At 45.1% G+C, this 144,179-nt stretch overlaps 2 protein-coding genes across 6 annotated transcripts; one reads left to right on the top strand and one right to left on the bottom strand.

Annotated features, from left to right (window-relative positions):
* Positions 1–11,355: 11,355 nt before the first annotated feature.
* Positions 11,356–80,872, top strand: EXOC7 (exocyst complex component 7). 5 transcript variants are annotated; one of them, XM_030208216.1, is made up of 21 exons: positions 11,356–11,495; positions 14,381–14,446; positions 16,033–16,217; positions 17,047–17,152; positions 18,987–19,209; positions 26,833–27,000; positions 27,746–27,757; positions 36,242–36,334; positions 37,062–37,130; positions 46,249–46,394; positions 49,319–49,471; positions 54,599–54,697; positions 57,265–57,327; positions 57,766–57,832; positions 63,324–63,389; positions 68,006–68,126; positions 73,685–73,780; positions 75,999–76,059; positions 77,653–77,694; positions 78,473–78,606; positions 79,159–80,872. In XM_030208216.1, the coding sequence occupies exons 1-21, from the start codon at positions 11,436–11,438 to the stop codon at positions 79,259–79,261; spliced, it is 2,133 nt and encodes a 710-aa protein (XP_030064076.1). In that variant the 5' UTR covers positions 11,356–11,435; the 3' UTR covers positions 79,262–80,872. The 5 variants fall into 5 exon arrangements, with proteins under 5 accessions (XP_030064076.1, XP_030064079.1, XP_030064077.1 ...); XM_030208219.1 differs by lacking the exon at positions 37,062–37,130; XM_030208217.1 differs by lacking the exon at positions 27,746–27,757.
* Positions 80,873–89,951: 9,079 nt separating this feature from the next.
* Positions 89,952–131,648, bottom strand: ZACN (zinc activated ion channel). Its single transcript, XM_030206852.1, has 9 exons — positions 131,544–131,648; positions 130,965–131,010; positions 130,792–130,835; positions 118,227–118,333; positions 103,760–103,929; positions 103,395–103,519; positions 99,590–99,800; positions 97,102–97,215; positions 89,952–90,055 (listed from the first exon to the last, which is right to left on the bottom strand). Exons 1-9 carry the CDS (start codon positions 131,646–131,648, stop codon positions 89,952–89,954), a joined length of 1,026 nt encoding a protein of 341 aa, XP_030062712.1.
* Positions 131,649–144,179: the final 12,531 nt, after the last annotated feature.

A 144,179-nucleotide genomic window follows, 5' to 3' on the forward strand; every position in this document is an offset into this window, starting at 1 on the left:
CCCATCCCCCCCTACCTGTTACACCTGTTGTGGTAAATGTGAGCCCTTCAAAACCCACCTGAAACCCACTATACCCACGTGTAGGTGCTCCAGGAAGAGAATTGTACTGGTATTTGAAACTCATTTTTCTCTAATAAATCCCAGAAACTTTCCTTGTTATTTTGAGTAGAGAGGTGTGGTAGCCGTGTTAGTCCACTCTTAAAGGTTATCAATAGAAATCAAACAAAATAAAACATGGAAAAGAAAATAAGATGATACCTTTTTTATTGGACATAACTTAATACATTTCTTGATTAGCTTTCGAAGGTTGCCCTTCTTCATCTGACGAAGAGGGGCAACCTTCGAAAGCTAATCAAGAAATGTATTAAGTTATGTCCAATACTACTACTGCTACTAATAGCATTTATATAGCGCTACCAGACGCACGCAGCGCTGAACATTTGACATAGAGAGACAGTCCCTGCTCAAAGAGCTTGCAATCTATTAAAAAAAGGTATCATCTTATTTTCTTGTTATTTTGAGAAGATGTTTTCAAGGAAGATGCTCACGTTCAGAATTTGTCCCTAGAGAAAAACAGAAAGCCCTGTGAAGGAAACCCATTTACTGGAAATGGCACAAACAGTGCGTGAGAAACCACCACCTACGTCGCCCTGTGCTGGAATTTGACCTCTTCCCCTCCCCGAATTGCCCGGATAATTCTATTGTGTTGGATCAAAGCTTTATAGGGCAGTTGAAGGAAGAAATACAACTTCTTCCAGCTGACAAAAGAACAACGGCTGGACAAGATACTAGCCCTGTAAACACCATCTTTGGCAGGCAAACTCCTTAATGAGTCACTGTGACTGGCAAATGCTATAATGAATGCCTCAGTGATGCAAAAAAGAAAAAAAAACAACAACCCATAGACCATGTGCATCAACAGAGAAAGTGAAGCCCCCCTGCTGCCGGGATTATAACTCACCAGATCAGTGAATAGCTTTCTCCCAAGTTCTATCCCCTACACAGAGAAAACATAACAGATACCTGATACAGGATGACTGGGTCTGAGAAATGAAAGGAAATCAGGATTAATGTGTTTATTTATTAGGATTTATTTACCACCTTTTTGAAGGAATTCACTCAGGGCCCCTTTTATCAAGCTGTGGCAAAAAGCAGCCTGCGCTGGTGTCGCTGCCTGTTTTTGATATGCACCGAAGCCCCCTTTTACTGCAGCGAGTAAAAGGTAGGTCTTTCTTTTCTTCAGGACATGGCTGTGCAGCAAGTGAAGCACTTGCCGCGTGGCCATTTTGGGGAGGGATCCCTTACCGTCACCCATTGAGGTGGCAGTAAGGGCTCCCGTGTTAACAAGGCAGCACGCGGCACTGCCCAATTACCACTGAGTACATATGACGGCATGCTGGGGTTGGGAACTACCACTAGGCTGCTGAGGTAGCCCAGCAGTTCTTCCTTTTTAGCGAGCGATAAGCCCGCATTGGGCTTACCGCCGTTTTGTAAAAGAGCCCCTCAGCAAGGATAACTCAAACGAATGTATGACCACTTGTTAGTCATTACAATGTCTACAAATCACAAAGCACGCTTTTATTTTCAAAAATGTTGAACACACCAACATTTATGAGGCAGGCAGTGTGAACATGGGAGAGGACTCACAGGCAGAAGAAAAGGTAGGGTGGGGTGGGGGAGGGGAAATCACTGGCGGTCCTTTTACTAAGCTGCGGGAAAAGAGCCCTGTGGTAACAGCGGGGGCCATTTTTTTCCATGCACCAGGGCCCTTTTTACCACAGCAGGTAAAGAGCCCCTAAAAACAATGACCATGAGGTAAGATTACTCTTACCGTGTGGCCATGCGGGAGGGGGGGGGAAGCACTTAACATTAGCGGTTGCGGTAAGGGCTCCCATGGTAACTGGGCAACATGCGGCAATGCCCGATTACTGCCGGGTTAGCGCTGTGCTATAAAATAACTTTTTTTTCCCGGCATGCTGGAAATGGCGCACCCTTGAGCTGGAACTACCGTTGGTGGCTGCGTTGGGCCGGCGGTAGTTCTGGCTTAGCATTCAGTAAACCCGGATGGGCTTACCGACGCTTTGTAAAAGGACCCCTGAGAGCCCCGGCAAAGGTTAAAGGACTCCAAGAAGGAGGGAATGGTGCTGTGTACTTTACAAAGCAAGGCCTGGCTATCTGTGCCCTAACCCTGCCTATCAATTCCTGTACTGTGGGGCTCCTGCTGTGTCTAGGAAGGAGAGGTGTGTGTGTGTGTGCACCTACCAGCATGCAGGACATGAGGAGGAAAAGAGAGCAGGGCAGGCCAGAGACCGGATCTGGAGAAGGCTTCAGCAGGCGGGGGTTGGGGACCCCCGCCAGCCAAGATACTTTGCTGCAGCAGTCGGAGGGAGCAGCAGACTAAAATGTGCCCCCCCATCTCAGGCTGGCCCCCTCCCACTGCGAGGTCTGGCTATGCCCCTGGCTCCTACATGTTGAAAAACCACCACTGGTATCTCTTGATGCTGAAAGTAGAGTCAGTGTGCTGGTCTAGACCCATAGGAGCCAGTTCTGTGTGTGCTGATGGTGCTTGAGGTTACTCCTTGACTGTGTCCAAGGAGGGGTAATTTCCGTTGGGTTTAGCACCCCCCAATCATTTGAAAAGTTGGCTCCTATGTCTGGACCTGAGCATCAGGCAACGGTGACTTCGTTCTGTGGCATTCCAAATCAGGTCTGAAGCAGGGGCATAGCCAGCCCTCAAATTTTGGGAGTGACCAGGGGAGGACGGGAGGACAGTGTAATAATAGTAAAAACAGGACAGATGATAAATATACATCAATGTTTCTCAAACAGGTGCCTTCAGACTTGTTTTTGGATAATTGCGGGATACAAGTATGAATAAATAAATAAATAAATAAAACTGAACTATTTTATACTTCATATGACCCACATGACTTTTCTTCCCCTGGTGCCTAGATGAAAACAAGGCTCTTGCTGTAATCTGGCAAGAAATTTAAGACAAGCACATTAAGAGGCCCTTTTACTAAGTGGGTAAAAGCTAGGTCTTGCTTTTCTGCAGGAAATGGCTGTACAGCAAGTAAAGCACTTGCCACGTGGCCATTTCTGGGGGGCGCCCTTACCGCCACCCATTGAGGTGGCTGTAAGGGCTCCCGCGCTAACCCAGCGATAACCGGGTAGCACGTGGCACTTCCCGATTACGGTCGAGTACACAGCAAATGCGACAAAGCCCATTCAATTCCTATGGGCTTCGTCGCATTTGCCACATGGGAATCACTACCATGGCTTGGAGCCCTTAAACAGCCCTTTGGTGAGAGTCTATCCCTTAGTGAGCTCAACACAGATGCATTTTCCTCTTTGTTAAGACACACTTGTTTATGTCATAGAAACAATATTTGTCTAAGCTAAATACGATGCTATTAGGATTTGATTTATGGCACACATTACCGTCACCAATCATCCTCATACACAAGAGAAGATTTATTTGTTGTTAGTCTGTCCAATGTAGCTTCATGCATCTCTTGTAGTCCCATCAGTTTTACAGCATGGTAGACATTGCTCTCAGATTTTTTTTATTTCTTTGCCCTGGGTGCAGCAGCTGACTGGATGTGACCCCAGCCATCAGTCATTTCCCGAACAGAGTTAAATTGGCACACTGGTTGAAAGGTGAAGTAACAGCGTGAATTGTTGCTAACTGAATAGACAGCAAAGAAATGGAAAATCTATTTTGCTGGCATTATTGGTTTTACATTTGTACCATTATTGTTTTGAGAAGCTTACATTATTGTGTTTTTGTTGACTGTTTTAGATTATAATTATGTTTTTATTCTTATCTATGTTTTTTAATGTGATCTGTCTAGAGTTAGGCAGAATACAAATGAATAAACCCCACTGTTAGGGGACCTTTTACTAACCTGTGGTAAGCACTAAAACTTGGAGACGAGATGGCTGAGGGGAAATTATAATAGAGGTCTATAAAATACTGAACGGGTAGAGGTAAATTACTTGTTTACTCTTTCCAAAAATACTAGGACTAGGGGGCAAGCAATGAAGCTACTAGGTAATAAATTTAAAACAAACCAGAGAAAATATTTTTTCATTCAATGTGTAATTAAACTCTGGAATTCATTGCCAGAGAATGTAGTAAAAGCAGTTAGCTTAGCAGGGTTTAAAGAAAGGTTTGGCTAATTTCCTAAAAGTCCATAAACCATTATAAGATGGATTACGGCAAATCCACTGCTTATTTCTAGGATAAGTAGTATAAAATCTGTTTTACTATTCTGGGAACTTGCCAGGTACTTGTAACCTGGCTTGGCCACTGTTAGAAACAGGATACCGGGCTAGATGGACCTTCGGTCTGTCCCAGTATGGCTACGCTTATGTTCTTAACGCAGTAAAAAATGCCTTACTGCGGGGTGTGTTCAGGCGTCCTGCAGTAATTTTTGCGCTGGGGTGGGCTGGTCTGGGGCAGAGAGTGGGCGTGTTCTGTGTTAATCGGTTAGCACAGCTACATTGCCAGATGCTGGTTAGTGCATGCTCAGCATGTGAGCCCTTACCACCATAATGGTTACTGCGGGAGCTCTTACTGCCACCTCATTAGGTGGTGGTAACCGATTGCCGCCGGGTTATCACCACGCTAATCATTTCTGGGGTTTTTATTTTTTCCCCGGAAAAGGCACGCGATCAACCCAGAACTGCCGCTGGCGACCATGTTGGGCCAGTGGTAGTCTCAGAATAGCATGTGGTAAGCCCATATTGGGCTTATCGCCGCTTCATGAAAGGGCCTCTTTATTATGTGTGTTCTTACGAGTTATCTTACTGCCCATGCTGCTACCGCAGGGCCCTTTTACCCACAGCTTAGTAAAAAGACCCCAAAGGTTTGTTGAGGACGTCCTCGCAAAATGTCCCGATGGAGGGGTGGGGAAACCCGTATTATCGAAACAAGATGGACGTCCATCTTTCGTTTCGATAATACAGACAGGGACGTCCAAATCTTGAAATGTTGGTCGTCCTTAGAGATGGTCGTCCCTAGACTTGGTCGTTTCTGATTTTCGGCGATAATGGAAACCAAGGACGCCCATCTCAGAAACGAGCAAATGTAAGCCCTTTGGTCATGGGAGGAGCTAGCACTTGTAGTGCACTGGTCCCCCTGACATGCCAGGACACCAACCGGGTACCCTAGGGGACACTGAAGTGGACTTCATAAATTGCTCCCAGGTACATAGCTCCCCTACCTTCTGTGCTGAGCCCCCCAAAACCCACTACCCCCAATTGTACACCACTACCATAGCCCTTACAGGTGAAGGGGGGCACCTAGATGTGGGTACAGTGGGTTTGTGGTGGGTCTTGGAGGGCTTGCTGTTTCCTCCACAAACGTAACAGGTAGGGGGGGAAGGGCCTGGGTCTGCCTACCTGAATTGCACTGCACCCACTAAAACTGCTCCAGGGACCTGCATACTGCTGTGATGGACCTGAGTATGACATCTGAGGCTGGCAAAAAATATTTTGAAAGATATTTTTTGAGGATGGGAGGGGGTTAGTGACCACTGGGGGAGTAAGGGGAGGTAATCCCCGATTCTCTCCGGTGATCATCTGGTCATTTCAGGCACCTTTTTGTGCCTTGGTTGTAAGAAAAACACGACCAGGTAAAGTCATCCAAGTGCTCATCAGGGACGCCCTTTTTTTTCCATTATGGGTCGAGGACGTCCTAGTGTTAGGCACGCCCAAGTCCCGCCTTGGCTACGCCTCTAATACACCCCCTTGAACTTTGGCCGTCCCTGCGACGGAAAGCAGTTGGGGACATCCAAAATCGGCTTTCGATTATACCGATTTGGGCGACCTTGTGAGAAGGACGCCCATCTTCCGATTTATGTTGAAAGATGGGCGTCCTTCTCTTTCGAAAATGAGCCCGATAGTCACTCTTGGTATTAAAGCATTCCTAAAATGATAAATAGTCAGAAACTTCTCAACCGCTGCATGTGCCAATTTAAATATTTTTTCATTGAAAGAGTGGTGGATGCACAAAACTATCGCTTCCCCTGTCGTTTATGGGAATTTTCATTTCATTTGTTTGCTTTTTTCCATTATTGGAGAAATATTGTTAAAATTGTATATTCTGGAAAGAGCAAACACTCTCTCAAGAAAGTATGCACTATACACTCTCGGAAAGATATGACATACTAAAAAAAAACAACTAAATTTAGGGGCGGGGGGTTCCTGTTTTTTTGGGGGGGGAAACAATGACATGAATCAAAATTTCCCAGGTCATTTTAAACAAATGCACATCCCTACCTACATGGATCAGCTTCCTCCAGAAGTGGTGGAGGCAAAAACAGTAACGGAATTCAAGAAAACCTAGAACAGGCATAGAGGATCCCATCCCTAGTTATTATTTATTTATTTATTTGTTACATTTGTACCCCACATTTCCCACCTATTTGCAGGCTCAATGTGGCTTACATAGTACCGTGAGGCGTTAGTCGCCTTCGATGATGAAACAAATACAAAGTGATGTTATAAACAAGGAGGTTTGATAACAGGAGATGGCATGATGTCACAAGGTTTGATAGGGTGACAAGCTCCACCTACTGGCTTCAGCCCACATAATGTGCCAGATAGGATCACGCTATCTCCTGTTATCAAACCTCCTTGGTTATAAATGAGGAGAAATCCAGGGACAAATTGCAGCCCATGGTACTACACCAGGAATGAAACTGAAAAAACTACCTGGGCTTTATCTGCCATTTCTGTAATGCTTTTAGTCTAAAGCACTGTATACTACTTAACAAATTACACCTATGGCAAACAAGAGGGAATAGTCTTTTCCAATCCTAATGAGGTTTCAGGTTGCATGTTTGTAAACCACTAAATCCAGAGGCGGAGCAATTTAGCTGCCTTATCATATGGAAGCTGGGGACACCTAGTGGTGACAAACAGTTTAAAGTTTATTTGGACATACTGCTCATCAAGGGCCCTGTTTCCTAAGGTGCGTTAGTGTTTTTAGCGCGAGCGCACTAACCATGTAGGCGCCTATAATGATATAGAAGGCACATACATGGTTAACGCGCGTTAAAAATTTTAACACGCCTGTAACGCAGCTTAGTAAACAGGACCCCAAGTCAAGTACCTGAGCTTCACACTGACAATTTATTGTCTCCTCAGGGATTTTTCTGTCCTAAATTGACATGGGAAATCATTTGGATGTTGGTACTTGCTGCAATTCTGTCTTTCTTAACAAAAAATACAATTTACAGGATGCCCATCCTTGGTCCATGCTACCCTTGAAGTTGCAAACTCTGGAATTTGAGTGCACAACTTAGCAATGAAGGGCAATTATACGTTTAGGGGGAGATTCTATACATGGTGCCTAAAAAAATCAAACAGACTCCCGAGGCAGACATTTTGCATGCAGAAACACGGTTGCGGTGTCCAGTCTTTATATATGTTTGAAGAATAAAACGGATTGGTTGAACCAGAGGCTTGTCCAGCTGTCCTTCATTTCCCGCCTAAAAAAAATCGGTGCAGAAATCTGTGCCGACTAAGCGTATTTTGTAAGTGGCACCTAGAGTTAGGCACAGTATATAGAATACGCTTAGTTGGCATCCTAGCGCCAATAACTACACGCATCCATTTAACACCAACAAAAAAGTGGCATAAATCCCAGCGTGTAGATTTAGGCGCACTGGGCCATATTCTATAACTACTCGCGTAAATTATGGAACACCAAAGAAATGCCCATTTCCCCACCTATAACCATACCCCTTTTGCCCGCACACGTTAGAAGTTAGGTGTAGTTCATTACAGAATGCGCTTAGCGAGCTGTGTGCATAAATTCTAATTACTGCCAATTAGTGTTCACTATTGCTTAAGAGCTGTTATCAACACTGATTAGCTTAAGCCAATTAAGTTATGTGCGTTGTTTTGGAATACGCTTGGATTTCAGCGCAGATCTCTAGGGAAGAAAGGTTTTACTCTTTTGAGTTTCCACATAGAGTGGAACATCTTTTATTTATTTATTGCATTTGTATCCCACATTATCTCACCTATTTGCAGGTTCAATGTGGCTTACATACAGTGGGGGAAATAAGTATTTGATCCCTTGCTGATTTTGTAAGTTTGCCCACTGACAAAGACATGAGCAGCCCATAATTGAAGGGTAGGTTATTGGTAACAGTGAGAGATAGCACATCACAAATTAAATCCGGAAAATCACATTGTGGAAAGTATATGAATTTATTTGCATTCTGCAGAGGGAAATAAGTATTTGATCCCTCTGGCAAACAAGACCTAATACTTGGTGGCAAAACCCTTGTTGGCAAGCACAGCGGTCAGACGTCTTCTGTAGTTGATGATGAGGTTTGCACACATGTCAGGAGGAATTTTGGTCCACTCCTCTTTGCAGATTATCTCTAAATCATTAAGAGTTCTGGGCTGTCGCTTGGCAACTCACAGCTTCAGCTCCCTCCATAAGTTTTCAATGGGATTAAGGTCTGGTGACTGGCTAGGCCACTCCATGACCCTAATGTGCTTCTTCCTGAGCCACTCCTTTGTTGCCTTGGCTGTATGTTTTGGGTCATTGTCGTGCTGGAAGACCCAGCCACGACCCATTTTTAAGGCCCTGGCGGAGGGAAGGAGGTTGTCACTCAGAATTGTACGGTACATGGCCCCATCCATTCTCCCATTGATGCGGTGAAGTAGTCCTGTGCCCTTAGCAGAGAAACACCCCCAAAACATAACATTTCCGCCTCCATGCTTGACAGTGGGGACGGTGTTCTTTGGGTCATAGGCAGCATTTCTCTTCCTCCAAACACGGCGAGTTGAGTTCATGCCAAAGAGCTCAATTTTTGTCTCATCTGACCACAGCACCTTCTCCCAATCACTCTCGGCATCATCCAGGTGTTCACTGGCAAACTTCAGACGGGCCGTCACATGTGCCTTCCGGAGCAGGGGGACCTTGCGGGCACTGCAGGATTGCAATCCGTTATGTCGTAATGTGTTACAATGGTTTTCGTGGTGACAGTGGTCCCAGCTGCCTTGAGATCATTGACAAGTTCCCCCCTTGTAGTTGTAGGCTGATTTCTAACCTTCCTCATGATCAAGGATACCCCACGAGGTGAGATTTTGCGTGGAGCCCCAGATCTTTGTCGATTGACAGTCATTTTGTACTTCTTCCATTTTCTTACTATGGCACCAACAGTTGTCTCCTTCTCGCCCAGCGTCTTACTGATGGTTTTGTAGCCCATTCCAGCCTTGTGCAGGTGTATGATCTTGTCCCTGACATCCTTAGACAGCTCCTTGCTCTTGGCCATTTTGTAGAGGTTAGAGTCTGACTGATTCACTGAGTCTGTGGACAGGTGTCTTTCATACAGGTGACCATTGCCGACAGCTGTCTGTCATGCAGGTAACGAGTTGATTTGGAGCATCTACCTGGTCTGTAGGGGCCAGATCTCTTACTGGTTGGTGGGGGATCAAATACTTATTTCCCTCTGCAGAATGCAAATAAATTCATATACTTTCCACAATGTGATTTTCCGGATTTAATTTGTGATGTGCTATCTCTCACTGTTACCAATAACCTACCCTTCAATTATGGGCTGCTCATGTCTTTGTCAGTGGGCAAACTTACAAAATCAGCAAGGGATCAAATACTTATTTCCCCCACTGTAGTTTTGTAAACATTGTCATTACAGGATAGCAGATACATTTAGTATTGTGTAGAAATTAAGTGAGGGAAGGAAGAAATTCTTCATGTGAGTATCGAGTGTGAGGTTTCGGTCGATGGTAACTCCAAGAATTTTTAGATTTTGTGCGACGGGGAGAGAGCAGTATGGTGTGGTTATGGTGGAGTAGTTGTTTTTGTTGTGTTATGAGGTGAGGACAAGACATTTGAGTTTTCTCTGTGTTGAGTTTCAACTGGAATGCATCCGCCCAGGAGTTCATGATTTGGAGGCTTTGGTTGATCATGTTTGAATGGGATGTAAATCGTGACGTCGTCTGCATATATGTATGGATTAAGGTTTTGATTGGCTAGGTACAAAATAAGACCATGAATATTATACTGCCTCTGTATCGCTCCATGGTGAGACTTCACCTTGAGAACTGCGTTCAAGTTTGGCCACCATATCGCAAAAAAGATACAGCGGAATTAGAAAAGGTTCAAAGAACAGCGACCAGAATGACAATGGGGATGGAACTTCTCCCATATGAGGAAAGGCTTAAGAGGTTAGGGTTCTTCAGCTTGGAAAAGAGACAGCTGAGGGGGGATATGATTGAGGTATATGAAATCCTGTGGTGTAGAATGTTTAAGTGAATGATTTTTCACTCTTTCAAAAAGTACAGTGACCAGGGTACACTCAATGAAATTACATGGAAATATTTGCTGCTGGAGGATGTGATAACAATGGTTAGTGTATCTGGGTTTGGCCAAGTTCCTGGAGGAAAAGTCCATGATCTGTTATTGAGATGGACATGGGGGAAACCACTGCTTGTCCCGAGATTGGTAGCATGGAATCTTGCTACTCTTTTGGTTTCTGCCAGGTACTTGTGACCTGGATTGGCCACAGTTGGAAGCAGGACACTGGGCTAGATGGACCATTGGCCTCACCCAGTATGGCTATTCTTATGTTCAATAGCCTCGAGGCTAGCGGCTTCTCATCAGAATACCGGCAACCCTTACAGGCTCCAGATCACCTTCAATAAGAAAGAAATCCTCTATATATTCCAGACGGCTAACTTCCGCCCTTCTACCAGTCCACGATATTTTATCTTGCCGCACCTTAGGCTTCCTGAGCCGTTACCTCTAGCTCCATCCCTGGCCGCCTTCAAATCCGGACTAAAGACCTACCTGTTTGATGCTGCTTTTGACTCCTAACTTGTCACTTGCTGGTAACCTTTATCTTGTCTTCCTCTCTTCAATAGTCCCTTTTCCCTATGTGCCCTTCTGTCTGTCCTACCCTTATCCCTTATTGGTCCTGTCTGTCCTGATTTAGATTGTAAGCTCTTCTGAGCAGGGACTGTCTTTTCTTCATGTTCAATTGTGAAGCGCTGCGTACGACTGGTAGCGCTATAGATATGATTAATAGTAGTAGTAGTAGTAGATATGGCCGCCTAACTTTGAGAGTCTTTTAAAGACTGTCCTTGATTTCAACGAATAGAAAACAAATATATCCTAACCCTCAAACGAAATCCCTTAGTCATGAACGGCGCTCAAGACTTCAAACGCTTCCAAATTTGTGCCTGTCTGATTATATGACTACCATCGTGCAATCTGCCTCCACCAACATGGCGGAGTGGCCAGGCCACTGGAGGACAGGAAGAAGCAAGGGGAAGGGGCGGGGTTGTGAGAGGAAGCGGAAGGAGCGATGTTGACAGCGGCGGCGCCCAGGGAGCTGCAGGAAGGCTGTGTGGGGTGAAAAACGATTGGAAGAGTTGGTGGGCTCAGGATGATCCCCACAGAGGAGGCCTCGGCCAGGAAAAGGACCATCGAGGAGAAGTTGAAGCAGGCGAGCAGTGGAAGGGAGCTGGGGAAGCGTTGGCAGTGTTTGGGCGGATTGGATAGGAAAAGGGCTCGTCAAATCTTGTGGCGTTTTGAGCAAGTAATAGACGGCATTTGAAAATAACCTGTAATGGCAAATAAGGGCCTCCAGGCTCATCTAGTCCACTCTAGCTGTAATGCCCATAAATCCTAGTTAATGTCTGCCTTTACACTCACTTCTTTGCAGCTGTGACCCATCTGGCTTAACCCCTGTTTTCTTAAATTCTTTCTCTAGTTTTCTTTTAAATATGGTTTCAGTTGTGGTCAAGGCCAGTTACATTCGGGTACAGTAGGTATTTTGCTGTTGCCAGAGGGTTTACAGACAAAATTTGTATCTGAGGCAGTGGAGAGTTAAATGGCTTGCCCAAAATCATGAGGAGCTACAGTGGGATTTGAGCAGTGGCTTCCCTAGTTCTTAGCCTGCTAATATTTTTGTTCATCATTTGGAAGGCTATTCCATGCATCCACCACCCTTTCCATAAATACATGCTTTGTTTGTTTATTTTTATAAATAATTTATTTTTATTGAGCTAGTTTATGTGCTGTTGTTTTCTGATGTTGCTCTTTGAGTCTACCTCTTTGGCGCATGATGCAGTGACCTCTCTTATTGTAGAGCAAATGTTCTCAATGCTAGGGATGCCTTGAGCAGGGTGTACTGAGACATAAAGAAGAATAAGTGCTGCTCAGCCAAAATGAACAATTACAGTTCCTGAAAAAGATGTACATTGAGAAACTGCATCAAGGCAGTGTGAGCTCAGAGTTAGAAATCACACAGGGTAACACTCCCATTTTTCTCTCTCCCCCCCCCCCCCCAAAAAAAAAAAACAACAACACATTTTTAGATGGTATAGAACCTGAATGTCTGTTGAATGTTTGTGAATGTGTCCATTCCTTCTTATAAGCACATAAGTATTGCCATACTGGGACAGACCAATGGTCCATCAAGCCCAGCTTCCTGTTTCCAACAGTGGCCAATCCAGGTCACAAATACCTGGCAAGAGCCCCCAAAAAGTACAAAACATTTTATGCTGCTTATCCCAGAAATAGTGAATGTTTCCTAAGTTCAGTTTAATGACTTTTCCTTTAGGAAGCTGTCCAACCCTTTTTTAAACTCTGCTAAGCTAACCGCCTTTACCATATCCTCTGGCAATGAATTCCAGAGTTTAATTACATGTTGAGTGAAGAAATATTTTCTCCGATTTGTTTTATATTTACTACTTTGTAGCTTAATCACATGCCCCCTAGTCCTACTATTTTTGGAAAGTGTAAACAGGTGCTTCAAGTCTACCCATTCCACTCAACTCATTATTTTATAGACCTCTATCATATCTCCCCTCAGCTGTCTTTTCTCCAAGCTGAAGAGCCCTATCCGCTTTTGCCTTTCCTCATAGGGAAGTCGTCCCATCCCCTCTAACTTTGAATTGGCTAGACCCAACTTTATCAAACTTTGTGTGAGAGAGTCTTTTGGGGGAGGGTGGGGCATAAGACTTTTCAGGTTAGTTTTATGATTTGGGGAGAGTAGGTCACAGGAGGATTGCAGGGTTTGCAGTTTTCTCATAAGAAATGAATGGGGGTGGGGGGCTTAGAACACAGTCTGTATACAGTGTTGCATTTTGATTTTATTTTCTGTTTGATATGGTTAAAATGTATGTAGTGTTTTTGGTAAATGGGTAAGTGATTGAGACCTCCACTTACCAAACTGCATTTAATTTTTGCAGTTAGTACATGTTAACTGCAAAAGTAAACCCATCATAACTGCAATGCCTCCATAGCAGCTGTCCCTAGGGGGCACTTGGGGGAAAGGTAGCTATGCTGCTAATGCACAGTAAGAGTCGCAACCATGCGATAACTACATTATTCTGTCTGCAGCTGTAATGCACCTTTGAAGATGTAGTTTTGCAATGAGAGTTAATTTAACACATGTAAATGGTACCTGGGTTAACTGACTGCAAAGCGTGGGTCCAGGCCCCTAATATAAAATTTCACATTAGTGTGCAGTTTTTTGAACTTTGTGTTAATCTGCATTAAATATGACTTAGGGATCCTTTTACTAAGCTGCGCTAAAAAAATGGCCTTGACGTACCGTAACGCGGGTCTTTTCCATGCACTAAGGCCATTTTTAGCACAGCTGGAAAATGGTCAGGGATTGGGATCTGTTATACCGCTTTTCTGTGGTTACAATCAAAGCAGTTTATTCAGGTATCTGAGGCAATGGAGGGTTAAGTGACCTGCCCAGTGTCCCAAGGAGCTGCAGTGAAAATTGAACCCAGTCCCCCAGGTTCTCAGGCCACTGTACTAACCATTAGGCTACATTTTCAAATTAATGGCCGTGCACTAATGTTGCCCTTACCATCACTTATTTTGTAGGCAGTGAGGGCTCACACGCTTATCAGTTAGCATGTGGTAATGCAAAAGCCCACTCTCTGCCCCTCCCTCCCCCCCCCCCACAAGAAATGCCCACTTTGCAAAAAGATAAAATAATTTTTTAGTGTACGGTTTGTGTGTACAGATTGTAAAATTATTGCGGGACACCTCTGCATCCTGCGGTAAGCCATTTTAAGCTGTGGGAAGCAGGCACTAGTTCTTACTGCAGCTTTGTAAAAGGATCCCTTAGTTAATAGAGTCCTAAATGAGTTTTATTTGGCTAGTTTGATAGACTACAGTCCCATATCCTTGTTTGTATACTTGGAAGAATTTCACACTCTCAAGCAGCAGCATTTTCTAGGGTCTGAAACCTTGATTGATTTTCTTTGAGAGAATATTTATTTTCTTTTTACCTTTCTCAAGTCTCTGTGGTCCTGCTTGATATATATCGCTGGGCTTGACTAATATTCTTCTCTCTTTCAATGATAGGATGAAGAGACATTGTCTTTTATCAAAGATAGCCTGGAAAAAAGTGATCAGTTAACGAAAAACATGGTAAGCTACATGCTTTCTGTTTTGTATTTAGAAAGAACTTTAGCCCTGCTTCCATAGAGCTAATATGTTTATGAGATCATATTGAATGTCTATTTCTTGTGGGTGGAGTGTGTGGGTATGTGTCCCACCCCATCCCATCATAACTCTGGTTCTAGCTGCCCCAGATTTTGTGTGAAGTTAGTTGATTGAGTGGGAGATACCAGACTGTTTTGGAAAGTTGGGGAATGATGTCCAGGGGCACAGGAAGAGAACAAAGTTAACAGGAAATGTATAGAGAGAGGTGCGAACAAAGATGATGTTGAATGTCACACATTCTACTGATTCTGTTTTGCCTTATGGTCTGAAGCAGCCTCTTTGAGAAGCTCGTACAATTCAAAATGTTGCTGGGATGTCTTGGAATAAGTATTAGAGAACACTTTGTGGACTGGACCTTCTTCATATGTTTTTAGATGGCATATTTTCTTGCCCAGTGCTTTAATTCTTCTTGTATGTAGGTAGGATTGGGGGGGGGGCATGTGCCTGTAGTTATATAACTTGTTGCATTTTGCCTTTTAAAATATGTTTATTTTCACATTTTAAGCTCTGTTCTGCATAGGACGTTAAGGGAGGAAATGAGACATCCAGGTCAGAGTGTGCTGTGTTCCCCCGTATTTTACAAAAGGCTCTGAGTCACATGTGTGTATATAGTGTAGACTAGGGCTGCATTTTGATTAAAAATTTTAATCATGATTAAAAATAAAGGAAGCAAGGAAAAAAAAAAAAAAACCCAATGTATTTATTAATAAATAGCCATAAGAACAGCCAAAAAAAAAAAAAAAAAAACAACCACCCCACATTCAGCATTAGTGAACAACTACACATACTGTTTTTTAAGAACAGCAAAACACATTCAGCATATACATGGTGGTTAAGAGGCAGCCATTTTCATCTGAAGAATTCACCAATTTTAATCCAACCAGAATGGCAGAAATCATTTAAAGGTAGTGTTTCTGGGTTCTAAGTTCTTAAACAGCCATTTGGCCAGACTCCCTAGTGGTCCCCCCCCCCTTGGAGAAAGTGAATTTGAAAGCGGTGGCTCAAGATACATAAAAGGGAAGCATTTTGTAAACTCTAATTTGATTCTAGAGGGGGTAGGTATGGTAGGAAATCTGCCTTGTGACAGTCTGAGTGCTCTCGAGGGAATGTAGGGAATCAAAAGCACTGCCAGATAATGTGGAAATCCAGTGTAGTGAGTGTAAAAGGGGAACATTGAGATTTGAAATGTGATCCTTGCTGCGATGGAAAGCCAGTACTTCTTAATTAGAAGTTGGGTAGCATGGTCAAACCTAGAGCCATGTAACGTCTTAACTGCTGTGCTTTGTAAGACTTGCTAATATGGGTTCAGAACTAGTTTGCTACAATTAAAGCAGGTCTTAGTTATTTTAACTACTATCTAATTCTAGCTGTCACAGAATATTTGAGATCATGGTATGTTATTGTGTGTTGGCTGGTGGCTGCACAAGGGCTCTGGAGCTCCTGGCCACTTGCTTTTGTCTAGGTTTTTCCTCTGTTGCCCACAAAATGAGTTTGCTGATTCCTGTTTTTAGGTTTCCATCCTCTCTTCCTTTGAGAGCCGGCTCATGAAACTTGAAAACTCCATTATCCCTGTGCATAAACAGACAGAGAACCTGCAGCGGCTGCAGGAGAACGTGGAGAAGACTCTGTCCTGCTTGGACCATGTCATCAGCTACTACCACGTGGCCAAAGACACTGAGAAGGTTATCAAGGAAGGGTAGGCAACCTCCAGTCTGTTGTAGGTTTCAGGCTATCCCTCATAAATATGCAGAGAGATATTTCCAGCAAAAAATCCACACTTTTGCTGGATTTTGTCATCCTATTTGGGGCAGGTTGGTTTAGCAAGAGAGATTTCCTTACGTACTTCTTTTCTTGTAGGCAAATCTATCTTGTAGATATCCTCTCAGCCCTCTTGGCGGAGTTGGGAACCATTGAGATGGAGAACCATACAATAACATTTGTAGATTGTGGTAAAAAAGTGGATTTTGTAGAATACCAAAATATTTGCAAGGGAACATACAAGTAAGGTTTAGAGCAGCGAGTGATAACCGGATAATTTAAAATGTAATCATCTTGTTCCTGTTTTCTCTGCTGTCATGTCACTATTCAGCACAGGTTCCACTGTAGATAAAGTCTCTGTAAATTTCTCTAGAAGATCTGGGCTCGGCTGATTGGATTTACACTCATTTGCTCTCTGTTTCTTGTGGTTTGTGGTGCTAGATCTGTCAGGTGTTTCATACCTGCATTTTGGCTTTTTTATTATTTTATTTTATTCACACAAGAAAAGTTACAAAACCACATAAATGCAAACTGTTGATTAGAACATTTTTCTCATTATACATATTCAATGTCTGATACCATGAATGTCCTCAAGGGGGGTGGAGTTCCTTACACTCCTGTCCAAGGGACAAAATTAAACCATTAATAGTAAACACAAAACACTTTTACCCATCCCCCATTCCATAATCACCCCCCACAACCGGTGACTACACATAACCAGAAAACATATAGTGCACTTTGGCTTTTAATTTCCTATTACCTTACAGCCCTGCCGGGAGACTGGAGGAGTACCTTTGCTGCATTGCAAAAATCCAGAAAGCTGTGGAATATTTTCAGGACAACAATCCAGACAGTCCAGAGCTGAACCGAGTGGTACGTTGCCAGAAGGACCCACCATGTATAACCCTGGGCTAGTGGTCAACAGCTAGCCCAGAATTGTGTCACATGAACACATCCTGAAGGAGTTATTCATGGAACACCTGCTGTTAATGGAGAGAGGATACAGGATGGGTGAGAAATGGGGATAGGAGTGAGAGGGGAAAGGGAAATGGGACTTGATATACCACATTTCTGAGGTTTTTGCAACTACATTCAAAGCGGTTTACATGTATTCAGGTACTTATTTTGTACCAGGGGCAATGGAGGGTTAGGTGACTTGCCCGGGGTCACAAGGAGTTGCAGTGAGAATCGAACTCAGTTCCCCAGGATCAAAATCCACTGCACTAACCACTAGGCTACTCCTCCACTCCTGGGAATATAGCATAAGTATTTAATCCAGCTCTTCTCTTGTTCAGAAATGTACCGTATTTTTCGGACTACAAGACGCACCGGACCATAAGACGCACCTAGGTTTTAGAGGAGGGAAATAGGAAAAAAAAAAGTGCTTTTTCCCTCCTCTAAAACCTAGGTGCTCCGGTGCGTCTTGTCCAAATCCCTCCCTCCAAGTTCGGGATCGCCCTCAGGGTTACCTCCTCCCCCCTCCCCGGCCCTGTCACCACCTCTCCCCTTACTCACGCGATCTTCCCTGGTGGTCTAGTGATGTCGGGGCAGGAAAGAGCCCCCTCTCTCCTGCCCAGCGCGCTGCTCTCCATCCTCCTGTATGCATTGCTGCCTGACGGTCTCGGCGAGATTCAAAATGGCTGCCAAGAATTGAAGTCTCGGCGGCCATTTTGAATCTCGCCGAGACAGTCAGGCTGCATACAGGAGGATGGAGAGCAGCGCGCTGGGCAGGAAAGAGGAGGCTCTTTCCTGCCCCGACGTCACTAGATCACCAGGGAAGATCGCGTGAGTAGGGAGAAGTGGTGACAGGGCCGGGGGGAGGGCGATCCCAAACTCGGAGGGAGGGAGGGCGGCCGGCCGGCCAGCCAGCCAGCCAGCCAGCCAAATCTCTACCTTCGGACTGTAAGACGCACCCCCCATTTTCCTCCCAAATTTGGGGGGAAAAAGTGCGTCTTATAGTCCGAAAAATACGGTATCTTTGGCTCTGATGTTTGCTCTGTCAGCTGGCAAAGGCTATGTCATGCTGCAGTGACAATATAATGCTTTTATGCCACCCTGTCATGTTTTACCCATGGCATGCTAAACACCTCTTGCTCTGTACAGATAGATTGTAAGCTCTGTTAAGCAGGGACTGTCTCATATGTGTTTAGTGTACAGTACTGCATATGTCTAGTAGCACTATAGAAATTAGTGGTTTCTTTGCTAAGGCGGTAGTCAGTTCCCATGGTGAAGCCCTTCTAAGGAGGTATTGCATACAGGAATGATTAGATTTTTTTTGGTGGGGAGGGGAGTTTAATGACAAGTTCCACTCCCGCCTCTTTTCTTCAGAGCTTATTGAAGTGGACTACCACTGGTGGAATATAATAGTGGTGAAATGCCGTCACCCATGCTTCAGCTCCTTCCCTGCCATTCTAACTATCATAAACAAAAGTATATTTTTCTTTGGAGGACCTTTTGATATGTGTTGTCTCTCTATCTTCAGACAGGCCATGGTGCCTCTGAAGAGTTTCTGCTCTACCTCATAGGCAGACATTGTAGACCTTGCGGGAGTCTGTCTTCTGGTGATCTACATATAGTTCTATCAAATCGAGTACAATTCTGGTCTGTTGGAGTTGGAGAATTCATCAGGGTCTTGAAAGACTCTTGAGAGAGATCACCACCAGCAATTAACCACCAACCAAAAGTGTTTTGCTTTGTTTTTCTGCAGAAATTCCTGTTTGAACGGGGTAAGGAATCCTTGGAGAATGAATTCCGCAATCTGATGACGCGTCACAGCAAGCCAGTGCCACCTGTCATGATCCTAGACCTGATTAGTGGAGATGATGAGCTGGAAACACAGGAAGATGTGACCCAAGAGCACCTCCCTGAAGGAGTCTTGCAAGATGTTATTTGCATCTCCCAGTGGCTGGTGGAATATGGGAGGAATCAAGGTAAAAAAGAAATCTCCAGTACAGGAAAATAAAATAGCATTCAACAAGTCTGGGGGAGTGGGGGGGGGGGGTTCCACTTTTTTTTTCCTCAAAGGCAAACAGCAATGTCATGCTGGTCATATTTCTTGAATGATGAAAGCTTCAAACATTTCCTCTCCTCCCTAAAAATCTGACATAGCTCCTGGTAATAGAAGGAAAAATTATGTTCTTACCTGATAATTTTCTTTCCTTTAATCATACCAGACCAGTCCAGACTAATGGGTTGTGTCCATCTACCAGCGGAAGGAGACAGAGAAAATAGTTCCAAGTAAACCGCCTCTTAAGGGTATCGTGCAACCTTGAATGTTCAGTATTTCGAATAGCGAAGCAGTGGTGCTCTGAAGTCTAGAAGAAAACACAGTTAATACCAAACAGGCAAACTCTTGGAGCCAATATGCAGAACCTCACTGTTCCTGCTTGGCCAAAGGCAACTGCAACCTCCCCTCACAGTAAAGTAAGCGGGAGGGAATGGTCCATACTGAGCTTGCTCAAGCACATGGATATCTACCCCTGAATCCGGGGAAAGAACTCCGTGATGCCAAATAACAGGAGTCATACAGAGCTGGCACAACAACAAATGGCAGGAGATTGAATAGAGAAGATGAAGCAGGCAGTGCTGTAGGACATCCCACCGTATTGAAGAGTCGTAGAACAGCCAGGGATACCTAAAGGAAACACTCTGACACACTTTAGCCAGGGAGGGCATCTGGACTGGTCTGGTATGATTAAAGGAAAGAAAATTATCAGGTAAGAACATAATTTTTCCTTCCTTGTCATCTATACCAGACCAGTCCAGACTAATGGGATGTAGCAAAGCAGTTTCCCAAAGAGAGGGGGAGAAAAGAAAAATGCAGAAGGTTGAAAAATCAACAAAGCTATACACACAACAAAAAAACTGATCAGCAGAAAAGGATTCGAATATCCGAACCACCAGGCTACCAAAATGGAACAGAGTTAGACACTAGAAAAGGAACTGAAGCTGTAGGATGTAAAACAAACGTCCTGAGGAGAAGAAAAATTATGTACCCCTGTCCCGAGGGTAGTAAAAGAAGCAGCAAAAGATACTCATGCCAAAGGACCCCTTTGGAAGGAAGGCAACAGTCGTATCCAAGCAACAAGGAGAATTGTCTCTCCTAGACCAGGATCCACTTCTCCGAACCCTGGCAGGACAAAGACTAACTCCCAAACCTGCCAGTCTGCCTTGAGTCCAAGATGGTCGGATGAAGCGACCTTAACAAGTACTAGGAGTACGCAACCCCGAACAGTGCGCCACACTTCATAGAAGAAGGGAAGCAAGGCCCAGGAACCACCCAGACCTGCGCCTAGTGAGAGAATCAAACTCCACAGAACAAGAAGAGACTCCAGACTGGAGAGAACCAACTAACTGGAGCGCTAGTCTCTCCAGAACCATGAAGAAAAGGGCATCAGCCATACCAGCCTCAACCAGCTTGCTCTGGACTTGGGTGGATGAAAGAACAGAGCCAAGAGAACAAAAGAAGACAAAAAGAAAGAGAGTCGAGAGCCACACTGTGGAGAAAAGACCCCCAAAGTGCCAAGTAGCCACAAAAGGGGCACAGACTAATTCAAACTCCAGCAATAGAGAAGCTTCTCGCCAGCCACCAAGAGGCTACGGTAAGAAAAGGTGCCACAGGAATGGTAGCTAACAGGAGACAAGACAGCCTTGTCGTCGTCGAAAACACACTGAAACCTTCTGCTCAGTGTGCTGCTGCGGCTAAGAAAGCGAATGGAATGTTGGGTATTATCAGGAAAGGTATGGAAAACAGGTGTGAGGATGTTATAATGCCGTTGTATCGCTCCATGGTGTGACCACACCTTGAGTATTGTGTTCAATTCTGGTCGCCGCATCTCAAGAAAGATATAGTAGAATTGGAAAAGGTGCAGCGAAGGGCGACTAAAATGATAGCGGGAATGGGACGACTTCCCTATGAAGAAAGACTAAGGAGGCTAGGGCTATACAGCTTGGAGAAGAGACGGCTGAGGGGAGACATGATAGAGGTATATAAAATAATGAGTGGAGTGGAACAGGTGGATGTGAAGCGTCTGTTCACGCTTTCCAAAAATACTAGGACTAGGGGGCATGAGATGAAACTACAGTGTAGTAAATTTAAAACAAATCGGAGAAAATTTTTCTTCACCCAACGTGTAATTAAACTCTGGAATTCGTTGCCGGAGAAAGTGGTGAAGGCGGTTAGCTTAGCAGAGTTTAAAAAGGGGTTGGACGGTTTCCTAAAGGAGAAGTCCATAAACCGCTACTAAACGGACTTGGAAAACTCCAAAATTCCAGGAATAACATGTATAGAATGTTTGTACGTTTGGGAAGCTTGCCAGGTGCCCTTGGCCTGGATTGGCCGCTGTCGTGGACAGGATGCTGGGCTCGATGGACCTTTGGTCTTTTTTCAGTATGGCATTACTTATGTACTTATATATGTACTTATGTTGTTTGAAGCAATTAGCTAGAGACTAGACCAGTGATTTGTCTAGCAGTCTAAACTGCGGTATGCCACAGCTGCTGAGAAGTTACTGTATCCAACCCGCAGAAAAAAGCTGGGGTTGACCGACAAGGTGAAACAGTGTCCAATAGGCAAAAATGAAAATATGCTCCACAGTCAGAGACTGAATTGTGCTCAAGGGACAGAAAAGAAGCTGCGCTTATCAGGCAGAGTAGGATCCGTGCTCAATGAGAGCAAACAGATTTGCACTCAAAGCACACAAACAGCCACGCACTAAGGGCAAAGAAAGAGTTGCACACCTCTGGCAAAGATAGAAATGCACTGAACAAGCAGAGAAGAAGCTGAGAGTAACAGACAGAGGATGAGCAGTGCCCCACTGAAAGAGCTGGATGTTAGAGGTACCTGCAGAACTGACGCTGCGGTATTGATGGAACTGTGTATAAAACGCAGACAAGGAGCTGCTTTCCACATGCAAACAAGGAGCTGCGCTCCGGATGCCCAAAAGGAGGTGTGCTCCTGACACCGGCAAGGAACTGTGCTCCAGACGCCAGCAAGGAGCAGCGCTCCACACGCTGTCAAGGAGCTATGCTTCCTACGCAGACATGAAGCTGTGTAGCACCTGTAGTCACAGAGCTGTGCTCCACTTCACCCAATTTGCAGAGAAGAGTTGTGCTAAACATACAGAGATGGAGCTACACTCAACAGGCGGTGGAGCTGCGCTCTGCACGCAGACAGGGAGCTGCGTTCCATACGCAAAGAGAGAGCTGCATGCCACACACAGACGCAGAGCTGTGTTCCACAGGCAGACGCAGAGCTGTGTTCTACACGCAGACACAGGACTGTGCCCCATGCTGAGACCCGAAGAGAAAGAACTACACTCAACATGTGACGATGGAGCTGCTAAACATGCAGAGATGAAAGGTTGCAGAATAAGCAGCGAAGGAACTTCACTCAACATGCCATGATAGAGCTGTCCTCAACATACAGCGATGGAGCTAACGCCAACCTGGAACTGTGGAACTGTGCCCAGCATGCAGCGATGGAGCCATGCCCAACATGGAATGGTGGAACTGCATGGAATAATGAAGCTGCGCTCAACATGCAAAATGCATAAATGGAGTCCCGGGCAACAGCCAGAGAAGAAGGTGCTGCCAGGAGGCCAATAGGAAATGAGGACAACTTGTGGAAATGCAGACCTGGTAGACCTGGCACTGCACTCCCCTGGCCCAGAGGAACTAAAAGAAGAGAAAGCCCCATGCCCCAAGAGACACTCTCGGCCCTCAAGTGGTCTCTGAGCCACAATGACTGCCCTCCTAAGCAACCGATACGGAGCAGCAGTCAACATAGAGAAAGAAGTCCCACAAGAGGGAGGTAAGCATCACAGAGCTGGAATCCTCAGACCATAGGGAGCAAAATGCAGTGAGGAAGAAACAACTCTCACCAGGCCAGGAACAAAGAGGAAGCTGGCCACTAACACCAAACTGAGGAAAAACCAGCTAAGGGAGAGTCAAACTCCAGATCTAGAACAGAGCCACTTCCCAAAAGTAGAGAAAAGCACAGAGCTAAGAGGTGATAATCCAGATGCACAGCAATAGATATGCTCAGCAGGAAAGAACTGTGCCCTTTACAGAAAAAGGAAGGAGTGCCAAATGTGCCAGGAGAGAGGCGCCTGAAACTAGAAAAGGCAAAATCCGCCTGTGCCAGGCTAAAATTCCCGCCCGAAAGCAAGGGAAGCAAGGAAGAGCTATGACAAACTAGTCCTAAAAAGGCACAATCCCGTAAAGAGACACTGAATGAGTCCAAGCAAAAGCCTGGCAAGAATGGCGCTCCCGAGGGTACTCGGGATTTGAGCTAGCAGTTGCACACCAAGGGCAACTCGGAGCCCCACCAGAAGGAAAGTACCCTGCAGACAGGAGGGTTCCAAGGGGACGAGAGAACCAGAACCTCCCTAAGGAAGGGAGGAAAAACTGCTGCCAAAACAAGAATCAAATAGCAGGGGCGTCTCAAGCAAGATGCCTGAAGCAGCAGAGACCGGACGGTCCGAAAAAGAACTGACCAACTACCACATAAGGCTGACAGGAATTAAAAAATAGCCCTAGACTAAAAGACCGAGCCTGCAGCCAAACGGAGCCAGCGAGAGACTTCTCCCACTTTGGAAATGGCAGACTAAGACCTCCAAACCACACAGGTACAAGTTCCAGCAACAGGGCCGCCCTCTGAAGCAACCGCCGTCTAGGACCGTGAAGAGGAGAAAAACAACTGAGTTTCGTGATCCAGACACGAGCCGTGCCCCACAAAAAAAATCAAAGCAACTGGTACCAGCTCGGAAGGGTCCAAGATCAGAATCGGACGCCGGCTAGTGAAATTCAAAGAAACTTTGCAAGCAGCCTCCTAGAATACATTGCCAAAGGTGGGAAAATAAATCAGGTAACAGGCAAGAGAAAGAAGGAAAAACAGTTTTTTTTTAAAACAGCCTTCTTCACTAGTGACAGGAATAAATAAAGGTTTACCTCAGAGGCAGAAAAGGAGGGAAAAACAGTTTCCTTCTTTTTTTTTTTTTTTTTTTTTTTTAAACAACTTTCTTCACTAGTGACAGAAATTAGTAAAGGTTTACCTCAGAGGCAGAAATTCAGATATACCTACCACCACAGAAGAGAAGAACCCCACAGGGGAGACAAGGTACTCCATGCCACAATAAACCATCACCCTGCTAGAAAGACAGCCAGGGGAAGGGAGGGAGCCAGGGTCACTGGATATCACGCTAGCTGGCAGATGAGGAACTCGGGACCATCAAGTATCATCTAAAACTAGACCCAATATGGCTACCAGCACACCCCTAGCTCCACTGTCACCAGAAGAATCTGGGACAGGCGCTACCAGCCAGCAATCCAGAGTAGCTGCACGATCCGTCCACCATCCGCTAGGGAAAATACTGGACATTCCAGGCTGCATGATACACTTAAGGGGCAGTTTATTTGGAACTATTTTCTGTGTCTCCTTCCGCTGGTAGATGGACACAACCCATTAGTCTGGACTGGTCTGGTGTAGACGACAAGGAATGGGTGGAACTCCTGGGATCTGCAGACTGGCCCATCAGTATAAGTGGAGGCAGGTCTTTCTCTTTTAATTAAAAACTACAGTAGGTTGCTTTAAATCACATTTTAAGATCTCCTTTCCCACTCTTTCTTCTGCCTTATAAGGTGCTGTGTTTTTTTAACTCTGTCATTATTATGTAGTGTGATAGACAAGAGCCCATGCTAAACACTGGGCTTAGGTGACCAGAGACAGAACGAAATCCTCAGATAATAAATGTAAGATTAATAAAAAGCAAAGGGATGATTTGAGGTCAAAAACATTTTGCAAGGCAAGCAGCCATTTTTTATTTTATTATGCCTGCTGAGGTGCCGTTTGTTTATAGTGCAAATGTTAATGGATGGTTAAACTGGCTAGATGGAAGAGTTGGCACCAAAACCCTTCCTGTCTTTTAATTTATTTATTGTGACGCAGGTGGAAATTGTCAGCATGAGGAGAAGCAGCTGACCACCCAGAAAGGATTGCTAAGGAAAGACAGTCGGAATGTCTTATAGTGGCCTGGCAGCGTTAGGGCAAGTCAACAGTAACAAGCCATGTTGTAAGTGCAGGAGAGGCAGTTTAGAGGAGGCTGAGCTGCAGAATAGAAATGGGTTTCTTCTGTAATATGTACAAGGCTTGCAGAAGCCCTGTATCCAATCCGCCTCCAACAGAACTGAGCAGGGAGCAGAGTATGTTGTGCAGAGGGTACATATACAAGATTTGGTGATCATATTGTGATGTAGAAGTTCTGTAATTGGGTAGGGAACTTTGTAAAGCAGATAAATATACAAGACTCGGTGACTGTGCCATGATCCAAAACCTTCTCCCCAGCTGACCTGGGCAGGGTATTTGGTGGAGCGGGCACCTGAGGATCGTGTGCCTTACATATTTGTTTATGTCATTGTCTAGCCCAGCAGTAGCGAGCATGAGGACAGATTTTTCTCTTCAGGCCTTTGCATCAAAAACACAGCACCTTACCTAGCACCTTGCATCTAAATTACCTACCTTAGCTTATTATCGACTGTATCTAAGATCATGTAATGACTGCATCAAAAACACAGCACCTTACCTAGCACCTTGCATCTAAATTACCTACCTTAGCTTATTATCGACTGTATCTAAGATCATGTAATGACTGCATCATAACAACACTCTGTAAGCCACATTGAGCCTGCAAAAAAGTGGGATAATGTGGGGTACAAATGCAATAAATAATAATAATAATAATAATAATAAATAATGCTATGCTATTCTATTTCTTCTATCCCACCATTACCCCAAATAGATTTCTGTGCGGGCTACAAAAGATAAACTGGGCGTTCCCAGGAGCTATAAATTTTATTACATTTAAAATAATCAATTTTTATGTAATACATACTTTGAAAATAAAAAAGCTTTAAGAAGTTTAGAAAACACACCGTAATTAAATATCGTCCTAATTTTGACTGGTAATTGGTTCCACCACTTGGCTGCTTGGTATTGGAAAGTGGCTGAAAACACAGATTTATACACTACACCTTTCAGACTAGGGTATGATAACTCTGAAAACAGCGAGATTGTATTTTATTTATTTATTTATTTATTTTTTAAATCTTAGTGGTCTTTCTGTGATCATCAGGGAATGAGGAGAGAAGAGGCTTGTAGGAATTTGTGGCAGACCCTCAACCGCCTTCTTCCAAGCACATATGCCTTTCAGAAATGAAACTTCTAAGAAATAAAACAAACACAGATGCATTTGTGACCTACATTATCCAAGACCTTCCTCCCATGTCTAGTTACGTCATTTTGACAGATGTTGGCTTATTTACATCACTTTCAGAGCCCTGTTTACTAAGGTGCGCTAGCGTTTTTAGCGCATTCTAACTGTGTAGACACCCATAGGAATATTATGGGCATCTACACGGTTAGCGCGTGCTAAAAACGCTAATGCGCCCCTAGCGCGGCTTAGTAAACAGGGCCCTTAGATAGCTAGGTAACTCTCTTTATGCCGTTTTCTCACATAATATAATAAGTGTTGTTTTTTTTTTTGGTTTTTTTTTAGATTTTATGAATGTTTATTATCAGATCCGATCCAGCCAGCTAGATCGATCTATCAAGGGGCTGAAAGAACATTTCCGTAAGAACAGCTCATCTTTGGGTGTTCCCTACTCCCCAGCTGTTCAAAACAAGCGGAAGGACACACCCACCAAAAAGCCACCCAAGAGGCCAGGTTAGTCTTTGCTTGTGTTAAGTACTCAGGGGGCTTTGGCTAATTTTATCTTGGTAAAGGAGAGGTTTCTGCGATCTGGAGGAAAGGGTACAATCAGATGTAGCCTAGTACAGTGTAATTTGTAAGAACATGAAGTGGGGGGGGGGGGGGGGGGGATTTCAGTGGTTGAGTTGGAATTGTTCAGGTTTTGCTAACTCAGGTCTAGAAGCCAGTTGCAGACTCCTGGTAATTGGACTTCCTTCCTTCCTCACCTCAGGGTACATGGGGGAGATCACACATTCATTCCACAGGGCTAAATGAGGAGAAAAAAGGATTTCCATAAGCTCTGAGATCAGGCCAGTCACTTTCTCCCTTTATCAGTTCCCACAAGCAGTTGTCTGTTCCTGACCATCCACACCACTGATCTTTTAGTCTCAGTGCCACAGCCCATCAGAGGGCACATACACCCCTGTGGCCAGTAGACTCTGCTGACAGTGGCAAACAGAAGCATCTGTCATTTCTCTGAAATTCCCAGCTCTTTTTGCAGTGTGGGGCAAGATATCATGTTTAAGTTCTTAATTTTCTCATCTAGATTTATTCAGAATATACTAATAAAAAAAATTTGGCCAAAACGTAATCCTTCATATGGGGTTTTGAGAAGTAATAGGCGTGGGAGTCTCTTCTGCTGATGTGCATTTAATATTTAATTGATGTTTTCTAATGTTTTATTTCTCTGTTTTTTTTATAATTCTTGTATGAATGACAGTCTGCATCCCAGGTAACTCAGCTCCTTTCAGCTTGCTCAGTCCATGTTGGTCACTGTACACAGATACATCGTCTTCTGGGATCTTTGTGTGTGCGCTGGGATATTCTTACACCCTGAAAGCTGTCAAAGAGGATGTTCACTAAGGCTTAGGTTCAGTTTTTCTTTATTCAGGACTGCTTTCTTTGAACTTAAGGGGGTCATTTATAAACCCTGCAGGGAACTTTACCGACTTACAGGTAGTTTATCCCCTGAGCCTGTAAACTCGGGCAGAGGGGAATTTTTTTTTTTGTTACATTTGTACCCCGCGCTTTCCCACTCATGGCAGGCTCAATGCGGCAGGCAATGGAGGGTTAAGTGACTTGCCCAGAGTCACAAGGAGCTGCCTGTGCCGGGAATCGAACTCAGTTCCCCAGGACCAAAGTCCACCACCATAACCACTAGGCCACTCCTCCACTGTTGCTACTATTTGAGATTCTACATGGAATGTTGCTATTCCACTAGCAGCATTCCATGTAGAAGTCGGCCCTTGCAGATCACCATTGTGGCCGAGCAGGTTTCTGTGAGTCTGACGTCCTGCACGTATGTGCAGGACGTCAGACTCACAGAAACAGAAGCCTGCGCAGCCTTCTACATGGAATGTTGCTAGTGGAATAGCGACATTCCATGTAGAATCTCCAATAGTAGCAACATTCCATGTAGAATCTCCAATAGTATCTATTTTATTTTTGTTACATTTGTACCCTGCGCTTTCCCACTCATGGCAGGCTCAATGCGGCTTACATGGGGCAATGGAGGGTTAAGTGACTTGCCCAGAGTCACAAGGAGCTGCCTGTGCCGGGAATCGAACTCAGTTCCTCAGTTCCCCAGGACCAAAGTCCACCACCCTAACCACTAGGCCACTCCTCCACAGATTATTTTCCTTTTGAGTATCTAGGCAAAGTTTTGTACCACAAGTCATGTGCAGGGATTTAAAAATGAAATCCCTGTGTGTTGTCTGCTAGTTCTGCTCTTCCCTGGCCCTGCCCTTTTGTAGCAGGATTAAAGTACTTTTTACCCACAGAGGGGGAGGTCAATTTCAGTTACTCATGTAAATTCTGTTTTTTAAAAAAAATTGTTTTCTAAATAACAACTTCTGCCAGGACGTCTTTTGTTCTGGTCACTAAGGGTTGTAACCCAATACTTTTCACTTTGGGAGTTATTTTATCAACAGCTGGAGTGAGTGGAATAGCATTTTACTTGCTCATGTAGGTACCTTTATAGGTACCCAGGGGTATATGTGCATAAACATTGGCACGCAGAAAACATGGGAAGAATGTGTGGACTGGTGCCGACATTGGCTCTTATGTATAAAATGCAGATGCATTCGCCAAGTCCTAGTAGTACATACGGGAGCCTTGTTCTAATTTTCTCGCCATAAGCCTTCTCTGTTGTGGTGGTCCCTTTCCTCTTGCAAATCCAAGAAGACAGGAGGAGCCTCCACGGAAAGTCAAAGCAAAACAGCAAAAGTAGAGGCTGACAAATGCGCAAACCAATAGGGAGATAATCTCAAAAAACAGTTTATTCAGAATATTCATATCAATATCAAGGACCCGACACGGTCCGTGTTTCGGCGCCAAAGTGCCTGCCTCAGGGGTCACAATCAACTTTCTCTGAGGAGAAGCTGATAGGCTTGAATTCCTTTATGTATGCAAGTTAATCCACAGAGAGAACAAAGGAACAGCCAACCGATCAGCAAACACCATGTGTCACATGCCCTTTCCTCTTGCACCAGTTGCATTTGATTATGTGCTCACTATGCATTAACATTTAAACATACGCACTCAAAAGTTCCAGGGGTGTGCCTGGGTGCCTAAAAACGTACAGGGTAATCTATAACCTGGTGCCTAGAGGTAGGCATCACTTAGATACATCAAAGGCACCATTAATTGACAGGTGCCTGTGTGCACTAGGCGCCGCATAAGGTAGCATTTAAGTGCCATAACGCTTAACTGCAAGGAGGAGTGGGCGGAGCATAGACAGGTCATAGGCATGTCTACCAGTTACACACTGTTTATAGAATACTATAAATTATGCGCCTCACTTAGACACGGCAGCTTACGTCTGCTATTGACATGCCATAAGAGGGTGCATCAATGCCAACATATGCTGATATTCTAAAATGGAATCTTGGTGCCAGTATGGAATTGGCGCTAAGCGCATGGCAATAAAGAATATTAAAAAAAAAAATTAACTGAGTTGTCACATATAGAATTGCCTTGTTAGGTGAGCTGATTGCTTGTGTGTGCGTATAACTACAGATTAATGCGTGCGCAATTGATTGCACATATTTTTAAGTTTGTCAGCATCTAAAAAATACAAATACTTCAAACAAACATGAAAAAATGCCCAGAAATCAGGAAAAATAAAATTGTTAAAATGAGCAGAACCAGATTTAGGGGCCCTTTTAGTAGTGCGAGGCTTTCCCACGTGCTAAGGTCGCATTTTCTATTTTCCCCCATTAATGGCCACGTGCTGATTTCCCAATTAATACATGGCCATTGGCGTGGGAGCCCTTACTGACATCTAGGCAATAAGGGCTCCTGCACCAACCACACGGTAATCGGTTTGAATGCGATGATGCATCTGGGCACGTCTACTCTCTGTCCCCAAACATGCCCCAGTGCTGAAAAATATTTTCTAGTTTTTAGTGTGTTGGTAGTGCACACTGAACACAAAACTACCATGGGACATCTGCATGTGCCCTGCAGTAGTGGATTTTACCCTTGGCGCCTACCACAGCTTAGTAAAAGCTCTGCACACCCTTAGAGGATCCTCCTGCAGGTGCAGCTTTGTGTGGAAGCTTTATAGAAATAGATGTGTATATTGCCTTTTATAAAGTAGGTGTGACATATGCATACATGGACCCTTCCTGCCTAGACACCCTTTCCTAAAATGACCTTCCTTTTTAAATCGGGTTGTTGCAATCCCAGCTTGGATTCATGTCAGATAGCAAACTGTCCAACAGACGTCCATACTATGTTGTATATGCAGTTCCCTCAAGGCAGCAAAACGTTTATAGCTAAGACTGTTGGACATTGTCCTTTGACTTTCTGAGCTTATCCAGAAGCATTTATGCAGGAAGCGGTGGTACCAGGCACAGAAGTGTTTGAGGTTTTTATTAAAGTTCCTGGAGGCTGAATTGATATTTCTGGATATATAAATGTCCAAAGTTAACCATCCAAAAAGAGGGGCAGAGTTTGGGGTGTTCCAGGAGCAGCGTCACATATAAGGGCTGGGCACTAATGTTTACACATGCATTGGATGAATAAGTGTTCAGAATACTAGGCCTTACGTGTGTATGTGCACACATACCAGTTAAGTTAGCAGGGTACCTGAGCACTCTTCTGCAAATACATGCTTAACTTATATAATGGAAGGGGAGAAGCATGGGTTTGACAGAGTGTAAGTTCCATGTGTCCCTGCCGCATTCAGCTGCCTGTACTTAACCAGCACTAGTGCTGAGCCAGGTTACACTAGTATTCTATAGTGCAAGGGAAATGTATCATTTTATACTTGCATATATGTGTACCTGAATGTAACTCACCTTGAGCTACTACTGAAAAAGTGTGAGCAAAATCTAAATAAATATATTGTCCTGAATCAAAAGTACTGGTAAATATAAGTTACTTTAGATCCAGAACAAAACAATGTAAAACCTAATATCAGTAGAAGTTGAAGTCAAAGGTTTGGTGTACCTACTCCACAGCCCTGCGTTTGACAGAGACTAGAAAAGAATTATATATAAACTTGAAAATATTATAAAAACTGTAAAATTATGCATGAAAATATTTATACATTGAAAACGTATCAGGAAAGATTAAACAAAAGAATGAATCCCAGAGTACAGAATATTAATATGGAGGTGCAACTTTTAATATTTATTTCCTCAAAATGAAATGTCTTTCCTGTCCACTCTTCCCCCTCCCCCACAAGTATTTTGTTCCATAGAGGGAATCTCCCGGATGAAAGCCGGAGACAGTGTCTTCTGTTTTTCTTGAACTAATTTTTTCTCCTTCCCCTTGAGGCACTGCAGTGGAACTGATGCATTTTCTTAGGATACCTTCCTCAGTCCTTGGGGTCCTCGATCACATTACTGAACTGTTTAACTATTATTCATCGGTCTGTCTAAATTTCTTTTAGCTCCCTGTAACTGTGGACCCTCCAGAGAGCACTGGGGGAGAGTCCAGTGCTCTGTGCACAATTGCAGTGATCCAGCTTCGTTGAAAGATTTTGGCTGGGCCAATTTGGCATCCATCCTTCAAACCAAGCCATTTGTTTTTTTGAGGGTTTTTTTTTTTAACTTTTCCACTGTTTTCAAAAGTACATTTGTAACTGTTAGAACAAGGTTTTTAGAGAAGAAGCTACATGCCACGGCCTCCAGACCCTGCCTCTATACCACACCACACCACACACCAGTTTAGGACTATCCCAGCGCAGCACCCCTGCTCCAGAAGTAAATTGTGTCGCAGCTTCCGAACATGCAAAGCAAGTTGCCAGGAGTCGCAAAACTGTGAGACCACTGGGAAGTTATGGGAGGTGGTGGGTGAGAGGGTTCCCAAGCCAAGTCCCTAACTGTATTTTTTTTGTTTACAGTATAAATTGTTTTTTTCTTTCTCTTTGGCTCAGAATATGTTTTTGTAGCACAAATTAATCTGGCATCAGCTGTTGTATCAGTTCTCTTCTGCTCCTTACAACTCTGGCAGTCACCTCTTGTCATAAATCAGAATTAAGGAACAAGTGAGTTTATTTATGGGTTAAGCAACAGGGGAGACAATGATTTACATTTTTTTTTAAATTTATTGCAGTCTTAATTTATAAATCAAGCAGCACTTGGACAGAAAAGTCACAATAGAAAAAAGGAAAAGGCAATCAACTTCTAGTAAAAAGGAAAAGAACATCTTTACAAAGTATTCAGGTCTTCAGTATAGGTGGATCCAAATGCATAAACAAAGGAAAAGAAAAGAAAAATTGTTTTCTATTCCTAGAATGAAGAAAAAGCAGCTGAAAAGAAGCTCGATATCAGGAGACAGTAGCAGTCAGTGGGTATCTAGCCAGTATCGGGGATGAAGTCCTATCTCCATCCTCAGACGTTCCCCTAGTAGATGTAAAAGTAGATAAAGAAAACCTGCTTATAAGATTCATATTTAGCAATGCTTTTGAAGGAAACTTTAGGAAAAATAAAACACCCATCTGTAAAATTGCTGGGTGTAATAGCAGAAACTCTCTTTTTTTTCGTGGATAGCGGATACGGGACTCTACTACAGGCATCCGATTATGGACACCTTACATCCACTCCTTGTTATAATTGAGTACATGGAGGCTGAGAGCCAAGGGCCATATAAGCTCCATATGGGAACTTCTGCAAGGGAGGAAAAGCTGTATTATACTCATTATCTCCCCTTTTTCTGAACCATAAAATGTGCATGTATCCTGACGTCTCTAGGGCAGGGGTTCTCAACACAGTCCTCAGGACACACCCAGCCAGTCACGGTTTCAGGATACCCACAATGAATCTGCAGTGTTAGATTTGCATATAGTGGAGGCAGTGCATATTCATTGTGGACGTCCTGAAACCGTGACTGGCTAAGTGTTTCCTAAGGACTGGGTTGAGAACCCCTGCCCTAGAGCCGTCAGGATACGTGCACATTTTATGGTTCAGGAAAAGGGGAGATAATGAGTATAAGACAGCTTTTTCTCCCTTGCAGAAGTTCCCATATGGAGCTTATATGGCCCTTGGCTCTCAGCCTGCATGTACTCAATTATAACAAGGAGTGGATGTAAGGTGTCCATAATTGGATGCCTGTAACACAGTCCCTTATCCACTGTCCTGCCCCAGTAACTCAAAGAATTCCACTTCCAAGCTCAAAGCAAACTATTAAACAGCTGGGAAGACTGTCTGAAAAGGATTCTGCTTCTGGAGCTATAGGGGAAAATGTTCAGACCGTCTCTGCTGGGACAATAAATCCCTACTCTTGACCCATAGGCCTTATACCAATTGCCTAAGCGAAAGTACACATGCTCTTTTGGTTTGAAGCTTTCTGTGGGCACAAAGGATGTGCAGTCATTTCTATCAGTTTTTTTCTGTGTTAAGATTTGAAAATGCCATCTAGTTATGTAATTTTTCTCCCCCCCCCCCCTTGCCTTTGGGACACCACCCAAAGTGCCCGCAGTGTGGAAGAACAGAAAGACCTGTAGCCTACATCAAAGGAGAGTTCAAACAGCCAGTTTTTAACTGATAAATTATACGCTGATGCGAGTCCTGATGAAATAATTCACATTGCATTTGCCGTCATCAAATTAAAATGCAGTCAGGTTACTGCCCTCCAAATATGAGGCCAGATGATGTCAGACCTGATAGACTTACCACCCAGGAATGGCAAAAAATCATCCCGCACATTCCTTAATCTTCACTTCCCCAACTGTAAAGGTCTAAAATACAAACTAACACATGCGTCAACCTTTTCCTACCTGAGCACACAATCCTGGAACGCGCTGCCGCGCAACTTAAAAATGATCTATGAACTAACTAACTTCCGCAAACTACTGAAGACCCATCTCTTTAACAAGGCAAACCACAAAGATCTAAAAATGTGAACTCCTATACATATATCCAGAACTGTTTTACAATATTTGCTTGAAACTACTATCATGTTTCATCATTATCATGTTACCTAAGATCCTACTGTAATACTAAATGTACATTTTACTTATGTATTTCCACCAATCATGATGTATTGTGAGCCACATTGAGCCTGCAAAGAGGTGGGAAAATGTGGGATACAAATGCAATAAATAAATAAAATGAGGCCCCTGCATATGTTGTTTAATAACTGCTAATAGGTGATTAATAAGATTTAACAATACGCAGGCAGAGGAGGCCTTGAGCAAGTACTGGCAGTGAAGTGGGTAACAGGAAATCCTGGAGCCAGTTGTTTGCAGCAAACAGGTAACAGGAAGGCTAGAACAGGAGCTTGCCAAGCAAATAAGTAACAACATTGAGCAAAGAACCTTGGTAGCAGCACACAGAGGGCTCAATAGTAAGAGGGCTGGTTAACCTTTGGGTTCATTGAAAAAGCTTCCTGATTCCCAGCAACCCCTAATTCATGAACCTCAGCCAATTCCAAATATCGGGCAACATGACCAGGAAGGCTGTTTGACACAGTCTTATTGTTTATAGCTGACCTAGGGGTTAGGACTGCTGTCTTGAGCTGGCCCCCAGTTCAAGCCCTATTGGAGTTGTGCCCTGACAAATGATTAGTTATAGCATGACCGTTAAGCCCTTTTACATAGACTGTGGAGTGTGAAATGAACTGAAAAAGAACTTGATTTCTTGGCTTGTTCACTTCCCCGGTTAAGAGATGAGCATGAGGTGGTGGGTTCTGCTGCTGATTGTCAGTGAGCGTCATGACGAGGAATTTGAGAGCAGAGTAAAGATAATATCTAGAGGTGACTGCTTTGAGTATCCTGGGGCATAATAACCTTTTACCATATATTAAACATAAATTCCAGTGATCCCTTTTTTTTATATATATAAAAGGGAGCTCTGTTTATGTCACTGTTTCTAAATGCCTTCCCTGGTCATTATCACAGTGTCTTGTCCCATCACATTGTATTTTTATGTTTGTTTGTTTTTTTTACTTTTGGAAGCTTGCCAGTAATTGCTGTTTTATTTGAACAATTTATCAATGATGTTATTTGCGTCTTTATTGTCCCCTTTTGCCTTCTCTACTTGCTCTGGCTTTCTTCCTCCAGTTGTTTGAATTGTACGTTATTGTGTTATTTTTTTCATTATTTGTTGTATTCTACAAAATGTTTTCTTTTAATCTTCTGAAATTAGGTCACTGGTTATAGGCTGAAGCTCCTTGTTTTAGAGTGGGGGAAGGGTTGGTGTCTTTACATCTTTGAGACTGGGTCTTCTTTTGGTGGCTGGGGTTACCCTGACCTGCTCCCCTGAAGGAATATAAAACTGGTTGTTGCTTTCCACTTTGAACTCCTGTTGGTTTTTGATTATTCTCACTGAGCATGCTCGGAAGACAGATCCTAGAAAAAATGGACAGCTCCCTGAACTTGACCTTCTGCTAGTCCGTAAGGTGCCGCTTCCCTGTTGGTGCCCTTTTTGGTATGTGTTATAAAAAGCTGCAATTTTGTTGCATGCCATAGCTAAATTCCACTTTGTTCTCTTCTGCTTATCTCAGAAATGGGTGACCTGCTTCCACCAAAGATATGGCTACATTTTAGTTTGGCATCCTTGAAAACCTAAGAAGTAGCTGTTAATAAAAACAAGTGACAAGTCCCAAGCTGGTGGAAAGCTTGGCTCCCATTTTGTAGGGTTTATACCGAGCATGCTCTGTGATTTCCAGCATTGTGCTGGAGTGGTGGAGGGGCTTCTGCTGCTCTCTGGTTTCTTTTCATTTTCCTAGGTCTTGTCTCTTCTCTGTATGACCCTGCTGGTAACAGGCACAATCCGTAAAGCTCAGAACCTTCTGAAACAGTATTCTCAGCATGGGCTGGATGGGAAAAAAGGGGGTTCCGCCCTCAGTCCTATGGAAGGTAATCCCATTTCTCTTTCTTGGGGAGGGGGGGGTGAAGGTTCCCCATTTTTCCTAATACTATACTTAAGATTTCTTTCACTGAGTAGAGCTTCCATGTGCAGTGGTTTCACGGATTGCAGTCCGGTTTGCATCTGTTAACTTCAAAGCAGCATAACCAGAAAATTATTTGCTGTCATGTTAATTAATCTGATAAAATAGCTGGTTTCTTCAGTTGTGCAACAAAAGATGTCTAGCTTGGCAAACCGGTCTATATGGCGTTGATCTGTGCTTTCTTCTGCTAATGGAAGCTATGCTCTGTGTATATGGGAAAATGACCTGGTTTCTCTCCTGTTAATTAAGCTGCACTTCGGGATGACATTGATGTAGCAGCAGGGCCCCTTCAAGCCTGGTAAGAAAGGTTTGGGCCAGAACTGCCCAAAACTCAATGCAGATTTGTTCATGCAGTAAACACGGGAACTGTCACAGTCTACTCCAGCACTGGTAAGGGTTGAGACAGTCACCCCAGGGCTTCCAAATGCTCTCCATTATCTGCATTGGCAGCTGGAAAGGGTCCAGTCATCAGGCTTGGAGGTATTTGTGCTGCATTCTTGTCTGGGCTGTCTGGGACCAACAATAGATCTTTCTGGAACAAGCTGAGAGGTGTTTTCAGGCCTGCCAGTACCTCCTTGCTGACTCCCCCCTGGATAAAAATCTTCTTCTGTTTGTGCCGGTTGACATCTAACCAGGTCATGAGCATGATTTGCGAGTTAAACATCTGTCCGATACGCTGAGTGACAAGCATGGTCCCTCCATCGGTGAGTACTATAGGTTAGGAAAAAACACCTCTCTATTGACTGCTGATATTTTATTTTCATGGTGGTGTTTCTAGAAAGTATTTTTAAAGTTAGAGACTTGAAATGTTGTAAAGAGAGTCAGGAGATGCCTTAGCCCTGGGCTTCAGAGGTTTCTTTGCCCAGGTCAGTTTTCCTTCTGTGAGCAGAAGTCTTTAGCTGGAAAACAAATAACAGAGGAAACATCGGTATATACAGTCACAAAATGTGAGGAGAAGGTGAATTGGGGGGGGGGGGGGGATGATTACTTATTCATAGTGGGGTCCTTTTACTAAGGTGCACTGAAAAGTGGCCCGTGTTGGTGTAGACACATGTATCGGGCGCACGCAGGTCCATTTTTCAGCGCACCTGCAAAATGGGCTTTTTGTTTTTTTTTGGGGGGGGGGGCGAAAATGGACGTGCAGCCAATAAAAATTGGCGCGCGTCCATTTTGGACCAGAGACCTTACCGCCACCCATTGACCTAGCAGTAAGGTCTCACGCATATGGTCTACACGTGTACAATGCCGGTTAGCGCCACATGCAGGAAAATTTCTGGTGTGCTTAGTGGACGCACATAAAAAATGAAATTACTGCCCGGGCGACGCGTTAGTAAAAAATTGATGCACCTATGCAGCTTAGTAAAAGGGCCCCAGTATCATGTAGGGGGGCACCAATGAATCTGTTGGGTGACAGATTTAAAACAAAAGGAAGGGAATGCGATGGTGGGGATTAATAATATAATAAATTTAAACAAATCTAATGTAGCAAAATTGCATAAAAATGTTTATAACAAATGGGGGGGGGGGGGGGTTGGCAGAACACAAACTAGAAATAGAAATCCAAAATTAGTTCAGCCGATTTCCCCCCTCCCCCCAAAACATGGCAGCTTCATGCCTGAGGGATATGTACTCAGAAAAATATTAGCAAGAAGGATATAAAACATGAATGATAAAGATAAATTCATTTCTGATAGATAGATCTGTCATAAATGATTAAACTGAGTCACATTCCTATCTAAAATGATAGATGTGAAGAAAACCACCACCAGCTACAGAAGATTAGTGATTGCTTCCCGTGAGAAATAAGAAACATGATTTAGCAACATTTGTCCAATATATCTGTCAAAATATGGTCTAGTTGGTTTTTTTTTTTACTTTTATTTATATCAATTTCAAAATATTAACAAGATGAAACTTGCGTAAGAAATCCAGAGTACCAAAATAAAGAATTATGACAGAGTAAAAGAAAAGCGTTTGCATCTCAAATGAGTGGAAACCAAAGGAAATTAGATCTCAAAACTGCACATACCGTATCTTAAGAAAGGTTTTAAAAGGCGAAGAGGAAGCAAATGGAATTAATTCCGTAATGCAGTCGTGAGGCACCACCACATCAGCCAAAATAGCACATTACCCTTCTATTATCAAGAGCATTCTGGAGTTGCTGGGAAGGGGGTGGGGTGGGGGGTCATAAAATTGTAATTATACTGACATTTCACAGCAAGGATCTACATCCCTTTTGAGAGGCCCTGGAGATATAAGGAAGTGCAGCAACAGTAGCCCCTAAAAAGAAATCCTCACAGATTTAGATTTGAAGAACATTCTTAGGGCCCCGTTTACTAAGCCGTGAGAGGTGCGTTAGTGCTTTTAGCCCACGCTAACTATGTAGGTGCCCACAATATTCCTATGGGCGCCTACTCAGCACACGCGAATTTTGTGCACGCGCTAAAAATGCTAGCGCACCTTAGTAAACAGAGCCCTTAATGTCCAAATCTTGCGTGCCAAAGCCTAAGTAACCAGTAAAGTCTCTCACTTAGAAACTTCAGTCACTGGTTTCTTTTGGTGACCTCGCACTACCTAGACTATCCCGGGAGACATCCATGGCCTCACCCTGGATTTCATTAACTCCTCTCCTGAAGCTCCTAGATGGGGAGGGGGGAAAAGGAGTCACAGCATCAATAATAGGAAAATTAATAAATCAAAAATTAGCCTTCCAGTGAAGTTTTCAGAAATCCTTCAGCTTCCTGTGGACACCAAGGCAGCATCAGCAGATGCCAAATCTGTTATCTTAATTCTGTCCACTGCTTATGTTCCAAGGAGACAAACTGTTCCATTCATAGATGCAAAACTGACCAATAACATCTAAAGTTATGACTTGGGTAGCACTCATATGCTTGAGCAGCCAGGTTTCTCACCTCTTGAGGGAAAGCAGAAGCAATATTCCCATCCCGCAGTTCAATCGCTGAAACTTCAGCAGACTGCAAAGACTGCAGAAGGTCTTCCATCAGCTCAGGAGACCCTCTGGCAGATTGCACATTTTGAGGCATTTAACCTCTGATGCCACTTCAGTCAAATTTGTTGGTATTTAATATGCCTCCTTAGGTGTAGCTCCCATGTAGGGTTACCATACGTCCGGATTTACCCGGACATGCCCTCTTTTTGAGGACATGTCCAGGCATCTGGACGGGTTTTGGCCAGCCTGCCCATTTGTCCGGATTTCTGGACAAATGGGCGGGCTGACGTGTGTGCGGGCGGCGGACCTCCCCTCCCCTCCCCTCACTCACGATCTTCCCTGGTGGTCTAGTGACTTCGGGGCAGAAAAGAGCCCCCTCTTTCCTGCCCGGTGCGCTGCTCTGCATCCTGTATGCTGCCTGTGACGGTCTCGGCGAGATTCAAAATGGCCACCGAGCATTGAAGTCTTGCGAGGCCGCTTCAATTCTCGGTGGCCATTTTGAATCTCGCCGAGACCGTCACAGGCAGCATACAGGATGCAGAGCAGCTCGCCGGGCAGGAAAGAGGGGGCTGTTTCCTGCCCCGAAGTCACTAGACCACCAAGGAAGATCGTGAGTAAGGGGAGAGGTGGTGACGGGGCCGGGGGAGGTGAGGTGAGGGGGTGACCAGAGGGGAAGGGAAAATGCGACGGGGCGGGGTGAGGTGCGACAAGGGGCGGGGCGAGGTGTGGAAAGGGGCGGGGAGAGGGCATGAAATGGGGCTGGACATGGGCGGGGCAAGTGTCCTCTTTTTTTTTTTTTTTTTTAAGGACAAAAAATGGTAACCCTACTCCCATGCTAATCGTGTAATGCACAATAATGAGCCTGTGCTACCCGATTAGTGCAGGCACACCTACTGTCCAGCCATGGCCATGCCTCCCACACTGGAAAAGAAAACATTTTTTCCAATGTGGGATTAGTGCGCGCTGAGCGGGAAACTACTGCAGGGTGCCTTGGAATGGCCCACGGTAGTGCCCTTTTAGCATGCCTTAGGCCTACTGCACCTTATTAAAAGGACCCCAAAGTGTGGTAAATGCAAAAACTTACTGCACTCAAAAAGGGCCCCTTCGTTTAAGGAATCCTATGTATAAAAAAACAGAATACAAAAAAAAAAAGGAACAAATTGAAGATCTGTCAAAAAAAAAGGCACAACTAAACAAAAGAAATGAAATGAGTCCCAAAATATATTAGGAAACAGAGGTGCAGTTAACCAACCATTCTTTTATTTCATTTTGGGAAACTAAATGTCAACCAAAAAGAAAGAGAGAGAAAAAAAAACCAACAACCCATTATGTTCCCAAGTCTGAACCAACCATTAATTGAAAACAGTGGGGAAACACAGTACTGCAGGCAGGAGTCTGAAAAGCTTAAATGCTGATCAGCAGCAGACAATAGAATCACTGTAGGTAAGCAAAAAGACAGAATCAACCCAAGAATGCCTGTTGGCAGTGTAAGGGGGAAAGGGAAATTGGACTTGATATACTGCCTTTCTGTGGTTTTTTGCAACTACATTCAAAGCAGGTTTACGTATTATATAGAGGTACTTATTTGTATCCAGGGCAGTGGAGGGTTAAGTGACTTGCCCAGAGTCACAAGAAGCTGCAGTGGGAATCGAACTTAGTTCCCCAGGATCAAAGTCCACTGCACTAACCACTGGGCTACTCCTCCACTAGTAACATTCCATGTAGAATCTCAAATAGTAGCAACAGAATCTCAATAGTAGCAACATTCCATCTAGAATCTCCAATAGTAGCAACATTCCATGTAGAATCTCAAAAGGGAAATGGGACTTGATATACTACCTTTCTGAGGTTTTTGCAACTACATTCAAAGCGGTTTACATATACTCAGGTACTTATTTTGTACCAGAGGCAATGGAGGGTTAAGTGACTTGCCCAGAGTCACAAGGAGCTGCAGTGGGAATCAAACTCAGTTCCCCAGGATCAAAGTCCACTGCACTAACCACTAGGCTACTCCTCCACTAGCAACATTCCATGTAGAAGCCTGCCCTTGCAGATCAGCAGTGTGGCTGCGCAGGCTTCTGTGTGAGTCTGACGTCAGACTCACAGAAACAGAAGCCTGCGCGGCCGCGTTGCTGATCTGCAAGGGCAGGCTTCTACAAGGAATGTTGCTAGTGGAATAGCAACATTCCTTGTAGAATCTCAAACAGTAGCAACAGAATCTCAAATAATAGCAATATTCCATGTAGAATCTCAAACAGTAGCAACAGAATCTCAAATAGTAGCAATATTCCATGTAGAATCTCAAATAGTAGCAACAGAATCTCCAATAGTAGCAACATTCCATGTAGAATCTCAAATAATAGCAACAGAATCTCCAATAGTAGCAACATTCCATGTAGAATCTCAAAAGGGAAATGGGACTTGATATACCGCCTTTCTGAGGTTTTTGCAACTACATTCAAAGTGGTTTATATATATTCAGGTACTTATTTTGTACCAGGGGCAATGGAGGGTTAAGTGACTTGCCCAGAGTCACAAGGAGCTGCAGTGGGAATCGAACCCAGTTCCCCAGGATCAAAGTCCGCTGCACTAACCACTAGACTACTTCTTGACTAAAACAAAAAGTAAAAATATACCCAGTGAAGGCTGAAACACAGTTATGGCGGCTCACTCAAGCAATGCCAATGGCTAGGGAGCATGCCACTGCTTGGTAGGGTACACAATGTACCCACCATTCTCTGTCAGCATGGCATCATCTCTGAGGTTGGCACGTCATTGTATCAGGTTAATTTTGCTGGGGAAACCATGCAAAAGTAAAGGAACAAAGGCACCATTACAAAAAGTCAAGGAGTAGGGTGTCCGATGGTGCTTCCAAGAGAAAAACAGGAACAATGAAGTCCGATTATAGTAGCAAAATGTATTGTAGTGAATGCACCGCTAAGACTCGACGCTGCCATGTTTTGGCGTTTCCACCTGAGACAGGAGTCTGTGAGTGTGCAGCTTCGAATGTATCTACTAATGAGACAGGAGGCTATCAATAAGCTACTTGTCGCTTCGCAGTGCTCCTTGGATTGAAGGTAGAAAGTGCAAAACCCCTCAGAGAAAAATTACACTGACTCCCACTAAAAGACCAAATTTCATTCAAAATCTGCACCTCGGTTCATAAAATCATTCATGGAGAGGCCCCGATATATATGTCAGACCTTATAGATCTACCAGCAAGGAGCACAAAAAGTTTTTCACATACTTTCTTAAACTTCCATTACCCCAACTGTAGAGGACTCAAGTACAAATTGGTTTGCGCATCCAGCTTTTACATCTGCACGCAACAATGGAATGCACTACCGCATCCCATAAAAACAACATATGATTTGACAACCTTCCGAAAGCTACTAAAGACTAACCTGTTCAAAGAGACTTATAAAAAGAATCCTTCATAAAGTCTTAACATTAAAACTGTACCAGAACAAGCCGTTACTGAATTTTAATCTGACTACTTTCACCACATTGTTAATATTGAACGTTATACTTTTTACTTGATATCGTGTACCAGATATGAATTATTTATTTACTTCCAATTTATTTGATATTTTATGTACCTTAATTGGAATAATACTCTGTATTCCTCATTCCGTTAATGGTGATCGCCATTGCGGCATAATGTAAGCCACATTGAGCCTGCAAAGAGGTGGGAAAATGTGGGATACAAATGCAGCAAATAAATAAATAAATAAACCTGGTTTCTCAACGAGCTTATTAGTAGATACACTGAAGGCTGCAGACTCGCAGACTCCTGACTCAGGCGGAAATGCTGAAACGCAGCACCCGATCAAGTCTTAGAGGTGCATTAACTAAATAAATTTTGCTGCTGGTTTTCTGTTGGAAGTATGATTGGATACCCTACTCTTTTGTGTTTTTTCCAGGTTAATTTTTTCTAGCAAAATGACATACTTTGAAAGGAATTATTTGAACAGTAAATGAATAAATAATAAATGCTGATACAGTATAAATGAGGGTGTCTTTAGAAAATATTTGAAAACAAAACTAACAATACGTGACTTCTCTTACAAAATTGTTTTTTTTTTATACAGACTTGAAAATAGGTATAAAATGTATGTAAAAATATGAAAGTAACAGTCAAAAATTGAAGAGAAACAGCGTTTTTTTTAAACTAAAAATTTTATTCCTATGGGTCCTGTTGCAGGTAACCTGAGTTAATCTTTTGTAAAAGGCCCCCATAGGAAAGCCAAAGAACGTTCTTGGTGTTTTTCCTGCAGTGATGGGAGTCAGTATATGGCAAACTACAGCAGAGGGACCTTAAAGCAGAAGAAGAGAAAAAAGAAATTGAGCTACAGGGCCTGCACAGAGCACATAGAGAGCAATTCTATGAAGAGGCACCAAGAAGTAGGGCCAGCATTGGGGGAGGGAGCAAACGGGGCAGCTGCCCGCGGCCCCACGGCCCAGGCATATCTTCCCCTTCTGCCCACCACAGTCCGCCTCTTCCCTTCCTGATCTTTAAAAATGTATTTCCCTTCTCACAGGAGCCCTGGCACAGCAGCCACTCTCACAAACCGCCTTCAGCTGCCCCGAAGCCTTCCATTTCTGCCACGCCCCCTGTGATGCAATTTCCTGTTTCCACCTGGGCAGATCATGGCAGAGAGGGAAGCTTCGGGACAGCTGGAAGAAGACCGCAAGGGGAGGGAGATGGGCTGTGGTGGGGAGAAGGGGAAGAGATGCCCGGACTGCCTAGTAGCAATGCAGGTGGGGGGATCAGGGTCCCCCTCCTTAATTTCTGCTCTGGGCCCCACAATGAGTAAAATTGGCCCTGCCTAGAAGGCACCTGATTGGAGCCTGTTCTAGAAAGGGAAGTACTAGCATAACTGGGTATATATTGCGCATGTGGTTAGGGGCCAGCACTTTCACCAGCCATAGAATTGATGTAAATGCTCAAGTCTAGATGCCAGAGATATGCACGTAACTTACAGTGTTCTATAAGTTATGTGTATAAGTGTGAGTCCTGCTCAGAGTACGCCCATCTGTAAAATATTCACTATGGAACATAATTTTCATATTTACAGAATCCAGTATATAGGACAAATGCTTAATAAGCAGGTATTAGTGATTCATAACAACACTAGTAAAAAAATGCCCGTTTCAAAAGGGAAGGGAAGGAAATAGGTGCTAGCAAGGCCATCCCCCACCCTCCCTCGCTGTTCCAGACTCTGCCGTCCCTCCGTTTCCCCCACCCCCTTCCGCGACCCATTCGATTCCCCCTTCTTGGCGAAAACCATCCCCCACCGCTGTCCAGTACCTGTGCTGACGGGGGACCCCAACCCCCGTCAGCTAAAGTCCTGTGCTGGCCTTTGCGGCGTTGCTTCTTCAATGATCTTTCGCAGAAAACTTGAACACAAAATCATTGAAGAGGCAACGCCACAAAGGCCAGCACAGGACTTCGGCTGATGGGGGTTGGGGTCCCCCGTCAGCACAGGTAATGGACGGCGGCGGGAGGACAGTTTTCGCCAAGAAGGGGGGCTCGACAGTGTCGTGGAAGGGGGGGGGTCCAGTGGGCCGTAACACAGGGGGAGGAGTAGGGAAACAAGCTCCGCTTGTTTCCCTACTCCTCCCCTTGCTTTGGTATCAGCTGTCACTGACGTCAGTGCCTGCCTGCCTGCCTAGCAGACCACCTCCGAGGGAGGCACGGTCCCAGGCACATTCGAACGTTGGAGGTGAGAATTATTATATAGGAAGAAAATCTCAGCAGACTAACAGAACTTTAATATATATATCTTTGAAGCAGTGGCATTCCTAGGTCGGTTGCACCCAGAGCAGATCACCACTGCGCACCACCACCCCCGGGGCATCACCTTCACTTACCCCACCCCCCTCCTGGGTGCATTGCTCTTACCTCCTAGGGGGTGCTGGGAGCAGTTGGGCAGTTGTCGGCCTGCTCCGGAACAGGATGTAACATCAGAGGGAGCAGGGAACTGGTGGAGCCGACAGCCACGTGGCTGCTCCCTGCACCCCCTTGCAGCGTGCAACCGGAATGGATCTCCCCCACCACCACGCCCTTGGTATGCCACTGCTTCGAAGGATCTTCAGATATTTTGGCGAACATCCATTTTTTTTGAAACAATATACAGCGAAAATAGAGTTGCAACCGATTGTCTCGGACCTCTACCCTGAGGAAGTAGTTGAAACCTGGCCATGTTGGCAGAGGTTCCATTTTTGAAAAAGCTAAGTAGCTGTATTATGCTTTTAGTTTTTCACTGCATATTGTTTCAAAAAATGGATCAATGAAGATTGGACAGTACTGCATAAGAATGGTTTAATGCAGTGCATTTGCAAACTATCTGAAGATCCTTCAAAGACATTTATAGTACAGAATGTTCTGTTAGTGGTGACAAGATAAAGTTGTTAGTCTGCTGGGATTTTCTTGTCATATTTACGGAATAGCACATTGCCAGCCTTTGGCCATTTCTGTACGTACTTGCCACCTTTTTTTGTAGAATTTCCTGGTACTGTCTAGCTGTCCTTTGTACAATGCAGTGTTCTGTGTATTGAGGATTTCTCTGGTTGTAGCCTTCCTGAATCCTGCATTGTCAGGAAAATGTTAGCAGCTGGTACAGTTTGGCAGACATTACGGAATATATCCGCTGTACATGTGCTTCGAGCACTTGCATTTCTCTAGGAGAAATGTTTCCTTTCTTGTTATTGAATGTGAAAGGTGTCCTACAGCTTCGGGGCAGAAATAAGGTGTTGCTGTGAAGTGAAACTCCTAAGCACCCCCAGAAGCCCCTCTGGTCAGGCTGCCTGTAAAAGTTGGAAGCCTCCATTCTAGGCCTCTCTTTCATGGGGCTGCTTTCCTCTTGCAGGAAGGGATGACATGCTGGACATTGAGACAGATGCCTATATTCACTGCATCAGCGCCTTTGTTAAACTGGCTCAGAGTGAATATCAGCTGCTGATGGAGATCATTCCCGAGCACCACCAGAAGAAAACCTTTGACTCCTTAATTCAGGTTTCCTTTTTGCTATGTTTTTTTCAATGTATTTTCAAAAGCCATGTACAGAGCTTGAGAGGGCACTTTGAAAATTGCCCACACTCTTTATGTGCAGCTATAAAAGCTCACATATTCTTGGTGCTTTTGCCTGTGTGCAGCAGAGACATTCTTGGGGATGGGGGTAGAACGGGGATTTATTATAACACGTCTAGTTATTTATTTTCAAAAGTGCATGTATAGTTCTAGTTGAAAGAAGTAGATACAAGTCTCTGCAGATAGATTATCTATGAGCAGTTTTCAAAGGGTACGTACATGCATACTTTCACTTTGAAAATTGGTGCAAAGGCTGGGGGATAAAACGTACCCGCAGACCTTGCAGTGATTATTCTTGTTTGCCTTGTAGCTCCTTGTGACCTTGGGCAAGTCACTTAACCCTCCATTGCCCCAGGTATAAAAACTTAAGTGACTTGCCCAAGGTCACAAGGAGCTACAAGGCAAACAAGAATAATCACTGCAAGGTCTGCGGGTACGTTTTATCCCCCAGCCTTTGCACCAATTTTCAAAGTGAAAGTATGCATGTACGTACCCTTTGAAAACTGCTCATAGATAATCTATCTGCAGATTGCCCCAGGTACAAAAACTTAAGATTGTGAACCCTGTAGGGACAGAGAAAGTACCTACATATGTGTACAGCACTGCATACATCTAGTAGTGCTATAGAAAATAGCCTTCCACTTGCACAGGGATAACCGACTCATATCCTTGAAAGCTGCAGACAGATCTGGTTTCTAGGATAATGAGGATCTGCAAATGAACCTGGATTTTGTACAAAATGTATACAGATATTTATTGTGAATATCCAGCCCTGCTAGTAGCCCTGAAAAACCAGACTTGGCCATTGCTAGACTTGGCACCTACAGTGAAGTCCAGTAGACCTCTAGGTGGTTCACAATGAATCTCCGTCAGCAACACAGAATCAGGGAAATTTCCATGGTAGGGTGGCTAATTGTAGCTTATGGCTTAAACTTACAGCTAGGTCTTTTTTATTATCCAAAACTCTTGTGAGTCTTCAAGCATTACATTTTGTGGTGTTCATCAATTCAATATCCAGGTAGAAAATGCAACAGCTTGCCTTATAGTGAGATTCCTCTTTTAGATTCCAAACCTACCCTTCTCTCGGATCATCCACCTCTTCCGCTTCATCTCCCTAAGGTTTCTTGTTACCTACAGAAACAACAGGACTTTACGCACCTGCTAGCTTCTCTAGCTGTTCAAATGGAAGGAATCGGGTTGTGAAGGGATTAGCTGAAATTTAAATGGTTTATGGCTTATTTTAATTTGCTATACTGCCCTTCCTACAGGAATCACAGGGCGGTGTGCAATCAAATAAAATCAATTAAAAATCAGTGGGAAATGAATGCCAAATTATTATAGGAGAGCAGCAATCACTGAAGATTAGATGATCTGGCAGCGGAAAGTCCAGTCCTGTAGTCTAGGTGCCTGTGTTTGAGACCCTTGCATAAATGTGTACAGTATTTGCACTTACCCATGAATGATCCAGCAGGGCTGCTAAGAGTTAATTCTGTAACAGTGTGCATAACTGATACAGGGCTCCTTTTACTAAGCTGCTTACTGCAGCTTAAAAGGGCTTACCGTCAGATGCCCTGACACGGCCCACAGTAAATTCTAAATGTGCGCATGCAAACCACACACTAAAAACTAGTTTACATTTTTTTCTGGCAGGGGGCGTGCCTGGGAGCTGAGAGTTGGTGTTTTCTGGGCTAACCAGTTAGTGCCTCTACACTGCTGTGGGATTAGTGATGAGCCCTTACCACCTACAACAGTGTTTCCTAAGTCTGGTCCTGGAGTACCCCCTTGCCAGTCAGATGTTCAGGATATCCACAATGAATATGCATGAAAGAGATTTGCATATAATGGAGGCAGTGCATGCAAATCAAGTTCATTGCATTTGGCATCTCTTATAGAAAAGCATGTAGTCAAAATTATGGCATTTACACACACGTGCAGATATTCCGGTCATTTACATGCATGTTTAGGGCCTAAATGTTGCTGCCCTCTTTATAGCTCTGAGTATTTGAGTTCTTGTAGCACAGAAGTTGAGATGTTTGGAGCATCCTGCATAGCTGATTTCAGAGCTGTAATTGAACTTCTCCACACAAATGTGCTTTATCAGCCTTTCTCTTTAGCTGCAGACTGTCTGATCCTGTGAGTTCTCAATTCAGTCCTCGGGATGTACCTAGCCAGTCAGGTTTTCAGGATACCCACAATGAATATGCATGAGAGAGATTTGCATGCACTACCTCCATTCTATTCAAATTTATCTCATGCATATTCATTGTGAATATCCTGTGTGTCCCAAGCAGTGGCATAGCCACTATGGGGCCACGGGGTCCTGGGCCCCCGTAGATTTGCCCCTGGACCCCCTGCCGCCGACCCTCTCGACCCCCCTCCCACCGCCAACCTGCCATCGCCTACCTTTGCTGGCGGGGACCCCAACCCCCGCCAGCCAAGCCGAGGTCCTCTTCTTCCCAATCCCGTGCAGGACGTCAGACTAGAATGAAGCCTTGTGCGGGATTGGGAAGAAGAGGACCTCGGCTCGGCTGGCGGGGGTTGGGGTCCCCCGCCAGCAAAGGTAGGCGACGGCGGGTTGGCGGCAGGGGGAGGTCAAACTTTGAAGGTCAAAGTTGGTGGCGGGGGGGGGGGGCTAAAATGTGCCCCCTCACCTTGGGCTCTGGACCCCCTCCCGCCGAAGTTTGGCTATGCCCCTGGTCCCAAGAACTGGGTTGAGAACCCCTGAGCTAAAGGAACGCTAGCTTGAAGACCAGCAGATGTCTTCTCAAGCAATACTCTGGCCCATCCTCTAGTTATGAGGTCCTTGCTACTGATATTCACAGTCATTTTCTTGGTGGGTTTTGTTGCAGGAGGCGCTAGATAACTTGATGATGGAGGGAGAAAACATTGTTCAGGCAGCCAGGAAGGCCATCATCAGACATGACTATTCTGCCGTGTTGACCATCTTTCCAATACTCAAGCATCTGAAACAGATGAAGCCAGAATTTGATCAGGTTTTACAGGTGTGTGTGAATGTGATGCAGCTGGTTGATTGTCTTTTCCTTCCATCATAGCACAAGGGAACAGAATGGTACTGTGAAGAAACACTGTGTTTTAATCCTGTAAAATGTATTAGATATTTTCCTGTTTTAATTATGCCCTGAAGTGTATTTGGCTAGCAGGTGATGTTTCTTTGCTGTAAAGCTGTTACAGGGAACTGAATGTTCTTTTCCTTTAACACAAGCAGGAAGCAAGCAGCAGTATACTTTTAAATCTTGTTGACTGGGCTCTGATTGGCCTGGAGTTTCAAAAATTACCCAGTAGTATTGGCTGTTGCTTCAGTCTTAGCCCTGGAGGAAAGAGAGACAGATCTCTTTGCTGAGGCTCAGTGAATTATATGTCCTGACCTTTCCATGTACTGTTTAGACAGTATGTAGATGTTTAGTTAGTGCTATAATTGATCCATATTTCAGTTACCTGTTATTGTTTGCTGATTGCACATTTTTTGTTCATTGTTCCAGTGTGACAGTAAACCTGTTTAGTTTTTTAACTCTTGCTGTCTGGACTGATAAAGAATCCTGGTGGTTGGGTCTGTGAGTGCTTTCTAGGAACTGTGGGACCATTGGGAGTATGGCCCCCACCAGTAACCTAGAAATCACTGGGGATAATTTGAGAGCTGGAGATATGCCCAGAGGTGATTGTGACCCAGTCAGTGGGAGGAGGGTGCTAGTGTAGAGCACAAGTGTCAGGTGCAGGCAGAAAAGAGGTGTGCTGGGGATAGATCCTCGTAAGTGGCTGCGGGGTAACCCCAGGCAGGTGGCTAGGTGTTTCATGACAGGTACAATACATTAATGCAGGCTTGTCCAAATTCATTCCTGGAGAGCTGCAAACAGGCCAGATTTTCAGGATATCTCTAATGAATATTCATCAATCAACCCATAAGTAACTATATTTATGCGTTTTTACTTTTTTCTTTTATTGCAAACATATAATAAACCATTTCTGTACATGTATTTCCTAATGGGTTTTCTACATCCCACTTTTCCTCTATCGCTCTTCCAACCACTCTCTCCTTTCACTCATACACCGTGTATTCATGCACCATATATTCTTCTATTACATTCGACCCTTCAGGACCCAAAGTGCTTGGGATCAAAACTTTTTAAACATTTTTTTTAAACCCGAAGATTCTGCTCTGGATCCAAAGTTCTTATATCAGTCTACCATAATACTCAGAGTCCTCAATCCACATTGTTCTCTTCCTTAGTATTTCTTCTTTTCTGTATACCACTTCCACCCTTATATCAAAACATCTTCAATTTGTGCTAATGTTCGCTGAAAATATTCTCTTTCATTCCCATGACACTTCAGACCTTTAACGTCTCACTGTCCAGATTATATGCTTCACCTCACCAACATGACCTCAGTTGGTCGGCTTAATGAACAGCACCCAACAGCGTCAAACCCTACGCAATCGATGCGTTTCACCCAGTGACGTCTTCAGGGGTTTAACCTCAAGATCAATACGGCTGCTTCCACAGGTCTGATCTCCCTCAGGAGTCGCAGAATAATGGCGCTGCTGCAGAAAACGCCAGCGCATTCGCTCTCTTTAAATATACAGGAACAATAACTCCACCTAAGGCAAGAAGGGAGATCAGACCTGTGGAAGCAGCCGTATTGATCTTGAAGTTAAACCCCTGAAGACGCCACTGGGTGAAACGCATCGATTGCGTAGGGTTTGACGCTGTTGGGTGCTGTTCATTAAGCCGACCAACTGAGGTCATGTTGGTGAGGTGAAGCATATAATCTGGACAGTGAGACGTTAAAGGTCTGAAGTGTCATGGGAATGAAAGAGAATATTTTCAGCGAACATTAGCACAAATTGAAGATGTTTTGATATAAGGGTGGAAGTGGTATACAGAAAAGAAGAAATACTAAGGAAGAGAACAATGTGGATTGAGGACTCTGAGTATTATGGTAGACTGATATAAGAACTTTGGATCCAGAGCAGAATCTTCGGGTTAAAAAAAATGTTTAAAAAGTTTTGATCCCATGCACTTTGGGTCCTGAAGGGTCGAATGTAATAAAAGAATATATGGTGCATGAATACACGGTGTATGAGTGAAAGGAGAGAGTGGTTGGAAGAGCGATAGAGGAAAAGTGGGATGTAGAAAACCCATTAGGAAATACATGTATAGAAATGGTTTATTATATGTTTGCAATAAAAGTAAAAACGCATAAATGTAGTTACTTATGGGTTGATTTAAATATGAATTTTAACTAAGGAGGAAAAAGGAGCTCATAGTTTGGTGGAGTGGCCTAGTGGTTAGGGTGGTGGACTCTGGTACTGGGGAACTGAGTTCGATTCCCACTTCAGGCACAGGCAGCTCCTTGTGACTCTGGGCAAGTCACTTAACCCTCCATTGCCCCATGTAAGCCGCACTGAGCCTGCCATGAGTGGGAAAGCGCAGGGTACAAAATGTAACAAAAATAAAATAGATACTATTGGAGATTCTACAAGGAATGTTGCTATTCCACTAGCAACGTTGCAACGTTCCATGTAGAAGGCTGCGCAGGCTTCTGTTTCTGTGAGTCTGACGTCCTGCACGTACGTGCAGGACGTCAGACTCACAGAAGCAGAAGCCTGCGCGGCCACATTGGTGATCTGCAAGGGCCGACTTCTACATGGAATGTTGCTAGTGGAATAGCACACTACACAAATCCAAAGATAAGAACTCAGTGTCTGCTCACAGCATATAAATACTTTTAGTAATACAAATTCTCATATTGTTTGGATATTGGGAGCCCTCGGACGATGCCACTTAAAAGCAATTTCATTAGTTTTTGCCTAGTGGCCAGGCCTCTCTTCATCGGGTACTCCCTTTGCTTAAACCTTAAATAAATGCTGTGGCAAACACACTCCACTGGTGCCCAAAATTATACGTGCTCAAAATTCAAAAGGAAAATAGAAAAACTTATCTTGAACATTAGTACATGTCACTCGCTGTTGAAGAATCTGCGTGCACTGTGAGAGTCTGCGTGCACAGACTGTTGAGGATTTAAGGCGGGCAAGTTTAACCCGAGTCCCTGATGAAAATATTGAAACCCGCGGCGTCGGGCGTAATTTAGGGGAAGCCAAAGCGGACTTCAACAGCGAGTGACATGTACTAATGTTCAAGATAAGTTTTTCTATTTTCCTTTTGAATTTTGAGCACGTATAATTTTGGGCACCAGTGGAGTGTGTTTGCCACAGCATTTATTTAAGGTTTAAGCAAAGGGAGTACCCGATGAAGAGAGGCCTGGCCACTAGGCAAAAACTAATGAAATTGCTTTTAAGTGGCATCGTCCGAGGGCTCCCAATATCCAAACAATATGAGAATTTGTATTCCTAAAAGTATTTATATGCTGTGAGCAGACACTGAGTTCTTATCTTTGGATTTGTGTAGTGTGTGATTGCAGTTTCCAAAGATTTTTGGCATTGGAGATCTTAGTGGTTTCAGGCTAGTGGAATAGCAACATTCCATGTAGAATCTCAAATAGTAGCAACAGTGGAGGAGTGGCCTAGTGGTTAGGGTGGTGGACTTTGGTCCTGAGGAACTGAGTTCAATTCCCACTTCAGGCACAGGCAGCTCCTTGTGACTCTGGGCAAGTCACTTAACCCTCCATTGCCCCATGTAAGCCGCATTGAGCCTGCCATGAGTGGGAAAGCGCAGGGTACAAATGTAACAAAAATAAAATAGATACTATTGGAGATTCTACATGGAATGTTGCTACTATTGGAGATTCTACATGGAATGTTGCTATTCCACTAGCAACATTCCATGTAGAAGGCTGCGCAGGCTTCTGTTTCTGTGAGTCTGACGTCAGACTCACAGAAGCAGAAGCCTGCGCGGCCACATTGGTGATCTGCAAGGGCCGACTTCTACATGGAATGTTGCTAGTGGAATAGCAACATTCCATGTAGAATCTCAAATAGTAGCAACAGTGGAGGAGTGGCCTAGTGGTTAGGGTGGTGGACTTTGGTCCTGAGGAACTGAGTTCGATTCCCACTTCAGGCACAGGCAGCTCCTTGTGACTCTGGGCAAGTCACTTAACCCTCCATTGCCTCATATAAGCTGCATTGAGCCTACCATGAGTGGGAAAGTGCAGGGTACAAATGTAACAAAAAAAAAAAAAAATATGCATGAGAAATTTGCATACAGGAATAACTTGAAAACTTGCCCTGATTTTGATCCTCGAGGACTGAACTTGGTTAATGCATCAGCCTTTTTGTCTTCTCAGGCCTGAGTTACATCTTAGGCCAGTCTTGAAATGAGCTTTCCAGTCCTAGTTTTGTGCATGGTTTTATGTGTTCACACTTCAATTAACGCTATCAAAAATACAGAAGAAACCTGGCCTCGCAAAAAGCAATGGCAGTCAAAAACAGCGAAGATGACACAAAAAAAAGGGGGGAAGAAATAGAAAAATATATATATAAATAAAAAAATTTGGGTATATATAAAATGATCAAAAACAGACAACAACAAAAAATTAAAAAATCCTGTCACAAGGTGTTGCTTACTGATCGGGTGGCTGTTTCTTTGTTCTCTCTGATTTTTGCTAGATCGAGCACACAGCCTTTTTAAAGGCAGAGTGTTTTTGAATAAAGACGTGTGCAACAGCACTCCTTCCAAGGACTGATATCATCATATAATACACATAAGGTGCAACAGACTCCTGACGCAGGCCAGTTGGGCCGAAACACAGCTGTGTCGAGTCATATCACCCCAATAAATCTACCATATTTTTTCATTTTTTCTTGTGTCGTCTCCTTTTTTATTTTTTATTTTCATATTTAAAAATATTTTTTAATTTTTTGTTGTTGTCTGTTTTTGATCATTTTATTTATACCCAAATATTTTTATTTATATATATTTTTTTCTATTTCTTCCCCCCTTTTTTTTGTGTCATCTTCGCTGTTTTTGACTGCCTTTATGTGTTCACATCATATTTGGTGTGATGGTAGCAGGCTTGGGTGAGAAGAACTTCTTGAACAACAGTGGTGCGTAGCCTGAGAGCACTGGAAAGAACGCTTACGTATCAGCCACCTAAAGTGTTTCAACTGTGAACCATCTGCTGCCTACTGAGTCCTGTTAACTTGACCTTTCCAGGGAACCGCAGCAAGCACAAAAAACAAACTGCCAGGGTTGATCAATTCCATGGAGACCACAGGGGCAAAGGCACTGGAGGATTTTGCAGACAACATTAAGGTACCTTCCAGGATCCCATAACCTAGTTCTTGAGAGCAGCCAACGGGTCAGGATTCCAGGATACCCTTAATGAATATGCATTAGAGAGATCTGCATGCCTACTACCTCCATTGTATGCAAAGGTCTCCCATTGATGTTCGTTAGGGATTTTCTAAAATTCTGACCACGTGAAGACCACTGTCGTAAGCCACGTGCTTATGTGTTTCTAAGCATCCTCTGTAGGTAAGAGTGTGAGGAAATGGGGGAGACCAGCCCTGTGGATGGGCTGTGTGTGTTGAGAGAAACTACAACTGAATCTTTAAAATATCTTAAAAATCCATGAAAACATTCTTTTCCTGTAAGACATTTGGGCTCAGTTATTTTGATTAGTTTTAGATGCCTTGATTGACCCTAGATAGAATGGATGGAAACAGGAAGGAATGTGCGTTTGCAAGAGCCATATACTCCTATAGATGATACCGCACAGCGCAATACTGGAGGAAATATATACGATACCCGAAAAAAGAACGTTAACATTAGCCTGCATCACAGAAACCATGAACTACGGGGCACTTTCCAAATTAACCAATCAAGGTATATCCTGAAAAATCACCATATTAACGGTAGCTGAATATCCCACTACTGCAACCTTGCATAACCAAAACTGGTTGCAATTAAAACTGTCAGTCATGTACCCAGGAGAGCATCTTGTCCTATATCGCCCATCAACATTTTTCTGTTGTAAAAGAGGCTCTTCTTTGCTTCTGTAAGGAATCACTTAAAAATGTTTCTGCATGCCCTGGACCCACCCTTCTTGCTGTACTACATCCATAAACAAATCATATTTTCATAAGTGCCCTGGGAAAAGGAGGTTAAGCGGTCAATGTACAAATTGCTCTTCAGCTCCTCCTTTTGCTTTGCAAGTCCTTGTTACTGGAGCGCTCTACCATCTACTTTAAAGGTGACTACTGACCACAATCTGTTCAAGAAGTCCCTTAAGACTTATCTATGTGGTCAAGCATACTCTTCTGTTGTTTAACTTCCTACCGGCCCTCATTTGTATCTCCTGTTGTTTGCTCCCCTCCCACGATGTTCCTTATTCTCTGCCCCGACCTTGAATTTGTATGATGTTCTTTTCATAAATGTTGTTAGCCACATAGAGCCCGCCATGGTGGGAATCTGTGGGATAGAAATGCTCTAAATAAATAAATATTCAAAGTGATTTAACCTGTCAGAAATGGCTCCTGGCCAGTTAAATCACTTGTTCAGGGCTGTTGCTAATTTTCAGCAGCACTTAACAGGTTAATCCTACTGAAAATAACCAGTTAGTGCTGAAATGAAAACCAGCTATTTGGGGGAACGGAGTCAGCACTTGGCTTGTTAAGTGTCAATATTCAGCACTTCACCAGCCAGATTATCCGCATAAAAGTCCGTCTTATCTGTATGCGGTAACCTATATCCGGTTAAGGGATCCTTTTATGAAGCTGCAGCAAAATGTTTTTGATGCGCACCGAGGCTCCCTTTTACTGCAGCGAGTAAAACGCAGGGATTTTTTTTTTTTTTTAAAGAAATGGATATGCAGCAAGTGAAGCATTTGCCGTGCGCCTGTTTCGGTTGGGAGCACTTACCACTACCCATTGAGGTGGCGGTAAGGGTTCCGCGCGCACTGCCCAATTACCGCCAGGCACACATCGGTGCTACAAAAATGGAAATGGCATGCACTGGGGGCGGGAACTACTGCCGGGTAGCTGCGGTAGCCCGACGGTACTTCCCTTTTAGCGAGCGGTAAGCCTGCGTTGGGGTCCCTAAGTGCTTAATATGGCACTTAACTGGCTATGCATTAGCTGGCTCTGGAAGCCTGGAAATTGAATACCAGTGCCCGCCTAGCATTGAATTTCCAGGTTTAACACTGGTGGCAGTCAGCAAAATGCTGATTTGCTGCTGACTGAATATCGAACCCTAAATAAGTACATAAGCACCGCCATACTGGGAAAGACCAAGGGTCCATCAAGCCCAGCATCCTGTCTCCGACAGCGGCCAATCCAGGCTTCAAAAAACCCGCCCCACCCCCCCCCCCCCAAAAAAAAAAATTTAATGTTCAATGGACTTTTCCCTCAGGAATCTGTCCAAACCCCCTTTAAATTCCGTAAGGCCAGCCGCTGCCACTACATTTTCCGGTAACGAGTTCCAGAGTCTAACTACATGCTGAGTAAAGAAAAACTTTCTCCTATTTGTTTTAAATCTACCATATTCTAGCTTCATCTTGTGTCCCCTGGTTTTCTTGTTGTTTGAAAGTGTAAACAATTGCTTCACATCTGTCCGCTATACTCCGCTCATTATCTGCAGAGACCCATTCTTAATGCTGCATAGCAAAATGAGAAAATTACCCTGACAGTGGGTTGAAACCTTTGATAAAACAGGCCTTTGAGGTTGCCTGGGGTGTCACTGCACGTGGCTACCAGTAGATGGTGCTAGATACATACAAGGAAACAAGCAAATTGTAGAATTTGTGATCCTAATGAAATGCCAAATGGAACTTCCTTCCCTTCTTATTGACATAGTTTTCTGTTTTTCCCTTCCCTTATAAGAATGATCCAGACAAAGAATACAACATGCCAAAGGATGGGACAGTACATGAGCTCACCAGTAATGTACGTAAGCAGAGGCCAGGAAAGTGCTTCGAGGGGGGGAGGAGGTGGTTTTACTCTTTGAAAGTTTTCAAATGAAAAGTCACTAGTACAGAAAAAACAAATAAAAATATTCAGAGGCACTTAGGCAGCTATTTCGCCCAACTCCACCCCAGATATGAGTATAGCAAAAAGTTTTTGCGTACCAGTGGGGATAATTATGTAAAAGCTGGGGTTTACACGTGGGAAATTTTTGTAAAATTAGCCCCATAAATTTTAGATCTTGTATTCTATAGTTTAACTTAAACATATATTTGGGATCTGAATCTACAGTTGATGGACTGCTGCTACTGGCCCCATGGAGAGAAGCCTTTGCTGCCATGGGGTGGGCATTCTGAAGAAAGAGATTGTGAACCCTGACCTGACTCTGCATTTTTTATTCTTTCTCTCTTTTTTTTTCAGGCAATTCTCTTCCTTCAGCAGCTGTTGGATTTCCAGGAGACTGCTGGTGCCATGCTGGCATCACAAGGTACATGCATGGTGCCCTTTTTCCTTTACATGAGCCTTTGCCATGATGCCAGTCCATTGCAATCCACTTTCATAACATGGGCAGTTCAGCTTTCTTAACAGGAATCCACATTTTTCTCTCCCATGTCTTCCTCTTTCACTGGTCCACGTTGGTTGGTTTAACAACAATTCAAAAATGACTGGATCGAACCACCTAAAGAATTGTCTCTGGGTATTCACAGCTAGCAGATATGCAATTTCAGATCTTGCACTGAAGGATCGGGAGAAACCGCTCTTGTTGGGTTCCTGTTACTAAGGTTGAACTGTCATGGGTCACAGACAGCATAACCCACATGTCGCCCAGCACACCTCGTCTGTTCCGATCTTCGTCGCTAAATGCACCATGTCCACTGCATTTTTTTTTCTGCGCCAGCATCTTCTAGGTCCTCCATTTCCTTCTAAGTTCTTCCATCTGTCTTCTTTGCCTGCTTATCTGTGACCTTGGCCTAGGTGCTGTTGGAAAGTTAACTCTTCACTGACCAAAGAATGCCATCTCAGGGCAACAGCTACATAAACCTGTCCAGACTTCCTAGTGTGGTTTGTGCATGGACATCTTCGTGCAAGATTATGTCCAGCGGATTCAGCCAAACCCTAAAATTATGTATTAGGATTATAGCGCAGTCTGCACACTGATCGTTGAAACAAAATCCTCAAGTTCTTTTAAACAGTGTACTTGGCACCAGTTTTCAAAGAGAAAGCATGTGTGGTCACTTGCACTTATGTGAGTACAATTTTGCTGGAAGTTTTCATAATTAGATTTGAAAATGCCATCTATGCATAGTTGTGTAATTGTGTGCCTAGTAACGTCTCCTCTCATTGCAGGTGAAAGTTGTTAGATTCTTGATGTACCACCTTTCTGTGCTACAAACAAAGTGGTTTACTTATTACATATAACAGTAAAATGGATGACATAGTTACCTCCCCCCCCCCTTTACAAAGCTGCATGGTAATGCCAACACAGCCCATTCATTTTGAATGGGCTGTATCGGCATTACCGCACCGGCAGCTGCTAGCATGACTTTGTAAAAGGTGTGGGGGGGGGGGGGGTAGTAAGTAGGAAAAGGTCTCAAGACGTCACCCAGAAGCTGCCCATTCAAATATTGGCAGCTCAAAGCAAAAAGCTGACAGTGATTTTTCTTTTCTTTTTTTTTTTCTCAAAATATTTTATTAATTTCCAAATATACAAAAACAGGAAAACAATGATGGAAAAACATAGGAAGCAAGAAACACAACAGGTGGGAAAGGAAAGAAGAGAAAAAAGGAGGGGAAAGCATCCAGGTGATTAACAAATAAGTCCTTTGTACAGGTTTAAGGTGTGGCCTGAATAGTTTGGCGGTAGTTGTCCAAAATAGACCAAATTATTTTCTTAGATACTATCATCCGACTTTTTGCAGCCATGGCGAGCTCAAACTTCTGATGCTGCAGGACTGTATTCCACCAGAAATGAATATTCAGCAACTGTGCGTTTTTCCAGTTTTGCAAAATATGCCGTTGAGCAATAGTGAAGAGAATGTCCAATAGTTTTGATTGCGGGGAGGTCAAATCAAAAGTTGCATGAACGGACTTAAAAATTACAATTGAATAAGTCAGGTCATCAGTTATGGGCAAAATGTTTTGTATAATATTCCAAACAGCCTTCCAGAATTGAAAGATCGGAGGACACTCATGTAACATATGAGAGAAAGTACCCACTTGCAGCGAACAGTGCCAACATTTGTCTGATGAGCTCAGGCCAGCAGTAGCAAGTTTTCGAGGAGTCCAATTGGTTTTATGATATAAAGAAAAAAATAGGACAGTGATTTTTCAGTCATTCACCAAAAACCTCCTCTAACCTTTTTTTTTTCTTTTTATCTTTTTTCAAATTTATGTTCAAAGTGTTATTTCTAAGAGAGGTACATGTCTCTAATATAAATATCTCATTATTTTCTAAAATGTAGCATCGTAATGGTAGCCAATATGAAATGTTGCATTGACACTTATCTGGAACTATTGTAACCCAGATATTTTCTACCTCTTGTTTTCGGCGCATGCCAAATTCGGAATTACCGCCTGGGGCACACGGTAGCCGGGCGGTAATGTCGATTTGGCGCGTGCTGGACGCACATAGGCCCTTTTGTTCCTTTGTAAAAGGGCCCCTAAGTCTTATTGGAAAATGGCAGTTTTCAGACAGCCCATGTACATTTACCAATCATAGAATTTCTTTTGTTTCCGTAAAAAGAATTATCTGTTTTTTTTATAATTCCTGCACATCCTTTTTTTCTCCAAATTTCTTAGTGATGCCAGAATCCAGTGCTTGTAATATCGTGCTGTCATAACTGTCAAATGCCAGTGATGTCACAGGAACTGGTTAAAAGGAGTTAAATATTCAAACCTAAGTCAGAAGAGAAAGCAGGTCCCCAGCGCAGTGAGCTCCTTATGTGCATTTACAGAAAAATTTGCAACGTGCACTGAAATATTTCTGTATTTCTAGGCTGACTTTTCAGTTTTAGCTGAAGCCACTTAAAAAAAAAAATATATATATATATATATATATTTCAAATACAATAGTTCCCTTCCCAAAGAGCTTACAGTCTAAAGATTTAACACATATTGCATAATGTAAGCACATTATTGTGAATGGGGCCTATTTATTAACGGCATAACTTGCGTAAACACGTTAGATACTTACTTAGGGTCCAAGTAGAGCAGAGGGTCAGCCTAGTGGTTAGTGTAGTCGCCTGTAAACTAAGGGACCCAGGTTCACTTTAACTCTTGGAGTGGAAGAGTAGCCTAATGGTTAATGCAGAGGGCTGAGATAGTGGGGAATTAGGTTTGATTCCCACTGCAGCTCCTTGTGACCCTGGGTAAGTCACTTAACCCTCCATTGCCCCAGTACAAAACACCTTATATTGTGAGCCCTCTAGGGACAGAGATAGTACCTGCTTATAACATGTACAGTTTTGTGTACGTCTAGTAGTGCTATAGAAGTGATTTTGTAACTGTGTGAATAAAATAAACTTAAAAAAAAAAGTGATAAGAAGTAGTAGTAACTTACTAAAGCAATCGGAGATACAAGGACCTAGTTATTAACATATAGAAAAGTTTTGTAGTTACCACATATTAATTTGGACAGTCAGTGTATGATAACTGAAAAACCTCTGCATTAATTGTTAGAGGTGCTTTCATTCACGAAACATGGAGAAAAATTGAATGTGCTTTAACTACATGGCAGCCAACTCGGCACAGTTCAAGTCACGTCAGTAAGTGTAGCATCGTCGTGTTAGCAGTTCACATGCAGTGACTACCTCCAGGTTTTTACTGTAAGGCAACACGGAAAGGGTGAAGGATGCCTGGAATTTCTATCCTAAAAAAGGTGGTGGAAGAAAAAAAATTGGTGCTGGAATTCAAAAAAGAGTGAGATATACACAGTGCATCAGTAGAAGGAAGAGGTTATAAACCAAGTGTAGAGCACTTCAGCCATGTAATGACTTCTGCACTTCTGAAAAATCACGGGGAAGTTAATGTAATCTGCACTGCCTGGGCAGGTACAACCCCAGCAACGAGAGCAGGGGAAGGTAACATAGTAAGTGACGACAGATAAAGACCTGAATGGTCCATCCAGTCTGCCCAACAGTCAGTTCATTATCAACTCAAGATTAAATCAACAATGAACTTGATATTTGATCACGGTCTTTCTTTGGTGTTTCTGGGACATAGACCATAGAGGTCCACTAGATTTGCTCTGAAAGCCCACTCCAGCCTATCCGAATCCGTCTTGTCATTTGCGGGACACAGACCGTAAAAGTCTGCTCGGTACTGTCCTCACATTCCAAATTCCCTCCTTACCGCACAGATATTACATTACTTGCAATCACAGATAGTGTAAATACACCCACGCTATCTGCCAATGCATGTAACATGGTGTCAGCCAAACAGGAAAACTGACTTGTCAAGGCAGTGCACTCACACCCTTCCTTCTAAACAGCAACAACCCCATTCTAATCACCCCAACCCCAATGATCCACTGATCACCCCCTCCAATCACCCCTCAATCCTTGTAACCTGCACTGTGTGACAAATATAACCCTAACAACCTTCCTGGGCAGACTCAATGGGCTACATTGGTCTTTTCTGTCATATGCTATGTTAGCTATGTTTTGATGGTGCACTCTGCCCATTTCATGCACTTCCACTACATTGGATAATTAGCTGTGTTAACTGTTAGCCCACCTTAATTTCTACATGAAGAGCTAACACAGCTTAGTAAATAGGTCCCAGTGTGACTTTCCCAAGGATAGAAGGGATGTTAATGGGAGAAACAGACTCGCAATCTGTTGATCAATCTGCTGGATCTTGAAGCGGTCAGTGTGCCTGCGTTATCAGCTGAGTCTGGAATAATGCTGTAGATTGGCAAGCCTTCTCTGGTTACGGGAGAGTTAACCCTCTTGCTGTATGCTCTCTGCTCTGTGTTAATATCTGCTTCCTTCACTTAAGGGGATGGCAATTTCTAACCTGTTCTTTTGAGTTTTTTTGCACTTTAAATCTGTTGTCTCTTCTGTCTCTCTTTTCTCTCTGCTCTGCCTTATTCTGTGTAGTACTTGGGGACACTTACAATATTCCTATAGATCCCAGAGGTAAGCAGTGTGACGCCTACACACACATCTCTGTCTGATGGGGATGCTTGAAGGAATTGTGTTCACTTTGCCAATTCTTGTAACATATACACTATAACTCGGGGAAGAAAGGTATTTGGTGCGGGGGGGGGGGGGGGGGGGGATGTGTCTTATCTTCAGGTTTTGGTAAATGCTGCTCTTTAATAAGAAGAGCGCTGACTGCATGCTGATTTGTGTATTATCCAACACCAAGGGGAATGTTTGGATATTTATACATTTCTTTGAAGTTTTTTTTCTTGCAGCACAGTGTTATATGTTAACTGTTCTGTCCGTGAGGGTGTGTGTTCTAGAATTTTTTGTGTGTGTCCAATGAGTCTCAGTCCGAGCATGTGTTGAGTGAGCCTCGCTCTGTGTGCTGTGACTGACTGAGCCTGGATCTGTGCGGACATGAGCAAGCCTCAGTCCCTGTGAGCACTGAACAAGCTCTCGACCAGTCCTTAATCTGTACATGTGTCAGATCAGCCTAGCCCTGTGTACTGTGACCGTGTCAGTCTGTGCACTCACCAAGCAAGCCTCAGTCTGAATATCTGCTGATGTCAGCGCCCGTCTGTGCTCACCATGTGAGCAGTGGTCGCCGGTATGCCTACTGAGGCTTCTTATCTGGACAAGTGGGATTTTTTCCCTGGTCTGCCAAGGTTGCGTCAGCTCATTTGTTCATCAAGTAGGCCTCAGTGCTTCCTGTGTCTGCTGAATAAGCCTGGGCCTGAATCTGTGGTTTGTGAATTACCCACCCAGTGGGACCCTGGCTGTGCGTTCTTTCTGATTTCCGTTATAATTGGTTTAAGGTTTCTTTCCTTCCAGAGACGAGTTCCTCTGCCACAAGCTACAGTTCTGAATTCAGCCGACGGCTTCTCAGCACCTATATCTGTATGTATCTTTCCCTGTTGTTCCTCATCATCCTGATCCTTATAAGATTCCTTTTCCTACAGGCGTGAGGTTACCTGACACTGCAAGCGAAGTTTTCTTAGGTCAGAACTGGGTAAAGTCCTTGGTGTTCACTTGCACATTCTAGTCCTACGTAGTTCCTTATGGTGTAACTCTCATGACAGCTAAGTATGAGTTCAACCATGCTTCGGATTCTTAGAAGTTATCCAATCACTAAAGTCCCTGTTTTATAATCTGTTCTGTCAAAGGAGGAGTGGCCTAGTGGTTAGGGTGGTGGACTTTGGTCCTGGGGAACTGAGGAACTGAGTTCGATTCCCGGCCCAGGCAGCTCCTTGTGACTTTGGGCGAGTCACTTAACCCTCCATTGCCTGCCGCATTGAGCCTGCCATGAGTGGGAAAAAGTGCGGGGTACAAATAATAATTAAAAAAAAAAAAGTAAATCTAAATGATACGCTCAGGAGATACTTAGTCCATTAGGATCCCTTTTACCAAGGTGCAGCAAAAGGAGGCCTACGCTGGTTTTGGCATGTGTTTTTGACGTGCGCCAAGGCCTCCTTTTACCGCAGCTGGTAAAAGGGTAGTCTTTCTTTTCTGCAGGAAATGGCGGTGTGGCAAGTGAAGTGCTTGCCGCTCGGTCATTTCGGGGGGGGGGGGGGGGGAAGCCCTTACTGCCACCCATTGAGGTGTCGGTAAGAGCTCCCACACTAACCTAGCAGTAACTGGGCAGCGTGCTGCACTGTCAGATTACCATCAGGTATACCCCGTCGCTACAAAAATAAATGTTTTTGTAGCGCCGGATATGACGGGACGCTGGAGGTGAGAAGTTCCGCTAGGCTGCTGCGGTAGCCCGGCGATACTTCCTGTCTAGCAAGCGGTAGGCCTGCATTGGGCTTACTGCCACTTTGCAAATGGGAACCTTAGCTAGTTGACAAATTATTTCAATTAGTCCATGGATATCATTACCTATTAAGACCAGCTGTGCACAGAGCACATGTCGAGCTTCATAATCCCCTATCTCTGTGCAGCAGCTGTAAAAAATCAGAAAGTGTCTTTAACCAGTGAACCAAGGAGGCTGGTTTTAAATATTCAGTTGAGTTGCTGTATGGTGAAATTAACCAGCTAAAGTTGCTGCTGAATGCTTGCTTAAGGGCATCATTTACAAGGGTTAGGCTCTGTGTGCATGTTGTGAAAGGGAATTGGTTTGGGCAGATGTTAGAAGAGCACATATTTATTTCCTATTTTACGATGCAAATACATGTCTATTTCAAAACATTTAAACAAACATTTACACCTGCTCCGTGGCATTCATAAGTATCTGACTATTCATTTAGACCTGGGTTTTGGAGGAGAGCTTGAGGGGGCAGTTGTGCTTTCCTCCCTGATGTTTAAAACCGCTTCAAGAAATCTAGAAATTAGGGGCCAGTTTTCAGCCTACAGCGCTTAGCAGTTTCTAAGCCACTGACGGTCACGGGCAGGATTAAACCTGGATATTCACTGCCAGGCCGTGTCCGGGCACCGGCATTGAATATCCAATAATGACCTGGAAGTTATTGACATTCAGTGCCTTTTGTGTGGTCCTATCTGCCCCCGTAACTGCTAGAGTACCACAGAATGGTTTAAGCGGGCAGAAGATAAACCTCTAGAGTGCTGGAGCTTGACTGCTTAATGGGCTGAATTTGTACGATCAGTTCTGTAAAATCAGTACTTAACCTCGTATCTTACAAAATCTGCCACTTGTATGTGCTGGCACGTGATGCCACTCTTTTTAACTTTCACAAATGGCAAACAATATTGAATTGAATTACGTGGGAGACTCCAAAAACGTATAGATATGTAAACTGTATTCAACAAATAGTAAAGTTCAATTAAGTTGAGACGATGATTTTCTAATTCTTGGTGACCTCAGTGGTGCCACTTGCCTGTGAGATCACATTAGCAAGACAATCGGCACACACCTCCTCATCGGGTCACCCGATTAGATGAAGTTATATGCAATTCTTATTCAATTTAGAAGTAATAAATCTATTTAGAACTCATCTTAAATATTGCCAGACTGGGGGCACTATGTCTGACATGCATGTTTCGTCTCCGCGGACTGTCCCCTGAAAAAAAAATGTATCACTGCATGAGAATAATCCTTCACTATTCCCAACCAGATAAAGCATACAATTCTTACCCTTAGCCATCTGTAGCGCCAGCTCAGCTTGTACTTAAGGGAAACCCCTGCTAAGATTGGGACAGCGTCTTACTAACAAATTTAAATAGTACTTCCTGGAAGTGATGTCATTTCCCCTTCCACTCAGTGGTCAATCAGAGCTCAATTCCTTATAATAAATCTATAATAATGACATCCATTCTAATTCCAAATTTAAACCTCCCAGCACCACAGCTTGGAGCTGATAAATCAGCTGCTGTTCTCTATAATTTAACGGTCTATCTACTAAACCTCCCTCCCTACTCTCATTTGTTCAACTATTCTCCACCGTAGATCACTTACAGTATGATGACAAGACATCCAATGATGTACCAAAGGTGCTTGTGTCTTCTGCGTTACTATGCAAGATTTATGTTTCTTTGTAAAATAGCTGCTCCTACTGTAAGTACCTCCAGATAAGAATATGCCAAACTGGTGTAGACTGATGGTCCAACAGTGGCCAATCCAGGTCACAAGTACCTGGCATAATCCCAAATAGCAGGATTCCATGCCACCGATCCCAGGGCAAGCAGTGGCTTCCAAATCAGTAAAGATTACTGTATTGAAACCCCAATTATGCGATTGGGAACTATTGTAAATGCTCAAATAGTAAGATAAAATGAAAATGTTAAACAGAGAGGATTATCCTCAGTCCCTAATCTGGAACTACTGATGTCCTGTCAGACTTTGAATAGGTTTCCTCACAGGCATAAAAACCTCTTTCTAATAACTTTCTCTCTTTGTTAATTCAGTTCTCAAATTCTCAAATCCTCTTAGTTATCAAAAAAACTTCCAAAACCAAACTTTTCTTCATTAGTGATACTCATAACAGCAAACTGTAAAGAGCTGGGTCCCATTGACGGTGGCCAGCGTTTTGCTAGAAAGCTGCTTCAGAGTGAAAGGGACCAAATAACTTGCAAACATACAATTTAAGCAATGGCTTCCCCCATGTCTGTCTGAATTGCATGTGGACTTTTCCTCCAGGAACTTGTCCACAACCTTTTTAAACCCAGATACGCTAACTGCTGTAACCGCATCCTCCTGCAGAGATAGGTGCCAACATTTCAAAATGATCGGGGATGCCAACCACAATATAACTTACCCCTCCCTGTACACAGTGAAGGAGCTTGCTCAATATTGGGGATGCTCAGCACTCACAGAGCTGGTTCCCATTCCTGCAACCTTTCACGATTTTTACAGAGGCTCCATGTTCAGTAAGCTATTTGCAAAACCTGGCTTCACATTTAACTGCGCGAAACCTTTTTGTTTAACTAAGTCTGTGCACACAGCACCAGAGACGAGAGTGGAAGCGAGATGTATTTAGACTTATGCAGCATAAATATTATGAATATCAACTTCATTGGCATCACAGAGCAAATGGACGTGAGCAATCCAAAGCTTGCATTTTCTCAAGAGCACTGTCTCTTGTTGCCAGATGAACACTTTCAGCATTGAACAAACCTCTGCTTCTGTCCGCAGTGCCTTTCCCTGAACCCTGAAAGCAGTCTATGGCAACCCAGGGCTTTGGGCTCCATGGTTTGGTGAAGCACCAGCAGGTCATCAGGGTTGGCATGGATAACTTCTGGGGGTTGGATGTTGGCATCGTAGCGTTGTTTCCGGTGATGGGGCACGTTGGGGTAACCTGAACTGACAGGAATTGCACATTCAGTATAGTGACCAGAATAAATTCAGGTGTGAGTGCACACTTATTTTCTCAGAATAGTACTGATTTGGAATCCAGTTAGCAAAAACTTGAGTGCACAATGTGGCCACTGGCTGGGGTGTGATTTGCATCACCATTTGGAAGCACTGTCCCCAGTTCTCAGCATTTACCACTCACTGTTCAAAGGTTTCTGACCAACATGAGCTAACCTTTGGAGAGGCGGCATGATGTTTGGGAAGGAAGGTCGTACCTGTGCCTTGCCCCGATCTCTGTAATATAGATATGCAGGCGGTACTTATATGGGCTATAAACCATTACCCATTTAGGAGTCGCTGTAAAGTTTAGTGTCAGAATAGCAGTTTTGGTAGCACTCAAGGATGCTCAGGTGCCAGCTATTCCCAGCAGTGGGCGTCATACAGAGAAGCTGAATGTTTTCAAGGGTCTTGCACATTATAATCCCAGCTGTCGCCTGCAGGAATTACTGTAAACCAGGACTTCCCAGTCCTATATGTGGACACCCCAGTCAGTTGTCTTTCAGGGTATTCTAGACTGGTCTATATCCTGAAAATGTAGCTGGCCAAGGGGACTCCAGGACAGCTTTGGGAAACTTTGGTGTAGAGAGATTTTTAATGTGACCCCAGACTGCCAGCAACTGTGGTAATAGTGCACAATTTACAAGTGGTGTACAGAACAGAGTAGTCACAGTAATGTTAAGATGGTTTTTTTTTTCCTTTTCTTAAGGCAAAGTGCTTGGAAACTTACAGCTAAATCTACTGAGTAAATCCAAGGTGTATGAGGACCTGGCCCTGAGTGCAGTATTCCTACATAACAATTATAACTACATCTTAAAATCTCTGGAAAAGTGAGTACTACTACTTATCACTTCTATAGCGCTACAAGGCATACGCAGCGCTGTACACCATACATGAAAAGACAGTCCCTGCTCAAAGAGCTCACAATCTAAAAATGGAATGTTGCTAGTGGAATAGCAACATTCCATGTAGAATCTCAAATAGTAGCAACAGAATCTCCAATAGTAGCAACATTCCAGAATCTCAAATAGTAACAACATTCCATGTTCCACTGCACTAACCACTAGGCTACTCCTCCACTAGCAACATTCCATCTAGAAGCCTGCCCTTACAGATCAGCAACGCAGCCACGCAGGCTTCTGTTTCTGTGAGTCAGACTCACAGAAACAGAAGCCTGCGCGGCCGTGTTGCTGATCTGCAAGGGCAGGCTTCTCCATTACTACTACTACTACTTATCACTTCTATAGTGCTACAAGGCATACGCAGCGCTGTACACCATACATGAAAAGACAGTCCCTGCTCAAAGAGCTCACAATCTAAAAATGGAATGTTGCTAGTGGAATAGCAACATTCCATGTAGAATCTCAAATAGTAGCAACAGAATCTCCAATAGTAGCAACATTCCATGTAGAATCTCAAATAGTAGCAACAGAATCTCCAATAGTAGTAACAGTCCATGTAGAATCTCAAGTAATAGCAACATTCCAGAATCTCAGATAGTAGCAACATTCCATGTTCCACTGCACTAACCACTAGGCTACTCCTCCACTAGCAACATTCCATCTAGAAGCCTGCCCTTGCAGATCAGCAACGCAGCCGCGCAGGCTTCTGTTTAAGTGCAGGACGTCAGACTCACAGAAACAGAAGCCTGCGCAGCTGCGTTGCTGATCTGCAAGGGCAGGCTTCTACATTACTACTACTACTACTACTTATCACTTCTATAGCGCTACAAGGCATACTCAGCGCTGTACACCATACATGAAAAGACAGTCCCTGCTCAAAGAGCTCACAATCTAAATAGGACAGACAGACAGAACAACTAAGAGGTGAGGGAATTAAAGAGGTGGGGATAAAGGATACAGGGCAAGTGAGTACCTGAGAGACTTCCCTGTGCTTCATTGCTACTCTGAGGGAGTGCAGCATATATACCCGAGACTTATCTTCGCTGCTCTGAGAGAGCACAGCCTGTGTATCTGAGACTTCCCTTTGCTGCTTTGAGACAGTGCACCCTATGCATCCGAGACTTTCCCTTTGCCTCTGTGCTGCTCTGAGAGAGCGCAGCATATGAACCTGAGACTTCTCTATGTCTTAATGCTGCTACGGTAGGTGGTGCCAAGCAGGCTGATCATTTAAACAGGGAGTTAGACATATCTAAACTGTGTTTTCATGGAAGACAATGTCCCAGTTATCTGGGTAGGTAGCAATAACCCTGAGTAAATGGCCTGGGAACTGGCCTCTCTGAGGCCCTCATGAACAAAAGCCCCGCGCTGTTCCAAACAGCGCCCTAAAAATAGCGCCGGGACAGCGCAGGGCTTTTCTGCATCGATGATCAAAGATAATGCATGCAAATCTAAGCAGCGCTATTATCTTTGATTATCATGTTTTAGTGCGGGAGCCCTTACATGGTCTGTAGCCCCGCCCAGCGCATTCCAGGCTGCAATGGGCGGGGCTTGGCACCGCCATTTTGCAGCAGCGTCGACAGGAAGAGGGAGGCAGGCAGGCAGGCTTGGGTCCCTCTTCCAAAGAAAGGTAGGGGGGCCTGCCGGGAGGGAGGGAGGGTCACCACGGACCACCAGGGATTCAATGGAGAACGCTGGGGGGGGAGGAGTTGGGGTGGGCTGGAGGTCCACCGGACCTCCAGCCCCCCCCCCCCCCCCCCCCCCCCCCCCGCGGTCAATGGATAACAGTGTGTGATAGCCTTTGGCCGGAGGCGGCCACAACGATTTATGGAGGTTTGGGGGGCTGGAGACCCACCAAACCTCCAGCCCCCCCCCCCCCCCCCCCCCCCCCGTCGCTGGGTGGGAGAGTGGGACAGCGTTTGGTCGGAGGCGGCCACTATGATTTCTGGGGGTTCGGGGGGGGGGGCTGGAGACCCACCGGATCTCCAGCCCTCCCTGGACATGGAGGGGGTCGGATTGTCGGGGGGACCGGAGGTCTCCTGTTTGTGTTTGCGGGGGGGGGGGGGGGGGGGGGGGGGGGGGGGCTGGCCAGGGCTCACCATTCCTCCCCAATGATCCGCAAAGTCTAACGCCAGCTCAGAGCTGGCGTTGATTTTGCCGCGGCCAGCAACCCAATCTTTGGCGCGCTGGCCGCTGATCATTGGGGATGAATGCGTTAAGCACTGATTAGCATGCATTTGCAAGCTAATTGTGCTAGAAGCCCTATTTAGCATGCATTTGCATGCTACTTGTGCTAAGAGCCCTCGTGCGTTGTTTCAGGCGCTCGAGGGCTCTGATCATGGGTCGGCAGCAAACGCCGGCGCTAGTATGGCGTTAACAGCCTCTAGCGCCGGAGTTTGCTTTTGATCATGAGAGCCTGAGGTACATGCAGATTTTCCCAGCACACAAAAGGAGACATTCCTGTGGCCGTCTTCAGGCTGCAGGAGTAAAACGGTGCATGTACATGGCATTTTCAGAGGCCCCCTGCCCCTCCTTGCACAAATAACTTGTTCAGAGTAAGTAGGCTTTTTTGCAGCATATGTACGTTATACTGATTTTCAAAATGAAAATAGGTAGTTTGAAAATTACCCGCAAAGAGGACAGTTCTGTGACAGTATTACCCGTATGCAGGTGCCTGCTTTCCTTCATAAAATACTAAGGTAGAAGGCCAACTATGTGCCTGTAATCTTGGTATGAGCACTTATGCCATGTGTAACCTTGTACCCCTATCACACTCAACCAGACTTTGCCCATATGTATGCCCACCTTCAAACCCAGCGCCATCTCTTTTTCGAATCGTTTAGTACAGGGGTAGGCAACTCCGGTCCTCGAGAGCCGCAGGCAGGTCAGGTTTTCAGGATATCCACAATGAATATGCAGGAGATAGATTTGCATACCATGGAGGCAGAGCTTGCAAATCTATCTCCTGCATATTCATTGTGGATATCCTGAAAACCTGACCTGCCTGCGGCTCTCGAGGACCGGAGTTGCCTACCCCTGGTTTAGGAGAAGAACATATAGGCATAATTTTGGCATGTACATGAACATGCCAGAGCTGCCCTCATTTACGTGTGTGAACTTCATGCCTAAGTATTGGTGCTCACTTGATAGAATTGCCCTGAAAATGCGTGTAGTTAAAGTTCCTGTGTACTTTGCAACCACATAAACTACATGACACTTGTCCCCAGATACCTAATTTTTTATGAAAACTGACTGGACTTTAAGGTTGGCATTAGATGCTGGACTGGCAAAAAAAAACCCCCATCTTTCTGAAACTTCCTATCCACATGATTTCCTGTTGCTGGAAGTTTGGTAATGGAATCAATCATTACTACTACTACTACTACTACTATTTAGCATTTCTATAGCGCTGCACAAACATAGAAGAAAGACAGTCCCTGCTCAAAGAGCTTACAATCTAATAGACAAAAAATAAATAAAGTAATCAAATCAATTAATGTGAACGGGAAGGAAGAGAGGAGGGTAGATGGAGGCGAGTGGTTACAAGTGGTTACGAGTCAAAAGCAATGTTAAAGAGGTGGGCTTTCAGTCTAGATTTAAAGGTGGCCAAGGATGGGGCAAGACGTAGGGGCTCAGGAAGTTTATTCCAGGCGTAGGGTGCAGTGAGACAGAAGGCGCGAAGTCTGGAGTTGGCAGTGGTGGAGAAGGGAACAGATAAGAAGGATTTATCCATGGAGCGGAGTGCACGGGAAGGGGTGTAGGGAAGGACGAGTGTGGAGAGATACTGGGGAGCAGCAGAGTGAATACATTTATAGGTTAGTAGAAGAAGTTTGAACAGGATGCGAAAACGGATAGGGAGCCAGTGAAGGGTCTTGAGGAGAGGGGTAGTATGAGTAAAGCGACCCTGGCGGAAGATGAGACGGGCAGCAGAGTTTTGAACCGACTGGAGAGGCCAGCAAGAAGCAGATTGCAGTAGTCTAAACGAGAGGTGACAAGGGTGTGGATGAGGGTTTTGGTAGAGTGCTCGGAAAGAAAGGGGCGGATTTTACGGATGTTGTAAAGAAAGAAACGACAGGTCTTGGCAGTCTGCTGGATATGAGCAGAGAAGGAGAAAGAAGAGTCAAAGATGACCCCAAGGTTTCGAGCTGAGGAGACAGGGAGAATGAGAGAGCCATCAACAGAAATAGAAAACGGGGGGAGCGGGGAGGTGGGTTTGGGGGGGAAAATGAGAAGCTCGGTTTTGGTCATATTTAATTTCAGGTGGCGTTGAGACATCCAGGCAGCAATGTCAGACAAGCACGCTGAAACTTTGGTTTGGATGCAAGGTGAGATATCAGGGGTAGAAAGGTAGATTTGAGAGTCATCAGCATAGAGATGTGAGAGAGGATTAATGTGAGAGAGGAGAGATGGTATCTGGTATGGTGCAAGTGGCGAATGAGCAGATGAACCCATAAGAATCCTTTTCGTTACATAGCTTCCCACTGTTCCAGAAAGAAGTAAGACCTAATTTCTCCTTTAACAGTGGGTGGTGACATTTCTCACTACCCACTGATGCTTTACGAATATCAGAGGAGGATCTATATAGCTCTTGGAAGCCAGGCAAGTAGAACCTGTGGAACCTCTACAATCCTGTAGATGCCACCTTCAAAGGGTAGAGGCCCTGTGGTTTATGACTGGCTGCAGGGCCACCGAGATGGGGGAGGGGGAAAATTCCCCAGCGCTGACAAGCTTCCAAGTCTGTCTCTCTCCTGCTGCTCCTGCGTGCTGGGACCCAGATGATCGCATTAACGCGATAACCCGGGTTATCGCGTTATTACAATCATCCGGGTCCTGGCACACAGGAGAAGAAAGACCAAATAAGGTAAGAGGGTGGGGGACGGTGGCCAGGGCCGCCGAGAAGGGGAGGGGGGGGGGGTGCAAAATTCCCCGGGCCCGGGCCTCTAAGGGGGGCCTGGCACCGGGGTCAGGCCGCCGGCGCTGCAGTCCGTGGTCTCACCTGCCGGCCTCCACGGCTCCGGGCCCCCTTTATTCAAAGTGGCAGTTGCAGATCGCGTCCCTTCTGGCCTTCCCTCCCTGTGTCCTGCCCTCACAGAAATCGGAAGTTACATCAGACGAGGGCGGGACACAGGGAGGGAAGGCCAGAAGGGACGCGATCTGCGACTGCCGCTTTGAATGAAGGGGGCCCAGAGCCGTGGAGGCAGGCAGGTGAGACCGCGGACTGCAGCGGTGGGGGGAGCGACGGGGGGCGGAGGCGGGACGGCCTTGCCCTGGGCCCGGCCTAGTCTCTCGGCGGCCATGGCGGTGGCCTGAATGTGGGGGGAGACACGAATGTGTATGTGTGTGGGGGGGGGGGGGGGAGTTTGGGGGGGGGCAGCACGGTTGTGGCCCAGGTGGGTGGGGGGGGGGGTGGTCTCTCCCCAGGTCCAGCTGTGTCTCTCGGAAGACCTTGGCAGCTTCTGATTTGGTCTCTGTGGATTCTCTCCCCTTAGGTCAGAGTTGATTCAGCTAGTTGGTGTCACTCAGAAAACAGCAGAGAGATCATACAGAGAACTCATAGAGCAGCAGATACAGGCGTATCAACGCAGGTAAGAAAGCTGCCTGTACCTCTAATCCCTCACTTTATTCTCTGATGGTGTGATTAACCCTTTGGTGGGCTCTAGACAACCAATCATGATGGACCTTCCATCGGTAATGTAAATACATCTTAAAACCAGGGGCGTATCTGCGTGGGGCCTCAGGGGCCTGGGCCCCCACAGATTTCGCCCTGGACCCCCCTACCGCTGCCAACCCTCCCCCTCCGTTGCTGTCGCCTACCTTCGCTGGCGGGGGACCCCAACCCCCGCCAGCCGAGGTCCGCGTCCTCCTGCCGCTGCCGGCTGCCTGTAAAGGAATTCCGTCAGCTGGCGGGGGACCCCCAACCCCTGCCAGCCAAGCCGAGGTCCTTTCATTTCTAAAGCTGGCGCCGAAAGTTTCTTCTGAGTCTGATCTCGCTGCACGTTGTACGTGCAGGACGTCAGACTCAGAAACAGAAGTCTGACGTCCTGCACGTACAACGTGCAGCGACGTCAGACTCAGAAGAAACTTTCGGCGCCAGCTTTAGAAATGAAAGGACCTCGGCTTGGCTGGCGGGGGTTGGGGGTCCCCCGCCAGCTGACGGAATTCCTTTACAGGCAGCCGGCAGCGGCAGGAGGACGCGGACCTCGGCTGGCGGGGGTTGGGGTCCCCCGCCAGCGAAGGTAGGCGACAGCAACGGCGGGGGGGATCGGCAATGGCAGCAGCTGGGGGGAGGGGGATCGGCAATGGCGGGGAGGGGGGCTATAATGTGCCCCCTCACTCTGGCCCTGGCCCCCCCTACCGCCGCAGTTCAGATACGCCCCTGCTTAAAACTCCCACAAATGGTCCCATTTGAATTTGACAGCAGAGGAAAACCTAGCAGATGAGCAAGTGCATGCTATGAGTTCACACATCATACACAGCACTTTTTCTTTCTTGCCCCAGCTCTGTGGAACAGTCTTCTGACCCTTCTTCGTATAGAATTCTATTTTCCAAAAGTCACTTATTTAATAAAGTTTTTGGGGAACTTTGTGTTGGGGGGTGGTACCAGCCTACATGTGTTGTGGGGTGCCCCAGCCTACATGTCAGATCTGGTAGACCTGCCGCCCAGGAACGCTAAAAGGTCATCTCGAACGTTCCTCAATCTGCACTTCCCCAGTTGCGAAGGCCTAAAATACAAACTAACGCATACATCTAACTTCTCTCACCTGAGTACACAGTTGTGGAACGCATTGGCGCGCAGCTTAAAAACTAATTATGAACTAATTAACTTTCGCAAATCCCTGAAAACCCACTTATTTAACAAGGCATACCAACAAGAGCAGTAACTAGAAATGTAACACATCGCAACCTTACTTATTATCAACAATATTCTTGCTTATATCTACTTGTCTGAATTTCGATCACGTTATTTCCTATGACATCTCCACCCAACTATTATCAGTAATGTTTTCTACCTATATTTACTGTTTAACTTTCGATGAGACTACTTGCTATGTAACACTAACTGTAATCTCCTAATCTACTATCTACCAGTAACGACACATTGTAAGCCACATTGAGCCTGTAAAGAGGTGGGAAAATGTGGGATACAAATGCAATAAATAAATAAATACCCTGGAGGTGGTCTGACGAGCAGTCAGCATGTTGCTGTGTGCAAATGAAATTGTCTTTCCTATTTGATATATGGCATTCCTTTCCTCTTCTGTTTTATGTTTTTTAGATTGTGCACCACTCAGATTAGGTTTAGCAAATCCAAAATATGATAAAATGATAAGTGCTGCTTGTCTTCCCTCTTGCCAACCAGAGGACAGTGCCCAGGGAGAGGAGGAATAGACCTCAGTGGGCAGCTGTGGTTTGGGTTTCTTCCCTCACACTTCTGTCTACCAGCAGCTGACTTACTAGGGCAAAATCTATCTTGGGAGCCATCGAACGTTTAGATCTGAGGCCTCTCCTGAACTTTTTGGCCCTAGGCTTATGCCTAGTTTGCCTTTTCCTTAATTCTGCTCTGGTGATAGGAGCCCTCTTATGTGCGTCCCGTGCTTTCTTCTTCCTATTTGATGGGCCAGTGAACTTTCCTGCGCTTTCTCTTTGATCTCCTTCCCATTTGATGGGGCAAGAACCCCTCTCATGCAATCTCCCTGATCTGTTCCGCAGTGAGGACCCCTCCTTGTATTCCTTTCCTTTTTTGTGGAATAATTCTCCTTTTTCTAAATGTTGTGCTTAACACTGTTGTTATCTTGTTTGCAGCTGGTTAAAGGTCACAGATTACATCTCTGAAAAAAACTTACCTGTGTTTCAAGGAGTCAAGGTGAGGAGGTCAAGGAAATGGCGATTATGATTTGGGGGGGGGGGGGTTTAGAGTGGATGCTCTAAGCAAAGGCATACTGAGGTTTGGAGAGAGGGTTTGCAGATTTCTGTAATCTGAATACCTTTGGCCATTTTTCCAAGGAAAGTATTCCAATATTTTGTCTCTGAAAATTGCCTGGTGGTACGTGAGTACAAAGTTCCTGTGCATTTACAGCTACAATTTATGCGACTGAGGATTCAGGGGAGCAAAATGTCAGAATTAAAGACGTAATTCCACATGTGTAGTCCTCCCTGATGCAAATGGGAATGCCAGTATTCAAAGCTGGTACAGGTAATCGCTGTGCCCAGCAATCTAGGCTAGACATATAATTCCATGACTAAGCACAAACTCTTTCAAAATTGTCCCTGTACCCCACCCTGAGGCACAACTACCTTTTCATGACTTTTATTTATTTATTTATTTATTTTATTTATACCTTTTCATGACTTTTATTTATTTATTTTATTTTATTTTATTTATTTATTTATTGCATTTGTATCCCACATTTTCCCACCTCTTTGCAGGCTCAATGTGGCTTACAATACTATCATGAATAGTGGAAATGTATAAGAGATATGTAGTATTACAGAAGGATCTTGGGTTACATGGTGATATTAAAACAACATAGTATAACAAGCAGAAATTATAAGACAATTCTGGGTAAATGTGGAAGAGTATACATTTGTTGGTCTTTGTGTTATACCTTGTTAAAGAGATGGGTTTTCAGTAGTTTGTGGAAGTTAGTTCGTTCATAGATCGTTTTTAAGTTGCGTGGCAGCTCATTCCAGGATTGTGTACTTAGGTAGGAAAAGGTTGACGCTTGAGTTAGTTTATATTTTAGACCTTTGCAGTTGGGGTAGTGAAGATTAAGGAATGTGCGGGATGATTTTTTAGCATTCCTGGGTGGCAAGTCTATCAGGTCTGACGTAGGCTGGGGCGTCTCCGTGAATGATTTTATGAACTAGGCAACATATTTTGAACGTGATGCGTTCTTTCTATGTATATATTTTTGGGGGTGAGCAGCAGATTTGGAAAGTACTGCTACCTGCCTGGTTTTGATGGAGGGTATGATTGAGATGAGACTCAGACCAGGGTGAGTTTCTGTCTAATCTGAACTCAAGGATTGTAGAAGGTAAAGATGTGAGTAGGAGGGGCAGTGTTAGCATGTCCCGCGTTGTCTGCTTCTGTTCTGCTAGCTCCAAAGCACTGTATAAAGCAGATAGCAAAACACAAAACACCTACGTAATTAAAATACAGAACAATCACTTGAACAAAACAACACGTGACATCAACAGAATAGAATAAGATGACAGTATCTCATCTGGTAGTGTCAAAAGCAGAAGTAAAAAATAATGCTTTAACCTTATGAAAGGTCAAATAATCTGTCTCATCCCAGGCAAAGCGTTCCAGAAACAAAGACTTATGTTTGAAAATCTCGATTTTGTGTTTCCACTAATTGTAGCTTATTTCAAAGAGGGGGGGTTGATTCTGTATACTGCCAGAAGAAAATTCTTTGTATTTCTGACTCTCAAAACTGTTCCTCAACCTCCACAGCTCAAAGATAAAGAAAGGCAGGTGATAAAGGAGAGGTTCAAGGTGAGTGATTTGAGAAGTGTCTTTGTTACATTCTCTCTTACTCTGTCTGGTTCTGTAGAGCTCTCCAGTGATGATGTGTGTTTTTACCTTATAGTATTGCTCCACATCTTCTTGTTTCTGAGAAGCATTTGATCAACAGGGATAACAGTGTGTATGATCCTTGGTAGTTTTCAATAAACGTAGTATTGATTTCTCTCTTATCTTGTCTGTCACAAATCATGGAAATGGTGTGCAGCAGAATTCACAGATTTCATAGGAATCTGACGGGCTGCTGTGTAAACACTTTTACTATGGCCCACAGAACAAAACAAAGACCAGCAGCTTATTTCGTGTAGGCTACCTCTTCAAGTCCTTACAGACCTGAGTTGGATTTCAACTAGTAACATAGTAAATGATGGCAGATAAAGATCTGAACGGTCCATCAGGTGTGGCCAACAATCACACATATTATCGATTCATGATTAAACCAGCAATGAATGTGGTGTAAAATACTTGTATAAAATATTTAATCCTGGTCTTTCTTTTGCCGTTTCTGGGACAAGACCATAGAAGTCCCCCTGGCACTGTCCTTACATTCCAATTACTGGAGGACAGTGCCGGACGGACTCCTGGGGGTTTTGTCCCAGAAATGGCAAAGAAAGAAAGACCAGGGTCAAGTATTTTAGAGGCCTAGAGACCATAGACTGTAATACTCTGACAACGGTCTGTCCTAAGTCTCAGAGTTTCCATGACAAGAGAGGTGCGTAAGCTTCCTGCTCGTATTTTTCCGTTTCATCAGGGGTTTAACGAAGGACTGGAGGAGCTCTGTAAGATCCAGAAGGCCTGGGCAATCCCTGACAAGGAGCAGAGGGACAACATCCGACAGGCACAGAAGAACATCGTTCAGGATGCATATGGAGCTTTTTTACAAAGGTCAGGAAAAGGATGGTGCTCAATTCTGTAAATATGTCTCTCCTGCACTTTTCATGCCTGGTGTGTTCTGTAAGCCTGAGGCTAGGCAGCAAGACTTCAGAAATACTTAGCTATATTGGTCTAGCCCAGTTGTTTAGTGGCAGTATTGCTCACTGCCGTGCAGGGAACTTGGGTTCAATTCCTGTGTCACCTCTTCTGGTCCCCTGGGTCTATCAGCGATGGGTAGAAATCTTGAGGCATTGTGCAATGGTGACACCTAGTGGCTGGAATTAAGGCCCACGATTGCAGCACTGAATGAGTTGAGAGAGGGATATAAAATTGGGGGAACCCTTCTTCCCTGGATAGTTGTAAGAAAGCTTATGGTTCCAGATTTAGCTCTGACTGAAATGGAAGCTCAAAAAAAACAGGAGTAAACTAGTGGGCAAAAAAGAACAAAAACGAAACATCGGTCTTAAATAGGATAATGGTGTAGTTTATTTCCCTAAAATTTGACATCCTGGGCTTAGCCATGGGTAAACAAATGTATTTAATGCTTTCCTTTCTTTCTGGCAGGTATGCAAATGTTCCTTTCACCAAGAACCCTGAGAAATACATCAAGTATCAAGTGGAGCAAGTGGGGGAGATGATCGAGAAACTCTTTGATACGTCTGCCTGATGTGGCCCTGCCTTGTTTCTGTACATGGACAAGACACCACCCTTCTGCCATCCTGCCGAGGAACGGGGGGGGGGGGGGGGGAGGGGGGGAATCCCTTATCCAAGGCTGACTTGCACGCTATTGGAAGCCACATAACTAGTTTACCTTCATGTGGATTACAAGAGGGAAGATGTTACTTACCAGTTTTACCAAACTGGACAAAGCAGTTATCATTTCAGACCAATTGTGCGAGCTTACCTTTAAAAGTATTTTGATCCTTTTCCTTTTCTGTGCAGCACCTTGGACGGCTTTGTTTTGTTTTTGGTATAATGTCTGTAACATGCCCTAGATCTGTGCAGCAGTGTACAGACTGCTTGATCCACTCTTTAGCCACACTTGAAGCTATTCTGTGCGCTTTGCGTGAAAAATGATCTCGCACAATAGAACTGGGGAAGGGGGTGGTTTCTTTGTGTTGGAAGAGCAGAATGGTGAGAAAACCTAAGGGGAATCTGCAGATTCACAAGGTGCATTAGTGATTGTGAGAAAGGCACAGAGGTTGTCAGTAACTTTGGGGGAAAACTGTAAAACCAGTTTTCATTTCCCAGAAGTATTCCTTAATGGTTTTTACAAGGCCATCATCTGGACAGATATATAGCAAAGATATTTCAGACCAGTCTTGCTCAGAACCAAGATGACATGACAGTAACGAGTGTTCCAGTGCCTTGGTGGGAGTACTTTGCCTTCGCACTGTCCTGAGAGAGACTAGTGTCAATTTTTGAGCTTGGGATCCTGTATCGTAGAGCTTCCCAAACTGGGTCGGGACCTCAAAGGAGGTTGCAGAACTCAAATTTGGGTTCACTACCTGGGAGGACTCTCTATGGGTGCATCATTATTCTGCACCTGTGGAGATGGGGGGAGGGGGTTATAAAATTTTATTTGGCTGCTATTATGGGGTCACGGCAATGAAAAGATTGACTAGCACTGCTGTAACGACACCATTCACAGCCCTCAGTTGGTGAAGGAGGGATGTCCTAGCTATTCCTCAACATTGACACCTAGTGGCCAGACGTAAGAAGTGCTATGCTGAGTCACACTTCATCAAGTCCAGCAACCGGTCTCGGACAGTAGCCAATCTGGATCACTTGCAAGTATCTGTTCGATCCTAATGTGGAGATTAATTCCCTAAAACCCACTTTGCAGAAGTAAGACTTGGCAAGCTCCATGCCTAGCTAGTACTTAATAATGGACAGGTACTTCAGAAGCTTATCCAAATCTTTTTTTAAAACTGGCTACTTATTACGGCCACATCCTTCAACAAATTTCAAGTTTAATTGGATGAAGAAGTGCTGTCTTTAATGTGTGTTAAACCTACTTCCATAAAGTGTCCTTTCTTTTTAGTACTGTTTGAAAAGGTATATCAACGTTTTCCCCAGCACTCCTGATTTTATAAACCACAATCATATCACCTGTTACTCATCTCTTCTTCAAGCAGATGAGCCCTAAACTGTTATCCATTTCTTCATAAAGGGGTGTACCAGAGAGAGCTGCTCTCCACGGCTCCTTGCTGCGATGACTGAGTGAGACATGTTGGCTTTTATGATGGTTTGGAAATAAAGTGTGATTTCAGTCAGAGACCTGTCATTATTCCTTTATTCTAAAGACCAGTCAGAGATGCATAACAAAAGCAGAAAATAACCATTTATTATTGAGACTTCTCCCTCCCCATACACGTCTTCAGTGCAGACAGAATGCAATTGTAGATTTAATATCTGTGCTCCTATCAGGACTGCTCCAGGTCAGACTCATAGGAACATAAGAAACAAATTGAGTCAGAAAAAAAGGTCTGTCAAGCCCAGGATCCTGTTTCTAACAGTGGCCAAGCCAGGTGCTGTCACAAAAAGTACCATATATACTCTAATATAAACCTAGATTTTGGGGCCAAAAATGGAGATCTTGGTTTATATTTGAGTCTTCCTACTGTTACTGCCATTTTTTCACCCCCTCCTCCTCCATACTTACCGGCTTTCACTGACACCAAGCCCAAGAACAGCCTGAAGCCTCTTAACGGCCTGGGTTCCCACTGCCCCAGACTGTTCCTGCCTTGAGCCTTTGTGGGTTCATGGCAGGACCTGATGCTCTGCCTCCAGCTGCCCCAGTCTTCCCTGGCAGCTCTCATGTTCCTGCAGCTTGATAGCAGACAAGACCAAATAGACCTGGGGCCTTGAAGGACACCCCAGCTGTTCCGGGATTAACAACCAGCAATTTAGAGCCAGTAACTGGGGGAAGAGGATGTGGAGGAAGAAAAATGCCGGTAAGTGCAGAGAGGGGTGTGGGGAGGTACAGTACACTTGAATGTAAACCCCCTTGTTTATATTTGAGTTAATTTTTCCCCTTTTTTAGGGGAAAACTGTTAGCTCGGTTTATACTCGAATAGGTTTATATTGGAGTATATATGGAGGTTTCCCTGCTATTTACCCTTAGAGATAAGCAGCATTTTCCCTCAGGTCTAGTCCTTTTTCCTCTAGAAAGCATGCTTTTTGGATTTTGTCTCAAACCTATCGGTGCTTTTTTCCAAACCTCAAGAATCACCCAGGTGGTCAAACTGGCTAGAAAACGGCTAGTTAACCTCAACTTAGCTGACTAGTCTTGTATTTAGCTCAGACAACAACCATTTGTGTGGTGTTTCTAGCGTACACCTATAGCATTAGTAATACCCTCCTGCACCAGAAGTACTTTTATTCTGTCTTTGAAAAACCCTTCACAGCTTTCACTTAGAGCTGGCTCAGTCCAAAAAAAAAAAAAAAACATTACAGGAGAGACTAATTCTGGTTGGAGTGAAAACCCCAAAGAGCTGGAGAAAACTTATCGGACTTAAAAAAAAAAAAAAAAAAAAGGTCATGAAAGGAGATGCAGCTGGCCTGTATTTCTTATTAGGCCGTAAGCCTAGGGGTGCTGGGGTGAAAGGGCTCCCTCTCTATCCCCAGGTAGCACTTTCCTTTGAGTGTCATTTCCTCTGCAACAGAGCTGCAGGCACCCTTGAAAAATCGCCACTGGTCCCACCCCTGTGCCTTTTAAGGATTGCAGGACCTGAGTAGCTCTCATGGGAACAGAGAATATTTAGTGGCCATAGTGGGAGGGGGGGGGGGGGGCAGAAAGTTAATTTGTCCTTGTATACTAATGCTGTGCTCAAGGATTTCCTCTCTCTGTATAGTCCGTGCTCAGCTCTGCTTAAAACTAATTTTGTTATTTAAGTAAGTGTTTGCTAATAAAGAGGATTCAGTAAAAAATAATTTTCACATAGAAACAAGCAGTTCAGTATGCACCGGGAGGCTGGTTTGTTACAGTTCTGAGATGGCTTTTGTCTCAGGAATTTTGAAGCTTTCTCTAACTGCTGTGGTATAAAAGCCTTTCATTTCTTAAAAACATTAAACACTGTCTAAGCAGAGCTATAGATACAGAATTAACTTTTGGAACTTACTGGATTTCAGCTCTGACTAGTGGATGTTTGGTGACCCGACAGTTTTCTCTAAGGATGTGCACTTATGTGTCATTTCATAAAAGCATGTGCTATTTCATTTAGCGGGACTAAATAGCTTGCACTATTACAAACATCACAAAGCAGCACAAATGAAAGATGAAGCAGAATGAACAAGTCCTGCCTCTACATCCCTAGTTTTTTTTTTTAACTTTTTTTATTTTTTCAGCTTGAGCAGAATTGGGCTGGGATGAGCCTTTGTTCACAACTACCTGATTATCTTTCCTCTACACCAGGGATTCTCAGCCCAGTAGTTGGGACACACCCAGTTGGCAGGTTTTCAGGATATCCACAATGAATAAGCATGACATAGATCTGCATATAAGTTTAGCCATAATGAATATGCATGAACTATCTTAAAACCCAGACTGGATTGAGAACCAGTGGCGTTCTTTGGGGGGGGCTGGCACCCGGGGCAGATCGCCGATGCGCCCTGCCCCCCCTGATGCAGTGTGGACCCCCCCCCCCCGGTGAAAGGACACCCCCGTGAATGAATGCCCCCCCCCCCCCCCGCCGGGTGCACGCTGCTGGGGGGGGGGGGGGGTGCTGCGTGTGCCTGTCCTCCGTTCCATGCTTTTTCTCTGCCCCGGAATAGGAAGTAACCTGTTCCGGGGCAGAGAAGAAGCATGGAACAATGGAGGACAGGCGCGCGCGGCACCCCCCCCCAGCGGCGTGCACCCGGGGCGGACCACACCCACCGCCCCCCTAGGAATGCCACTGTTGAGAACCCCTGCTCTACACTAATCTGTCTTCTACTCACCCCCCCCCCCCCTCAACCTACCTACTCTGGGGAAGGGGATGGGATTTGAATATACAACCTGTCTCTGCTTACAAGCAAAATGGTTTACATATTATATAGTTACTTATTTTGTACCTAGAGCAATGCAGGGTTAAGTGACTTGCCCAGAACACAAGGAGCTGCAGTAGGAATCAAACTCAGTTCTGTAGCCACTACACTAACCATTAGGCTACTCCATTCATTACAGTCATGCCCCCAAGGGTCCTTCTGGTACCCTGAAGTCATGGGTCCTGGCCCCTGACTCCAGAGATTGGGAGTCCACAACTCCCCTTTCCCACCAGGGACGGGGAGGGGGCTGCAAATGCTGGCTCCTCAGCATCTCCAGCCCCCCCCCCCCAGATGGGGGGGAAAGACCCACCTCAGAGATCAAACCTAGCCCTTCCAGGTGACAGTCCCTGCACTTGCTACTTGAGCTGCTAAACCCATCTTCACTAATTCTAACACATTTTTTCTTGTAAGAACAAGGAACATATTCCATTTGTTTTCAGATTTCAGCACAAAACTTATAAAGCACTCTTACGATTGTAAGAGGCCTTCCATTACAAGGATGCAAGCTCCAATTAATTAGCTTGGTATGAAAGTTCCTTATTTCTCTGGGCCTATGAAATCATGTCTTCTGGTTTATGACTGTGGCAGGGTTTACTTCTTTGCTGCGAGAAAGCTGGGAACAGAGAGAATTTGTTGGGTGTTTTTTTTTTTTTTTTTTTGCAGTTGTTAGAAGTCCCAACTCAGAACAAAGCTTGCTCAGGTGCCTATGTCTGCAGTCCTTTATTAGCTGTGAAGCTTGCTAGGAGGTACAGGAAGGGGCAACAGGATTTAAAAAAAAAAATAAAAGGCTTCTCTCATGCAAAACAATCTCTAATAAGCTTGGAACTGAAAAGATTTCTGTCCATGCACTGACAGCAAGATAAATATGATTACCTGAGGATAAATGGACAAACTAAAATACCTATAGCATTGAGAATTTTGCTGTTCCTAGAAATGTGTTTAGGGCAGTGGTTCCCAAATTTGGTCCTGGAGGCATCCCAGCCAGTCAGGTTTTCAGGATATCCACAATGAATATTCATGAGAGGCATTTACATGCAGCGGAAGCAATGCATGTAACTCTCTCTTTCTTTCATATGAATGTTCATTGTGGATATCTTGGCTTTTATAGGAGTGTTTTGGGTCATTTCTGTTTTCTTTTTATCCAAGGTCTCACTCTTCCCTGCCTGGGGGGTGGGGTGGGGTGGGGGCTTCAATTACTGCCTCAACATCTTGTCTTCCTTGTACAGGAAGATGCCTTAGCAAACTTAAGCCGCCACACAACTGACTGCAGCTGCTGAAGGGTATTGGTAGCCATATCGCTCCATGCCAGTGTTGAGCCAGTTCTGGTTTTACTTCCTTTGGGTGTGTGAAATTGTAGTACAAAAGTCAAAGACATGTAGGTAGACAGCAGAAAGGGTAGGTCACCGGGGCCTTGCTCTGACCAATGCTTTGCTCAAAAAAGTATAAACCACTGGGGTGGTTTGTTTGTCCCTCAGTCCCCCAACCATAAAAGTGATCTGTCATCCCTGAGATCAGCTGCCAATGTTGAAGTGAGTCACAAATAAAAGGAGAGATTCTGGATTTTGGGACGAGAATTTTTGAGAACGGTTCAAGAAAGAGACTTTATTTGCTAGAGAAAAGGAAACAGGAGTAACCAAAGACAATGGCAATGAGTGTTTTATTCTGCAGATTTTGTGAAATGGAAGAAGAGACATCCAAATGGTGTAATAGCTGGATAGATCCCTATATGACAAAAGAATGGAATAAAAGTATTGAGTAATTTCACTCAAAGCTAAATATACATGACGTTTGGTGAAGGTGGGGTAACCTGCAAGGAGCAGCAGCCGGTATAACTGTGGCCACCATTCTGAGAAGACTGGATGGAACATGCTGGCTTTTATCTGCCATCATTTTCTATGTTACTATGAGGAGTGTGGTAGCCGTGTTAGTCCACTCTTAAGGTTATCAATAGAAATCAAACAAAATAAAACATGGAAAAGAAAATAAGGTGATACCTTTTTTATTGGACATAGCTTAATACATTTCTTGATTAGCTTTCGAAGGTCGCCCTTCTTCCTCAGATCGGAAATAAGCAAATGTGCTAGCTGACAGTGTATATAAGTGAAAACATTCAAGCATTACTATGACAGTAAAATAGATACTATTGGAGATTCTACGTGGAATGTTGCTACTATTGGAGATTCTACATGGAATGTTGCTACTATTGGAGATTCTACATGGAATGTTGCTATTCCACTAGCAACATTCCATGTAGAAGGCTGCGCAGGCTTCTGTTTCTGTGAGTCTGACGTCCTGCACGTATGTGCAGGACGTCAGACTCACAGAAGCAGAAGCCTGCGCGGCCACATTGGTGATCTACAAGGGCCGACTTCTACATGGAATGTTGCTAGTGGAATAGCAACATTCCATGTAGAATCTCCAATAGTAGCAACATTCCACGTAGAATCTCCAATAGTAGCAACATTCCATGTAGAATCTCCAATGGTATCTATTTTACTGTCATAGTAATGCTTGAATGTTTTCACTTATATACACTGTCAGCTAGCACATTTGCTTATTTCCGATCTGAGGAAGAAGGGCAACCTTCGAAAGCTAATCAAGAAATGTATTAAGTTATGTCCAATAAAAAAGGTAGCATCTTATTTTCTTTTCCATGTTTTATTTTGTTTGATTTCTATAGATTCTACATGGAATGTTGCTATTCCACTAGCAACATTCCATGTAGAAGTCGGCCCTTGTAGATCACCAATGTGGCCGCGCAGGCTTCTGCTTCTGTGAGTCTGACGTGCAGGACGTCAGACTCACAGAAACAGAAGCCTGCGCAGCCTTCTACATGGAATGTTGCTAGTGGAATAGCAACATTCCATGTAGAATCTCCAATAGTAGCAACATTCCATGTAGAATCTCCAATGGTATCTATTTTACTGTCATAGTAATGCTTGAATGTTTTCACTTATATACACTGTCAGCTAGCACATTTGCTTATTTGCGATCTGACGAAGGGCAACCTTCGAAAGCTAATCAAGAAATGTATTAAGTTATGTCCAATAAAAAAAGGTATCATCTTATTTTCTTTTCCATGTTTTATTTTGTTTGATTTCTATTGATAACCTATGTTACTATGAAAGGATGAGACCAAGGGGTTTTATCTTTTCCTTTAGAAAGGGAAGACAAAACTGGGCAGCAGATCAATCCTTCTGTCCCACGGATGTAGCAGTCGAAAACTGAATATAATGAAAAGCTTCAGGTGTATGGTGGGTTCCAATTTCTCCATCAACACGATAGAGTATTAAATCAGCACAGGAATGGAGTTAGTCATCTCAAGCTTAGTGGAGTGGACTGAGAACCAGGAAAGCCAGGGTTCAAATTCCTTGTGGTCAGGCAAGTCATTTGAGGGCCTTTTTACTAAAGCTTAGAGTACACTAACAGACATTAGCATACACTAAGTGCCATGTGGCCCATAGGTATAAAAGAGGACATGCAGCATTTAGCGCATGCTAAGCTTTTCGTGAAAGGGTCCCATAACCCTCTAGTGCATTCCCCTCCGCCGTATTCAGCCCACAGCATTCAGCTATTTTAAAGGCACTGATTTGTGCAGGAATCTATCTGGACTCTGCAGATATTCAATGTGGTGCCTGGATAACTAACCAGACAAAACCTATAGTACCTGAATGCGACCCGTCTTGAACTAAAACTGATGAATGGCATGGGTTGAATCCAAAAATATTTGCCAAAAAAAGCCCAATCTCTAATACATAGTAACATAGTAGATGACAGCAGAAAAAGACCTGCACGGTCCATCCAGTCTGCCCAACAAGATAAACTCATATGTGCTACTTTTTGTGTATACCTTACCTTGATTTGTGTCTGCCATTTTCAGGGCACAGACAGTAGAAGTCTGCCCAGCACTAGCCCCGCCTCCCAACCAGTGGCGAAGCCACATGGGGCCAGGGGGGCCTGGGCCCCCATAGATTTGGCCCTGGATCCCCCTGCCGACGACCCTCTTGACCCCCCTCCCGCCGCCAACCCTCCCCCTCCGTTGCTGTGGGCTACCTTTGCTGGCGGGGGACCCCAATCCCCGCCAGCCGAGGAGGTCCTCTTCTTCCTGCGAAGGCTTCATTCTGCTTCTGACGTCTTGCACGTTGTACGTGCAGGACGTCAGACTCACAGAAACAGAATGAAGCCTGGCTGATCTGCAAGGCTTCGTTCTGTCTCTGTGAGTCTGACGTCCTGCACGTACAACGTGCAGGACGTCAGAAACAGAACAAAGCCTTCGTGGGAAGAAGAGGACCTCCTCGGCTGGCGGAGATTGGGGTCCCCCACCAGCAAAGGTAGCCCGCGGTGGGAGGGGGGTCAAAAGGGTCATCAGCAGGGGTCGGCGGCGGCGGAGGGGGGGTCGATAATGGCTGGGGGGGGTCGGCGGCACCAGGGGTGCTAAAATGTGCCCCCTCACCTTGGGCTCTGGACCCCCCTCCCGCTGAAGTCTGGCTACGCCCCTGCTCCCAACCACCAGCCCCGCCTCCCACCACCGGGCTCTGCCACCCAATCTCGGCTAAGCTTCTGAGGATCCATTCCTTCTGAACAGGATTCCTTTATGTTTATCCCACGCATGTTTGAATTCCTGTTTGGGGAAGAGAATATTAGAAAGTCGCTGGCTGTTTTCCATCGTAGTTCTATATTGCGCAGCTCTGCATAGACTGAGGAGTATAATTGAAACGTTTCATCTTTCATAACATGCTCTGGTTCTCCCTGTTCTCCTCCAGGTTCTGTTAATAACACTGAAGCGGAAAACTCTTCTTGCAGAGAGGTTTCCAAACCAGCTGAGCTCTTCCGAGCAGACTGCAGCATGTTAACTAACACAGCAATAAGTGCTGCATTGTTTGCAAATCTTTCGTAATTATTGTTTCCAGTCTGATTTCTTATTCTTTTTCTCACTGTGATAATAATTTGTGTAGCAGGTACCATCGAGTCATCCAGCATTTCAGCCTCTGACACAGGTTACTTGAAGGACATTGACCTGCCTTTTAAGCATCTCCTAAACAGCAGGGTTTTTTTTAATGAATGTTTTAATTTAAAAAATGTTTTATGGTATCTGACAGATTTCCTACAAGTTTCCACTGTGTTCCAGCTGTGTTATAACTTGGCATAACGTAAGAGTCAGTTTTTAAAAATCCTTAGGTGTGTGCTATAAGATCCTAAGTTTTAGGACCATAAATTTAGAAAATGTTTAATCAGAGTTAGACTCCTAAGTTTCCAGTTGAAAATTAACCTAAATTTATTAATATTTAGATGCATAACTTTTCCCTGTGCTAACTTCATCCCCATAGCCACTCACATTTTAAATTTAGATGTCCAATGTAGAGGAGTGTGGTAGCCATGTTAGTCCACTCTTAAGGTTATCAATAGAAATCAAACAAAATAAAACATGGAAAAGAAAATAAGATGATACCTTTTTTATTGGACATAACTTAATACATTTCTTGATTAGCTTTCGAAGGTTGCCCTTCTTCCTCAGATCAGAAATAAGCAAATGTGCTAGCTGACAGTGTATATAAGTGAAAACATTCAAGCATTACTATGACAGTAAAATAGATACCATTGGAGATTCTACATGGAATGTTGCTACTATTGGAGATTCTACGTGGAATGTTGCTACTATTGGAGATTCTACATGGAATGTTGCTATTCCACTAGCAACATTCCATGTAGAAGGCTGCGCAGGCTTCTGTTTCTGTGAGTCTGACGTCCTGCACGTACGTGCAGGACGTCAGACTCACAGAAGCAGAAGCCTGCGCGGCCACATTGGTGATCTACAAGGGCCGACTTCTACATGGAATGTTGCTAGTGGAATAGCAACATTCCATGTAGAATCTATAGAAATCAAACAAAATAAAACATGGAAAAGAAAATAAGATGATACCTTTTTTATTGGACATAACTTAATACATTTCTTGATTAGCTTTCGAAGGTTGCCCTTCTTCGTCATTTGCCTTTTCATGTCTTTTTTTTTTATCTGCTTGGTTCTCCATTTCTATTGGGAATGTTGGGTTGAACATATTGCGCTGTGTATTGTTCTCAGCAAGTTTACACTTATCCGTACTCAGAGACAAGATAATAATCAGCCAAGGATTCAGAAGAGCCCTTCATAAATTTGAAATCAAGTGAAGCCTTTGCACTGCTCTCAGTTTCTCTTCCCTTTGCCCATTCCAGATACCACTTGGTTGTTGATATGTTCATTCTTTTTAAAGGGAAAACCAGAGTATCAAAGCCCTCTGCTTCTGGAATTTACTCTTGCAGGATTTGTTTTATTTTGTGGTGGGTTTTTTTTTTTACCCTTCTTTTCCTGACAGTTTTCGGGTAGGAGGATCTGAGTGGCAGTCACTTGAGAACCAGATTCCAGGGAAAACTGAATGAACTCTGCTGCACGTCTTATCTTCCGCCTGGACCGATATACTCATATCACCCAGTGGTGTAGGAAGGGGGGGGGGGGGGGGGGGGGCGGTCCGCCCCGGGTGCACGCCGCTGGGGGGTGTCGGCTCCACGCTGGTGCACTGCCCTCTCTGCCCCGGAACAGGTTACTTCCTGTTCCGGGACAGAGAGAGCAGTGAATCAGCGCGGAGCCGACACACCCCAGCAACATGCAGTCGGGGTGGATCGGCCCTCCCGCCCGTCCCTCGCCGCAGATATGCGCTCCGTGGGGGGGGGTGCGCTCCAGCAGGAGGAGGGTGCGCCGTGCTGCACCCGGGAGGGGGGGGGGCGCAGCGGCGACCCGCCCCGGGTGTCAGCTCCCCTCGCTACGGCTCTGATATCACCCCTCTCCTCAAGTCACTTCACTGGCTTCCGATCAGGTACCACATACAATTCAAGCTTCTCCTACTAACCTACAAATGCACTCGATCTGCAGCCCTTCCTTACTTCTCTACCCTCATCTCCCCTTACGTTCCTACCCATAACCTCCGCTCTCAAGACAAATCCCTCCTTTCAGTACCCTTCTCCACCACCGCCAACTCCAGGCTCCGCCCTTTCTGCCTCGCCTCACCTCATGCGTGGAACAAACTCCCTGAGCCCATACGCCAGGCGCCCTCCCTGCCCATCTTCAAATCACTGCTCAAAGCCCACCTCTTCAATGTCGCCTTCGGCACCTAACCACCACACCTCTACTCAAGAAATCTAGACTACACCAACTTGACATTTCGCCCATTACATTGTAAGCTCCTTGGAGCAGGGACCGTCCTTCTTTGTTAAATTGTACAGCGCTGCGTAACCCTAGTAGCGCTCTAGAAATGTTAAGTAGTAGTAGTAGTAGTAACATGACACTGATGGCTAAATAGATCATAAAAAAAACAGTTTGTCTGCTTTAGCGGCCAGAGCTTGGTGGCTTCTCTTCGTCTTCATGTTCTCTCCATTTTCTGATTCTGTGACAAATAAAAAGAGAAGGCGTATAAGAGCTTGTGATTTCTTTTTGGAACCATGTAAATACTGTTTTAATGGGAGGTTTAATAACACTAACAGTAGTAGAACATATCCCAGTTGACCAAGGTCCAAACAGCTTTAGACCCCTACTCATATCAAGAAACAAGGTATTAACCCCTAAGTGACCACATATTTTTTTTTTTTGGGGGGGGGGGGGGGGGGGGGGGGGGATGACAAGCTGAGCCAGTTCTGGTTTTGCCCTGTTTGCATGCATGAACTTGTACGTTAATTTTTTTTTTTTTTTTTGAGAATTTAGCTCATGTCTTTTTTTTAGTACTAATTCCACTACCCAAACTGTAGCGGCCTTAAGTACAAAGCAATTTACGCCACCAGCTTTACATATATAGGCACTCAATTATGGAATGCTCTACCCAAACAAGTAAAGTCTATCCAGAACCACCTAAATTTCCGAAAATTATTGAAATCAGTTTTGTTTAAGAAGGCTTATTCCCCAGGTTTAACCTGCGCGGAGCAGGTGGGGGAAGAGAGGTTGGTGGTTGGGAGGCGAGGATAGTGGAGGACAGAGTTATACGGTCTGTGCCAGAGCTGGTGATGGGAGGCGGGACTGGTGGTTGGGAGGTGGGAAATACTGCTGGGCAGACTTGTACGGTCTGGGCCCTGAAAAAGGCAGGTACAAATCAAGGTAAGGTATACACATATGAGTTTATCTTGTTGGGCAGACTGGATGGACCATGTAGGTCTTTTTCTGCCGTCATCTACTATGTTACTATGTTACTATAACTTGAATTAACTATTACTATAAATTCAGATCCAAGGACAATAATGACCTCTCATTATCACTTGCCTTTTGATGCTTAATTGTTATTTTATATCTTATTCTCAATTTGTATAATTGTTTTTCTTGTACTGTAGCTTGCACTACAGACCTTGTAAGCCACTTTGAGCCTGCGATCAGTGGGAAAATGTGGGATATAAACGTCATAATAAATAAAAAGCGAGTTACATTCAGGTAGAATAGGTATTTCTCTGACCCTGGAGGGCTCACAAAGCCAATGTAGGGCAGTGGCATACCAAGGGGGGGCGGTCTGCCCCAGGTGCACGCCGCTGGGGGGGTGCCGCGCGCCTGTTGGCTCCGAGTCCGCTCGTTCCCTCCTTGCTGCTCCCTCTGCGCGGAACAGGTTACTTCCTGTTCCGGGGCAGAGGGAACAGCAGGGAACGAGCGGACTCAGAACCGACAGGCATGCGGCACCTCCCCCAGCAGGTAAAAATGCACCCAGGGGTGGGGTCGCGCTGCACCCGGGGGGGGGGCTGTAATTTCGCCGGGGGGGGGGGGGGGCTGTGCTGCCCCTGGGGGGGGGGGCGCATCAGCGATCCGGCCCGGGTGTCAGCCAGCCTAGGAACGCCACTGATGTAGGGTTAAGTGAGCTGCCCAAGAACACAGGGAACATCGGTGGTGAAAGTGGGATTTAAACCCTGGCTTGTTTGTATGCTATTATGAAATTAATGAGAAAATCAGAACTGCATGCAAGCAATGAGGTAACACTAGATCTGGCTCAGCTTGTCATGCTTTCAACCCTCTGCACTGTATAGATTCTAAATCTTAATCATCAGCCCAAGCAGGGACCATCCTGAACTCATAACTCAGACGCTGCAAGGATTAAGGAATACATAGGTGGTTATGGACACCAACCCCTAATTCTATAAACTTGCCTGCACTAATATATTAAAAAAAAATGCTGACCCCTGATTCTTCATTGTCATAGAATTCAATGAAAGCATTCACAGGAGCCTTTCTCATGCAACAGAGGGTGCAGAGCTGAAACAGAGCATTTCCCCGTAGAAATCACCACACAAAATAAAATCTGATTCTCGTTTCATCTCAGTATCAGCAACATAACCCCTCTCCAACAGATGCATTGGGCTCGATATTCAGCTGACGTCAGTTAATGTTTTGCTGACCGCTGCCAGCTTTATTCCTGGATATTCAGTGCCAAGCTGTGTCCATGCACCGGTGTACATGGTTGGATAAAACATAACTTGTGTGATATTCAGCACTTCACTGCCTAGGATGAACAGCATTAAGATGGTTCTGTGTTTGATGCGGTTATCCTAGCCGCTTAAGTGCTTTATCCCCCTTACAATTCACCATACAAAAACATTCAAATTGTGATCACCACTTCAGATGACAGGACATTTTGTTTTTCTAATTGGGCTGGTCCCAGACTTTTTTTTTCCACTTTCCATGTGTCAGTCTTCGCCTAAATTCTTTTCCAGGTTGATTTTTCCTTTTCTTCTCTCTCTTCTTGTCTTCTTCCTTTCCTTCTCTACATATGTCTAGCACTGATCTTTCATTTTATGTTTTTTCCCCACTTTTCTCTCACCCTTTAGTCTCCATTTCACTTCTCATCTACCTATTGGCTTTTACCATCTCCCTCTCATTCCCTCTCCAGCATTCCTACTGTCCCCTCTGTCTCTCCCTGGCCCAGTCCCTATCAGTCCCAGCCATAGGAGCCAGGGCTGTGGGTGCTGTGAGTGTTTGAGCGCATCCAATATTGAGCAAACTCCCACAACTGTTTCCAGGGAGGGGTAATTTCCATTGGGCTAAGCACCCCTAATCATTTTGAAAAGTTGGCTCCTAAGATCCCAGCTCCATCCCTGTCTTTCCTTCCTTCCCTTGCCTCCAAGGCTACTGTTCTCTCTCTTACCCTATACTCCATGCCCCAAATAGAGTGATACAGCATTAATGTCTCTCTTTCACTTTTTAACCCCATTTCCTCCCTCACTCAACCCCCTTCAGAGACCCAACCCCTTCGTCCCATGCCCCTCCTCAGTACCCCCATTCCTTTTCAATGCTCTCATCCTCTCTCCAGTCTTCCAGGTAATTCACATAATGTTTCAACCTTTCCCCACATCATCCTCTTTTCTTGCCCCTCTTCTCATATCCCTCATTTCATACCCTCACTCATTCTCCCAACCCATCAATATACCCCCACTCATATTTAAAACTGCCAAAGATTCACTATTCCCTCAAATTCCCACTCCATCTCTCCTATCCATAATTTCTTGCTCGGTTCCTCTTCCTCTCTCCCTCCACCCATACCCTCTAGCCCCATCCATCTTCCACTCTGTTCCTCTCCCCTCTACCCATACCCACAGTTCCATCCATCTCCTGCTCCTTCCCCCCACCCACTAGTCCCATGTTATACTCTGTTCCCCCATCTACCCATACCCCCTAGCCCCATTTTTCACTGTTCCCTCTACCCATAATCCCTAGCCCCATCCATCTTCTGTTTCTTCCCCCTACCCCAGTCCCATCCAGCTTCTGCTTTCCACTATCTCCTATTTGACATTTTATTTCTCCATATCCATTAATATTCCCTCTGTTTCCCGATCTATCCTGTCCAGCACCTCCCCTCTGTGTGTCTGTCCCTATTCCCATGTTCAGTATCTGCCCTCTGTATCTATTACTACTACTACTACTACTTAACATTTCTAGAGCGCTACAAGGGTTACGCAGCGCTGTACAGATTAAGAAAAGGACAGTCCCTGCTCCAAGGAGCTTACAATCTAATGGGCGAAATGTCAAGTAGGGGCAGGCCAGATTTCCTGAATAGAGGTATGGTGGTTAGGTGCCGAAGGCGACATTGAAGAGGTGGGCTTTTAGCAAGGCTTTGAAGATGGGCAGGGAGGGGGCCTGACGTATGGGCTCAGGGAGTTTGTTCCAGGCATGGGGTGAGGTGAGGCAGAAAGGGCGAAGCCTGGAGTTGGCAGTGGTGGAGAAGGGTAGCGACAGGAGGGATTTATCTTGAGAGCGGAGGTTATGGGTAGGAATGTAAGGGGAGATGAGGGTAGAGAGGTAGGGAGGGGCTGTAGATCGAGTACATTTGTAGGTTAAAAGGAGAAGCTTAAACTGTATGCGGTACCTGATCGGAAGCCAGTGAAGTGACTTGAGGAGAGGGGTGATATGGGTGTACCAGTTCAGGCGGAAGATAAGACGTGCAGCAGAGTTTTGAACGGACTGAAGGGGGGATAGATGGCAAAGTGGGAGGCCAGTGAGGAGTAGGTTGCAGTAGTCAAGGCGAGAGGTAATGAGAGAATGGATGAGAGTTCGGGTGGTGTGCTCAGACAGGAAGGGGCGAATTTTGCTGATGTTATAGAGGAAGAAGCTACAGGTCTTGGCTATCTGCTGGATATGCGCAGAGAAAGAGAGGGAGGAGTCAAAGATGACCCCGAGGTTGCGGGCGGACGAGACGGGGACAATGGGGGTGTTATCGACAGAGATAGAGAGTGGAGGGAGAGGACAAGTGGGTTTGTGTCCCTATCCCTCCCCCATCCTGCTTCTGCCCTTGCACTGCCACCCTAAGGCGAGCATCTCTCCCTCTTCTCTCCCCTGCACCCACCCATGGAACTGCATATCTCTCTCTGCCTGTCTCCTCCTCCCAGGATATAGCATCTTTCCCAATCTGTTCCCCCCCCCCCCCCCACTCATCCTATCTTTCTCTTTCCTCCACCCCAGCTAGTCTCTCTCTCTCTCTCCCCCCCCCCATGGGTCCAGTTTCTCTCCTCCTCTCTTCCCCACCTCTTCATCCAAGCTCTTGCTTCCTCTTCCCCTTCCCTGTGGTCTGGCATTTCTCTCCCTAACCCTTGTGATCTGGCATCTTTTTTCTCTTCCTCATCTGCAGGTGGGGCATTTCCCTCTCTCCTTCTACCCTCCCTCCCAAGGTCCGGTGTCACTGTCCCTGTCTCCTTCCACCACCCTACCTGCAAGGTCCAGTGTCACTGTTCCTCTCCCAGTGTCACAGTCCTTCTCCCCCTCCACAAGGTCCAGTGTCCTCTCCACAGAGAGGTCCAGTGTCACTCTCCCTCTCTCCTTCCACTCCTCCCCCCAGTGAGGTCCAGTGTCACTCTCCCTCTCTCCTTCTTCCCCCTCCCCCCCCCCCCGTGAGGTCCAGTATTGTTCTACCTCTCTCCTTCCTCCCCCCCCCCCCCCCCCCGTGAGGTCCAGTATCGTTCTACCTCTCTTTTTCCTCCCACCCTCATTGAGGTCCAGTGCCACTCTCCCTCTCTCCTTCCACCGTCCCCTCCTAGTAAGGTCCAGTGTCACTCTCCCTCTCTCTTTCCACCGTCCCCTCCTAGTAAGGTCCAATGTCACTCTCCCTCTCTCCTTCCACTCCTCCCCCCAGTGAGGTCCAGTGTCACTCTCCCTCTCTCCTTCCACTCCTCTCCCCAGTGAGGTCTAGTGTCACTCTCCCTCTCTCCTTCCACTCCTCCCCCCAGTGAGGTCCAGTGTCACTCTCCCTCTCTCCTTCCTCCCCCCCCCCCCCCCCCGTGAGGTCCAGTATTGTTCTACCTCTCTCCTTCCTCCCCCCCCCCGTGAGGTCCAGTATCGTTCTACCTCTCTTTTTCCTCCCACCCTCATTGAGGTCCAGTGCCACTCTCCCTCTCTCCTTCCACTCCTCCCCCCAGTGAGGTCCAGTGTCACTCTCCCTCTCTCCTTCCACTCCCCCCCCCCCAGTGAGGTCCAGTGTCACTCTCCCTCTCTCCTTCCACTCCTCCCCCCAGTGAGGTCCAGTGTCACTCTCCCTCTCTCCTTCTCTCCCCAGTGAGGTCCAGTGTCACTCTCCCTCTCTCCTTCCACTCCTCCCCCCAGTGAGGTCCAGTGTCACTCTCCCTCTCTCCTTCCTCCCCCCCCCCCCCCCCCCCCGTGAGGTCCAGTATTGTTCTACCTCTCTTTTTCCTCCCCCCCATTGAGGTCCAGTGTCACTCTCCCTCTCTCCTTCTGGCATGCTGTTGTGGATAGATTTTATGATTTCCCTCTACTGGGCATCAACGGCTGCTTTTAACCTGCAGCTGAAAAAGCTGCACCGTTTTTATTTCAGCTTACTAGGGTGCCACCAGCGTCTCAGCACTTTCACCCATTCCCAAATATTAGAAAATGCAAGGCAAGAGAAAACCTTGCAAAGAGAAAGCTGCCATCACCTCTTCCAGCTCTGTAGTAGGAAATTACACACCTTCTGTCTGGGAGCCTTTTTCCTTTCCACTGACCCCTGAGCCTCCATCTCATCCAAAGCAGCAGGTCTTCATTTGCCAGTCTGGTTACAATCAGTGTTTCAATCATGCTGATGAAGAGTAACAAGAGGGTGCTGTTAAAAAGGTAAACTGGGGATAGAGAGAGAGAAGCAAATAAGTAATTTCATACAACTGAAAGCGGATAACTGTGCTGTATAATCTTTTCAGCTAATTGTATTCTTGTAACAGATTTGTTCTTTCAAAATGGTCACAATGCCTCCTCTTTGTTCTGTTCTAACAGGGCTTCAGTATTTTGCCTGCTAGAAAATAGATTGTGGGTTTTTTCCCAGCACAACTGTATTGCAAATTAATTCTTAGCTCTGTTTGGTCTCATCAGCATTTTAGCATGTGGTAATTTGCTTGATGTGAACTGTAGATAATGTGAATTTCTGTAGTGTGCATTAGGCCTGCTATAATCTAATATTACCACAGAATGCAAAAAGGTAGCACTATGGTTTGATCACACTTATCCCTTTAAACTTAAATTGTGCTACAACACAGAAAAGAAATATTTAAAAGACAGCAAACAGAGCACAGTACATTATAAATAATCAACATGCAAATATATAGCAAAGTAAATCATAAAATAATTAAATATAAAAAATACAAAAGTAATAATTTGGTGTTTGAGTAGCACCACTGCAGAAATTATTCAATTGACATATTCAAGCACAGTAGAAGTCCAAAAAGCCATACTGCTAGGGGATTGGGTCAGTCCAGACTTTGGGATTTTCTGCATTCTCAGGCACCCCACATGGTACAGTTTCTCTCCCTCCGTTCCTGGCCCCTTCACTCACTCTGTCAGGCCCCCAAGGCTCCCCCCTGTGGCTATGCCTCCCCTTCCCTCCCTGCATGGTCTGGTGTCTTCCCCCCTCACTCCCAGCCCTGCTCTCTTTCTCATCTGTTCTGATGTCTTCAGTGCTGCGGCACCAGTGGCAGCCTTACTCACAAGCTGCCTCCGGCATGCACCATACCTTTCCTCTCTGACCTGTCCCACCCCTTCTGATGCAACTTCCTGTTATTGGAAGGGCAGGATGGGTCAAAAAGGAAAGGGTGTAATCATGTCAGGTCCTTGGGGGCCTGGGAGAGTGAGTGAAGGGCTGGGAACAGAGGGAGAAACTGTATCGTGTTGGTGTGGAATCCGGATTCTTGGGCAGTTGGCCAGTGGTGTTCCTAGGGTGGCTGACACCCAGGGCAGATCGCCGATGCGCACCCCCCTGGGTGCAGCGCCCCCCCCCCCCCGGCGAAAGGCCACCTCCCCCCCATGAAAAGACACCCCCCCTCTCCAGATGCATTTTTACCTGCTGGGGGGGGGGGGGGGGTGCCGCACGCCTGTCTGCTTCGCTCGTTCCATGCTCCCTCTGCCCTGGAACAGGAAGTAACCTGTTCCGGGGCAGAGGGAGCACGGAACGAGTGGAGCAGACAGACGCACAGCACCCCCCCCAGCGGCGTGCACCCAGGGCGGACCGCACCCACCGCCCCCCCCCCCCCCCCCCCCCCCCCCAGGAACGCCACTGCAGTTGGCACACAAACTTAAAAGGTCTGGATTCTCAGGTGGTCCAGATTTCCAGCATCCAGATTTCTGGACTTCTACTCGAGTAGAGAGGTGTGGTAGCCATGTTAGTTCATTTTTAAAGGTAATCATCAATAGAAATAAAACAAAATAAAACATGAAAAAGAAAAGATGATACTTTTTTATTGGACATAACTTAATACATTTCTTGATTAGCTTTCGAAGGTGGCCCTTCTTCGTCAGATCGGAAATAAGCGAATGTTGGTAGATGACAGTATATATAAGTGAAACATCAAAGCATTTCAGTGACAGTCTAACAGGATGAGAGTGGATAGGTGAGAGACAGGAAGAGTCGGGTGGATGAGGGACAGGGAGATATGCATGGAGATAGAAGGGTGACAAAGCAGTACAATTTTATGGTTTATAATGGGCTAGAAAACCCAGATCTTTGTTAAGTCCTGTCTGGTGGGTGTCAGACAGGACTTAACAAAGATCTGGGTTTTCTAGTCCAATATAAACCATAAAATTGTACTGCTTTGTCATCCTCTTATCTCCCTGTCCCTCATCCACCTGGCTTTCCCTGCCTCTCACCTAACCCACCCTCATCCTGTTAGACTGTCACTGAAATGCTTTGATGTTTCACTTATATATACTGTCATCTACCAACATTTGCTTACTTCTGATCTGACAAAGAAGGGCAACCTTCGAAAGCTAATCAAGAAATGTATTAAGTTATGTCCAATAAAAAAAGTATCATCTTATTTTCTTTTCCATGTTTTATTTGGTTTTATTTCTATGGACTTCTACTCTAATCTGTTTGTAGAGATGTTGTCCTACAGCCTGGATCATTGTCACTGAGTCTGTTAGGATGCGGAATATGAAATTTGTCAATTAAGTTAAATGAGTACAGTATGTGCACTGACATCTTCAGTTAAACAGGGTTACACTTACTAAGCAGAGGATTACACGATGAAGCCCCAGGTAGCGCTTCGACTAAGGAAGAGTGAAACACCATGTACGCCAACAGCAGTGTCACCTTGAAAGAGATCCTTTCATTGTCCAGAATAGGCAGCAGGAATCCAACCATATCAGCTACCGATACAGCAAAGCTTGGCGCAATCCAGGAAAGAACAGTTTTTACTGGAGTATGTTTGATCTGCAGCTGGAATAGAAATGCATAGCTGTGCTAACTTTGAGTTTATAAGGGAATGGGATTTGATATACTGCCTTTCATAGGGTAACAAGGAAAGGTAGGGGATGGGGATGGGGACGGGAAAGAGATGTTAGAGGGATGGGAAAAAGGGAACAGCAGGCTGCAAAGAACAAACCATCAAAAAACTCCAAACAGCCCAGAACACCGCAGCCAGACTCATTTTTGGAACACCTAAATACGAAAGCGCGAAACCCCTCAGAGAGAAACTGCACTGGCTCCCGCTCAAGGAACGAATTGAGTTCAAGATCTGCACGACTGTACACAAAATCATTCACGCAGATGCCCCACTCTATATGTTAAACCTAGTGGACTTACCGCCCAGGAATGCCAAAAGATCGCAAATTCCTCAACCTGAACTTCCCCAGCTGTAAAGGAATGAAATACAAACAGCCTTATGCTACTACCTTTGCGTACAAAAGCACACAGTCTTGGAACGCACTACCCATGGCCCTGAAGACCATGACCAATCTAACCAGCTTTCGCAAAGCTTTGAAAACTCATCTCTTCAACAGAGCCTACAAAAGTCACCCTCAATGAAACAAATCATTCCTTAAACCACCCAAGTACACCAAAACACCTCTAACACCTTTCTACCTAAATTCCTCTTTCACCTCAGCTTATGATCGACTGTTTTCTTAAATCATGTAATGATGTTCTCATTTCCATACTCTGTAAGCCACATTGAGCCTGCAAAAAGGTGGGAAAATGTGGGGTACAAATACAATAAATAAAATAAAAGTGAGCACAAACCTCCACACCCTTAAGATATGTTAAATGCTTGCTTAAACAGACAAGATTTAACGGCCTAAAGATTTTAAAGGATGATTCACCCCGAATAACAAGGGGGAGCGAATTCCAGTAAAAGGGGCCATGAAGAAACAAGTGTGATGTTGATTCTAACCAGGGCTTTTTTTTTGAGCGGGTACTTGGGGGTACTGAGTACCGGCACCTTTTCCATTGTCTGCTAAAATTGACCCGTGGTCTCCAAGTTTTATTGAAAGAGCTCAGGCTCTACACACCAATTCTGCCTTGTCATAGATTCTGTGACTGGTTGCAGGGGGTCTGGCTATTGTGGGGTGGGTCCCTCAGTGATCACTCCACCCCTGAAGGGTGGCCTAGCATTTGAGTACCGGCACCTTTTTTGCTAGAAAAAACACACTGATTCTAACTGAGAATCTGTGCCTTAAACCTGAAAGACTGAATAATATCTGGCACAGGCCACAAATAAATATTAAATAGTGAATGGGGCAAAATAGCTCATTCAAGAACTGCACAGTCCAGTTTTCTTGGGGAAGATATCTTCCCTTTTCAAACCACTTACTGAGTTCTGACAGCCAGCAAGAAAAAGCCTTAACCCAAGAAGCAACTCTGCCTTTAATGACAATGTCCATAAACTTTTTAAAATAATCTTGTGATAATTGATGTTCAAAGCAGCCATCAAGTCCAATACAACCAACACAGAGTTTTCCCCATCTAAACTCCTGTGGAAGTCGTCAAATAAGGCCATTGGAGCTGTTTCTGTACTACAGCTAAAGCCTGACTAATAAGGATGTAAACAATTGTGCACTTGGGGGAATGTCCTCAATCTGATTCTCTCTCTACCAATTTGGATTCTAGAGCAAAGATTTTCCTGCTGAGTCATCTAATTGGGTAGGACATGAGTCAGGACTCATCTTCAGTTGGACTCTACCCACTATCCTAGTTCTGAGATTCTCTAGAGGCTTCACACCTTGCTGATAACCTTAGTACTTTAACTCAAAGACCACCCCTCCCCCTACACAGACACACGTCTGTTTTACATGTCTGTGTGTCTTTCTTTCTGAGACTGTAAGCTTTAAGAAATAGAGGCAGTCTACTATGAGGGGCATAATCGAACGCGAACGCCTATCTCCATGGGCGACTATTTCCAAAAACGGGTATGTGAAAGGGTGGACCAGACCGTATTTTCAAAAAAAATGGGCGTCCATCTTTCGGTTCAAAAATACAGTTTGTACGGACCAAATGTGCCATGGATTTAGTCGTTTGTGAGCTGGGCGTTTGTTTTTTTTAGTGATAATGGAAACTAAAAACGCCCAGCTCACAAACGTCCTAATCCAAGCCATTTGGTCGTGGGAGGGGCCAGGATTCATAGTACACTGGCCCCCCTGACATGCCAGGACACCAACTGGGCACTCTAGAAGTCAGTGTGGTGGACTTGAGAAACTGCTCCCTCGTGCATAGCTCCCTTACCATGGGTGCAGAGCCCCCAACCCCCAACCCCCCTCCCCCAAAACCCACTACCCACTACCCACAAATGTACAACACTACCATAGCTCTTAGGGGTGAAGGGGGCACCTACATGTGGGTACAGTGGGTTTTGGAGGCCTCCCATTTACCAGCACAAGTGTTATAGGTGGGAGGGGGATGGGCCTGGGTCCGCCTGCCTGAAGTGCACTGCGGTACCCACTAAAAGTGCTCCAGGGACCTGCATACACGCAGGCCTCTAGGACTTGTTGCTGCTGTATAACCTTGGCACACCAGTTGACACCTGAAGACTAATTGCTCCGAAAACGTCCTTTATTGGAATAAGCACGTTTACTCACAGTTAACTGCAGATCAGAGGTTGTGCCCCACTGGCAACAAGTCTCCCTGGTACTGAGATTAGCAGTAGGTCAGAGTTGGCAGAATGCTGTACAATGCCCTCTTTCAGCAACATTCAAGGTAAGAACTAGGTTCTGTAACGTGGCTAACACATGAAAGGGATCTAAAACTGGTTTACAAAAATGGCCACTACCTCATGGACTACCGGAAACAAAACAGGGCACACTCTGACCCAGTAGGCAGGAGGAAAAGCACCATGGGAGTAGAGCCTACCACCTACCAACATCGTGAGCATTTAACACAATCTAGTGGAATCACGGATCCCAATACCCTACACCCACCACAATGCTTTGCTGATGTAACTCTGCAGTGCACATAACAGAAAAGGTGTCACACTCACCCGAGAGCCACATCAGAACCAGGGAAAGGCTGTCACAGGATACAACACATTCTGCTGGCATTTGAGGCTGGCATAGAGGCTGGCAAAAAAGGTTTTTCAAGTGGGTTCTTTTTGGTGGGAGGCGGTTAGTGACCACTGGGGGAGTCCGGGGAGGTCATCTGGGCAGTTGGGTCACTTTTTGGGGACTTGTTCGTGAAAAAACAGGGTCCAAAAAAAGTGACCCAAATTCGCGCTAAAAACGCCTTTGTTTTTTCGATTATCGGCTGAGGACGCCCATCTCTCCTCAGCCAATAACCACGCCCCAGTCCCGTCTTCACCACGCCTTCAACATGCCCCCATCAACTTTGGTCGTTTCCGCGACAGATTGCAGTTGAAGCCGCCCAAAATCGGCTTTCGATTATACCGATTTGGGCACCCACGGGAGAAAGACGCCTATCTCCCGATTTGGTTCGAAATATGGGCGTCTTTCTCTTTCGAAAATAAGCTGGTATATGTGTTTGCAGAGTACTACTTATGTCTGGCAGCGTTCCAGAGTAAAAATAATAATAAGATTATTTTCTTACCGTCATAATGAAGCCAGGATTGGCCTTGCCTCGTGAAGCTTGGATGTTTACCTTTCTAACAAGGTATTCGTGTTTCACATTCTCAATCTCATTGTCCACACTCACGTTGAATGCCAATTCCCTGTCTAATAGAGAACCCAAGGAAAGTAAGCAGAAGGAAAGAGAGAAGCAAAGAAAAGGAGAAGAATTTGTGTATTTTTAGTTGTTCACTAAAACACTGAAGAAAGGACCTAACTGGCCTTAAACGTTTCTGTACTACAACATCATTTTATAGTTGGTTCACTAAAAGGTATTACTGCCGGTCAGCAAATTGATCAAATATAACATGAAAATCGTGATTGGGTTCTGATCCTTGAGGCCCTCACCATTTTCTAACATTGAGAAGAAACTCAGAAAGCATTCCGTTACATCCTCTGGATAATGGAACAGCTCAAAGTTGCAGTTGCTATCAATCCGCATTGGGAGATAATATTGTAGCCAGCCATTACTGTGGATCTTCACATGAGGGTATAAGTCCTTCCACTCCACCATGTGCCTGCAGCAAAAGACATCAGAGATCTGCAAGAACATCATTCTTCTTGACCACTCTCTTAAGGGAAAGGGGGAAAGGGAAATGGGACTTGATATACTGCCTTTCTGAGGTTTTTGCAACTACATTCAAAGCAGTTTACATATATTCAGGTACTTATTTTGTACCAGGGGCAATGGAGGGTTAAGTGACTTGCCCAGAGTCACAAGGAGCTGCAGTGGGAATTGAACACAGTTCCCCAGGATCAAAGTCCACTGCACTAACCACTAGGCCACTCCTCCACTAGCAACATTCCATGAAGAAGCCTGCCCTTGCAGATCAGCAACGCGGCTGGCCATGCAGACTTCTGTTTCTGTGAGTCTGATGTCCTGCACATATGTGCAGGACATCAGACTCACAGAAACAGAAGCCTGTGTGGTTGCGTTGCTGATCTGCAAGGGCAGGCTTCTTCATGGAATGTTGCTAGTGCAGTAGCAACAGTCCATGTAGAATCTCAAATAGTAGCAACAGAATCTCAATAGTAGCAACATTCCATCTAGAATCTCCAATAGTAGCAACATTCCATGTAGAATCTCAAATAGGGAAAGGGAAATGGGACTTGATATACTGCCTTTCTGAGGTTTTTGCAACTACTATCATAGCAGTTTACATATATTCAGGTACTTATTTTGTAACAGGGGCAATGGAGGGTTAAGTGACTTGCCCAGAGTCACAAGGAGCTGCAGCGGGAATCGAACTCAGTTCCCCAGGATCAAAGTCCACTGCACTAACCACTAGGCTACTCCTCATAGGCACGGCATATAGAATATGCTTAATTGATATCCTAATGCCTAAAACGACATGCCTCCATTTACACTAATGAAAATGTGGCGTAAATCCTGGTGCATAGATTTAGGTGCACGTAATTTTTGGAATGCCCACAAAATGCCCATTTCCCGCCTATAACCACGCCCCTTTTTGCCTGCACACATTAGAATTTAAGCACAATGCGGTACAGAATATGCTTAGCAAGTTATATGTGTAAATTCTAATTATTGCCAATTAGTGCTCATTATTTCTTGTTAAGTGCAGTTACAACGCTGATTGGCTTGTTAAGCCAATTAATTTCTGCACATTGTTACAGAATATGCGTGGATTTCAGCATGGAACACTAGCAGGCTTATTTTCGAAAGAGAAGGACACCCATCTTTCGACACAAATCGCAAGATGGGGGTCATTCTCACAGGGTCGCCCAAATCAGCATAATTGAAAGTCAATTTTGGCGTCCTCAACTGCTTTCCATCGCAGGGACAACCAAAGTTCACGGGGGGGTGTTGGAGGCGTAGAGAAGGCGGGACTGGGGCATGTCTAACACATGGGCGTCCTCGACCGATAATGGAAAAAAGAAGGGCATCCCCGACGAACACTTGGACGACTTTACCTGGTCCTTTTTTTCTTACGACCAAGACACAAAAATGTGCCCTAAATGACCAGATGACCATCGGAGGGAATCGGAGATGACCTCCCCTTATTCCCAAAGTGGTCACTAACCCCCTCCCACCCTCAAAAAAATTTTTAAAAATATTTTTTCCAGCCTCTATGCCAGCCTCAAATATCATACCCAGCTCCATGACATCAGTATGCAGGTCCCTGGAGCAGTTTTAGTGGGTGCAGTGCACTTCAGGCAGGCCCATTCCCCCCCCCCCCCCCCACCTGTTATACTTGTGGTGGTAAATGTGAGCCCTTCAAAACCCACCAGAAACCCACTGTACCCACATGTAGGGGCCCCCCTTCACCCCTTAGGGCTATGGTAGTGGTGTACAGTTGTGGGGAGTGGGTTTTGGGGGGGGTTGGGGGGCTCAGCACCCAAGGTAAGGGAGCTATGCACCTGGGAGCAATTTCTGAAGTCCACTGTAGTGCCCCCTAGGGTGCCCAGATGGTGTCTTGGCATGTCAGGGGGACCAGTGCACTACGAATGCTGGCTCTTCCCACGACCAAAGGGCTTGGATTTGGTCGTTTCTGAGATGGGCGTCCTCGGTTTCTATTATCGCCAAAAATCGGGGACGATCATCTCTAAGGACGACCATCTCTAAGGATGACCATCTCTAAGGTTGACCTAAATTTCGCGTTTTCGGTGTTCCTGACCGTATTATCGAAACGAAAGATGGACGCCCATCTTGTTTCGATAAGGGCGGCCCTTTCGATTATGCCCCTCCACGTGTGCTATATAGCATCCCGGGGAATATATATGATAGATATAGGTGCCAATATTTGGCCTATATAAATATTGGTACCTATATCTATTATGTATATATGCCCTGGTCTGGAACACACTCACCCTGCCCCTTTGGCTGTAGGTATAGAACTATAAATATACCCCATAGGTAGGTACCAATTTCCTGTACAAGTTAAAGAACACAAGCATTTATGCAATAACTGTTACAGTTACAAATGTAAGCGCTAGTTGGGCACGAAGTAATTTCTGTAATTTTAGTGCGCAACTCAGTGCATAAATGCAAGGGGGTGTGCACAGGGGGGGTGTATGGGCGGGGCATGGGGGGATATGATAGAGGTCTACAAAGTCCTGAGTGGTGTAGAATGGGTAAACGTAAATCAATTTTTTACTCTTTCCAAAAGTAGAAAGACTAGGGGACATTCAATGAAGTTACATGGGAATACTTTTCAAACTAATAGGAGCAAATATTTTTTTTTACTCTACTGATAGTTAAGCTCTGAAACCCTTTGCCAGAGGATGTGGTATCAGCAGTTAGTGTATCTGAGTTTAAAAAGGTTTGAACAAATTCCTGGAGGAAAAGTCCATAGTCTGCTATTGAGACAGACATGGGGAAGCCACTGCTTGCCCTGGGATTTTAACATGAAATCTTGCTACTATTTGGGATTCCGGAATTTTGCTACTCTGTGGAATTCTAGAATCTTTCTACTCTTTGGGATTCTATCAAGTACTTGTGACCTGGATTAGACATTGTTGGAAGCAGGATATTGGGCTAGATGTTCTTATGTTACTTACGCATGTACCTTACAGAATAGTGCAAGTTAAAAACTAAGATGCAACATTTATGCACACATTTACACCTGCTGTTGACCTGGTGTAAGTTGTCAGACCTAAATATTGCCCGGATGCCCTTACGGAATTAGTATTTAGTGAGCTGAATCTTGGTACTATAGTACCAGCAAAACCTTGGTGAGAACCCTTTTCTTTGTTTTGGGACCACATTAGGGCAAAGTCGTACCCCAAACAGACACGACAAGCCATGAAATCTGGTGTTTGAATATTGACCACTTAATGTTTTTCTAGCATCAGTTTGTCTACTTCACTCCAGTAATCTCTTTCCCCCAATATTTAGCGCTATTTATCTTGTCAGAAACAGCTGCTGACTGGTTAAATAGCGTTTTTTGCTGCTAACCACAAATATTCAGTGGGAGATAACCAGTTATCTCCCACTGAATATTCAAGGTTATCGCCTACTACTAAACTGGCTGTGTCACATGACTTATCTGGTTAGGCATGGATATTCAGTGCCAGACCGAATAAAATTAGTGGTTAAATCAGACTGCATAAATAGGAACCACTGTAACTTAACCGGTCAGCCGCTGAACATTGGCTTAACTGGTTAAGGGCCCTGTTTACTAAGGTGCACTAGCATTTTTAGCATGCCCCCAAATTAGTGCGCACTAAATGCTAGAGACACCCATATATTCCTATTGATATCTCTAGCATTTAGTACTTACTAATTTTTAGCATGCGCTAAAAACGCTAGCGTGCCTATAGCACAGTTCAGTAAACAGAGCCCTAAGAGTTTAGCGGCCAAAAAATACTGGATATTCAGTGCCGGTCACCAAAAATAGCCTGGCATTGAATATCCAGGTTTAACACTGCCGTTGGCTGAATATGGGGGGGGGGGGGGGGGAGTGAGGTTGAATTTTAAATTGTTTTGTGTGCTTTTTGACATGGGTCAACTTGTGTTATCCTCAAGATTTTTTTATTTTATTTATTTTGTATTTATTTGTTACATTTGTATCCCACATTTTCCCACAGAAACTGGAAAGGAGATGGCGTAAATCTCGCCTGGATGAAGACAGGCTACACTGTAGGAAGCACACGACAAAGTACTGCCAACCCTTAATAGCAACCAAAAAACTATATTTCTCTCAATGCATTGCACAGGCTGGCAGTTCAACCAAGCAGTTGTTCAGTATAGTAAACAGCTTACTGTAACCCCCACAACAGAGCCAGCCTGCCCAGTCTAAACTAAACTGCAATGATTTTGCTGCATACTTGCTCAGGGGGGGTGCTCCCTGCCAGCTCCCCCCTGGGTGCAGCACAATGACAGCCCCCCCCCCCCCCCGACCCAGTGCCTACGCTCCTCCGTCCAACCAGCTCCCTACCTTTAAAAAATATATTGGAATCCGAGGCGAGGCGCAGCACCTCGTGCCAGCACGTAAAAGAAATGTGGACCGTCTCATCGGGCCTTCCCTCGCTCTATCTGTCCCACCCTCCACTGACGCAACTTCCTATTTCCGAAAGGGCGGGACAGACAGGGTGAAAGAATGTCCGATGAGACGGTCCACATTTCTTTTATGTGCAGGCGCGAGCCGCTGCGCCTCGCTTCGCCTCGCTTCGCCTCGCTTCGCCTCGGATTCCGATATTTTTTTTTAAGGTAGGGAGCTGGTTGCACGGAGGAGGGTAGGCACTGGGTCGGGAGGGGGGGTGTCAATGCGCCGAGGGGGGGTGTCATCATGCTGCACCCGGGGGGGGGGGGGGTGCAACGGCGAACCGCCCCACCCCGGGTGGCAGCCCCCCTTGATACGCCACTGTGACCAACTACCTGCTCCCTCGACCCTTGCCCATCAAAGATAGTGCAGCAGGCAGGTATGAGCCTCATAGAAGGTGCCACAAAAACTGTGAACTCCTCTCTTTCTAATGGGCAACTACCAACAGCATTAAAAAGGGCAGTGGTTCACCCAGTGGTGTACCTAGGGTAGTTGACACCCGGGGCCGGTCATTTTTTAACCCCCCCCCCCCCCCCCCCAAATCCAGTACTAGGCATGCCAAGAATACAAAACACTCAGGACCTATAGAGCAATTCTACCATACTACTTACTACTACTACTACTTAACATTTCTAGAGCGCTACTAGGGTTACGCAGCGCTGTACAATTTAACAAAGAGAGACAGTCCCTGCTCAAAGAGCTTACAATCTAATAGACAAGTGAACGGTCGGTCCGATCGGGGCAGTCAAATTGGGGCAGTCTGGATTCACTGAACGGTAAGGGTTAGGTGCCGAACGCAGCATTGAAGAGGTGGGCTTTAAGCAAAGACTTGAAGATGGGCAGGGAGGGGGCTTGGCGTAAGGGTTCAGGAAGGTTGTTCCAAGCATAGGGTGAGGCGAGGCAGAATGAGCGGAGCCTGGAGTTGGCGGTGGTGGAGAAGGGTACTGAGAGGAGGGATTTATCCTGTGAACGGAGGTTACGGGCGGGAACGTAAGGGGAGATGAGGGTAGAGAGGTAGTGAGGGGCAGCAGACTGAGTGCATTTGTAGGTAAGAAGGAGAAGCTTGAATTGAATGCGGTATCTGATCGGAAGCCAGTGAAGTGACCTGAGGAGAGGGGTGATATGAGTATATCGGTTCTGGCGGAATATGAGACGTGCAGCAGAGTTCTGAACAGACCGAAGGGGGGATAGATGGCTAAGTGGGAGGCCGGTGAGGAGTAAGTTGCAGTAGTCCAGGCGAGAGGTAATGAGAGCGTGGACGAGAGTTCGGGTGGTGTGTTCAGAGAGGAAAGGGCGAATTTTGCTGATGTTAAAGAGGAAGAAGCGACAGGTCTTGGCTATCTGCTGGATATGCGCAGAGAAGGAAAGAGAGGAGTCAAAGATGACTCCGAGGTTGCGGGCAGATGAGACGGGGAGGATGAGGGTGTTATCAACTGAGATAGAAAGTGGAGGAAGAGGAGAAGTGGGTTTTGGTGGAAAGACGATAAGCTCGGTCTTGGACATGTTCAGTTTCAGGTGGCGGTTGGACATCCAGGCAGCAATGTCGGATAAGCAGGCCGATACCTTTGCCTGGGTCTCCGCAGTGATGTCTGGTGTGGAGAGATACAGTTGGGTGTCATCAGCATAGAGATGATACTGGAAACCATGAGATGAGATCAGGGAGCCCAGGGAAGAGGTGTAGATTGAGAAGAGAAGGGGTCCAAGGACCGATCCCTGGGGAACACCAACAGATAAGGGGATGGGGGTGGAGGAAGATCCATGAGAGTGAACTTTGAAGGTGCGGTGGGAGAGATAGGAGGAGAACCAGGAGAGGACAGAGCCCTGGAACCCAAATGAGGACAGTGTGGCAAGAAGTAAGTCATGATTGACAGTGTCAAAAGCAGCGGATAGATCCAGGAGGATGAGGATGGAGTAGTGGCCTCTGGATTTGGCAAGGAACAGGTCATTACAGACTTTAGAAAGTGCTGTTTCTGTCGAGTGAAGAGGGCGAAAACCGGATTGAAGCGGATCAAGGATGGCATGAGAGGAGAGAAAATCAAGGCAGCGGCTGTGGACTGCGCGCTCAAGTGTCTTGGAGAGGAAGGGTAGGAGGGAGATGGGGCGGTAGTTGGAGGGACAGGTAGGGTCTAGTGATGGTTTTTTGAGGAGTGGCGTGACTACAGCATGCTTGAAGGTGTCGGGGACAGTTGCAGTGGAGAGAGAGAGGTTGAGGATATGACAGATGGAGGGGGTGATAGTAGGAGAGATGGTGTTAAGTAAGTTGGTGGGGATGGGATCAGAGGAACAAGTGGTGCATCTTGAGGAGGAAAGAAGGCGGGCGGTTTCCTCCTCGGAGATATCAGGAAAGGAGGAGAAAGAGGTCTGGGTTGGTTGGTTGAGGGAGAGGGTTGAAGGGTGAAGAGGAGGAGGTGGCTTGGTAGTGAACTCAAGGTTGATCTTTTGCACCTTGTCGCGGAAGTAGTCAGCCAGTCATTTCTACGAGTCACACAAGGAAAAGGAAAGCATCTTAAACACTACAGTGAGCACTAGAACATCAATTCACCTATTGTAAAATGAAACCAGACAGAATAGTACAGATCGTAGATCCTGCACAGTCAATGCCAACTGAAAGCCATGTCTTTTTAACAAACACAGATACACCCTAATCCACTATAGAATAAGTAATCATAAACTTTCTATTTAGACAAAAATTAAACTGAACCCCCAATGCCAGACTCTGCATACAATGCAACACCACAGAAACAGAAACTGTCCCCTAGTACTGTGCAAAATATAAAGACAGCAGATGTAAATTTGAAAAAAACTAACAAGTACCAATCACCACTTTACAAATTAACAAATAGAAATAAAACAAATATAGAAAGTAAAATAATACCATTTTATTGGACTAATACATTTAGCTTTCAGAGGCAAAAACCTCCGTCCTCGGGTCAGTACAGTATAGTGCTGTTACAGTATCCTATCCTGACCTGAGGAAGGGGGTTTTGTTCTCCGAAAGTAAGTCAAAATGTATTAAAATTAGTCCAATAAAAAGATTACCTTATTTACATGTTCTATTATAAACATTTAACATATCTACAATACTTTATCCTAAAGCAAAAAAAATAAAAAAATATATTTTATTTACAGTTTGTTGTCTCTGGTTTCTGCTTTCCTCATCTTCTTTTCACCGTCTTCCTTCCATCCAGCATCTGTCTTCACTCTCTCTCTGCCATCCAGTGTCAGCCCTCTCTGCCGTCCCTTCCATCCACTGCCTGCCCTTTCTCTCTGCCCCTTCAATCCACCATTTGCCCTCCCTCTCCCATCCATCCAGGGTCTGCCCTCCCTCTCGCTCCCCCTTCCATCTAGGATCTGTCCCCTCTCTCTCTCTGCCCCTTTTTTCAGCCCCCAGTTCCAGCCCCCTTCTCCTCTCTGAACACCCCCACCCCAGTCCCCTTCTCCCCTCCCCTTCTCCTGTCTGAGACCCCCACCCCAGTCTACTACTACTTAACATTTCTAGAGCGCTACTAGGGTTACGCAGCGCTGTACAATTTAACAAAGAGAGACAGTCCCTGCTCAAAGAGCTTACAATCTAATAGACAAGTCCCCTTCTCCCCTCCCCTGTCTGAGACCCCCACCCCAGTCCCCTTCTCTCCTCTGAACACCCCCACCCCAGTCCCCTTTTCCCCTCCCCTGTCTGAGATCCCCACCCCAGTCCCCTTCTCCCCTCCCCTTTTCCCCTCTGAACACCCCACCCCAGTCCCCTTCTCCTCTCCCCCTCCCCTGTCTGAGATCCCCACCCCAGTCCCCTTCTCCCCTCCCCTTCCCCCGTCTGAGACCCCCACCCCAGTCCCCTTCTCCCCTCCCCTTTTCCTCTCTGAACACCCCCACCCCAGTCCCCTTCTCCCCTCCCCTGTCTGAGACCCCCACCCCAGTCCCCTTCTCTCCTCTGAACACCCCCATCCCAGCCCCCTTCTCCCCTCCCCTTCCCTTCTCCCCTCTGAGATCCCCACCCCAGTCCCCTTCTCCCCTCCCCTTTTCCCCTCTGAGACCCCCACCCTAGTCCCCTTCTCCCCTTCCCTTCTCCCCTCTGAGATCCCCACCCCAGTCCCCTTCTCCCCTCCCCTGTCTGAGATCCCCACCCCAGTCCTCTTCTCCCCTCCCCTTTTCCCCTCTGAATACCCCCACCCCAGTCCTCTTCTCCCCTCCCCTTCTCTCCTCTGAGATCCCCACCCCAGTCCCCTTCTCCCCTCCCCTGTCTGAGACCCCCACCCCAGTCCCCTTCTCCCCTCTGAACACCCCCACCCATCCCTTTCGCCCCTCTCCTTCCTCACCGGCGAAGCAGCGTCGCAGGCAGCGCCTCGTGCCCTGCTTGTAAAAAAAAAAATCAAATCTCCTTCCTTCTCCTTGTCTTGACGTCTTGACGTCGACTCGGGCCTTCCAATGATTGGAAGGCCCGAGTCGACGTCAAGACGAGGAGGAGAAGGAAGGAGGAGATTTGATTTTTTTTTTTTTACAAGCAGGGCACGAGGCGCTGCCTGCGACGCTGCTTCGCCGGTTTTTTTTTAATGTGCGGCGCCACGGGAACGGCCACGGGAGGCGGCGGGAGTGGAGCACCCCCCACCCACTGGCACCCGGGGCGGACCGCCCCCACCGCCCCCCCCTTAGTACGCCACTGGGTTCACCCTTTCCGTAAGAAAAACAACCTTGACCAGGAGAAACTTGTTTCTAGGGAAACTCAATGATTGGCTAGATCAATTTCAATCTGGATTCAGACAAGATTATGGAACGGAAATCGTCCTCATATCCCTAACAGATTATCTTCACAGAAACCGAGACAGGGGATTCACTTCGGTGTTAGCACTGCTAGATTTCTCAGCAGCGTTTGACACTGTGGATCATGATATCATGCTAGCACGACTGACAGAAACATGAATCACTAGAACAGTACTTGATTCAGACCCTATCTATCAAACAGGCAACAATCTATAATGTTTGGCAGCAACTCATCACCACCATGGGCACTGACCTGTGGGGTACCACATGGATCGATACTGTAACCTATTCTGTTCAATATCTACCTCAAGTCACTAGCTGAGCTGATTCGGTCAATGGACACTCAGTTCTACATCTATGCGGAAGATATTCAGCTACTCATACCCATTGAACCTGACTTACCTACAGCCCTGAATAAACTGATTACCTGTCTAACATCAATTCAAAAATGGGCTAAACACAACAAACTTTGCCTGAACCCAAGTAAAACCAAGCTTCTCTGGGTCCCTAACGCAAGTGGATACATACCTGACATCAAAATCTCTTTTGGGAAATAAATAACTCCCCTTCAAATCACAAGTCAGGAACCTTGGAATACAGTTAGATTCAACACTTACTCTGATTCCCCAAATCCAAGCAACCTTCAAGAGCTGCTTCTACTGTTTGTGACAGCTATGCTGCCTCTCTCCTTACATCGAGAAGGTAAATCTTATCCCAGTTGTGCATGCCATGGTATCATCAAGACTGGATTACTGTAATGCACTGTACAATGGTCTGATTACAAAGGGCCTGCACCAGCTCCAATTGATTCAGAATGCCGCAGCAAGACTAATAGAAGGTTGCAAGCGACGTGACCGCATCACACCGGCTACCAGTACAATAGAGGGCTAAATTTAAAACTATATGTTTGATCTTCAAAGCCCTTAAAGGACATGGCCCCTAGTACCTGACGAGTAGGAAGATTCTTTACACACCTCCAAGGACACTAACCATACCCTCTCCAAAAGCCATTACATGATGTGATATCAGCAAGTGAACCTGCTCTGGAGTAGCCCTCGCACTCTGGAATGCACTCCCTTAAAGGCTCTGCTTAATACAAGACTATCTCTAAGTCAGGAAGCAGGTGAAAGCTTAGCTCTTCAACCAGCCCTTTAATGGAAGAAGTAACTAACTGATTAGTCTCACTCACACCCACAAGGAGTGACACGAGCTGCACATACTGCAGCAGGACATGTTTATCCACTCCTTCCCTATCTGAGATTAACATTTTATCATCTCCCTGACCTCATGTGCAACTTTCTTTACATTAGTCACCTTATCTTCAAACTCTTCTTACTCTCTTACCTATCTATATGTTCCATCTTTGATTATACCCTACACTGTCAATTAAAAAGCTCTATTATGCATTGTGTTGACATTGTATCTTACATTGTCAATTAAAATGTTCTATTATGCATTGTGTTGACATTGTAAGTAGTATACTATGCCATAGTTTGTATTGTTATTTAAATATTTGTACTGCTGTAATTGTCTATTGCTCATGTTTGATTTATTCTTACTGTAAACTGCATTGAGTGAATTCCTTCAAAAAGGTGGTAAATAAATCCTATTAAATAAATAAATAAATAAATAAATAAATAAATACAAGTGAATGGGCTGTGTCAGCAGTACCACACCGCCAGCTGCTAGTGTGGCTTTGTAAACAGGGGCCTAATGAGCTTATTTTCGAAAGAGATCGCCGGCCATCTTCCGACACAAATCAGGAGATGGCCGGCGATCTCCTGATCCCGGCCAAATCGGTATAACCGAAAGCCGAATTTGGCCGGCGCCAACTGCTTTTTCGTCGCGGAGCCGGCCAACCTTCAAGGGAGGGTACAGAAGGCAGGATGGGGTGGAGTGGGGGCGGGATGGAGGCGTGGTTATGAGATGGCCGGCTTCACCCCATAATGGAAAAAAGATGGCCGGCTCAGACGAGCATTTCGCCGGCTGGACTTGGTCCATTTAATTTTAGGACCAAGTCTGAAAAAAGTGCCCCAACTGACCAGATGACCACCGGAGGGAATCGGGGATCACCTCCCCTTACTCCCCCAGTGGTCACCAACCCCTTCCCACCCAAAAAAATAAAATAAAACATTTTTTGTCAGCCTGTGTGCCAGCCTGAAATGTCATACCCAGCTCCCTGACAGCAGTATGCAGGTCCCTGGAGCAGTATTTAGTGGGTGCAGTGCACTTCAGGCAGGTGGACCCAGGCCCACTCCCCCGTACCTGTTACACTTGTGGTGGTTAATGTTGAGCCCTCCAAAAAACCCCAAACCCACTGTACCCACATGTAGGTGCCCCCTTTCACCCCTTAGGGCTATGGTAGTGGTGTAGAGTTGTGGGGAGTGGGTTTTAGGGGGGATTTGGGGGGCTCAGCACCCAAGGTATGCACCTGGGAGCAATTTTTTTTTTAATTTTTTGAAGTGCCCCCTAGGGTGCTCGGTTGGTGTCCTGGCATGTCAGGGGGGCCAGTGCACTACAAATGCTGGCTCCTCCCACGACCAAATGCCTTGCATTTCGCCGGGTTCAAGATGGCCGGGCCCGGTTTCCATTATGGCTGAAAACCGAAGCCGGCCATCTGGTCTAAACCCGGCGAACGATTTAGCCGGCCCCAACCGTATTTTGAAAATACGGTTGGCTCCGGCCCATCTATTTAGCCGGCGCCGTTCGATTCTGCCCCTTCACGTTTGTAACTGAGGGTATGCGACTTACTCAAGGTCACAAGGAGCATGAGTAGGATGTGAACTTTGGATGCCCTGGTTCTTAGCTCACTTTCTAACCATTAGGCTACTCATTCACCCTGCTATAGTACTGTTGACCCTTATCAAAATTTCATGCAGGCTTCACACTAACAAATGTAAAGTGAGAATACAGCATAAGCAACCAGAGATTGCCCTAAGACAGTTATTTTGTAAACCGGGGCTTATAGTCACAAAAAACATATATTTTATATTTTTTAAAAGGTATAAAAGCTATAAAAAATAATAAAAGAATACTGTATATCAGGATGATAAAAAAGAAAGAAAACCAAAGAATGAGATAGAGAAAAGAAGCCCTAGAAGTGACAAGTTAAGCATTGCACATTCTGGAGATGTTTTACTTTGCTGACCTTTGAAAGCCGGATCAATAACAGGAATACAACCAGTGCCTTGTAGAGGTCAGTGTAGTGGGTTTTGTCTTCATGTGGTGCAGCCACTTGGGTGGTTATTTCTTTTAGAAAAGGGAAAACGAACAGAAGGAATTCAGTTTTTTCCCTATTTCTAAGTGGCACTTATCATGTTGACCAGGCCCTTCATATGGCTTTTATAACAGTGTTTTAAAAGCAGAACAGAACTTAATGGAGCCAGAACTTCCATTATAAGGTTAAAAGATGAATGTGGCTATTTCAGACTCCGCTCAGGGCTCAAGTGACTCACTAATAGCCTAATATACTAAGCTTTCCCAAAACATGCTACCTAGTGATGCATGGTTCTGGGCAAAGCGTCATACCACAGACCTCTTCAGTTTGAGGTACAGGGTGCTCTCAACCCAAATATGCCTAGTTCACATTGGCAGCATGCATGAGACATCTATCTAAACCTACGTTACCCAAGCTGCAAAGGACTTAAATACAAATCAACCTACGCACCCAGCTTTTCCTACATAAGCACACAACTGTGGAACGCATTACCGAAAGCCTTGAAAACGACATACGACCACCTAAACTTCCGAAAATCACTAAAAACTAACCTGTTCAAAAAGGCATACCCCATCGATCCAACTTAAATGCCTGATCCCTGCAACACAACAAAACTAAAGCACGTAATGGACAAAACCCAACTGTTCCGTTAGACGATTCCCTAATTTGGCTATCAGGGGTGTAGCCAGACCTCGCCAGGAGGGGGGGCCAGAGCCCGAGATGGGGGGCACTGTTTAGCTGCCCCCCCCCCGAGCCGCTGCCGCCGCCACATCGGACCCCCCCCCCCCCTGCCGGCCTGCCCACGATCCCCTTCAAACCCCCCTCCCGCCACCAACTCTCCCCCGCCGTCGCCGCCCGCCCCGTCGCCGTAAATGATACCATTTCTCCATTAGAACTCCTCTCCCTTTGCCGGAGATCACCAATGTTTCAACATGCACAGATGCTTCTAATTCTTGCCACCTCCTCTCTTAGCTCATGTACTTCTTTCATGAGGGTTTCAATGTGCATACATTTATCACAGGAAATCAGATCCTTGCCTTGGACTAAGCATTCAGTCTGGACAGAGGAGGGCGGCGACGGCGGGGGAGAGTTGGTAGCGGGAGGGGGGTTGAAGGGGATCGTGGGGCAGGGGGGCCAGGGCCAAATCTACAGGGGCCCGGACCCCCTCAGGCCCCACGTAGCTACGCCACTGGTGGCTATCATGCCACAGGAACTGTATCTTACGACAACATCACATTGTATTTGTTCTCACCGGAGTCTGCAAACGCCTCTCCGGAACTATGTAAGCCATATTGAGAGGCTCCTGGCTGTTTAAATCACTTGTCCAGGGCTAACCAGGTAAATTCACTGGCACTTAGCCAGACAGTGCAGTTGAATATACCTGGTTAGCGCTCAGGCCGAAACCAACTATTTTGTGGGCGGTCCAAGGGCAGAGTCGGCACTTATGCAGTTAAGTGTTGATAAATAGGACCACTTAAAACCATCTTTATGTGATTTAATTTATCCAGTTAAGTGCCAAACATTGCACTGCACCAGATAAATGTTATCTGGTTATGTATAATCAGATATCCAATGTCAGTGCCCGGATATTGCCCAGCATTGACAGAAAAACATTGATCGCTGCTTGCTGAATATGGAGCCCGACAGGTATAAAATTAACTGGATATCTGATCCGTGAATTTTTCAGCAGCACCACTGCAAATCTACACAGAGTGAAATGGACAAGAAGGTATCAATTAATGTATGTCAATCTTGCTGAAAATGGATCTGATTTCATCTCAACCAATGAAGGTATCTTCCTACTGTTTCCAAAGGTGCTGACCAAAGGAGAGACACTTACACTTCCCGAATATTGAAGGCCGGGGTCCACACGGAGTTCCAGGGCACAGAGATGGTGCTGTATGGGTATTCCGTCTCGTTCCACTGCAGTCGGTGGTCATTCCATGACTGAAGGAACAGAATGGTGATTAAGAAATTTAGTAATTTGCCTGGTCCCAAGACCACAGCAATTTAATGCACGTGAAATAAGACTAGTTGTGACTTATATGACAACCATTAAAGGATGGGACTCTCATTTTGTTTTATTTGTTTAATTGATGAGGGTGTTTTGTAGGGTTTTTTGTTTGTTTGTTTGTTTTATCTTAAGACATGTTATTTTAAAATGGTCTACATTGAAATATTTTTAAAAGCCCTGCACCACAATTTCAAAAATGCCCTTTTTGCCTGGGTTCTCTCTTTTCATTTCCCTCCATACCAGGGCTTTTTTTGAGGGGGTATTTGGGGGTACTGAGTACCAGCACCTTTTCCATTGTCTGCTAAAATTGAGCCATGGTCCCCAAGTTTTAATGAAAGAGCTCAGGCTCTACACACCAATTCTGCCTTGTCATAGATTCTGTGATTAGTTTCAGGGGGCCTGGCTATTGTGGGGTGGTTCCTTCAGTGATCACCCCACCCCTGAAGAGTGGCCTGGCATTTAAGTACCGGCACCATTTTCGCTAGAAAAAAACACACTGCTCCATACAGACCCTCACTCCAATTTATCTGCAATTATAAGGGTAGTTATTATTCCCAGTTCCTCCTGCACCATCTGTGATCATTTTTCTTTAATCAATGGCTTCAGCTGACCTAAATCTGCTGCCAGTTGATTGTACAGCCCTGAATCAGCCAGTGCGCTGTGGAATACAGCACTGGCAGACCAGGACCAAGATCCCTTTGGCAGGGGAATCGGCTGATAGAGTAGGGAATCCAATTTAAGAGACCTTAATTTTATCGATGTGGGGATGGTCATATATATAGCACAGTTATATCCCAAACATCCACTCTTTATATATTTTATGCATATGTCAACTTCACTTTCAAATATATATAAAGAAGAACAGTAATTTTATGGGGATCATCAGAATCTTCAACAGCAATCCCTTACGGGCACAGCGTCCCTCATATTTAGGGCGCCATATAACTCCTCACAGATCAACCCAGTGTTGTATATTTTTTCCTTTTTTTTTGTTTTATTTAACTTTAAGTCTTCATTTTTCATTGAACAATTTGAATAAATATTCAACTCTTCAACTCTTCAAATTAGAGTAACAAAATACTTAGCTTTTTCGCAGCAAATTTTGTAAAAGCCAAACCTCCGCCTTAGAGTAGGGAATGACACCCCAACTTTTTTTTTTTAATTTTTTGCAGTAGCAGCAGGACTACCATTTTAAAAATGAAGGACACTGGGGGCTCTCTGACATTTAGAAGACACGGCTTTTGAATGAGTATTTTAAAAAGTCTTAGGCACTCTTTTACTAAGCTGCGGTAAGCCTTAATACGTGCTTACTGCAGGTTAAAAAGCACTACCACAGTGGATTTCGCATGTGCAAACGCTACCCATGAGCTAAAAATAGTTTTTATTTTTTAGCATTGGGGTGGGTCTGGGGGCGGAGAGTGAGCATGTTCCTCGCTAATAGCTATATTGCCACATGCTAACCGATTAGCATGTGGTTAGCGCGTGAGCCTTTACCACTTACAAAATATATGTTGGTAAGTGCTCGCCCGCTAATGGTCACGTGCAAATGGGAAATTTAGCGCATGGCCATTATTGCTGAAATAGAAAAATTAACCATTTCCAAGCAGCGCTAAAAGGGACCTTAGCCCACAGGAAAGACCAACACTGAGAGCCACTTTTTTAGCATTGCTTACTAAAAGGGCCCCTTAGGTATGTTACTGAGTATTGGGGTGTGGTTAGTACATAAGTACATAAGTAATGCCACACTGGGAAAAAAACAAGGGTCCATTGAGCCCCACATCCTGTCCACAACAGCAGCCAATCCAGGCCAAGGGCACCTGGCGAGCCTCCCAAACGTACAAACATTCTATACATGTTATTCCTGGAATTGTGGATTTTTCCCAAGTCCATTTAGTAGCGGTTTATGGACTTGTCCTTTAGGAAACCGTCTAAACCCTTTTAAAACTCTGTCAAGCTAACCACCTTCACCATGTTCTCCGGCAACGAATTCCAGAGTTTAATTATGCGTTGGGTGAAGAAAACGTTTCTCCGATTTGTTTTAAATTTACTACACTGTAGTTTCATCGCATGCCCCCTAGTCCTAGTATTTTTGGAAAGTGTGAACAGACGCTTCACATCCACCTGTTCCACTCCACTCATTATTTTATATACCTCTATCATGTCTCCCCTCAGCCGTCTCTTCTCCAAGCTGAAAAGCCCTAGCCTCCTTAGTCTTTCTTCATAGGGAAGTCGTCCCATACCCGCTATCATTTTAGTCGCCCTTCGCTGCACCTTTTCCAATTCTGCTATATCTTTCTTGAGATGCAGCGACCAGAATTGAACACAATACTCAAGTTGCGGTCGCACCATGGAGTGATATAACGGCATTATGACATCCTCACACCTGTTTTCCATACCTTTCCTAATAATACCCAACATTCTATTCGCTTTCTGAGCCGCAGTAGCACACTGAGCAGAAGGTTTCAGTGTATTATTGACAACGACACCCAGATCCCTTTCTTGGTCCGTAACTCCTAACGTGGAACCTTGCATGACGTAGCTATAATTCGGGCTCTTTTTTCCCACATGCATCACCTTGCACTTGCTCACATTAAACGTCATCTGCTATTTAGCCGCCCCATCTCCCAGTCTCATAAGGTCCTTCTGTAATTTTTCACAATCCTGTCGCGAGTTAACGACTTTGAATAACTTTGTGTCATCAGCAAATTCATGCGATTGATCTGAATCTATGTGCTAGGATAGATTCAGGGAGGCAGGGCTGCATGAATTTGAAGGCAAATAAGAGATGGGTATTTAAATTGTACATTTTGTAAATTGTATTTTAATACAGTTTAAGGAAAAAGTAGATAGATTTTGGAAAATGCACCTATTGCAAACTATTTTTACTGTAATCCACTGAACCATCCATGGTAACTGAAAGAAGTGAACTACAAATCTGGAAATGAAAGGCTTCTTTTGGAAAGTCGAGCTAGTGATTCACGCAGAGTAATTGAGAGGAAGTCCATAGGAATTGAACGGGCTTCCTCTCATTTGTCACGCAGGAATTGCTAGTGCGGTTTGTAAAAGAAGCCCTAAATTAAATGAAAAGAAAAACAAAGAAATTTAATTCATTTTTTTTAAACCAAAATGGAATGAAAAGGAAACTTGGTTTCATATGAAAGTATGTACTTTTAAAGCAGAAGAATGCAAACGTTTTGGCTGAAGACCACATGGGGGGGGCCTTTTACATGAATTATGAGGAGGTAGAAGTGCTTCCTCTTTTTCCCTCCGCCCCCCCACCCCGAGTCAAGGCAAAAGGTGGGAGGTGTCTGATATCCACTACCTTCCCTCCCCCCCAGCAGAGAGTCCACAATCTCTCTATTGTGCCTCTCATTGCTCTTTTAAGGCTTGTATATTTTAAGAAAAGAGGAGGGTAGGGATTTTGGATTTAGCTCAGTACAGTAGCGTAGCCAGAGTTCAATTTTTAGATGGGCATGGGGGTGGACTGGGTGGGCACGGGCCTCGCATTTCCTCTCCACCCGCTACCCTCCTCCCCCCCCCCCCCCCCCCCCCCCCACTGAACTGTTTCAAACTCATGGCATTTGGCAGTATTCTTCCAGATGCCAACAGCCCCCTGCACATAGTCAGTTCTGGTCATTTTTACTGCCCTGAAGTGCCGTTCTCTCTCCAGCACCGGCAATTCCCATAGTCGGCCTTCTGCCAGCGTGCGTCGTCAGGGCCTCTCCTCAGGCGCATGTCCCACCTTTGCGTAAAACAGGAAGTTGCAGAGTAGGCGGGATGCGCTTGAGAAGAGGCCCCGACGACGCATGCTGGCAGAAGGCTGGCTATGGGAATCGCAGGTGCTGGAGGGAGAATGGTGCTTCAGGGCAGTAAAAAGTGAGCAGACCATGCGGACGGGGAGAGCGGGCAGAAGAGGCAGGAAAAGATTGGAGTCTAGCTTGGGAGAGCTACGCCACTGGTTGGGTTGGGGCTAGTTAGGGTGAGCGGGTCTGGAGCAAAACTAGCTGGGCCCCTGGCTCAGTAGCTCAAGGTATGTTACGTTCAGGTAAAATAGGTATTTTCATGTTCCCAGAGGGTTCACAATCTGTCTGTACCTGAGGCAATGAGGGTTGGAGCTGCAGGGCGATTTGAACCCTGGCTTCCCTGGTTCTCAGCCTACTGCTCTAAGCATTGGGCATCTTTTATTATATCCTTGCCTCTTGTATTTTTATGGGCCTTACACTGACTCCAAAGCTGCGAATGCAATATTTTCTGAATTACATACCTTAATTGGAGAGGGACACTGATGACAGCATAACAGTTTGCTACTATATTTTAAGACTCATAAGCATGGTAAAAACTGAGAGGGTCTTTTACTAAGCGTCGGTAAACCCAAACTTACCACTCGCTAAACTGCATCCATTCTGCAGCCCCCCGTTACCTCTCCTCCAGTGGCGTTCCTAGCCTGGATGACACCCGGGGCGGATCGCCAATGCACCCCCCCGGGTGCAGCGCCCCCCCCTGGCGAAATGACACCCCCCTGGGTGGACGCTGCTGGGGGGGGGGTGCCGCGGCGCGCGCCTGTCGGCTCCGAGTTCGCTAACTTCGCTCGTTCGCTGCAGCTCCCTCTGCCCCGGAACAGGAAGTAACCTGTTCCGGGGCAGAGGGAGCTGCAGCGAATGAGCGAAGTTAGCAAACTCGGAGCCGGCAGGCGCATGCCGCGTGCCACGGCACCCCAGCGGTGTGCACCCGGGGCGGACTGCTCCCACCACCCCCCCCCCCTTGGTACGCCACTGCTCTCCTCTCTTATCTCTCCCTACATTCCTCCCCGTAATCTCCACTCGCTGGACAAATCTATTTTGTCGTCCCCCTTCTCCTCCACTGCTAATTCCAGGCTTCTGTATTTTTAGATTGTAAGCTCTATCGAGCAGGGACTGTCTCTCTGTGTCAGGTGTTCAGCGCTGTGTGCATCTGGTAGCGCTATACAAATGCTAATAATAATAATAAACCAGAAATACAGCCGGGCTATCGCAGCAGCCCGGCGGTAGTTCCCACCCCCAGTGTGCGCCATTTCGGTCGCTACAAAAATATATTTACTTTTGTAGTGCCAGTGTTTACCCAGTGGTAATCGGGCAGTGATTACCACCCGGTTAGCATGGTAACCTTAATGAGTAGCAGTAAGTGTTCCCCACTGAAATGGCCATTTCTTTAAAAAAAAAAAAAAAACCCCAGCCTTTTACCCGCTGCAGTAAAAGGTGGTCTCAGCACATGTCAAAAAAGCAAACTGATGCCAGTGCAGGCCCCTTTTGCCGCATCTTAGTAAAAGGACCCCTGAGCTTTCTAGCAGCAAACTTTTCAAAATAATTAGGAATATTAAACATAATACAAATGACAGTGAAGGAGTTTGTTCATAGCTTGTAGCAATGTAGGTGCAGTGGGGGCACTTGAGCAATCACTACACCTTGAGAGCTAGGAGCTATGGTTTAATAAAAACTATGATGAAAAATTCTAAATGAAATAACTTTATTAAATATCATACTTATTAATGGTCAGATCTTGTTGCCGGTGGAATCAGCTGTAGACCTCCCCTCCCCTCCCCCCTCTCTCTCCTGCAGGCAGAGTACAAGCATCCTGTCTCTCCCAGCTGGATGCACATGGAGGATAGATGGATGTGCCTGGAATCATGATTCTGTTTTTTTGAGATAAGTTGCTCAAAGGCTGTGAATGCTCTAGGTGCAAGATGAGGTGAGCCTGGACAGAAATTGCAGCCGCTGTCTAGTGAGTGTAGGGCCACAGGACCGGTGGAGAGGGCTATCTAGTGAGTGTAGGGCCACAGGACCGGTGGAGAGGGCTATCTAGTGAGTGTAAGGCCACAGGACTGGTGGAGAGGGCTGTCTAGTGAGTGTAGGGCCACTGGACCGGTGGAGAGGACTGTCTAGTGAGTGTAGGGCCACTGGACCGGTGGAGAGGACTATCTAGTGAGTGTAGGGCCACAGGACTGGTGGAGAGGGCTATCTAGTGAGTGTAGGGCCACAGAACCGGTGGAGAGGGCTATCTAGTGAGTGTAGGGCCACTGGACCGGTGGAGAGGACTGTCTAGTGAGTGTAGGGCCACAGGACCGGTGGAGAGGGTTATCTAGTGAGTGTAGGGCCACAGGACCGGTGGAGAGGGTTACCTAGTAAGTGTAGGGCCACAGGACTGGTGGACAGGGCTATCTAGTGAGTGTAGGGCCACAGGACTGGTAGGGAGGGCTACAGGACTGGTGGAGAGGGCTGTACAGCCATCAGCAGTTACTACTGGTATCAATGAGACTGAGGATCTGATGCACACTGGAACATGTGCCTCCACTGGGCCACAGAAAACCAGAGCTGAGCTGGATTTGCCTGCAGGCCATAGCTTGCACAACCCCATTATCAAGAGGCTTTTTTAGATTATGAGAGTTATTGTGTGATGAATTTTTGTTGAGGTCTTTATACAATTTTATTTATTGAATATTTTATAAGATTTTATAAGATTCTGTTTATTTGTTTAACAGGAAGGGGCACATCCATTGGGCCATAGGTTTTATTATGTCTGGAGTTGATTGAAATGTGGGTTTCTTCCCATAAGTTAAAATTAAACAAAGAGAAAGCAAAGTTTCTGTGGACAGGACCACCTGAAATTCAGTGGAGCGACCCTTTTGTTATTATTATCATTTGTTATGTTTTGCTATTTGCAAAGCAAGCCAGAACGGTTTACAGTATACAATATAAAATAAAACTATCTAAAAGAGCTCCATAAAATTATAGGAATGTAGACAAATACTCCATTCAAACAAGAAACATAAATCAATTCATTCATTCATTCAAAATAAAATCAAACAGCATAGCCCAGAACATGTCACAAAATTAGAGATAGATTCAAATTAGTTTGTTCTCTTGATTATGAGGGGCTGAAGTCAACAGTCAAGTCTCGTTGAGTCTTCAAGTTAACAAAATAGTAAAAAAACAACAACAAAAAACCCTTTCTGTGTTGTTAAATAGAAGAGTGTGGTAGCCGTGTTAGTCCACTCTTAAGGTTATCAATAGAAATCAAACAAAATAAAACATGGAAAAGAAAATAAGATGATACCTTTTTTATTGGACATAACTTAATACATTTCTTGATTAGCTTTCGAAGGTTGCCCTTCTTCATCAGATCGGATGTGTTGTTAAAGAAACTTACTGTCTTAAAAATTGTTGATTTATCAGTATTTAGACTTCTTGTTCAGACCCTACTATTGTCTCAGATTGACTATTGTATCATTGTTTACAACGAATGTTCTAAAGTGCTAAGAAATAGGCTTCAAATGGTTCCGAATGCTATATTCTGCCCATAAATACGATTGTTACTCCTTTTTTACTCAAATTGCACTGGCTGCCTATTGAAGCTAGAGTGCAATTTAAACTATGCACTCTAATATTTAAATCACTTTATAGTGGTGCACCTGAGTATATGGTTGACTTTTTGCAGCTGTTAGATGGAAAAGCTTTGCATGCTGTTAGAGAGCAGTTGTTGTTAAGTTTCTCCACCCTGAAGAACTTCAAGTCTCATAAATTGTTTTTCAGACTGCCTTAGGGGCCTGTCTACTAAGCTGCAGTAAGAACTAATGCGTGCTTACCACAGGTTAAAATGCACTGATTTCTTTGACTGGGTGACCAAAGATCTGGATGAAGGACATGCGCTAGAAGTAATCTATTTAGATTTCAACAAAGCCTTTGATATGGTTCCTCACAGAAGACTCCTGAATAAGCTGAGAGGGCTGAACTTAGGACCCAAAGTGGTGAACTGGATTGGAAACTGGTTGACCGACAGTCAGCAGAGGGTAGTGGTAAATGGAATCTACTCAGAGGAAAGAAAGGTGAGCAGTGGAGTGCCTCAGGGGTCAGTGCTGGGGCCGATTCTGTTTAATGTATTTATGAGAGACATTGCTGAAGGGTTAGAAGGAAAAGTTTGCCTTTTTGCAGATGACACAAAGATAGCAATAGAGTGGACACCCCAGAGAGAGTAGAAACCATGAGAAGAGATCTCCAAACATTATAAGAATGGTCAAAGGTCTAGCAGTTAAAATTTAATGCCAAGAAGTGCAAAGTGATGCACTTGGAGTGCAGAAATCCAAAAGAGATGTGCCAGATTGGAGGAGAGAGATTAATAAGCACAGCTCAGGAGAGGGACCTTGGGGTGATGGTGTCTGAGGATCTATCTCAAGGTGACGAAACAATGCAACAAGCCAGAGGCCATAGCCAGAAGGATACTAGGCTGCATAGAAAGAGAAAGACGCCCATATTTCGACCCAAATCGGGAGATATGCGTCTTTCTTCCGTGGGCGCTGACATCGGCTGGCATACAGGCTGGGAAAAAAAGTTTTTAAAGTTGTTTTTTTCTGGTGGGAGGGGGTTAGTGATCACTGGGGGAGTCAGGGGAGGTCATCCCCGATTCTCTCCGGTGGTCATCTGGTCATTTAGGGCACTTTTTTGGGACTTGTTCGTGAAAATAAAGGGTCCAAAAAAAGTGACCTAAATTCTCGCTAAAAAGGGAGGGGGGTGTAACCAACAGAAGAAAGGAGGTGTTGATGCCCCTGTACAAGTTGTTGGTGAGGCCCCACTTGGAGTGTTGTGTACCTTGCTAAGGATATAAAAAGACTTGAAGCGGTTCAGAGAAAAGTGACCAAAATGGTATGGGGGGTTGTGTCACAAGACGTATGAGGAGACACTTGAGGACCTGAACATGTATACCCAGGAGGAAAGAAGAGACAGGAGTGATATGATATAGACATTCAAATATTTGAAAGGTATTAATCTACAAACAAACCTTTTCTGGAGACGGGAAAGTGGTAGAATTAGAGGGCATGAATTGAGGCCCCAGTGGGTAGTGGGGTGACTTAGGAATAATATCAGGAAGTACCTTTTCACAGAGAGGGTGGTAAAACCTGCAATGCCTTTCCGCTGGAGGTGGTGGAGATGAAAATGGTAACAGAATTCAAAAATGCGTGGGATGGAGGAATCTTGTATAGAAAGCGAGGAACCAAACAAGCTTAGTGGTGATTAGATGGGAACACCAGTAATTGGGAAGAGTAGCCAGTGCTGGGCAGACTGCTATGGTCTGTGCCCTGATCGTGACTGGACAGATTCAGCTTCAGTAACTGGAGAACAAGGCTATGCCATGAAAATGGCAAGGACAAATCAAGATCAAGTGTACGTATGTAGTTTCACATCATACCTTATACTATGAATTTGTCTTGTTGGGCAGACTGGATGGACTCTACAGGTCTTTACCTGCTGTCATCTACTATGTTATTATATGTTAGCACTGGGGGGCATTTTGGGGGTGTACAGTGGGTGCGGCCATGCTAATTGGTTTTGGGCATTGCCGCGCACTGATTAGTCCAGGATTCGGGTGTGAGCCCTTAGCACCTCCAAATAGGTGTTGGGTAAGTTCTCACGTGCTAATGGCCATGTGCTAGTGGGAAAATGAGCACATGGCCATTATTGCAGAAATGTCAAAATCGGTCTTTTACCAGCAGTACTAAAAGTGGCCTTAGCATGCAGGAAAGACCCACGCTGAAGATACCACAGACCACATTTTAGCATTGCTTAGTAAAAGGACTCCTTCATTTGGAACTCCCTCAATCAGGCTGTTAAGAAACTATCCAGCTTATTTTCGAAAGAGAAAGATGCCCATATTTCGACCCAAATCGGGAGATGGGCGTCTTTCTCCCGTGGGCGCCGACATCGGCTGGCATACAGGCTGGGAAAAAAAGTTTTTAAAGTTGTTTTTTTCTGGTGGGAGGGGGTTAGTGATCACTGGGGGAGTCAGGGGAGGTCATCCCCGATTCTCTCCGGTGGTCATCTGGTCATTTAGGGCACTTTTTTGGGACTTGTTAGTGAAAAAAAAGGGTCCAAAAAAAGTGACCTAAATTCTCGCTAAAAATGGCTATTTTTTTTTTTTCATTATCGGTGAAAGCCGCCCATTTCTGTTTGGCCGATAACCATGCCCCAGTCCCGCCTTCACCATGCCTCCGTCAACTTTGGCCGTTTCCGCAACGGAAAGCAGTTGAAGCTGGCCAAAATCGGCTTTCGATTATACCGATTTGGCCGGCCTTAGGAGAAGGCCAGCCATCTCCCGATTTGTGTTGGAAGATGGCTGCCCTTTTCCTTCGAAAATAAGCAGGTTAGATAGCAACTAGGTGTATTCTATTATCAGGCACCGATTATAGAATGTGCTTAGTTGGCACCGATTTCAGCGCTGATTTTTTTAGGCGCCATATATAGAATCTCACCCTTAACCCTTCATTGCCTGAGGTACAAAATTAGACTGTAAGGGCCTAATATTCAGCCAGAGTCAGGCAGTGCTTTTGCTCTCCATCGCCAGCGTTAAATCCAGATATTCAATGCCAGCCCACTTTTGTTGATCGGCATTGAATATCCAGGGGGGGGGGGGGTCTAACCGCTAAAAGGTTAACCGATTATGCTGATATTCAGCGCTAACCGGTTAACTTTTTAGCGGTTAAAGACAGGCAGCTATCTACAGTGGTGGAAATAAGTATTTGATCCCTTGCTGATTTTGTAAGTGTGCCCACTGACAAAGACATGAGCAGCCCATAATTGAAGGGTAGGTTATTGGTAACAGTGAGAGATAGCACATCACAAATTAAATCCGGAAAATCACATTGTGGAAAGTATATGAATTTATTTGCATTCTGCAGAGGGAAATAAGTATTTAATCCCTCTGGCAAACAAGACCTAATACTTGGTGGCAAAACCCTTGTTGGCAAGCACAGCGGTCAGACGTCTTCTGTAGTTGATGATGAGGTTTGCACACATGTCAGGAGGAATTTTGGTCCACTCCTCTTTGCAGATCATCTCTAAATCATTAAGAGTTCTGGGCTGTCGCTTGGCAACTCGCAGCTTCAGCTCCCTCCATAAGTTTTCAATGGGATTAAGGTCTGGTGACTGGCTAGGCCACTCCATGACCCTAATGTGCTTCTTCCTGAGCCACTCCTTTGTTGCCTTGGCTGTATGTTTTGGGTCATTGTCGTGCTGGAAGACCCAGCCACGACCCATTTTTAAGGCCCTGGCGGAGGGAAGGAGGATGTCACTCAGAATTGTACGGTACATGGCCCCATCCATTCTCCCATTGATGCGGTGAAGTAGTCCTGTGCCCTTAGCAGAGAAACACCCCCAAAACATAACATTTCCACCTCCATGCTTGACAGTGGGGACGGTGTTCTTTGGGTCATAGGCAGCATTTCTCTTCCTCCAAACACGGCGAGTTGAGTTCATGCCAAAGAGCTCAATTTTTGTCTCATCTGACCACAGCACCTTCTCCCAATCACTCTCGGCATCATCCAGGTGTTCACTGGCAAACTTCAGACGGGCCGTCACATGTGCCTTCCGGAGCAGGGGGACCTTGCGGGCACTGCAGGATTGCAATCCGTTATGTCGTAATGTGTTACCAATGGTTTTCGTGGTGACAGTGGTCCCAGCTGCCTTGAGATCATTGACAAGTTCCCCCCTTGTAGTTGTAGGCTGATTTCTAACCTTCCTCATGATCAAGGATACCCCACGAGGTGAGATTTTGCGTGGAGCCCCAGATCTTTGTCGATTGACAGTCATTTTGTACTTCTTCCATTTTCTTACTATGGCACCAACGGTTGTCTCCTTCTCGCCCAGCGTCTTACTGATGGTTTTGTAGCCCATTCCAGCCTTGTGCAGGTGTATGATCTTGTCCCTGACATCCTTAGACAGCTCCTTGCTCTTGGCCATTTTGTAGAGGTTAGAGTCTGACTGATTCACTGAGTCTGTGGACAGGTGTCTTTCATACAGGTGACCATTGCCGACAGCTGTCTGTCATGCAGGTAACGAGTTGATTTGGAGCATCTACCTGGTCTGTAGGCGCCAGATCTCTTACTGGTTGGTGGGGGATCAAATACTTATTTCCCTCTGCAGAATGCAAATAAATTCATATACTTTCCACAATGTGATTTTCCGGATTTAATTTGTGATGTGCTATCTCTCACTGTTACCAATAACCTACCCTTCAATTATGGGCTGCTCATGTCTTTGTCAGTGGGCACACTTACAAAATCAGCAAGGGATCAAATACTTATTTCCACCACTGTATGTAGTCTATTTATTATTTATTTGTTTATTTGTTGCATTTGTATCCCACATTTTCCCACCTATTTGCAGGCTCAATGCGGCTTACATTGTTCCGTCATGGCGATCGCCATTTCCGGAGTGAGAGATACAAGTGGTATTACATTAAAGTTCATGATTGTGTAAAGGATCCAAAATCAATTGACAAAATATCCCAGCTGGATTCACTAGCTTTGAATTGGAGGAGCCCCACCCTCATGTGAAAAGACCTGGTATTATTTTGTTTTATTTGTTACCTGATTGAGAAGAACAACAGAAGACATGGTGTATCTCAGAATATCTTGGAAAAGAGGTCAGAGTTAAAAGGCAGATATGACTGATTTCATACTGCTACTGTAATTCCTCTGTAATAGATCTCAGCACTTTTAACAGAAGCTGACGGAGAGAAATGCCTTTTCTACCTATCTACTGGCTTTTCCCTCAGTAACTGTTCTTGGAAATGAGATGCTATCATGCTAAACAATTAGGATTAGGACTGAAAGAACCCATTTTACTTAACAATGAGACAGTCCCTTGGTTTACTTTATGTTCTTGAGTTTACATTTCAATAAAAAAATTTTTTGAATAAAATCTAAAAGGATAAAAAGAAAGCAAAGCTCCCTTGGAAACTGGCTAATGTGTTTATAATAAAATGTCCCAGACTCCTCTTTGGCTCCTATTAAGATGCCTGTGTCAGTCATAATCCTGCACTTTCAGTATAGCCAGGGTTTCTTAATCTAGTCCTCGGGTTTTCAGGATACCCACAATGAATATGCATGAGATAAATTTACATACCATGAAGGTAGGGCATGCAAATCTATCTCATGGATATTCATTGTGGGTATCCTGAAATCCTGACTGGCTAGGTGTGTCCCGAGGACTAGGTTGAGAACCCCTGGAATAGCTCCATACAATCTATGTTTAAATTTTTTGACACCTTGAATTAGCCATGAGAAAGCACTGCAAGTATAATTTTAGGATGGCCAAAAATGGATCAAATGATATCCACATCTAAAACATTGGACACACACACTTGAATCTTCACCCAAAGAGGATGACTTCCTTTTCTGGGCATCTGGACAGTACTATAGTTTTCCAAGAAGTAAGTGACCATTTGATTCTCCTGCTGACCAGAAGATTCTTGGCTTATCACAGACAAAACTGCAGAATGGACAGTTAGTTTGAAATATAGAATTATCTTAACTCCTCCTCTCCCCCCCCCCCCCTTTTTTGCAACCTTCTCTTGTAAAAGGAATTTACTTATTCATATTTACCTGGAAGCTCACAATCACCTACATACTAAAACAATATAAAAATTATAATACAATGTAAAATGCAAGATAAAATACACAAATCCCTGATCTCCTCCCTACCACCCATAAAACATCTCAAAATGCAAACATGTCCAAATGAACAAAACACTAACTCCTTTCAAGAGTAATATAACTTTTCTGAACTTAATTGTTACACTCAATTAAACATAAGATGTAATCAAATTTAAGGAGACCATCAGTGAATGGGACTCGCTGACAGGACCTGCTCTTGTCAGGGTCCACCATCAGGGCACATGGGTCTCCAATGTATTATGATATTGTCACATCCGTCGCTCCCTCCGGCTGCTCCTCTGCGGGAGGCGGGAGCCGGTGTCCATTGCGGCGAGGGCCGGCCTTCTTGAGGCCGCGTCAGAGAGCCGGGGCTCACCGCGGCAATGGCCGCCCAGTCCGGGGCCGAGGCCGTAGGTCGGCGATCGCGGCTTCCAGGGCCTCAATCGCCGGCTATGAGGTTCGTGCTTGCACCAGTGGGGAGAATGGCGCTGAGACGTGATGGCCGGCGTCTCCTCCACTTTCGGGCGCGGGAACCCGAAGCTCCGCTTCAGAGGAGTTAGATTGGGAGGCCGGTGCTGTAGTCCCGCCTGGGAGGTCGGACGGGACCAACCAGAAGGATTTTGTCAGTAACCGGGTTCCGATTGGCCGGCCATGTCAGCTGGGGCTGGGCGGTTGAATACTGACAGTATTTAAGGAGCGGGCCTGAGACAGGACATTGCTTCAGGTTCTGTTTCCCGAGGCCAGTCTCCGTGTGTTCTAGTTTCAGTTCGTTTTCCTTGCTCTCCTGGTTTTGACCTTTGCATTGTTTCTGGACAACTCTGCTAGCTGCCTGCCTTGACCTATTGCCTGTTTCGACTACGCTGTGAGTTGCCTGCCCTGACCTGTTGCCTGTTTTGGACTCCTCTGTTTCCCACCTGCCCTCTTGGTTCCTGGTTCCAGTCTTGGGTCAGTTCGTCAACCCCGCGGTTCCGGAAGTCCCGTTGGCCGCCTGCAGCTGGGGGCTCAACCCTCGGTGAACGGCGGTCGCCGCGGGTGAAGACTTGGGGTTGCACGGCTGTCCTCTGAGGTCCTTCGGGGCCTTGCGGGACCTAAGGGCTCACCTTCTTTTCAGACAAGACAGATATGTGCGTTGTGTTCAAACAAAAATCCTTGTACCCAACAAAATATCAGTCCAAATGTATAATACAATTCATAATGTGCAAAGACACCCCCCACTTATTTTTTCCATCGTGATGTAACATTAGTCACCATCTTCATTAATATTAAACTGAGTAACCCCTTTGTTTAAAATATTTTATTACATCTTATGTTCAATTAAGTGTAACATTATTTTCAGAAGATTTATATAACTCTTGAGAAGAGCTAGTGCTTTGTTCATGGGGGGGGGGGGGGGGGGTTGCATTTTGAGGTATCTTGAATTGTATATTGTGGAATAAATTCCTAAAACATCAGTAGACACACTCCAAATCTACATGTCCCCATTTCTCAAGGGCGCACTTGGTTTAAAAAAAACAACCCTAAGCCGTTGAGTGCTTAAGAAACAGTAAAAGATCCTTCAATGGCCTGAGCTCTGTTGGGAGCTTATTCCATAACTCCAGGGCACACATGGCGGAGGAGTGGCCTAGTGGTTAGGGTGGTGGACTGTAGTCCTGGGGAACTGAGGAACTGAGTTTGATTCCCGGCACAGGCAGCTCCTTGTGACTCTGGGCAAGTCACTTAACCCTCCATTGCCCCATGTAAGCTGCATTGAGCCTGCCATGAGTGGGAAAGCGCGGGGTACAAATGTAACAAAAATAAAATAGATACTATTGGAGATTCTACATGGAATGTTGCTACTATTGGAGATTCTACATGGAATGTTGCTATTCCACTAGCAACATTCCATGTAGAAGGCTGCGCAGGCTTCTGTTTCTGTGCAGAAGCCTGCGCGGCCACATTGGTGATCTGCAAGGGCTGACTTCTACATGGAATGTTGCTAGTGGAATAGCAACATTCCATGTATAATCTCAAATAGTAGCAACAGTGGCCTAGTGGTTAGGGTGGTGGACTATGGTCCTGGGAAAATGAGGAACTGAGTTTGATTCCCGGCACAGGCAGCTCCTTGTGACTCTGGGCAAATCACTTAACCCTCCATTGCCCGCCGCAATGAGCCTGCCATGAGTGGGAAAGCGCGGGGTACAAATGTAACAAAAAAAAAATAAACATTCACAGCTACCATGCACTTGTGCTAACCTGCTTAGCACACTTTAGTAAACAAGTCCCCTTAAAGTCTGAAAGTGGGTTAAAGGTGCAGTTTAATTGAAGAATGGGACCTGCTCTGGGTAAACTTACACAGAATCAAATCTTATAAAAACAATATATTTATATAAGAAAAGTAGAAAAAAACGGTGGGATTCTGGGTAGGACCAGAAATTTAAAACTTTCCATTTCCTTTTCTGAAGATCAGAACTAAAGCAATAAACTGTAGGCTTATTGATTAACGTTCTTATCTGCAGAAATCCCAGGTGAACTGGTGTCATGTCCATAAAATCACTCTTTACACAAACAAATAATCAATAGAAATAAAACAACATAAAACATGGAAAAGAAAATAAGATGATACCTTTTTTATTGGACATAACTTAATACATTTCTTGATTAGCTTTCGAAGGTTGTCGTTCTTACAGAAGGGCAAGCTTGGAAAGCTAATCAAGAAATGTATTAAGTTATGTCCAATAAAAAAGGTATCATCTTATTTTCTTTTCCATGTTTTATTATATTTCTATTGATTACCTTTAAAAGTGGACTAACATAGCTACCACACCTCTCTACTCAAACAAATAATGGAACTGGCCCTTGTAATATGACTGATCCAGGGCTGCAAATTGTCACTACAATGAATAAAATACGGCAGCCATAAAACTAAAGGAAAAAGGTTCTGGGATCATAAGAACATAAGGGTCAGGCCAATGGTCCGTCTAGCCCATCTTCCATCTTCCGTAACCTGGTTCAATCAATGGTACTCAGCCATCTAGACTATTGCAACGTACTCTATGCTGGCTGCAAAGAGCAAATAATCAAGAAACTTCAGACGGCCCAGAACACAGCAGCTAGACTCATATTTGGTAAAACAAAATATGAAAGTGCTAAACCCCTACGAGAAAAGCTACACTGGCTACCACTTAAAGAACGCATCACGTTCAAAATATGTACCCTAGCTCAGAAAATCATTCATGGAGATGCCCCAGCCTACATGTCAGACCTGATAGACTTACCACCCAGGAAGGCTAAAAAATCATCCCGCACATTCCTTAATCTTCACTTCCCCAACTGCAAAGGTCTAAAATACAAACTAACGCATGCATCAACCTTTTCCTACTTGAGTACACAATTCTGGAACGTGCTGCTGCACAACTTAAAACGATCTACGAACTAACTTCGCAAACTACTAAAGACCCATCTCTTTAACAAGGTATACCACAAAGACCAACAAATGTGAACTCCTACACATACAGTATATCCAGAATTGCCTCACGATAATTGCTTGTTTTCTACTATCATGCTTTATCATTATCATGTAACCCAAGATCCTTATGCAATACTAATTGTCTATTTTCTTATGTATTTCCACCACTCATGATGTAATGTAAAGCACATTGAGCCTGCAAAGAGGTGGGAAATGTGGGATACAAATGCAATAAATAAATAAATAAATAAATACTGCTTTTGGGATTGGCCTATCCAGGTCACAAGTACCTGACAGAAACCCAAATAGCAGCAACATTCCATGCTACCAAACACTGGCCAAGCAGTGGCTTCCCCCATGTCTATCTCAATAGTGGACTATGGACTATTTTCTCCAGGAACTTGTCCGAACATTTTTTAAACCCAGATATGTTAACCGCTGTTACCACATCCTCTGGCAGCAAGTTCCAGAGTTTAACTATTCTTTGCATGAAAAAAATATTTCCTCCTATTTCTTTTGAAAGTATTTCCATGTAATTTCATTGAGTGTCCCTTAGCCTTTGTAATTTTTGAAAGAATAAAAATTGATTCATGTCTACCTGTTCTATACCACTTAGGATTTTATAGACCTCAGTCATATCCTACTACTAACTAACATTTCTAAAGCGCTACTAGGGTTACGCAGCGCTGTACAATTTAAACATAGAAGGACAGTCCCTGCTCAAAGAGCTTACAATCTAAAAGACAAGAGAACAATCTAAAGACAAGTGAACAATCTAGAGGACGAGTGAACAGTTAATCTGATAGGGTGGATAGATCGGGGCATTTTATATTTCTCGAGCGGTTAGGCGCCGAAGGCAGCATTGAAGAGGTGAGTTTTAAGCAGAGATTTGAAGATGGGTAGGGAGGGGGCATGGCGTATGGGTAAAGGAAGATTGTTCCAGGCATAGGGTGAGGCAAGGCAGAATGAGCGGAGCCTGGAGTTGGCAGTGGTGGAGAAGGGTACTGAGAGAAGGGCTTTGTCCTGTGAGCAGAGGTTGCGGGCGGGAACATAGGGGGAGATGAGGGTGGAGAGGTAGTGAGGAGCCGCAGACTGAGTGCATTTGTAGGTAAGGAGGAGGAGCTCAGCCGTCTCTTTTCCAAGCTGAAGAGCCATAACCTCTTTAGCCTTTCCTCATATGGGAGCAGTTCCATCCCCTTTATAATTTTGGTCACTTTTCTTTGAACCTCTTCTCATTCAGCTATATCTCTTTTGAGATACGGCCAATCACAACCCCCATCCACGCCCCCTTTGCTGATCCACATGGAAACAGGCACTATTCTGTAAATGGACACGTGTGTTTTCATGCAGATCTGCTGTCTCTGCCCTGTTTTGGCACCTTGCATCCGTTAGAATGGTTTTTTTGTACCAAAAACTTGGTACAGAACAGGGGCGTAGCCAGACTTTGGTGGGAGGGGGGGTTCAGAGCCCGAGGTGAGGGGGCACACTTTAGCCCCCCCGCCAACCCGGTGCCGCCGACACCACCAGCTTTGACCCCCCCCCCCCCCGACGACCCTGCTGAGAGTCTCGACCCCCCTCCCGCCAACAACCCTGCCAAAAGTCTCGACCTCCCCTCGCCGCCACCATCGTCTCACAGACTCACAGAAACAGAATGAAGCCTTGTGCCAGAAGAAGAGGACCTCGGCTGACAGGGATTGGGGTCCCCCGCCAGCAAAGGTAGCCAGCGGCGACGGCGAGGGAGGGTTGGCAGCGGGAGGGGGGTCAAGAGGGTCATTAGCTGGGGGGTCCAGGTACAAATCTACGGAGACCCAGGCCCCTGTGGCCCCACGTAGCTACGCCACTGGTACAGAAGTAGCGCCTAATGTTCAGCACCATATACAGAATGTCCCTCAAAGTAACTACCGTATTTTTCGGACTATAAGACGCACCGGACCATAAGACGCACCTAGGTTTTAGAGGAGGGAAATAGGAAAAAAAATTTTCCTTTTTCCCTCCTCTAAAACCTAGGTGCTCCGGTGCGTCTTGTCCGAGTTCGGGATCGCCCTCCCCTACTTACGTCACGCGATGTTCCCTGGTGGTCTAGTGACGTCGGGGCAGGAAAGAGCCCCCTCTTTCCTGCCCAGCGCGCTGCTCTCCGTCCTCCTGACTGCTTCCTGACGGTCTCGGCAAGATTCAAAATGGCTGCCGAGAATTAGTCTCGGCGGCCATTTTGAATCTCGCCGAGACCGTCAGGCAGCATTCAGGAGGACAGAGAGCAGCACGCTGGGCAGGAAAGAGGGGGCTCTTTCCTGCCCCGACGTCACTAGACCACCAGGGAACATCGCGTGACGTAAGTAGGGGAGGGCGAACCCGAACTCGCTACCTTCGGACTATAAGACGCACCCCCCATTTTCCTCCCAAATTTTGGGGGAAAAAAGTACGTCTTATAGTCCGAAAAATACGGTACTTGTCTCGGAGCAGGTGTAACTTTGTGTGAGAGTTAATTTTATAAAGACAGACAGGTGCTTATTCTCTCTTTATAGAATAGGTCCCACATATGCGCCTTTGTACCTTTCCTGTTCTATAATTACATTTCTTATAAACATATTACAATACAGCTATTACTATGTAAACAACTCCTGTTGGAGACATAACATTACAGTGTCAGCTGGAACTTTATACCAAAACAAAGCTAAAACAGAACAGAATGAGTCAAAGCAAATTAAAATTGGAATTTCACAGCCATAAGGAGAGTAGTAAACAGACCTTAGGGGTTCTTTTACTAAGGAGCACCGAAAAGTGGCCTGCGCTGGTGTAGACGCATGAATTGAATGTACACGGGTCCATTTTTCAGCACACCTGCAAAAAAGGCCTCTGTTTTTTGGCTGAAAATGGACGTGCAGCAAAATTAAAATTGGCGCGCGTCCATTTTGGGCCTGAGACCTTACCGCCAGCCATTGACCTAGCGGTATGTTCTCATGTGTTAACTGGGTGATAATGGTCTATGTGTGTACAATGCCAATTACCGCCTGGTTAGCGCCATGCACCGGAAAATAAAATATATTGACACATGTAGGATTTGCTTAGGCGCCTACGTGGCTTAGTAAAAGGGTCCATTAGTCTGTTCAACTTTGTGGTTCCAGAAAATCTTTGCTGGGCTGCAAAAAAAGTTCAGCATGACATTTCAGTCAGACCCTAAACCATAAAGGTGAAGTTCGCTTGAACAGGAGTTCCAAAGGACCTGAGCCACACACGAAAAAGCCTATCCAACTGGCAGGTTCCAGCTGATGAAATGCAGAGCAGAAGGTCATTACAGGAACATTAATTTTATCCAAGAAAATACAGCTTAATTTTTCTGGATAAGCACTGTGGTCCAACTCTACAAGACCTTAGGTTAAGCAAATGACCTTAAATTATGATGTAAATGAAACTGACAGCCAATATAGTTTAGAGAGAAACAGTAACTATTCTGAATCAACTGCATATCATATAGACTTTTCAAAGGCAAACCCAAGAACAAGGAATTACAGTACGTACGTAAGAGCATTACGAATAGCCACACTGAGTCAGATCAATGGTCCATCAAGCCCAGTATTCTGTTTCCAACAGTGGCCAATCCACATATAAGCACATAAGCACCACCATACTGGGAAAAGATCAAGGGTCCATCAAGCCCAGCATCCTGTCTCCGACAGCGGCCAATCCAGGCTTCAAAAACCCTGCAACCCCCCCCCCCCCCAACCCATTTAATAATGTTCAATGGACTTTTCCTTCAGGAATCTGTCCAAACCGCCCTTAAACTCCGTAAGGCCAGCTGCTGTCACTACATTCTCCGGAAACGAGTTCCAGAATCCAACTACACGCTGAGTAAAGAAAAACTTTCTCCTATTTGTTTTAAATCTACCATATTCTAGCTTCATCTTGTGTCCCCTGGTTCTACCTGGCAGAATCCCAAATAGTAGCAGGATTCCATGCTACCAATCCCAGGGCAAACAGTGGCTTCCCCCGTGTGTCTCAATAGCAGTAATCAACAGATGAGATCAGGTATGTGCAAAGTGGTCTTTAGCTGAAAATTAGACAGAAGCAGCTTGAAAACACTTAGCACCTGGCCATTATTGCCATAAATAGAAATTCATTTTTTTTTTGCAGATGTACTAAAAGGTGGCCTCACGTGCAGGAAAATCACCCACTAAAAGTAGCGCAGGCCACTTTTTAGCGTGCTTTTATAAAAGGGCTCCTTTCTCCGATACCAAAATCCTGGCGTCTCCTTAAGAGGATCACGTGCCTGATAGTGTTGAAGGCAGCCGTGATGTCTAATAAAATCAACAAAGACTTTTTTCTTCAAATCTACCACAGAGGCCATAATTGTCTCTATAGTGTGATAGAGTCACATCCAGGATAGTTGGGTTAAGGCAGTGTCAGTTTGAAATACAAGTCCCAGAAGGCATTGCAGGCAAGGAGCCAGGGGGTGAGATGAGGAACCCGGACTGGACTCCTAGCTGCAATGGGGGAAGACATGGGTGTAAGCTGGCAGGACGTGTAGATGGGCTGCTACTAGGGGGAAAGAGAGTTAGGAAACCCTGTGTGCAGGAGCTCATCATTAGTCTAATGCTTAACTCAGCTGGTATGGGTGTGGGGGAAGTTAATGGAAGGAGAATGATTGGTTGTGAGAGCAGAAGCCAGGAATTGATTAGACAGGTGGGAAGGAGGCCCAGAGGAGAGAAGCAGTTGCAGGCTGAAAACACTTGGATAAGAGAGGTCCCTAAAGTACTGGAGCAGGCTGAAATCCCTTGGGTGTGAGGAAGTCCCAAAAGTATTTGCAGGCTGAAAATCCTTGGGTAAGAGAGGTCCCTAAAGTATTGAATTTACCAGTGAAGCTGATGCAGGGTGAAATCCCTTGGGTATGAGGAGTCCTAAAGTATTGAACTCTCCTGAAGGTATGGAGAGTAGAAGGTAGAAACTGCTGCTTTGTGATTTAACTGTGATGAGGAACTGAAGGAACTGCTTCTATTTGGATTTGAACTACTGTTTATTGTGCATTGGATAAAGAGCCCAGACTGGAGCTGACTGTGAGCCTGTATTGAATCCTGGTATGTGCTGGTGGAGGCTTGTGACTATTTGCCACACTCTTTCAGGTGGCTTATATGTGTTTAAGATTGGAGGTGAATGCTGCTGTTGGAACTGTGTATCAGGTCTACTAGAAACCTGCATGGAATAAAGTCCTTAAGATTGAAGTTGCTGGTGGACATTTACAGGGGTGTGCTGGTAAATTTTTAACAACAGGCTCTTTCTCCAGAAGTAGCCAGCTTTGCAGTTGGAAGGGCCAGCGGTGGCCGGGGGGGGGGGGGGGGAGAGCAACACTTGCCTCTCTCTCCTCCCTCCCTTCGTGTGGGCACACTAGGCTTTCCTTTGCTGGCAGCCAATAAATGGACTGCCACCACTCCCGACGTCTTGCTCTGAGCAGCATGCTGGAACTTCTCACACATGCTCCAGAAGTCCCAGCCTGCTGCTCAGAGCTGGAAACAAGGAGCGGGGAACAGCAGCAGTCTATTTACTTGGCTGGCAGGGCTCAGCATCCCCACCAGCAAAGTAAAAGAGAATTCAGCAGGGGGCCCAAGCCCACATTTTGGGAGCCAGTTGTTAAAGTAGCCATGGAGGGCCCTACTTTAACAACCGGCTCCCAAAATTCTTAAAAACTTAACAACCGGCTCTTGCGAGCCTGTGAGAGCCTGCTCCAGCACACCACTGGACATTTATTTCTTGACTGTACCGGGAGCCCGTGGCTGGAGGAGATTGTTCTATCCTTGGCTGCACCTAGAGGTACCTGGTTACAATAGGAAACAGGGTATCGTTTGCGAACTTATTTTTTTGGAGTGGGGACAAAGGGTAAGGAAGTCATATCAGCAGTGGGAGGTGCAGAGCCACTTTAACCACTTATGGGGCCCTGGGCAAACTTTTGCAGATGGGCCCCCTTTCTCTTCCCCCAGTCTCATTCCCTTTTTATCCATCCCTCTCTCCACTCTGACCCCCATGTCACACCCTCCTTTTCTTCAGTCAGAGCCTTTTTAAATCTCCTCCTTCCAATCTGACTCTACCTGCCAGCGCTCTTCTAACAGCGCAGTGTGTGGCCTCAGTCACAAGCCTCCACCAGGTGGACAACAGGAGATGTGCTGAATTGCATATCATCATCCACTGCCATGGAGCCAGTCTCATGAGATGAAATGCAAAATCTCACAGATCATGGTGAAAACCAGCTCCGCAGCCGCAAGGGATGGCATTATATTAAGTGCATCTCCTGCTTGCCGGCTTTGGGGAGGGCAATGAAGACTTGCTGCATTGGATGGAATCAGATCAGGCCAGTTGGGGGTTTGGGTTATCTTGGGCCCAATCAGATGGGATTTGAAGCCTTTTTTTTTTTTTTGGAAGAAACAACTTTATTTGCCCACCTCATAGCCACATCAAGGCCGCTTTTACTTATGGACCTTCCTGTTAGGCTAGGCCCGGAGCAGCTGCTCCTGTGACATGATACAGATGTTCAAAGGAGTTAATCCACAAACAAACCTTTTTGGGAGATGGGAAGGCGGTAGAACTAGAGGACATGAATTGAGGTCGAAAGGGGGCAGACTCAGGAGTAATGTCAGGAAGTATTTTTTCACAGAGAGGGTGGTGGATATGTGGAATGCCCTCCCGCGGGAGGTGGTGGAGATGAAAACGGTAATGGAATTCAAACATGCGTAGGATAAACACAAAGGAATCCTGTTTAGAAGGAATGGATTCAAGGAATCTTAGCGGAGATTGGGTGGCGACACCGGTAATTGGGAAGCAAGATCGGTGCTGGGCAGACTTCTATGGTCTACGCCCTGATCGTGACTGAATAGATGGGCTGAATGGATGGGTTGGAGTGTAAATTTTAAGGGGTTTCGACATTAGCTTCAGAACTCAGCACAAGAAGAGGGCTGGGCAGACTTCTACAGTCTGTGCCCTGAGAATGGCAAGGACGAATCAAACACGGGTATAAAGTATCACATACCATGTAAAATGAGGTTATCTTGTTGGGCAGACTGGATGGACCGTTCAGGTCTTTATCTGCCGTCATTTTTCTATGTTACTCTTTAGGGTTCTACATGGAATGTTGCTACTAATTGGGATTCCGGAATCTTGTAACTCTTTAGGATTCCAGAATCTTCAAGAACTTTTAGTACAGGAACAGTGCTGGTCAGACTTCTACGGTCTGTGCCCTGCGAAAGGCAAGGACAAATCAAACTCGGGTATAAAGTATCACATACCATGTAAAATGAGTTTATCTTGTTGGGCAGACTGGATGGACTGTACAGGTCTTTATCTGCCATCATTTACTATGTTACTATGTTTTGCTCACAGGGCACATGTTAACTTCTACAGCATTTAGGGAAGGCATCCTCTTCCTCCGTGTCCATCCCACCATATGCCTATGACTAGAGCCCTGTGAAAGCCAGAAGATTATTCTTATTCTGAAAATCATCTGATTGTACTACGGCCACCTTCTCAAAGGAGAGATTTAAGGAGAAAGGAGAGATTTAAAACTGGCCAGTAATTGTCATGGAACTAGCATTTAAGAAGGATTTTTTTTTTTTTTTAAATAAGGGCTTTATTACGGCATGCACTAATGAGTCAGGAAAAGAAATTTATAACCACCCAAAGCTTCCCAAGGGGCTTTAATCAGAACTGAGGCACCGGCTTCCAGTGAACAGGTTAAATGACTCATATTTTTCAACTAGCACCAGTGACTTCGTCTTACCTGACTCGATGGATATATTAAATCTTTTATTAAAATCCATTAGATTGGGTTAAATTCTGACCAAAACCTTGGGTGATCAAGAATTCTGCTTCATTAAGGGCCTAATGTATAGGATGAACAGACTGAGTTCAAAGCAAAATTTATGGATTTTACCATTGAAAGAGCCGGCACAGTCTTCTCATTTGAAGAAGAAGATACCAAATCCTTTACTACAGATAAAAAAAAAGCTGACTGGCTCCAGCACTATCAATTTTTGACTCGAAGAAAGAGCTTTTCGTTTCTGGAGTAGCAGTTTTATAGACATTACAACAGACCACATAGATGATTTTACCAGCCTCTGATTTTGATTTATGCTAGTACCTTCCTTGCCTCTATGAGCACACTTGGTTCTCAGAGGTCAGAGGTGAGGCAAGAGAAAGATTTAGGGGGTCTTTTGCTGCTATTATGTAAACCATCATGCTGTCAATTTGAAGAGATTTGACAGTATAACAAATGTTCAAAATAAATAAATATTTATAGAGTTAATAGAGGAGTGGGCTCTATGTACAGCTATTAAGTTTTTTCCAGAAAGGGATATGGATGGATTTGGATGAGATAAGGAGGTCAGGGGGCATTAGTATCAATGTTTATGTTAATTAAAGTGATTCCTCTTTTGCTAGTGCCTTGGACAATTTGTAATTGGAAAAACTGGATATAAGCAAACAGATTAAAATAAATTAAAAATCATACTTAAAAATAACACGAAGATCCCCAGCAAGGTCCTCATTGTGTTTCTTTGCAGACTCTGGCACAGAAAATAAAGAAACGGTTATTATGGTCAGAATGCTCTGATGTTTATTGCTGTCTGATTTCTGTATTGTCTGGTAACTTGTGGATCACCCAAGGTTTTCACATGTGAAAAACCAATTAAAATGAAATACAAATGTGTGACTAGCTACCAGGTTCACAGTATAAATCAGAGAGATGAAACATCCTGGAAACATTAATTTGCAAGATCAAATGCCAGGAAGAACTTTAGAGATTATTCACATTGGTATGATATAATATAGATTAATGATCAGTGACGGGTCTAATTATGTTCCACAAACATATCTGTTATATGCTAATCATACAGCTTTA

This window comes from Microcaecilia unicolor, chromosome 6 (assembly GCF_901765095.1).
Source record: "Microcaecilia unicolor chromosome 6, aMicUni1.1, whole genome shotgun sequence".
NCBI lineage: Eukaryota > Metazoa > Chordata > Amphibia > Gymnophiona > Siphonopidae > Microcaecilia > Microcaecilia unicolor.

What these genes read in the sequence shown, in the direction of transcription:
- EXOC7 (XM_030208216.1), top strand. Translation starts at nt 11,436, where the DNA reads ATGATCCCCACAGAGGAGGCCTCGGCCAGGAAAAGGACCATCGAGGAG. An exon ending in TACATGAGCTCACCAGTAAT is followed by an intron (nt 57,328 to 57,765) that starts GTACGTAAGCAG and finishes TTTTTTTTTCAG; the next exon opens with GCAATTCTCTTCCTTCAGCA. An exon ending in CTGTGTTTCAAGGAGTCAAG is followed by an intron (nt 76,060 to 77,652) that starts GTGAGGAGGTCA and finishes CAACCTCCACAG; the next exon opens with CTCAAAGATAAAGAAAGGCA.
- ZACN (XM_030206852.1), bottom strand. Translation starts at nt 131,648, where the DNA reads ATGGTCACTTACTTCTTGGAAAACTATAGTACTGTCCAGATGCCCAGA. An exon ending in GCCTTCAATATTCGGGAAGT is followed by an intron (nt 103,930 to 118,226) that starts GTAAGTGTCTCT and finishes CTTTTGCTGCAG; the next exon opens with GCACATGGTGGAGTGGAAGG. An exon ending in GATGAGATGGAGGCTCAGGG is followed by an intron (nt 90,056 to 97,101) that starts GTCAGTGGAAAG and finishes TCCAGGCGGAAG; the next exon opens with ATAAGACGTGCAGCAGAGTT.